General features: G+C 48.0%; 1 protein-coding gene across 1 annotated transcript; it reads right to left on the bottom strand.

Annotated features, from left to right (window-relative positions):
- Window positions 1-377: 377 nt before the first annotated feature.
- On the bottom strand, window positions 378-115,107 carry DRC11 (dynein regulatory complex subunit 11). The gene is made up of 19 exons (XM_081095716.1): window positions 114,776-115,107; window positions 106,972-107,296; window positions 103,799-103,918; window positions 100,279-100,470; window positions 98,100-98,171; window positions 85,733-85,938; window positions 62,394-62,478; window positions 53,165-53,284; window positions 48,511-48,586; window positions 43,796-43,902; window positions 43,247-43,348; window positions 40,502-40,557; window positions 38,774-38,856; window positions 32,531-32,638; window positions 28,225-28,424; window positions 17,166-17,252; window positions 11,829-12,006; window positions 5,935-6,173; window positions 378-1,009 (listed from the first exon to the last, which is right to left on the bottom strand). The coding sequence occupies exons 1-19, from the start codon at window positions 114,784-114,786 to the stop codon at window positions 878-880; spliced, it is 2,499 nt and encodes an 832-aa protein (XP_080951842.1). The 5' UTR covers window positions 114,787-115,107; the 3' UTR covers window positions 378-877.
- Window positions 115,108-144,179: the final 29,072 nt, after the last annotated feature.

The following is a 144,179-nucleotide window of genomic DNA, read 5'->3' on the forward strand; positions in this document are numbered from 1 at the left end:
CAAATTATTGTTTCTCTGATATTTCTTCTAGGAATTCTGTTAGTTGGGTGTCATTGTCTTTAAAGATTCTTAACTGTAGGTTATAGATTTTATCTTTTTATTTTTCTGTGCTGTCTTCTGGGCTAATTCCCCCAGGACCGTCTTCCAGTTCACTAATTTGCTCTTTGACCATGTCTAGTTAGAGTTCACACCTCTTTTATTTTTTTCATTTTATATAAATTACTATATTTTTAACTTCTAAGCTTTCTATGATATTTTTCATACTTATCTCTTCTTATTCTATTTCTGTATGATTCTGGGTCTTAGTTTCCCCATCTTCAAAGTCAGAAGATTGACACAGTTAAATTTAAAGTTTTGTTTTCTTTTTGTTTGTTTTTAGCTCAAGCAACCAAATTACTGAGTCAGTTAAAGGACAATAGAATTTTATTCCATTATAAAAGGTCTATTAATAGAGCAAAGAATTAATTTATTAAAATATGTGCAAGAGAATATACATTATATATGGATTAATAAAAAGCTAGTGTTCTCATAATAGATTCTAGTTACTTACTAGTTGTCAAATTAGAGTATTTCCTAACTATCAAATTTTAAATTTGGCAACTAGTACTGATGAGATGAAGTATCCAACTTGAAAACGTCATGGAGTGTGAAGACTGAGTTTTGGTTATGTACAAACTTCACATGGACTAAGGAACAATTACAAGCTCTAGAAACAGTTGCCACGGACAGCTAGCCTGGTGTACAGCCCAGCAAAGGTCTAGCCAAGCGAGTCAGAGGCTGAGGAGCTTGCGACATCAGCGTGGGTCTTCTTCAGACTGGAGAGTCGGGGCCACCATCATCCCCGAGAGAGACTCAAGGATGGCTCCTCAGAAAGGCATTACTTTTTCTTCTTTTTCTCCTTTTTCTCTTTTTTCCCCTTCTTTTGTCCTTTATCCTTTGCAGTTCCTGTGTTCCCTCCCATCATTGCCAAGGCACGCTTTTTACCCATAGGGGTTTTGGCATACCAGTTCTGAAACAAAACAAATATTTAGGAAAATGTCAAAATGACACGAATGCACTGGAATACTCTTAAAAAAACAGAGAAGATCTTGCTAAGATGGAAGGGGCAAGCTGCCATTAAACTTTGGGCATTTAATGTATGTTTAATACAAATTCTTTGTCACTGGTATTTCTATACGATTTGGGGCTTCTACTCAAGGAGTTAATGGATTCAGAGAACCACAGGCCGAATCTAACCAACAGCGCTTGCTGATGAAGTCACCTGTCTCCCACGGGTCTTACTCTATCCCGGGGTGTGGGTTTTCTTGCGATTGTGAATGGCCCCTCTGATGCACAGAAGCTGCTAGAAGCTGGACTGGTGGCCGTGTTGCACCATGGGAGATCAGACGAACACTCTAAGGGAGATCACTGAAAACATGGCAGGAATATTGGAGCCAAAATATCAACAAAGCAGTGAATTAGCTGCACTTGGGCCTGTGATGGCATTTTCCTCAGCCTTCACATTTTGTTTGAAACCTGAGGAACATTTGGTTTATAAACTTTGTAGTAGTAATATTTCTTTCTTTTTAAAAAATATATTTTTATTGATTTCAGAGGGGAGAGACGAGAGAGAGAGAGAGAGAGAGAGAGAGAGAGAGAGAGAGAGAGAAGAGAAGAGAAACATCAATGATGAGAGAGAATCATTAATTGGTTGCCTCCTGCAAGTCCCAGGCTGGGGATTGAGCCTGTAACCTGGGCCTGTGCCCTGACTGGGAATCAAACCATGACCTTCTGGTTCATAGGTTGATGCTCAACCACTGAGCCACGCCGGCTGGGCTGTAGTAGTAATATTTCACTGAATGACTATACTATACATTATTTATCAATGCTCTAGTTGCTGACATATAGGTCATTTCCAATTTTTTATTAATATGAGTGATGTTGAAATTCACAACTTTTACATATCTCCTTATACACATGAGAAAACGTCTCTAGGGCACATACATAGAAATAGGATTCCTGGGGTTGTAGGTCATGAGCATCTTTAATTTACTTACTATGTTCAGACTGCTCTCTGAAGCAGCTGTGAGTGGGAAACCACCTCAGTCTCTGTATGTCTTGAGATGTTATTTTCTCCTGTCTCTCGGATGGGAGCTGAGCTGGATATAATTTTAGGTTGACAGTTGTTTTTCCGCAGCCCTTTGCAGAAATGACCTCAGTGTTTTCTGGCATCTATTGTGGTCAGAGAGCTGTCTGATTTCCTAAATGTTGTTTCTTTGTAGGTAATCTGGTATCTTTTAAGACTGGTCTGTGGTCTTGTTCTCAGGTTTCCAATAATGGATGTAGGAGTAGATTTATTTGTATTTGTTCTGCTGGTCCCTTGGAGTATATTTTTAATCTGAAACTCATGCCGTTAGTTCAGAAAAATTCTCAGCGAGTATTTCTTCAAAATTATTGTTCCTCAAATTATTTCTTCTCTTGCTTTCTTCAAAAATCTTCTCTTAGTTGGGTGTAATGCCTTTAAAGGCTCTTGATTACATTTCATAGGTGTTAGCTTCTTGCTTCTCTGTGCTGCCTTCTGGGCAGTGCCCAGGACCATGCCCCAGTTCACTAATTCGCTTTTGACCATGTCGAGTCTAGAGTTCATACCTCTTTTATTTCCCCCATATATGTTAGTGACTATATTTTTAATTTCTACATTTTCTTTTTGCAATTGTTTTCATAATGATCTCTTCTTATTCTATTTCTCCATCTTTGTTTCAAAACTTTGTGTATACCTCTAATGGAAAGTTATGCCTTCATTTATTTTCTTGAACATCTGCATTTATAAATTTCAGTTTTTTCAGATTATGCTTAGAATTAGATTTCCTAAAATGTTTGGGATTTTGATTTTCAGATGCATTCTGGGTAGGAGGGTTTGCTTTGGTCTCTTCCTCTCTCGTTACTCCCCCCCCCCCCCCGCCCCAGCAGTATTGCAGTTGTTCCTACCCAGGCCTCTCAACCCAGATGCAGAATTTATAATGATGCGATGGCGTCTGGAAGCGGGTCCTCCTGGGTGATATGGGGAGATCAGAGAGCCAGCCACAGACGCAGCAGGGCTGCTACTTCATCTGCCACGACTCAGTCTCATTTGTGTTCTGTGCCTTGTTTCTCTCTCTGCTGCACACCAGGCTTCTGACTGCTCCTGCATTGGAGACTTTTCTTCGTTTCTGGCGCTTGGGGATCTTCTCATCCTTCTTTGAACTTTGGCTAACATGTAAGGGGAGGTGGCCAAGTACTTAGGTGATGATTCATTGGGACACAGTAGAGAATATGGGTAATGGAATTGGCTTTTAGCTTTGGAATAAGGTTTGAATTCCAGTCTCCTCCTTTCTAGCTGTGTGACCTGGAACAAAAGTCCCTTTGACTCTTGCTTATTTTTTTTTTTCTTCTGTAGCAAAGTGCCACAAACTTTGTGGTTTAAAACAGAACATTATCTTCTATTTCTGCAGGTCAGATGTCCAAAATGGGTCTCCCTGGGCTGACATCAGGGGTCTGCAGGCCGTGCTTCCTCCTGAAGGGTCCAGGGGAGGGCAGCTCCCTCCCCCTCTGCAGTTTTCAGAGACCACCCGCTTTCTTGGCTTGTGGGCCCCCCTCCGTCCTCAAGCTGGTGACACTGGGCACCCAGGTCTTTCTCCTGTTGCTCTCTCTCTGGTTCTTTCTCCTGATCCCTTCCTCTTACTTCTGATGATCACAGTGGACTCCCAGGGACAAGCCAGGATAGCGTTCCCATTGTAGGGTCCACTACTTAGCAACCTTAATTTGACCTGCTCCCTGAATCTCCCTTTCCCAGGTAAACTCACATATTCACATGCTTCAGGGACTAGGATATACATGTCTTTGGGGGGGGTCACTATTCCGCCTCCCACATATCTCCATCACTCAGTTTCCTCATTTGTAAAATAGGGGGCTAAATGAGTTATAGAGTGTCTGGCACATAAGTAGTCAATATGTATGAGCTAACAGTATTCTGATTATTACACTGCTACCACTCAGTATTTCCTCCATCATGTCTACGGAGCAGGGACAACGCGTTTGGAGGCTCCGTGAGACCTCAGTCTGACACGTTGTCAGAGCACAGGTCAGGTTTCTCAGGACAGAAGTGACCGGCTGGTTACAAGCAGCTATAGCCACAGTGTCACATTATTCAAGAGTGTGACAGGGCCACTCCATCTATCTATCTGCTCAGGAAACTTGCCCCTAAACAAGTTTGTTGAACAGGCAGATGGGGCAGGCACTGTGCCCAGCCCTGCAGCTATGAATGGGCAGCAGAAGTGAATTTGGGGCGGGGGGGAGGAAGATGGTGGTAAAATGATATAGTTTCCTTAAACAATGAAGTGACCAAATATGCCGAGAACGAATGTGAAAAGCCTATGTGTTCTCATCCCAGGGTATAAAATGGTAGCACTTACTTCTCTTGAGTTGTATGATCAGTTATATGGTAGTTACTGGGCCCCAGGAACCAAGGGATCATTTTGCAAAGTGGAAAACACAGCTCAGAGAATGCATAGGTACTTTATCACCCTAAACTTGGCTCCTCCAAATAAGGAAGAAAATGGTATTTTAGAAAAAAGGAAAAGAAAATTTGGAATTTCAGAGAAAAATATGATATATCCCTTGAAGAGGGTAAATATTTATCATTAATACCAGCGAGGCTTGAATAGTTAACAAGAATAGGAATGCAAATGCCTGGCAAAAACTCAGCTTGGAGTGGAAATATCTTTTTCCATTTTTGCTGGCACGTGGTTCAGCAAACTATGGCCCATGAGCCCGATCTGGCCTGCTGCCTGTCTCTGCAAATAAAGTTTTATTGGAACCCGGCCATGTCCATCATTTACCTACTGTGGGTGGATGCTTTTGCGCCATGATGCAAAATTGGACAGTTGTGACAGGGACTGCATAGCTCCCAAAGCCTAAAGTAGCTGCTGTCGGGGCCTGTATGGGAAGAGTTTGCCAAGCGCCGTGCCAGGTCATCCTCCAGGGGATCGGCATTGTGACCATTTCCCACCTTCCCTTGAGGCATTCGTGGCAAAGCAGGAGGGAAACACAGTTTTCGAGTGGGTGGGATGGGGTTACAGTGTGCGGGACTTTTCCTAATCTCAAGCTCCAGAGCCTGCGGTGAGGGAGAATTCAGATCCTCTTTCTAACGGTGGTGTGGCTGATATCGGGGTGGGCAACACTGCATGGGTATCATTTTCCTCCCTTGTCTTCCCACTCGGGCAAGAACTATGTGCAGGCCCAGAAAGAGGACACTGCATTCCTCTGGATGAAAAGCACTCTGAGGAGTGCCCGCTGCCTGGCTTCGGGGGGCAGGCTGCTAATGAGCTGGGATAAGGAGGGACATCGCCTCTGTGACTCCTCTGTGATTGGGAAGAGCTGGTTCTCCAAGTATCCTCCAGATCTAGGGAAGTCTGAACATCTCAGAATGTATTCCAACATTAGAAAACTAAATTTTGGTGTGTTCTCCCAATAGGTGTGATTTCCTATTGCTGGTGCCTGAAAATTCAAGTGGACCACGGCAAGTATGGGACAAAAACAGCATTGTTTGTAATAGAGGGAATGGTCTTCTCTATGCAAGACTTGTTCCATTGCCTGAAATATGAAGTAAAAACCAGTGAGAAACAAGACAGGGCGTGTGTGCAGGTGCATGTGTGCAGGCATATGTGTACATGTGTGCATGTGTGCAAGTGTGTGTGTGTATGAACCCAATAGTATTGATGCTGCTACTCAATTCTGCAGTCTGGCTGCTAATTTATAAGATCACGGACCATGATGTTCTTAAAATTTGGAAGGCACATGTTTTACTGCTAAGGATGGAAAGATTTTGTGACCCACAAATTCCATTGCATATGGCAGAGTTCAAATTCCTGCCATTCAGGGTGGGTTGGCTGCTGAGACCTTATGGGCTCCATTTACCTTAAAGCTGTCTTCTTCCTCTTGGTATATGGGGTCCATGGTGCTGAGAGCCCCCATGAACTCCATGGCGATGAGCGGCTTCTGCTCCTGCTGCCGGAGTCTCCGGTCAGTGAGCACACTTCTCACCACCCGGACGATGTGTCCCTGGGTGAAGCCATCGGTGACCTTCGCCAGGCAACTTATGTTCAAGGCACTCGTAATGACTCCTCCATGGCGCTGAATGATCTGCTGCCACAAAACTGTTGTTTCAGAGACGGTGGGAAAGACAGAGAGAACAGAGAAGGCAGGATTAATCCGGTTCTCTGCATAAAGCTGCGTTGCCTGGATAGGCTCAGGTTCCTGTGGGTGTGAGACACCTTGTATTAAATAGAGCAACTCAACCCTTATTCTCTGCCCCCAACAACTGTGAACACACGCAGCCTGACTGACCTACCAGACGGGAGCCCAGCTGTTCTCTGGGTGAGTGGGACCCGGGGCAACCGAGAGATCTCAGGACACAGGGTGTCGTGGACATGAATTTTGAAGTGACTCTTGAGGTTTACTTAATGTAAGAGAATGGATGCTACACTCCAGTGGAGATAACGCTACACTTAGAGAACCATGCCCGTTCTGGAAAGACAGGGTGTGCATGAGGGTCATGGTAACTGGTGCACCCGCAGGCAGATGGGAGGCCATCGGCAAGGCCACCTGCCTCAGAGCCGGAAAGATCTGCTCAAACATCTCTAAAGCATTTCGACCTTCTTGGAGGAATATTTAAAACTTTTTACAAAGGCGACCGTTGCCACCTGATCTGAGCACCGTTGGGTCTATGAAGTGTCCACGTCATCCAACCATGTGGATTCGAAAAAGCTCAGTGAAACGCGAAGTTCTAACTACTGCCAAGGAATGAATGATGGCCAATGTCACTGTGACCACATTGGAGCCTGGCGTTGGGGCCATGAGTTATGCCAACGCTTCACTCCACTGTCCTCTTTGGCGGGGGTCCTTGGCCCGGTGGTGAGCTGAGGTGCTGGGAGGGGACACTCTGCCACGGGGCCTGCCGATGTCTCCAAAATGTGGAAGGTTAGGCTTCAAGGGTGGAGAGTCAGGGCAAGAAGTGCAGCCAGGGCTCCAAGGACCTCAAATTGGCCCCTACAGCAACATCTCACTCCCCGGACCTACTGCCTGCTGGGTGTGTGTGAGCTGGAGCCTGCCTTGGGGTTCCCTGGAACATGGCGGGAGAAGGCTGCGTGAGAAATCAGGATGTCTGCCGAGCACCTGGGAGACTGCCGTTCTCGCGCAGGGCGGGCATGTTGTTTCTGTAGCTGCATCGGTGTTGTTTTAGTAATAATAATAATAATAATAATAATAATAATTATTATTAGTCATTCCGGTTCCAAAGTTCCCTACTGCTCATTACACGTCAGTTATAGGAAATCATGCAAAATACACTAAAAGCTATTTCCAAGCTACTTGTGTAAAGACAGATTGCAGAGGTAGGAAGTGCCCTTATCAGAATATGACTGCTGGTGGGTGAGACACCAGAAGCCACAGCCCATGGTCAAAATAAACCACCACAGACAGACAGCACCGTTCCAGGGATCTGGTCTATCTCCTGCCCAAATTCATGGCATCTGAAAAAGTGCAGCAGCTTGGAGTGCTGACTGGACGCCGAGAAGGGAACGCATTTTATGGGTGAGTCTCAGGGGTAGTCCCTAAAGCTGAGGACCGGTGGATACTCCAGGCTGGGAACCCAGAACTACTTCAGCCATGGGCACCCATGGGCCAATGCCCACCTGCAGCACAGAGCGGACTGGCCAAGGGCACCAACAGCAAATACTCCGCACTCCCCCTGCCAACCATTAGGCTCCGACAGACCCTGCCATCCGCCTTCCGACATGAGGAATGTCTACAAGTAAAGATTCATGAACCGTGGAGCAAAGACCTACACGGACTCTGGTCTGGCGTGTACGTGTAAACACACCATTGACCATCTAAGTGTATGATTCTTGGTACTCGTGTAGAATTTGATCAAGATTCCTCAAGATTGGTTACTTCAAAGCTCACCAGTGTCTAATGGAGGTGCAGTACGGGGCTCTGGGGATGCATCATGGTTACCGTGGGAAATGCCCTCTAGCCCAGAGCCATCTCTATACTTAGAGCCCAGACCTAGAGAAAGGGAAAGGCAACCAAGTGACGTCCTTTTCGTGTTAGATGAACTGGACGTATCAGCCTTTGAAAGAACAGCCTCGCTGCTTTGACAAAGCCACCGGCTCATTCTTGACCTTAACTAGCTGCTGTGGGGCTGCGAGGCGGCCGAGGATGGTGAGTCACAGCCTGGGGGGCGCATGGAGGCTGCGGGAGCCACCAGCAGGCTGCTGAGTCTTTAGTCCACGGAGAACACAAGAGCAGGACAGGCCCAGGGCTGACAATGAGCGTGGCCGTGGGGACTGGGGCCAGGGAGCGGAGGGCGGGAGGGCTGAAGGCAGAAGAGGGGCCCTCACGACCGAGCGATGTATTACTTTCCTCTCCCAGATGCAAAAGGCACCTTAGTCCTCCAGCTAATGGACCCCCCCCCCCCCCCCCGGACTAGAAGGGACCAGGCATTGGGGCTTCAGGTCTCCTCTTCTGCTTCTGAATCCAAACTGATTCCACCCTGGCTGGCGCTCCATGACACAGTAACTTAAAGTTCGTGTTTATTTGGGATTTCACAGAAGGATGAGGGGTAAGTAATATACTACGGATGAGCTTCTGGCCGCTGCAGCCTAGAAGTCCAGGAAAATCAGATGTGGGCAGGACTCACCCGAGCAGACACCAGGTCCAGGATGGGGGCCTGTGATGAATTGGGCTATTAGCAAAACAGACCCCAGGGAAGAGAGGCAAGAGGAGCAGCATTAGGAAAGCAGAGAGAAGGAAGCCCAAAGGGATTTCTGGGGACCAGACAGGCATTAATCAACCTTGGGGCGGGTTTTCTCTGCAGAGACATTTGGGAGGAAATAGCTTGATTTGGGGCAAGAAAGTAGATACTGAGTTAGATCTGGTAAACCTTAAGGACTGCGCTTCCTTGGGCTGACCCGCCCTTCTGCGCTCCACCTAGTCACTCCTTGATGCTGCCTCAAGGATGTGACGGTGGGACTGGGACTGCTCCTTACCCCTTCGGCTCTGGGCCGGGAGATGGATGGCTGAGCAAAGGCCCCCATTATGGATTTGCAGCCTGTGCGTTATGGGCTGGAAGAGACCATTTTTGATCACTGCAAAGACAGGAACATTCTTTCTGTGAGATGGATGTCCCAGCCGCGGTGGCTAGGAACACTCCGCAGCCACTGGAGGAAATGTTGGGCAGCATTTGTGATGCCCGAAAAATGGCGGCCTGAACAAATCACCCCCAAGAAGGAAATCCGTGAGAAGTGTGTGCTGTAGTGGACAGAGCTCTGGGCCCACGACAACTCCCGTGTGCAGGATGGACACCTGCCCACAGGTACGGGACGCTTTCTCCTCCCTCCCCCATTATGCTGTCTTGAAGAGACTCAGGAGGGAATCTGCAGATCTAGTCCTTAGAGGTGACTGGCATTTTATTAAAAGAACACAATTGTCTTTTTTGTACATCAAATAGCTCCACTTTTAAAGAGCCCATGGTTTTGTCAAACAATAGAAACTATTCAACCCAAAGTGAAGGATAACACCCTATTTTATTCCACTAAGATAACTAATATATATATATATATATATATATATATATATATATATATATATATATAGAGAGAGAGAGAGAGAGAGAGAGAGAGGAGAAGAGGAAGAGGAGGAGGAGGAGGCGGAGGAAAAGGTGCAAGAAAGGACACCTGACCAAGGGGGTGAGGAATGAGTGGGAAAGCTCTGATTAGGCCAGGAGCATGGGGCCCTCCACACGGAGTCAGTGGGCTGACACGGCTGTGCTCACCCATTTCTGTGCTGACGCTTCCTTGGCTGGACTGCACACCCCTCCCCCCTGAACCTTGTGGGGCCATGCGACTCATTCTGGCCAATGTAATATGGGTGGAAGAGCAGTTGGCCTTCCCGGTCCGGTCCCTAAAATCTCCTTTGAGGCCGTCCATACTGTCTCTCTCCCTTTCCTTTGATGCTGGTTGGATGCAAAGGACTGAGTGGAGGTCCTAGAAGATAAAGAAGTCACCAGATGGATGGAGAAGAACTGGGACCTGAGTCCTCCTGTACTTTTTGTATAACATGGATTTGTGAAGCCAGGACCTTAACTTATCAAGACAGAAATGAGCGCACATTGCAAATGGGGTGGCTAAGCTAGGAGTTTGTAATAGGTGGGGAGGAGAGAGTTGTGCTTTTAGCTGACCAGGAGTTCAAGACCAACCAGAAAGGACCCCATATCCCCTCTATTTTGATGGTACTACTGTGACTGGCTAAGGATGAATAGAAACTAAGTCTGACCTAGTCATTTTTATAATTATCATGAATACTAAACACCGCTACCATGTCACCATGGCCACCGTCTCCTCTACCTCTCCCGCCACTGTGACCCCCATCATCTCCATTACAACCACACTGCCACCCCCATCACCATCTCGACACCGAATTCACCACCACCACCTGCCACTGCGGGAGGTGAAGGTGACCCCTCAATGAGCCACATGTGCGGTATTCACACCTGTGTACCTACTGCCCTTGAATGTGGGCTGGCCCTGAGAGTGGCTCTTGACCAGTCCGAGGCGGTAGAGTGACTCTGTGTGACTTCCGATACGGGCCACAGGAATCCTTCCACATCTGCCTGGACCTCTCAAAATGCTGCTCTTAGGATGCTCCCCCTGCGACCAGCGGCTGTGCTGTGCTAAGCCACACGCAGAGGATAGGTAGAGGCTGTCTGGGCGACAGCTGTCCAGTTGACAGCTGAGCCAGCGATGGCCAGTATCAACTCCGTCAACTCCAACCACCTCGGAGTTCCAGCCTGTCCAGTCTCCCGATGAGCAGAGCCCCACCTGACATCTGACAGCAAAGTGCTGAGGAGCTCAGGGAGAACTCCCCAGCTGAGCCTGTGGGCCTTCAGGACGAGAGCAGATCGTGTTGTTTTCGGCCCCTGGGGAGGTTACTTACAGCTGCAGAGAGCCCCCCTCCTCAACCCCACGGACTGCCTTCCTCCCTCTCCATCACCAAGCCCATGCTCTTCTGGGGTCAGATTTGGTGCTAGACATTCTGCCAACCACCTCTGGCCAGGGCTACAATGGCCCGGCCCTGAGACATAACCATTCCCCTGCTCTGCAGAGAACACGGTGTCTCAAAGTCAACTGAGGTGTCAAGGTCACCCCACTGTTCCCTGTCTGAGCCCGTCCTGGCTCTTTCCAGTCCGGCCCCACTGCCCTCAGGGTCTCTTCCTCCTATTGTTCCCATCAAAAACGTTTCAAAAGAAGTGGAATTTGAATGTATCTTTTCAAGAATAAAAAAATTGAAAAAGTAAGCTTCTGTTGTATTTAGTGTTTATTTTAAGTGAGTCAACATGTTCCTAGACTCACTCTTCAAGACTGAAAAAATAGCAGGAGTGACCCGGTGTCAAGAAATGGTTTTATACGAGAAAGACACCGTCACCGTGGGTACAACACGAGACGAGTGACCCCAGTCTACCCTTCATGAGAAACATCTGCACCCATGAGGGCTTTGTCACGTTCAGGGCCCGAACTGATCGCTGCCCAGTGTCCTTAGCTCTCGGGTAAAAAGAAGTGTGTTAACAACAGAGCAGAGATGCATGTTTTGCCCTTGTGACCCAGCGATTTACATTCGTGGCACCGAGCTCAGCTGACATCGGTGCGCACGCCACTCTAGGGACATCACCGGGCGATGACTGGGTGCCTGGGCCACCCTCCCAGCACCTGACAGCCCAGCCTCGGCCACTGCTCAGGGGCGGCCGGGGTACTTGCCGTATCTGGACGCATAGTCTGGTCTGGGAACCAAGATGATTTTTTGGTAGACTCTGCAGAAAGACTGAATTTCGGCATCGAAAGGGCGGCGTGTGGTCCCCACGATCAGAACCCTGTCGTCGGGTTTCAGGAGCTTCAGGATTTTGGGAAGATGTTTTTTCAGGCGTTTGGGTTCGTTCTGGGGAAAAGAGAGGGGAGACAATGAGCCACAGGCAGAGAAAAGGGAACCGGAAGACCCTGCAGCCTAGGCAGGGCGACACCAGCTCGCTAAGCACGGCCGCCCCCGCCTGGCCTGGGTGCCCTGACAGCAGGCGCTTCCTGTCCTCAGCCTCCGGCATGCGGAGTTGGAAGGGGTAGGAAGGAAGCACCTGCAAGGCATTCCAGCACCTCGGCCCTGAGAACGGGAAACGGCGGTGGGGTTCCCAGCGCAGGGGCGCTGGCTGGGATTGACAGTCTGCCTGCGGGGCTTCGCATCCCCTGAGCTGTTCCGAAGGGGACCCCGAGGTTTCCTCTGCTGGCCGCAGGGAAAGGAGGGATGAGGTCCTGGATCTCACGTCTGAAAACGCCCGGTTACGTGAGGGTGAAGCTGCTGCCTCGGAGGCAGTTCGGAAACCGTGTGAACCTGCGATTTTAGCGGCAGCTCAGCACTAACCAGGGAGAGAAGCAAGACGTGGCTCAGGGAGGACGACCTCCACCCCAGGGGTCAGCTTTGGCCAGGTCGCCACGGAACCACGGCTCTAAGTGAACCTGGCCAGGCCCAGGGCCGGGGGAAGGGAGGAGGAGGACGCGGGGTGAGCAGTCTGCGCAGGGACACCCAGGCTCAGTCTGGACCAGTTCTGCTCTCAGCTGGTTCAGGGGCAAGGGAGGGAATTACAACACGAATGCTGAGCTAAAGACCACGCACGGCTTCCCTGCAGCGGCCTGTGGACCCCGGCAGAGACCACACCTGTGTCTGGTCCTGTGTGTCCGCACCCTCCCTGCCTCCCCACCCCCCCTCCCCCCAACCCCCCCCCCCCCGCCCCAACCCCCGGGCAGAGAGAGCCCTGCCTGCAGGAAAGGCCAGGCACCCAGGGAAGGGAGTGGGCGTTTGATAAATGCCACTCTCAGGAGGAAAGTGAAGAGCAGGTGGGGTGACAGAGCTGGTACGGGGGTGGGGGTGAGGGGGGCAGAGTTGTGCTTGATTTGTGGGGCCTTTGGGACGATACACTGCTGGGCTCTAGAACCCTGCTCCATGGCAGGCCCACGGGCGGCCCAGTGTCTCTCCGAGTCCGGCCCCGCGGAGCTGGGAGTCAGGCCCAGGTGGTCACGCTGCTCTGCACAGCGACAGTGCACCCTGGAGGGCAGGGGAGCGGAGCAGAGAGGGGAGGGAGGAGCCCTCCAGGGAAGGCGGGGGCGCCCTGGGTGGGCGGCTGGACTGGGCTCTGGGCACAGGTGTCCACTCCCGTTGTGAGGCTGTCGGCCACGCCGTGGCCGCGTGGTTGCTCACCTTCTTCCTTCCTGCTTGACTGGGAGAAGGCCAAGTTCTCTGTCTGGTTGCCCAGGTGCAGGGAGAGCCTGGGCCGGAAGAGCAGGACCCGGGTGGAGGGGCTGTTGGGGGAAGTCCGATGGAGGCTGCAGACACCTGGGGCGCCCCAAGGACAGCACAGGGACTCAGTTCTCCCTAACCATCCCCCTGCACTCACCCATTCCACCAGTCAGCTGTAAGTCTCCAAGGGTAATAATAGTAATACTAGCGTGTAGCCCCCCCTGAGGGCCGACTGCAGGTGCTGCTCTTAGCACGCGGTGTGGGCTCAATCACTTAACGCTGGCGACCCTTGTGGGTGTGAAGGGGTGTCTCGCGGTGGTTTTCGTTAGTATCTCTGATGGCTAACGAAGTTCAGCATCTTTTCATGTGCTTATTGGTCGTTTGCATATCTTCTTAGGGAAAATGTGTAGTCAGATCGTTTCCCCACTTTTTCCTTAAGTTACTTGCCTTTTTACTATTGAGTTGTAAGAGTTCTTTATGTATTCCAGATACAAGTCACTTAGCGTATATGATTTTGTAGATATTTTCTCCCATTCTGTGAGTTGTCTTTGCACTTTCTCGATGATGTGCTTTACAGCAAACATTTTTTTTTTTTTTAGTTTTGATGAGATACTATTTAATTTTTCTTTTGTTGCTTAAGCTTTTGGTGTCCTATCTAAGACGGGCCACATGGGAGCTTCCCAGAGTCTGGTGGGAGAACTGATCCCAGGGTCCTGGCAAAGGTAGAGACTGCCACTCTGTGGGCATAGAGACCCACTTGCACAGTCTGAGCCCCTTTCTAGCAGCCTAGTTGCCATGGTGACTATGGAGCAGTTCTTCCTGTTCTAGGGCAGAAGATGGTATCGCTACCAGTCCTGAAATGACAGGGACATCTGAACTTAATTAGCCTGTTTAGATATCAAATGTTGATTCTGGGCTGTGTCCAGAGTGACATTCCTGCTGGTGGTGAGACGCAGCCCCACTGGGAGGGCGGAGTGAAAGGTGAGTCCATTCAGTCAGTGCTCCCCTGCACTCGGGCCACCCCTGTTCTGGTTCAGAGCTGCATCCATTATGCAGGATGTCCTCATGCTCATCCATCACACTAGCCAACATCCCAGTCCAACATCCCAGTGCAAACTCCACAGCTGTGCCCCTGCCGTTAGCCTGCAGCCTGCAGCCTGCAAACCTGGCATTGTGGGCAATTTCAAAGGAGTGCCCAGCATCCCCACAGCGATGGCAGTGTGCTTTTCTGCAGTCAGCTCCTCAAAACCACGGCACAGCCAGCTCCAAGGCCGGCCAGTCCCTCCCGGAGGCCCCACTGCGATGCCGGGAAGGCTGCTGCGAGATGAAGGAAGGAAGGGTAATGGTGCAGAAAAAGCAGCCCAGACAGTGCCTCATTCCTCACCGCCTGTGCCTCAAACACTGCTGACCGGCTGTGCTGCAGCCACAGAGGGTGGAGGACGGCTCTGCTCCCAGCAGCAGGAGGAGGGGAGGGCCCTGTGCAGGCCCCTGGGCAGGGGTGCGGTGTCCGGGGAGCCATCCTGAGAGTCTAGGCGTGGAAGGGCTTCTCCAAGGTGTGGAGGACAGGGGTGTCATGGAGAATGTGGGGATCCTGGAGCCCCGCACCTCTGGCTCTAAGACGAGAGGGCCCCACGGCGGTTTTCAGGGTGTGGTCGAGTGGCCCCAGGGATGAGGATGGGGGCGGGTGGACAGACGGAAACCAGGTGCTGGTGCTCAGGTGCGGTCCAGGTGGGGAGAAAGGTGTGGCCTCTGCATCCAAACAGATTTGTGTCCTGGTCCCAGGGCGACCCCCGCCATCTGTGCGCCCCTAGAGCCTTCGTCCTCTTCTGCAAAACAGAAGGGCCGCTTCCCTGACACAGAGGCGGTGCCCTGGGGCCTCTGCGGCTGCCGTCCTGGTGTCCGCACGCTGCCTGGCTCTCCTCCCTGCCTCCCTGCTTAGGGCTCGGAGAGCCTCATGCATTTGACCTTCATGCATGAGTGACCTTCACTGCGGTGGAGGCATCCGGGGTGGAGTCAGTCCCTGCAGGCGAGATTTTTCCCAGTGTGATTCGGGAATCCCTCCCGTCCAGGGGGCAGCTGCCGGGTGCTGTTTGTGCTGTGGCTGGGGGTGGGTGGGGCAGCACGGCCGCTCCGGTTTCTTTGCAGGTGGAATTCTTCTCTGTGCCTCAGTGCCTCTGGGATCAGGGGAGCCTGTGGGGCAGAGGCCGGGACGGGTGGATTCCTGAGGTCGCCGAGTGATGCCGTGAGGAGCCGAGCGGTGCCTCGTGGTGGCTCTCCTCTGTGATGCAGCTCGGCATTCGGTGGTCACCTTCAGAGCGTGGCTGGCCATGCTCATGGCTGCCCCGGGCCCAGAGACTTGGCTGAGGGCAAAAGTCAGAGCTGGGGGCCTGGAGAGCAGAGCTGGCCCATCCCTGGCCCTGAGTCCCTGAGGCAACAGGAACCCCTCAGCCCTGCTCTCCAAGGGGCAGGCCCAGCACCCCTTGGAGCCCTGCTCTCCTGGGGCGGGGTGGGAGGGAGGAAGGGGGCGCTGGGGTTGGACCCCACTGTGCTGGGGAAGGCTCAGGCCCCAGCTGGCCTTGTGATGATGGGGCTCAGGGAACCTTCTGCTGTGCTCATCAGGCGGCCTAGGGTTCCCCCCAGGGCATGGTCCATGGTTGTCAGTGCAGTGAATTCCTCCCGCGATAGACTCTTCCAGAGCAGAGGTTAAGGTACTTGCTTAGGGACACACAGCCCGCTAAGGTGAACACAGAGCCGGCCAGGAACCCTTGCTTCCGGAGTCCCCGCTGCCCACCGTCCTCCTGCTCCCCAGGCTGCTGTCCAGTGGGACGTCGAGTAGCCCTTGCCCATGAGTGAGACAAAGCGTCCGATGGCATCAGGTGGGTGGCAGCGTGGGTTACACACCGCCCGGCATTTCTCTTCAGATTTACTGTCTGGTTCCTAGTAACCCCAGCCTTGCGGTTGGCCTCTATGTGGGTTTTTTTCACATGTACAGCTTCGCCAGCAGAGGGAGCTAACCACTAGGTTCGCAGACTAAATAATAACCGAGTCCTCCTGAGTCTCTAAAATGACAGGCCAATCAAGGCCCCTGTGGGGAAGGAAAGATTGAGCTTTCATTCTTCATCCAAATCATCCCTACCTGCTAACAGGGATGCATAATACATAAGGATCCAAAGTGATTAAAATCCTTACGAATTTAATCAGGAATTCGCAGTTAACCACTATTTGCTTTGGAGCAAATTGATGTGGAATAACAATCATGTATATCTGCACATTTTTTTTTAACCTGTGGGAAATCTGTGGTGATCTGTGGGGGGAAGTGCGGGGGTGGGGGCCATTGAAAGGAGAGAAAAGCAGGAAGGAAGCAATTGAAAGAGGGCTCCCCTGGAGGCCCGGGCACTGCTCTCACAGTCCCATTGATGGCCTTTGTCCCTAAGTTTCAGGCCCTCTGCTATTTGTTGTTATGAACAATAGGAAGTCCTAATAATAACCCCCGTGTGTGCCTTTTGCTCTAATGGAGCCGAGTTCCCTAAAACGTGCCCTCCCTCTGATGCAGGTGATGGGGCTTTAGCTCCCCTCTCCCTCCTTCCACACAGCCCTTCATTTGCTTCTAAACGATGCCTCATAAAATCAGCCCGCTGCGTCCTTTCAGACACGGACAAGCACTGAGGGCCCAGGGAGAGGGCTGCGCCTCCCCGCCCCGTTTCCTTCCTCCCTCGAAAAAGCAAGACCTTCTTGAGAAGGAGAGGGAGCCTGGGAAGGGGCCCCTCGGAGAAAAGCAGAGCCCAGGCTAAGCAACGCCGGGGGAGCCTCACCATCCTCTCGGCGCTGGGTACTCTCTTGTAGAAGGTTTTCTCCGTGTCTCCGATCCACACCACGGACGGCTGGAGCTGTCGGGCCACCTGCCAGGAGAAGGAAAAGCCTCGGTTGAAAACGCTATTCCGTTTTGGGTGCACGCTTGACCCCAGGGGACAGCAGGACCGGAGGGCTCCTATGTGGGCTCTCGGGTGGCGGGGTCTGCCCCCCTTCACTGCAGGGTGGGGATATTGTGAGGGTCCCGTCCCACCTTATGGGCAGGGTACACCCAACTTCAGCACCTTCTGCTCCAAGGCCCCAGGCCTCTCTTCCGTCTGGCTTGAAATAAGCCAATAGTTTTCTACCGCTAACAAACGGGAAACCGAGCCTTGAGTGTTAATTCCAGCCTGCCCAGGCTCATTCAGGTTTGCTCAGGGTGGGAAAAGCCATCTCCGTGCCAGGGCCCCGCGATGCCATTGGCTCGTCTCGCTTGGCTGCATCGCCGTGGCTGAGGTTTCGCCGGGAAGGTGCCCTCCAGACGGGCTGGAGCTTTCTGGGCTGGTGAATAACTGCCACACACCCACCATCGCTTCACAGTGCCCCCGTGATAGCAAAGCCTGGGTAGTTTTGCACCCGTTTGTGCTTGTGCTGAGGGCGACAGACAAAAGCCGCCCGCAGCCCCAGTGAGTGGCGTTACGCGCTCCTATTCTGATGTTTCTTTGAGCACCGTTACGGCAGCAGGTGTGATTTTAGACCAAGGCGGGTGTTCCATCAACGATGGGAAAAGCGCCGGGAACACTGGCGGCGGCCTCCCGGGGCCGTGGACCAAGGGGAGCGGACCCTGCACTTTCAAACACCAGGTGGGTTTCCCGGGGTCCCGGTGCCCATCCGACACCGGGCTGGCCGAGTCCACAGGCCCCCACGCAGGACGTCCTGAGAAGAAACAGTCCCAGCCAACCACTCTTTGCTAGGTGTTATTTGTTAGAACCAGAGATTTAAGAATTCCAAACTGCACGTTTTAATCCAGTCCCGAGGCCGAGGAGCGTGCTGTGCAAACAGCGGCAGCTCTGGGGCAGGCGTGTGCCAGGCCTGGGCCACACACGTGGCACACGGCCTCACATGCATGGTCAGGGCCAGCGTGGACCCCGCATGTCCTCCTGCAGTAACTCCTTCACCCTCCCTGCTACCCGGTGAAACAGGTACCAGTATTACCAACCCTGTGTACAGACAGGGAAGCTGAGGCTCCGACATCAAGGGACCTGTCCAAGGTCACAGGCTAGAAAGTGACAGAAGCTGGAGGCAGGGCCTGCAGATGGCGGCCACACCATGGGCCCCTCATGTACTTGAGCCACACACCTGAGTACAGTGGGGCCTTGATTTACGAGTTTAATTCGTTCTGAAACTGAGCTCGTTAACTCAAATTACTCTATCAACTCAATGTAAATAAACGGCCGAGAGACAGCTGGTATCTCAAAAATCTCGTTAGTCGGGACACTCGTAAGTCAAGGCCCCACTGTACCCACCTTGCCTCACCTCCCCACATCCAACAACCCCAAAACCTGCCCAGTCCCTAACCTCCTTCCGCTCCATCATTTGTCCATTCTCTCGGCTCCTTACCAGGGTGGCCTGCCCGCGGGTCAGGGTCCCAGTCAGTGCTCCCAGGGCAGCCCGAAGGGACCCCTGTTCCCTAGAAGCTATTCTGAATTTGTTAAAAGCTTCCCTAATCCCAGCCTCCAAGGAAAAGGAGAAAATGAGATATCGTGAGGGAAAGGCTTTAAGCTTCATAGAAAAAAGGTACTTTACTATGACAGAGGCAACATCTTATTCTTTTCAGTCCCTCTGAAAAGTATCCGTTTTAGACCCAAAACCCATGGAAAAGCAATTTTCACACAAACAGTCATCTCCGTCGTCTCCTGTCTCGGCCTAACTCGTGCTCCCTCCTCTCCTACGTCCATTTGGCGAGCGATGGATTTTCCACGGTTTTTATGTGTGAGCTTCTAGTGTCTCAGTCCAGCTTTTCTTAATGGGAGCGGCAGATGTGAGCACCAGGATTTCAGGGGTGCTGTTCTCTTCCTGCTTTTCGCACAGCGAGCCACATGATGGGCTGGGGATGCAGGAGTCAGTAGCTCGGGATCATCTCGAAGCCGTGGGTCTTACTTCTAGGCCCCGGCTCACAGTGGGGTTGAAGTACCGGCCACAGCACTCCATTAAACACGAATGTGACCGATCGTTCCCTGAACCGCTGCCCTCCCCGAGCCGGTGGGGGACGCCACGCTTCCTGTGCGCCAGCCGCACCTGCCCTGGGGCACACAGCCCCGTGTGGAGGGCGGCGCAGGTGACGTGGTTTGGAAACGTTCAATTATTATCAAATGAAACAGAAAACATTTCCTCAGCGAGTTCTTTGATGACAACAATACGGGGAACGACCCTTTACCAAATGCCTCCATGTCCAGGACACTCACTCGCCACATGCCACAACGCCAAGCTTGTCCACGCCTTGTCCCTCTCACAGATGAGGTCACTGAGGCAGAGAGAGGGGTAAGCCATGTGCCCACCAGCACTGGAGAAGCGGTGGAGCCCCGAGTGAGACCGGGTCTGCCTGGCACCCCCCAGGCCGGCGCCAGGACCCACAGCACCCAGCCACGCCCCATGGTAGGCAGCTGTCTGCTCCATAGAACCCGGTTACTCTCAACACATGTCCTCTCGCCACCTTTCATCCTGCAGGAGAGCTCTGAAACCACCTCTGCTGCGTCCTCCGAGCTCGAGGCCCTGGTTTCTCTGGCCTTCCTCAGCGGTGAGCTGGCTGGAGGATGCCTGTGACGTGCTCGGTGCTGGGCAGAGAAAGCAGGCATGTAACACTGGGCCTCCAGGAGGAGACCTCCCCCAGGAAGGTGACCTTGGAGGGAGAAGGGCTCATCTTCCCTGTCCAAGGACGGATGTGGGAGGGACAGAGGGCTGCTGACTCAGGCAAGGGACAGGGGACGCTGCAGAAGCAGCAGGCAGACAGGCTGAGCTCTGAAACATCTGCCAGAAACCCGGCGCTGTCTTACTGTGATTGCAAAGCTGCATTCAGTAGTCAAAACCTCAGAGTGCACTTCCAGACTGCCGTCACCCACCCACCACCCTCTCCACGGAGAACCGGCGGCCCCGCGTTCCCATCCTTACAGGCCCTTCCGACACCGGACTGGGAAAATGAGACGGTCCTGCCTGCGCTGCTTGTTTTCTCATTCGCTTAACAAAACGTATTTGTCCGACATCGCTTCAACCCGCCGCCCATGACGTACTGATCTAAGTGTTGCTGAACATTCGGGTGCTCCCCTTCTTAAGTCAAACAGTGCTGGTGGAGGGGGTACAGGGGGAGCAGAGAGACATCTATAATACTGTCCACAATAATAAAAGAAATACATAAAACAGGTCAAACGGTGCTTAGAGAAGAGCGCTCTGGGCACGAGCGGTCTTGTCCTCAGCACGATGGTGGACGTGACGCTGCTGGTCCGAGGGCTCCTGCGTTCTTCATGCTCCCACACGGCCGCCAGCCTGCCGCCTGAGGTTCTGTTTACTCTCCCGCCCTAAGAATGTGGGTCTGTTTTTCCACTTTTCTCCTCAATGAGTATTAACAACAAAAAACTCTTTACCTATTTATTAAATGACAAATGGCTTCCTTTGCTCTTTTAATTTTCATTTAGCAATGACAAGGCTTCACTGAAATTACCCACAGATAGTCTGAGGTCATGGACAATTAAATGTAATTAATGCATAATTGAACTTTTCTGAAGTTACGTGGGTCGTGTGCTTCCGCTGCCACTAGAGGGCTCTTCAGTCCTACCAAATACGCGGCTGGTTTCAGTTTCCTGTCTGTTCTGGGATAAACACCAGTTCCCACTAACACCGGCCTTTCCCAATTCCAGGAAGTTCCATGAAAGAACTGAAGACTCCCCATCCGTGTCGGTTTTATGGGTTTGACCTTTCGTGTTCTCCAAAGCAGCACTACCCAGTGCTGGGCATCAGACCGAGATCCCAGGATCAATGGCTGAGCATTGAAAGCCTGTCTGTGTCCAGTTAACAGGATCTGCCCAAACGACCCTTGGACGCTTTGGAGGTTCTTTCTGAAAGGCCCTATTCTGCCTGCCATGGAGACCCTAGGGAGAAGCTGGCTACTCTTTTTACTAAACTGAAAGTTTACTAAACTGAAAAGGACAGACCATCCACCCACCCATCCACCCACCTATCCATCTATCCATCCATCCACCCACCCATCCCTCCATCCATCCACCCACCCACCCATTCATCCCTCCATCCCTCCATCCACCCACCCACCCACCCATCCCACACATATCTGCTGAGCATCTGTGAGGGGCAGGCTCCGTGGTGGGAGGCAGGGATGTCTGGGACCAGGCAGACATGGCCGCTGCACGGGAGCGGGGGGCACAGGCCACCAGGGATGAGCTACTGTGCGGGGAGCAGGGGTGGGGGCTCACTTTCTTGGACTGTAGTCACTGGGATTCTGTTTAAATACTAATATCTGGGGCATTCTGAATTCCCACTATTTTAGAATAATATTTTAAATTTCTCTTTCCTGCATTACCTTCTGTGAGATTGTGGGAGTTACCTTAAGTCCTGACTGGGTGTCAGTTGGGATAAACTGCAAATGACTAAGAGCCAGGAGCTCGGCTGGGCTGATCCTGTACGGAAAAAGGTAAACTGAGGCAGAGGAGAGGAGGGGGCTGGGGATACAGGTGACGTGGGGGAACTAGACTAGTAACAGGGACAGGCTAGTGCTATTGCTGACAACCAGGCTGCATTCGAGGGGAAGGTGTGTGGAGGTGACAGGTGCCAGGCTCACAGAGCATCGGGTTTCCTCTGAACCTCGTCTCCTTCTGGCCCCCTCCCCAGACTTGATGCTGGTGTGGAGAAGCACAGGGTTCACGCCCGTGTGCGAGGCCATACTGAACTCCTCCCGGCACCTGCTAGCCTCAGTTAAGCAGGCCGCCAAGCCAGTGTTGGGTCCAGGCCACATGGCCTGTGAGTCTGGACAAAGGGAGGCCATGGTGCTGGCCCTGCCCTCGAGTGTTTCCAAATTGGTTAAAAATTCTTGAATGCCTGTGACATCGACCCTGGTCCCAGGCTCATCCCCATGAGGCCGGCCACAGCAGGAGTGAACTCACCCAGTGCTGACAGTGATTTACAGCCACAGAGCGCTCTCCCAGGCCTGCCCGAGAGACCGCGCCCCAGGCAGCCACCGCCTGTGCCCTCCTCCCTGCGGAGCCCACCCCGTACTGCTGCTCAACTCTGCTGTGATCCAAAAACTGCCCTAAAATATCACGTCTATGTAAACACACACCTGAGGTTTGATGCCTACACGTGCGCCCTGCCTCAACCTGAAACTGCACGACACAGCGCCAGGTGAGCCCACTCAGGACCTGCGTCGCCAGCCCTCCCTCTTTATTTTCACACCTGATGCTGCACCAGCGGGTAACCTGCTCCCCCCACCCCCCCCCTCCTCCCTTCCCCCTGCTCCTCCCTCCCCATCTCACTTGGGCAGCTCTTGCTTTTGGGTCCGGTGTAGGTCTCTGCTTTATCCTTATTGAATTTCACCTTGTAAAGGCAGGACTAACACATGTATTACATTTATTACACATCTGTGTGTGTGTGTTTAAAACTTCATCCACAAATGGCAACGCCGCCTTTGTTTGGGTTATTAGCCTGGAGAAGTCTCCATGCCCGACTCCTGGCCCAGGGTTGACACCAGCACATCTGGGCGAGACCCTCTGGTGCGCTGCCATGGCTGCTGGCCGAGAGCCCAGCGAGGAGCCCGGGGGGGTGAGGTGGGGTGGCACCGAGGCAGAGCAGCACCCTAGCCTCCCTTCGTCCAGGCTCCCAGGCCCCGTGGCCTGGATCCGACACTGGCTTGGTGGCCTCCTTAGCCCATTCTCCCGAGAAGGACATAAGAACCACTGGGCAGAGAGAAATCTCCAAGGTCCGAAACTCCGGATCAGAAGTCCCTGCTCCAGCCTCTTTCCCTGGGCTCCACTGGTCTGCCCTGGCCGTATCCGGGGCAGCCTGGAGGGCAAGGGAGGAGTGATGGCGAGGGGACCCAGGAATAAGTGGGGTCCTGGTGGAGCGCGCCAACAGGACACATGGCTTCCAGTTCCTTCCCCTTTCACGCTAAAGTGCCCACGGCCGACACTTTAACCCAGGAGTGTCACCAGGACACAGCGCCCCAGGGCAGGGCTCAGGGAACCTTCAGTGCCCTGGAGGCAGCGGAGGCCAAGGGATTGATGGTGGGAACAGACCTGGGCTTAAGTCCAGATGCCAGCCCCTACGCTCCTTTGTAGTTTTTGGTCAAAGTAAGCACTCTGAGCTAGTCTTCTTGTTTGCAAATGAAAACGTTAATCTCTGCCCCATCAAGGGCTTGGTCCCATGAAAAGCAAAAGCGTGTGTAAAACTCCTTCGTGTGCCCTGGACTCCTGGCCAGAGGTCAAGATCAGTCCTTCCTGCTCGTCCAGCCTGACTTACTCTCGTGAAAACTCAAGGAGGCCAAGGCTGGTTGAGAGATGGCCTTGCCTTTTGTCCATGAAATACTTATTAAATATTACTCACCACATTTCTCAGCTGGTTAGATGACAATATTCCTAATATTTTCCCACTAAAGAGATGTATATTCTTCTCCACAGATAGCTTTAGCAGAAGAGAGAATTTTAAATAACAGTAACCACATTTCTTAAAGGAACCCAGCTTGTTAATCCATTAAAGCTATTGTGTGTGAAAGAAAGGAACCCTCCAGAAATACTGAAAACAAAATGGATTTGAATCTGTGGTTGTGAAACGAATCAGAGATGTGTCTTCCCAGTGTGTTTTCACGTGTGCAGGGTGCTGGGTGCGAAGCAAGGCCGCCGGCCAGAAGTGACCGTGTGAACGGCTTCCTAACGGGTGCCATCTCTGCTCTGCAGAGGTTAATTCAGTCCTAGGAGTTCTGTACCAGAAGAGATGGCGAGTCATCAGGCCTCCTGTTATTTCACCTTCTGCAGCAGCTGCCACAGATCCATGCTGGCTGCCCTCAAGCCTCAGCCCCCGGGCCATGGCTCAGGGGACACAGGAATGCACGCACAGCACCTGCCGGAGGTTTACCAGCTTTCTCTCGCTTAATTAAAAGTAAATACCTCTCCGCAGTGCAGATAGCTGTCTGTCACTCATGCCGGGAGGCAGTGTCCTCACAGCACATGGTTGTAACTGAATGACTCCTACCCCTGGGCTCTGGGTCTTTCATTAATCAGTTACACACACGGCAGAGGTGGCGTGGCCTCGGTGGGTGAGGGTGCCATTCCACATTTTGAAAATTTGACACACAGCATTTTGTCGTCCGCATGTCAGTTTGCAACGATTCTAAAAAAAAATAAAAATGCCAGCATAGCTTATTGGATAGCGAGGGGAAAAACCTCTCAGCAGCAGAAACAATTTCCTGAGCATGAGGACATCATGGTCATGCCATGGGCTCTGCCCTAGAATCACACTGGGAGCACTGAGCCGTCTAGTGGGTGGGAGGAGACAGGCTTAATCCAGCCCAACTTCAATGAGAGCCTGGATGAGGCACTTGTTAAACCTGGAGGCGCTGGATGCAGACTGTGGGCTCATGTGGCAACACTGTCACCTGGGAAAATGACCTAAATGCTCTGCGCCTCAGACCAGGGAATAACATCTGTAAAGGGCTGAAGAAAACACATGGCAGCCCAGAATTCTATATCTAGCAAAACTATCCTTCAAACAATGGAGGCAATGTAAAGATACTCTGAAAAATAAAATGAAAACCAATTTTCCAGAAGACCTGCACTAAAATAAATATGAAAGGAAGTTTTGCAGCTAAAAACAAAATTACAACAAATGGAAAGTTGGATCAACAGAAAGGAATAAAGAGTACTGCATATGGGAAATATGTGACTAAAGGTAAAATACTATTTTTTCCTCTTAAACTCTTTAAAAAACAAATGACTAATGCAAAAATAGTAATACCTTATTGTAGTATTTATAACATTGCTAGATGTAAAACATATGATAAAAACATATAGGATTATATTGTTGTAGGATTTGACATTTTATGTAAAATAGTGCAATATTCACCCTTTGTAGACTGTGCTAAATTAAAAACGGCTAAAATAATCTGTAGAACAATCACTAAAAAATAAGAGTTTTTGCTTAAGTATGTGATTGTTTAATCACTGTGCCATATACCCAAAACTAACACAAAAAAATATTGAATGCAAACTGTAATTAAAAAATAAAATTAAGAAATAAGAAAGTGGTATTGCTAAAAAGACAATAGTGAAATTCAAGTAAAATACTAAAAAGTACCGTGTTACCCAAAAGAAGGCAGGAAAAAAGAAAAAGAAGAGAAAAAAAGGGAAATGGGATAAATGGAGAACAAACAGCAGAATGGTAGACCTAACCCAACCAGATGAATAACTGCATTTAACGTAAATGCTGCAAGCATTCTATTAAATGGTATATATTGTTAGACTGAATAAGAAAGCAAGACTCAACCATACCCACAAGAAATTCACTTTCACTATACCGACATTGGAAATGAAAGGGGATCAAGGAAGCTGACGAGGCTCTGTTCAGATCAGACTGGGTATACTTCAAGACAAGGAGTGTTACTAGAGACAAAGAGGACAGCTCCTAACGATAAAATAACCGATCAGGGAGACGTAACAGATCTGAATGTGGTGCCTCTCATGACAGGGCTACAACATCCATGGGGCAAAACCCGACAGCTACAGGGAGAAATAGAGAATCCAACAATTCTAGTTGGAGCTTTAACACCCTCTTTCAGAGGTGACAGGACAAATAACAAGAAAAATAAGAAAGTGAAAAAGCAAATCACAGAGAAAATTTGCAATATGTTATATCCGACAAAGAACTTGTATCCAGACTAGATGAAGAGTCCCAACAAATCACAAGACCAGCAGTCCCATAAAAACTGGCAAATGACTTGAACGGACATTTTAAAAAATAAGTCAGACAAGGGTTCCAAGAGCACATGAAAATGGTGGTTACACAGCTGAGTGTATTTTTCAAAGCTCATACTTAAACCGTATACTTAAGATCAGCGCATTTTACTGTACGTAAATTTTACCTTGATAGAAAATAGTGCAGGAGATAAAGAAGGACATAGGTTTGAATCCCAGCTTGGCCACTTGACCTTGGTCGCCTTGGACAAGTTGCGTCACCTCTCAGAACCCCAGTTTCTCTCTCTGTAAAACGGGGACAAGGATGAACCCCCTCACATAACGATACAAAGGTGTGGAACACCTAACTTGTTTGAGGTGCTCTGTTAAATAACTCAATGATCTTCCTCTATTCCCTACCCACGGTCCTCTCCTGCCTCCTAGCTCTTCCAATTCTCTCTCCATGGATTCTGTCTGGACCAGCAAGGGAGGGGAGGAGAGCGGGGAACGTCCTACTACCTCGCCACAGGGTTGGGCCCATGTGGCCAAGGGAAGAAACCCCACTGCCCTCACTTCCTTACTGTGTCATTGGGGTGAGAGGGAAAAGAAACTATTCCTGTGGGCCACTGTTGACAACAACCATTGCCTTAGAGCCCCCTGAGCACCGATGCACAGCCAACATCTAGCCCCAAGTACAGTGCTACACATCTGCATTGGTATAGTAAAGCTGCCTTATTCTAGCCACTAAAAATGCATTGAACAGCATAAAGTTAAACTTGAGCTATTCAATCAAATAAAAATAAAATTCTGTGAAGTTTTAATATTATATATAAATATTCTGTATCAAAGGGCTTTAAAACTTGGTAATCTTTGTGTTATATATGTATGTTATTTATCAATTTATGTATCTACTAGAGGCCCGGTGCACGAAATTCATGCACTCAGGGGTGGGGGGGGGGGTCCCTCAGGCTGGCCTGCACCCTCTCATAGTCCAGGAGCCCTCGGGGGATGTCAGACTGATGGCTTAGGTCTGCTCCCCAAGCTGGCTGTCAGACATCCTTAGCACTGCTGCAGAGGCAGGAAAGGCTCCCGCCACCTCCGCTGCGCTTACCAGCTGTGAGCCTGGCTTCTGGCTGAGCGGCACTCTTCCTGTGGGAGCGCACTGACCACCAGGGGGCAGCTCCTGCGTTGAGCACCTGCTCCCTGGTGGTCAGTGTGCATCATAGTGACCGGTAGTTCAGCCATTAGGTTGATTTGCATATTAGCCTTTTATTATATAGATCTAACAAATCATCTATCATTTATCATCTATCTATCTCTCTATCTAACAATCATCTATGTATCTACCTACCTACCTACCTACCTATCAACATCATCTACAGACAAACTATATCAGAGAATCATTGCTTTCAGGGCACCTCCTACCATTTGGTGTGGCTCATTCACTGTGGGGATGATACAGTGGAGGCTCAGGGCGGTGCAGAGCTTATCTAAGATCGTAGAACTGGGCGGTGCATGGACCTTCTAGTGCAGCGGTCACCAACCTTTTGGACCTCACAGACCACCAGTGGTCCACGGACCACTGGTTGGCGACCGCTGTTCTAGTGGGTGCTGAGTGTCTGGGTGGGGGTGGCTCAGGCGGACTTCCCTACCCACTGGCCTACGATGTAACTGAGCATGGACATTACTGGGGTCGGCTTGGCTTCCTGCGAGCTCCCCTTACTACCTGTGTGAGGAGCTGACGTTCAGAAGGTACTGGACTTGGCAACTCATGCATGTGAGAAAGGACCCCGAATGCAAAGGTAGATACCATTACTGGAGGGAGGTGGGCTGAAAGAAGAAACTGTGGATTTAATTTCCAAACAGAGGTGCGAGCATTTCAGAGAGGGTTCCTGTGGCACAAGGAGGCGGCCTGGGGCACAGTGGAGTGTTTATGCAGACAAAGACGCTGTGGCTAATGGTTGGATGCTCAGCCAGGTGCAATAACTAAGACGTTTGCAAGAGGACGCAGTAGGGACGTTGGAGAGGGATGTTCACGTCAGCCTGAGGAAATGACCTACCGGGGCCCGTGCTAGTCGGTTTAAGGGGACGAGCTACAGGAGAATGGGAGCCGGGAAATGCGAAGCACCGCCAGTACCTTGAGGACCACGTGTATCATCATCTGCAGGCCGTTTTTGCCCGGGTACTTCCCGGCAATGTTCTCCGCGGACAGGTTGAAGAGGTTGGCGCCCGTCTCGCTGCAGATGGCGTGGACCAGCATTCTCTTCCCGACCCCTGACGGCCCGACCAGCAGCAGCGACTTCACCAAGGGCGCGTGCTGGTGCACCTCCGGGGAACCTGCAAGAGGCAGAGGCCCAAGCTCTTAGCCCGCCAGGAAGCCGGAGGCTCGCAGGCCAGGCTTCCTCGGGGCCACGACCCCACACTAGATGCCCGCGTCTGTGACTCTGATGACCGCGTCCACAGCATTTCCGCCTCTGCTGCGTCTGAGGCACTTTGATTTGTAGTCAAGGTGGAGCCGTGGGGTCTCCTTGGGTATTTGACACGTGGTTTCTCCTCCATCCCCCATCCTACACTTCCCCCCAAACTCATAATTTTAAAGAACATTCCTGCAATAACTTGCATCTGGCATTTTTTCGGGGGGTGGGGGGGAGGAAGGGGATGGGGTTCCTCTGCTTGTCAGCAGCAATATCTCGTCCTTTGGAAGCTTGGGAAGAGGATGTGGGGATGGAAGGAGGGTGGGTGGGGGGAGGACTGCCGAGTGTCCGTTAGCGATTCTTAGGAGACCAAGGGGGAGCCAACGATGCCGTGGCCGGAGCCGGACTTCTTTCTTCTGCCTGGTTTCCCACCTGTCGAATCATCGTGCTGTCACTCAGAGGGCCACCCGTGCCTCAAGCTCTCACCACACCGTCCATCTCCTGCGAGCACAGACGGCACTTAGACTTGAGCATCTCCCACCATCCTGAGCGCCCGGGGAGGGCCCGGGCACTGAGTAATGACTTCCACAGGGAGCGGAGCTGCGGCCGGGGAAGGGCTGTGGTGCAGGCAGCTGTCCCTCTGGTTTGCTTTTGCTCAAGCACTGGGCACTTTCTGAGCAGCTATAAATATATCAATATTACAATTACTATTGTGCTGTCCCTTTTTTCTTTTTTTCGTGTAATTGCAAAGGTATTGTGAACGTACCAGCTCATTGGAGACAGTTTTTGTGGTTCCCTAACATACCCCACATAAACTAGAATGTCGTTTTGAGAAGTTCTCTTTAAAATGACATTACGCAGGCATGCTTTATCTGTGTGAGGGGTGGAGGCCCTGCTTTCCACCACAGGAGAGCGCGCCCATTCGCGGGGTCTTCTCAGCAGCTGGGCATTGAGGGCTGCTTGGGCCCTGGTCCCCGCTGGCAGCCTGTGGGGGTCCAATGTGAAAGGAGTCAGAGATTGCTGTAAAAAACGTTTTATAGCTGAGCGGACATGATGAGAACGGAAGGCAAAGAGTGCTAAGACCCCTGAGAGCCACAGAAAGTTCAGAGAAGAAACACATTTAACTGGGGGGTGGCTGGGTGGCTGGAGGGGGTGGGTCAGGCGGACTTCCGGGAGGAGGTGGCGTCTGAGCTGGCCTCTGAAGCACAGGTAGAACTGGAACTCGTAGTGAAGGGAACGGGTGGGAAGATTCCAAGTGAGGGGGGCGCAGGCCTGCTGTGGGCAGTCAGGTGGGTAATGGGGGAGCGGCAGATAATTCTGACTGGTGCTGTGACTGGGCAGCGAGGAGGTGGGGAGGGAGACGGATGCCAGCTGCTGGGGCCCTGGAAGGTGGTCAGGGTTGTAGGTTATCCAAGGGTGCTGGCTGAGGTGGGGCGGGAGGGGTCCTGGGAGGGGTGGCGGAAGACTGCTGAGGGGGGAAGGGGGCGGGGTGTGGGAGACCTAGGAGGAGGTGCGGACTTACTCCAGGACACTGACTTTCCAGGAGGAAGGGGTGGTCACCAGGGTCGCTCGGAGAGGAAAGGAGGGGGGTCTGGGAAGGCCTCTGCACCTGGGGCCTCGCTGACTTTGGAGCCGCTGATTGGCCAGGACACACCTGCCACAGTGTCCACAGCTCCTCCTGCCCATCTGAACGTTCAGTGGCAGTTTTAAAAAAATACGGAGAATTATATAGAGACAGAGTGAATTTCCAGGCGTTTCGGTTTGGGGAGGATTGGAGTCACGGGGCCAGTGTTCCACGCGCTGAGCCAGCTCTGCTGCTTCCTGACCCTGGGCTCCTGGAGGCTGGACTGGAAAAGCAGGTTCGTCGCCATGGCCACCTGACGCTCCTGCTGGGAAGCGACTCAATTCCTGTGCAACTCCCACAGGCTGTGCCGCTGTTCCTGCTCCGAGGGCGCCCTCCTTCCTTCCTCTTCCCCTCCTGCTCCGGGAAGGTGACGTTTCCAGGAGGGAGGGTGGATGTGGGGCAGGTGTGTCCTGAGTGGGAGGCTGAAAGCTCAGACCTGGTCCTGGGAGCCCAGCCCAGAGGCCAGCAGAGCCGGTGCTGGAGGCCAGGCATGGACAGTGGCCTCGACCTGGGTCCTCGGTGCCCTCTGCCCAGTGGCCGGGTTGGTCAGTCCTGGCAGTGGTGACCTGAAGGCTCTGGGCCAACAAACACATTCCTTTTTGTGACTTGACACCATTTTAGATGCTGGAATTTAGATGAAGCACTGGGAAGGCAGACATGAACACATTTCTCTATTGGCCTTGGTTGTGCAATGCATACATGTGCACAAGCGCGTACACACACACACCCGTCATGAGAAAGATGTCGGCCAGCCTTGGGCCCAGCGAGGTCAGCAGCCTGAAGGGGCGTCAGTTCCTCACTGACAACGCCCGTCACCTGCACCAGGAGCCGAGGATGCAAACACACCCTCGTCCCCCTTGTTAGGAGTTCCCTTAAAAGCCCGCCAGCTCCTGGTCTCTCAGCTCCAGTGCCTCCCGTGACACTGTGATGACGTCTGAGGACTAGTCTATTTATTTCATTTACAAGGACCCATAGATATTATATACGTACTGTGTTGATCCCAGGTATTGTCTATTTGTTTATGTTATATATATTTTATCTGCATCAAACCCAAATTCCATTTATTACTTCTGACATTCAGTTAAAAGAAGAATGCACTACTTCTTGCCAATAGGTTTAAGTTCTTATTTCAGTCAAAGGAGAACAATATTCTAAGTGCTCAAACCACTCTCATTTCATTTTAAAGCAAACTGCTTGGCCAATGTGGCTCAGTGGTTGAGTGTCAACCTAGAGTATCACCGTTTGATTCCAGTCAGGGCACATGCCGGGTTGCAGGCTCGATCCCTGGTAGGGAGTCTGCAGGAGGCAGCCAATCAATAATTTCCTCTCATCATTGATGTTTCTCTCTCTCTCACCTACTCTCTTCCTCTTGGAAATCAATAAAAATATCTATCTATCATCTATCTATCTATCTATCTATCTATCTATCTATCTATCTATCTATCTATCTATCAGCCTAAGCGACCATTCGACTATTCTACCATTCGACCGGTAGCTATGACATGCACTACCAGGGGGCAGATACTCCGACCAGTAGGTTAGCTTGCTGTTGGGGTCCAGCTGATCGGGACTGGGTGAGATGGGCTGGACACTCCCTGGAACCCTCCCATGGTCCCTCCCCGGCTCCGACTGTGCAATGGTGGGATCCCTCAGCCTGGCTTGCACTCTCTTGAAATCCCAATCCAAGACCCCTCGGGGGATGTCGGAGAGCCACAGGCCAGGCTGAGGGGCCCCACTGGTGCATGAATCTGTGCACTGGGCCTCTAGTATAAAAAATAAAACAAATTAAACAATCAAGAAGTGATCTCTATTTCAGAATGGTGGTCGGAGAACAGCCTAGCTGGGTCCCTGCCCCTGCCCCCATCAACTCAGGCCATACACATATTAAAGTCAAAAAAATAAAAACAGAAGTGAGCAGCAGCAGCAGCAGCAGCAGCAGATCTTTCTGTCACAGAGAGCCCTGCCTTTCCGACACCTCTGCACACACTGTGGAACTCAGGTCCCTGTGTCTGAACAGCCGTAACTGAGTCCCACTCAGCAGTGACACCTGTCAGAGCCTTGTCCCTTGGATTCATGGAACACCTTGACCGACTCTTTTAAGGACCTGGTCACAGAAGCCTGCGTGTCAGGCAAGCGGAACCTGGGCCCTTTGCCTAATCCAAGGCACTTTAATTGCAGGTGCCTGCATTGGCTGGTATTTCCCCAGATGATCGCCCACAAGACCTTCCTGGGAGTGCCTTTCAGGGTGCCCTGGGATACACCATAGAGATGAAACTCTCCTCACTCAAAGCTCAGGAGGAAGAGTTAAGCCCCAGTGCACGGTGATGACAACGGGAAACATGGTCAAAGCCAGCAGGTGGTTGCTGGCCTCTAGAATAGTTCCAACAGGCTCGTGGGGTCTTTACCTAGTGGCAGGACCCCATACAGTGCGATGAGCTGTCTGACATCCAGGAGGGAAGGCATGGGCTCTATGGAGACCCGGCGAAGAGTGGCCCCCAGGTAGCTGTACTCACCTGGGGAAAGAAACAGAGGACAAATGAGTGGGAACTGCTGGTTGGAGCTGGTGATTTTAGCACTTGATGCAGATCTAACATTTCTAAGCAAATGCAATCCTTGATGGAGGGTCATTCTGAAGGACACGTTTTCTCAGAGAAAGGCTGGAAGAATTTTCCAGTCTCGAAAGCATACTGGGGTAGTAACTGAGCTATGTATTGACTGTGACACTAACCTCTTCATATTAAAAACGAAAGTAACCTCCGAATATTGGGCTTGTGAAGAGGAACAACGTTTTAAAGCAAGGGACGTACACAGGAGACTAAAAGATGCAGGTTTTGTTTACTTTATACTCCAGGAGAGTCTGACGTCTGCACACACAGATCGCCAGGTGAAGTCCGCACTGGAGCGGTGAAATCTGACTCTGAAACACACTCATTTGAAAGGAAGGACACGAGTCTAATTGAGGATAAATAGAAACATCTCTTTTTGAGGGTAGTACTCATTTACATTTTTAAAGGATCACTAAAGGAATAAGACTGAAATAAATCTTTACAGGATTAATTAGAAGGCATCGAAGGGCTTAATTGTGAGGAGTCATAAATCTGAAGTGTTATTTTCTAACTAATCTAGAGAAGGTCACCATGAAAATGAGCTTGGCGGTCTCATTTGTGGAGGACGGACCCTGACATGCTCATAGAGTCTTGATTTGTAGCAGAATCTGAAGTAAAAACACTACATGATCATTTCTTCTGACTCTTTCTATAACAAGTTCAGATCTTGCCTAGCTTTTGATATTATATATGTAGGACAAGTATACATTTATGTGTGTATACAAAAATACTGAAAAAAATGCTTGTGTGCATATAAAATATTGAAAATATCAAAAGCTTTAAAGCATTTTCCATACTAAGAGAACTGGAGTCAAACACCAGATGACTCTTGCTATTTTGTTGTGGAGGGCAATCTCGCAAAGCCTCCACATGAAAAAATAAAGTCCTTGGTAAAGACACGAGGATGGGTGTGCCGGTGGGGAGATGAATGATAACGGAAGTTTCTGCTTCTGACCCTGTGCCTTTTAATGAACAGGTAATCAACAGAACAGTGGTGAATTTCACCGTCACTGGGATTGGGAGAGAGCCTGTAGTCAGCGTTAAATCCAGTCCTTATTACTGTAAACATGACATGAGCGGTGACGTGAAAGTGACCCCCATGTCCCTGCTTAAGTAAATCCACACTGATATCTAATTCACCATTTTTTCTAGAAGAAATTGACTTCAGTTAGATAATTCATTTAGGCTGAATTAGTGGCTGTGGGTTCTGAAAGAGAGGAGGACACAACGAGCCAGGGCCATTTGCCAAGTGATGAAATGCATTCTGAAAGTGTATGACCATGTTTGCTGTCACCCAGCATGGGAGCCACATGCCTATGTCACCTGCCCAGCCAGGACTCAGATGCTAACTCCTCCATGGGGAGGAGAAGGAAATGGAGGTGAAGAGGTACTTGAAGTAAAGGGCAAGGAGACCTAGTACCATGAAAGGAGGAGAAACAGGGACTCTAGGATGGATTGGATTGAGTCCCCTTAACCTTCCTAGGTTGAAGTCCTAACCCCCAGCATCTCAAAGGTCACCTCATTTGGAAGTAGGGTTGTTGCAGGTGTAACTAGTTAAATGAGGTCAGGAACGTGGGTCCTAATCCAATCTGACTGGTTTGGCATACAGGAGAAGGCTACCTGAGGAGGGACACAGAGATCAGGTGATATAGCAGAAGCCAAGCAACACCAAGGGCTGCCAGCACACCAGCAGGGACCAGAGGAGGGATGAACTGATGGTGTCATTCAGGCTGCGGAGCCCGGGGGCAGTGGGGCATCCAGACTGGAGGACCAATGGGGCCAGGCAGCAGGAGAGAGGAGGGGGCTGCAGCACAGGAGCTGGTTCTGCCTCAGTGTCTTCGGAAGGAACCAACCCTGTGGAAACCTCGATCTTGGCCTCCAGAACTGTGAGCCTGGTACGTTTGTTAGAATGTCTTGGTGTTGCCAAAACCGGTTTGGCTCAGTGGATAGAGCCTTGGCCTGCAGACTGAAAGGTTCCAGTTTTGATTCCGGTCAAGGGCATGTACCTGGGTTGCGGGCACATCCCCAGTAGGAGATGTGCAGGAGGCAGCCGATTGATGTTTCTAACTCTCTCTCTCCCTTCCTCTCTAAAAAATCAATAAAATGTAAAAAAAAAAAAAATGTCTTGGTGTTGGTCAATGGGAGTTGATATTCTCAGGTACACAGTGAGATACTTCACTATGTGGTTTGCATTTCTGTTTTAGGAAGCTTTTCATGAATAATAACTCTTGGTATTTGTTCTGTTCCTTCCTTCTAGCTTTCTTTTTTCAGGATGTCATTATCTGTATGTTGGATCTTCTCGGCCTATCTTTAGTATTTGTTACTTTCTTTTGAACCCTTTTAATCTTGCTCTTCATTTCCAATTTTTTAAAAATTTTTTTGTCTTTCACACTCTATTTCTCTTAAAGCATTATTTGTTGACTTTATCTATTATAATTTGTTTTTTTCTAAAATAAATTTTCTCTTTATCATTAGCATTCCTTGAGTTTTGTCAACTCATTTCTGATTTTTTCTACTTCTATTTTATAGATTCTTACATATCATCTATAATTTTCTTAATTTCTATATTCACTTGGTTTGAAAGAGTAGGTGCCATATATGTCTACTTTATCGATCTTTTTTGTGATATAAATTTGTTCCTGTTTTTTCTGTTTTTATAGAAACATTGCATAAGCTTTGCAATGAACATTTTCCATTGCTTAAATATATGGTTAAAGAGAGTTCAGGGTAGCTTTTAATGTTTTACAAAGCCCCCTTTCTGCTGTTTTCATTTATGTTAGAAGTATGGTGGCTTGCTTTTTCAGATGTCCTTGTCCTGTGTCCCTCCCCCAACTTTTCTGGACCTTCTCCTTTATCTCTGTTGGCCTTGTCCTGCTCAATTGTAATTCTAGTCCCAAGAGTTTCTTGTCAGTATAAGGCAGAGGTGGGCAAACTTTTTGACTCGAGGGCCACAATGGGTTCTTAAACTGGACCGGAGGGCCGGAACAAAAGCATGGATGGAGTGTTTGTGTGAACTAATATAAATTCAAAGTAACCATCATTACATAAAAGGGTATGGTCTTTTTTTTTTTAGTTTTATTCATTTCAAACGGGCCGGATCCGGCCCGTGGGCCGCAGTTTGCCCACGGCTGGTATAAGGTCATCTTGGAAGGGTGCTGTGGTAGGTCACTTTTAAGAGTGAAGAGAGGTTGGATTGCTCTAGCCCAAGCATGTCAAACTCAAAGGCTATCATGGGCCAAATAAACGAGGCATGCAGACTGTGGGGCGTGAGTTTGACATGCTTGCTCTAGCCGCTAGGTACTCTCCTATTTTACCCCTTTGCACTCATCTGCTTCTGAGGTGGGCAAAGCCCTCTCCACTGGCGCTGTGCGTTCCAGTGAGTGCTTGCCATTAATTTGGAGTCCTCTGTTCCCTGTCTCCGATGGCTTGCACTTTGAGACGTGAGGGGAAACCTTGGCATTTAGTGTAAATGTTTTAGTGTAAATGTTGCCCACAGGTTTTTATTTTTGTGATCCAGGTGTTGTGTCAATTTTTATGAGGGGATTGGGGAAGACTCTCTGCCATCTTTTTAAACTAAGTGTCTTCACTGGAAAAAAGTAAGGAAAATGTGGAAAAGACCACAGGGAGACAGCCCTGGTGGCAATTCGAAGAATTTTGTCAGGCTGGGTCATTTTCATTGGAGGCCACTCCTCAGTGGCTGATCTCCTCCACTCTGACCTTAGGCATCTGAAGAATGCTGCCTGGAAGTGGACAGAGATCATGGAAAAATTCCAACAAGTAAGAAATTAATAAGATGAGAAACAGGTCCACTATTTTTTTGAGACTCTACCATGTGCCAGGCACTGTACCAAACGCTAGGAATTCAGTGGAGAACAAAACAGACGTGATGTGAAGGAGGAAGAAGGCAAGGAGGAGAGGACTCAGAGATCCCAATTTCAAGCCCAGAGTTCTGTTAAAAATATCATTTTTTTGCCCTAGCTGGTTTGGCTCAGTGGATAGAGTGTTGGCCTGCAGACTGACAGGTCCCAGGTTCAATTCCAGTCAAGGGCACGTGCCCAGGTTGTGGGCTTGATCCCCAGTAGGGGGCATGCAGGAGGTCGCCAATCATCATTAATGTTTCTATCTCTCTCTCCCTCCCTCTTTGAAATCAATTAAAATATGTATTTTAAAATGTCACTTTTTTCATAGGCACAGAATTAACATAATCAAGGGAGTCTGGCAAAAACCCTATAGTACTTGAACAAGAAACACATAAAAGAAAGAGAAACCCAACACATATTCCAATATGCCCTGGTAAAATTCTTACACTCGTAGGAACTATGGAGACTCCTCCACGGCCTCAGGAAGGAGGTGTGACTTTTTTTCAAAGGGATTAAAGTGACCTTTTTTTTTTTTTTTTTAATCAAAGGGTGACATCAGCCTTCTTGCTCCCACAGACCCAATTGGGCCATTGGATACGTAAGAATGAATAAGATGGAATTGAATTATAACAGTATTTAAAAAAGAAAGAATCCATGTATTTACACTGATACCACAACTTTACAAGGAGGTTTCTTCCTAGAAGAACAATACCTAATAAACATAGGGGTGCTAGACACAGAACACCGCCACCTGACAGCCACCATGGCAACAGCGGACGCAGCGAAACTCTGCAGTAGAGGCAGACACCTTAAAGCCGGTGAGGAACAGACTCTCCACAGCCTCAACGTACCTGCCCCCCAACTATCCATTAGTGAAAAAGTGGAAAACGAAGCTTTACAGGGGAAACCTGGGGAACAGCTCACTGGCCAGTGATTACACTTATCACCCGTGAGGGACAAAGTGTCACCGTGTGTTCCCCACGTGAACTGCCGAGAAGGTCACAGCGTCACCTGAGCAGCTTTCCTGTTACACGTGTCTCAGGTGAATCAAGTCGTAAGAAAACCGTCAAACCAATTCAGTCGAATGACAGTCTGTGAAACAGCTCTGGCTGTTTAAAAAGGTAATTCTGTGAAAGACTGGAAAATGCTGGAAATGGTCCTGGGTTGAAGGAGTGAAAGGAGACTGAAAAGGGGTGACCAGCATGTCCCTGATCCTGGACTGGAGTTTGGATTGAAAAAGACAGACACTTCTACAGGACATTGTGGGACTGCTGGTGAAATGGATTAGTAACTAGATATTAACTGACAGCATCATATTCATGTTAATTTTTTTTTTTTTTGTTAATCCTCACCTGAAGATATTTTTTCCATTGATTTTAGAGAGAGTGGAAGGTAGGAAGGGAGACACAGAGAGAGAAACATCGATGTAAGAGAGACACATCGATTGGTTGCCTCCCACACACCCCCAACCAGGGCTGGGGACTGAGCCTTGAACGGAATCAAAGCCAGACCCTTCGGTGCTCGGGCGATTCTCTAACCACCCAGCCTCACCGGCCAGCGCAATGCTAAATTTTCTGAGTGTGACCATCCGTCTGTGGTTATGTAGGAGAATTTCCTCGTCTGCTATGGACACCTGACACTGAAAGTGACATCCGAGTCAGGGGGTGGGATTGCGTGAAGTCTTTAAGCTTTTACTTTGTTATCAGGTCATCACATTTTTTAAAAATTAAGGAAAAAGCATTAGTTGAATTGGTGATGGCAAACGTCCCCCCCACCTTCCTCCTGACTCCGCCAGTGGTGGCCCCTCTGGAAGGGGTCCTCCTGGAAGGACTGAGTATGGAAGCACCAGTGTTGTCCCCTCAGCACCCCTTTAGCCATGAACGCATGAACACGTCTCTGTGTCCTCACATCCTCGATTCAGCTTCTACCAGAAAGAATGCCCGGGGAACCTCGCCACCAGGTTTTAAAACCTGCCTCTGCAGCGACAGGGGCGAGAGCTGGACCCATTAGTTCACAGCGGAGTGAATTCAAATCAATTCAAATCCAACAAACACTGCGAGCCACAGTGGGCCAGGTCGGGGGTTGGACAAAAACACAAATGGAACAGACTTTCAGCTCTCGGGGACTCAACACCCCGGGGTGGCCTAGCGGCCGCATGCATGCATTCCTCGCCACACTTTACCGATGTAGTCGGAGAGGTTGACTTTCAGAGTCTGGACCAGGAGCCCTTCCTCCACCAGTTCCTTGTACAGAGACTCGATGGTTCTGGGAAGGGAGCAGACGGTCGGTTTCATGAGCACATACGCAGGGGCAGCAGTATTTCCATTAATCATCACGTCTGCAGAGAACTTCAACCAGATCGATTTCAAAGTATGTTTGTATATGTGCAAACAAATGGGTTTTTGAGGCATTTCTACAATTTTGGGATAAATTAGACTTTTTAAAAAAACAATACGTTCACACATTCATGTATATAGCAGATGTTTCCCAGGAACACGAATGGTATCTAAGGACCAGCTATAACACCTGCTGTCTGTCCTTCCATCGGTCTTCATGATAGCACAAATGTGAATTAGAAATTACCCCAAAACAGTAACACAATGGACCATAGCCATATAGTCAGTTAGCATTGGCAAGCTGTGGTAGATCATTAATCCTCCTCAAAATTGATGTTTCCTTTTAAGCCAATAGCATAATCGTTTACAGGAAATATGTATAAAGAACAAAAGACTTACAGGGGAAATGATTCCAGTCTAACGTTCTGAGTGTGATGATCTTTCAGGAGGATATTATACTTTTCCATAGTGTTTACAGATGTCAAAACCACTTCCCTAAGAGGTCCTTGGGCATACAGCCAGCACACGGGTAATTTATACTAATTGAGGGAAAACATGGAGGTACTATGCCCCTTGATGAATGAGACTCCCCAGTGAAATTAACTGGGGCCCGAATTCAGATGGGTCAAGTTCAAATATTGTTTGGCAGAGTCCTTGGAGGTGTTTTGTCTTTTCCCTTTTCTTTCCCAGGGGCCTTACTCTTTCTTTAGATGGAGGAGCTGTAAATGTGACGATATGTAAACAGCTCCGTGGCTGCTCGAGGACCCAGGTTAGTGTGGATCCAGGTTAAAGACTTCAGAATATCAGGTTCAAGCCAAATACCAGTGGGATGAATGTTAATTCAATGACCCCAGCCTTTGATTGACTGGAATTTTATTCCACCAAGTATATTTAAAGCATGGTGCACTCAGCTGAGAACGAAGGAGGTTTTAATTGTGATGGAATTTGGGATAACAGGATCTGACCTATGTCAAGGAAATATCAACTGCAGACGTTTAGCTTGAATACCTTATTTAATATAAGCATATACCATGCACAAAATATTAACATGAAATGAGATTCTCTAAAAGAATGGAAACTCTATATTAAGAACACAAACCTATATTTGAATATTGCCAGTGAAATAGACTTTTGCTATAGAATACATTTTCACCTTCAAAACTACCTTAAGCTATTATAAAAATACTGGATTAAGGTTTCTATTAATTTGATGAAAAAGACATTTCTTAGAGTGTCTCCATATGTCCTCAAAAGTAGGATCAGGACGCTATCGTTTAAACAATTTCTAAGACCCTCATGAATTTTAAAACGTAAAAAAGGTCCCATGAGCTCAGAGGCAACGGCCCAGCAGGTGCCTTCCGGGCCCATCCTCCTGGTGCATCTCCCAGTAGGTGCTGCTCCTTGTACAGGGTGCACGGAGGCCTCACTGTGCCCGTGACACCCACGGGGTGTGGGGAGCCAGCAGGGGCCCCTTTGCCAGATGGAGGCTGAGGACTCAGGTGTGCACGATCCTCCTGTGGGTGTCTCCCCGCTCCCCCTCCACGTGCTTTACAACAAAACAGGGCCCTCCTTACCTGTCAGCCGTCAGGTCTTTATCCTTCCCCCTTCTCCCTTTCTTGCCCTTATTTTTCTGGAAGACAATGGGAATATCCAACAGGTTAGGAAAAACAAGGAAGCAGATTGATTAACTCTAGAAATCAGCTAAGGGAGCTGGTTTCCGGCGGCGGTGGGAGGGAGACACGGAGCAGTTAGCAGGCTGGCTCCGTGAACGTAGGAACTGGCCCCAAGGCCCCACGTTGCCCAGCGGACACGTCCCTGGGTGGACAGAAAGGGAGGGCAGCACCGTGAGTCCGCACGGGGCCACATTCCCATCAGGCCCTGGGCATTGTGATTCTGTTTCTCTGGGCTCTGACACAGGGTACAACAAAGCGTGAGAGGGCCGTGCACGCAGGCTCGCAAGCCACGCATGTCTTTGGCACCCAGTCACCTCTCTGTTAGCACCCAGTCTGAAACCAGGAGCCCACAGGGCCGGGCAACTGTCCACCTCTGGTTCCCAAAGGGCTCTGCCTTCAGACTCGGGACAGCAGGGAAGGCGCGGAGAACATGATCTTTATAACGGGGCCTGTGGCCTCTCCACTGTGATGAGAGCACCCGCTCCCAGGAGCAGGTTAGGGTGCCTCAGCACAGGCACAGTGCTTCCAGCCGGGCCTCCTCCTCCTCTCCTGCTTCATCTTCTCTCTCAGGCCGCCTCAGGCGACCCGTGATCCGTGCCACACGGGACTGACCGCGGGCCCTTTCTTAACGCTCTGCTCTTTCTCTCCTCCCTATTTCCTCATTCATTCATTCATTCATTATTTTCATTGCAGTATAATTTATGTACAATAATGTATACCCAAGGCTTCTCCAGAACTCTGATGACTTAAAAGGTTTTGTGCTACAACAAGGGAGGAACTCAAGAAAGAGAGAGATGGCCCCGAGAGGCAGGGCCAGTGGTGTCATCAAGGGGTTGCCAGCTGATGAATGTGAATCGATTAATTTACAATAAGAAATAGAACTGTCCAGGGAAATGGACCCTGTAGATGTCCCCCTGGCCAGAAAATCAACATGGAACGATAATAATTTCGTATGAGGCTGCTTGGTGGGAACGCTGCAGACCAGCGGCTGTAAATCTGAGCTTCCCACGATGCCCTCCTCGGTTCCATTAATTTGTTGGAACGGCTCACAAAATTCAGGGAAACATGTCTATTGAAGTATATTGTAAAGAATACAGACCAATAGCCAGGTGGAGAGACACACGGGGCGAGGTCTGGGAGAGTCCTGAGTGCAGAATCTCGGTAAAGTTGGGGTGTCACCCAGTAAAGTTGGGGTGTGTCATGCCCCTGGCATGTGATTTGTTCACCATCCTGAACACTCTCCGAGCCCCGCCCTGGGGTTTTTATGGAGGCCTCTTCACGTCAGCACAGTCAATGACCCTCCCCCTTTCCGGCCAGCCTCCCTCCTCTAGAGAATGCAGGTGGGGCTGAGAGTTCCAGGCTCCTCATCATGGATTCTCTTCCTGGGGACCACCTCCCATCCCGACCCATCCAGGAGCCTGCCCAGTGCTGCCCCATCAGAACAAGATGTTCCAAGTGCTCCTATCACTTAGAAATCTACAAGGGTTTCAGAAGTTCTTTGACAGAAGTAGACAGAGACCAATATATATATATTTTCTATGACCTCACAGGGCCCTAGGAAGGAAACTTTAATTACTGGGATCCAACTGGCTACTCCGAACCACTGTGAGAAGGATCCGTGGCAATTTAACCCTTTGCGGTCGTATTAAATTTGGACACGGGTGTTGTACTGGTTGGAATTAATTTCCATTGAAAGAGCAGTGATACATAACATGCAAGATTATGAAGGATAAACAAGATTTATTAATTCTTTTTTGGAACTACGTCACTACTAGTAGAATCACTATAAACGTTATCACTTTCTACGTCAGAGTCAGCATTCAAGGTGCCAAAATAAACTCTTTGTTACTTTCAGATTCACAGTACACTTCTTTCGGTAACTTTCTTTTTGCCATTTTGGAGTATTATTTTGTAATATCTTAACAAGCGAGAATGCCTAATTACAGTTAAACATAATTTGTAAAGCTTTATTTGAAATTCTGCGAAGTATCTCTGAAGCTTGTCGATTTCTTCACTCTCAAAAGGCGACTGACTCGCCACGGTGTTTTGCATGGCGAGTGTGGAACAACCGCGTTTGTTTATATTGAGTTTCGATATCTCCGATTTGTCAGGGCAATGTTTTGGTTCGTGACAAGGTCGCTTAGACACTTAAGAGCTTTCGGAGAAATTATGAACTGATACATGAATGAATAGAGTTAAGATTCATACGGTTCCTTGCTGTGGTGGCTGAGAGCAGACATACGACCGGAACGGTAAAAAAGCTTTGGTGGCTGAGAGTAGACAAACGACCGCAAAGGGTTAAAATTCAATTCATCTGATCTGCCCCCACCCCTCCAAAGAAGCTGCTCATTGCCATCGGCCCCCCACCCTCACAGATCTACCTACAGGGAGAGATGGGTGGGCACGTGAGGCACGTGCCCTGGCTCCTCTAGTTCCCCTCAGATCATTGGGGCCTGGGCGATCAGAACCCACAAACCGAGGGCTAAGCGGTAAAACAAGGCAGATTCAGGGAGGGGAGGCATGTTCCCCCGGAAGCAGAGGGAGAGCATCCTGGCCACACCGCTGGAGCCTGGGAAAGGGGCACCTTGTCAGGGTTGGAATCTGCCCTCGGCCTCATCCCCCACCCCCCACTCATTCACTACTCACATTTTTACCTCCTTTCTTCTTTCCTGCTTTGACCGGAAGTTCCTTTTCTCTGTTCACGGCTAGTTTGATGTTTTTCAGTTCCTGTCTCATCAGCTCATCAACCTAGGTGAATACAAGCACACGGCTTTTAGGTGACTTGCATGCCTTGTGTGTCCTCAGTTCCGGGTCGGTCATGAGGAGGACGGTGCTGCCATGAGGGCGTGGTGTCAGCACGCCAGCAGTGTGGCTCTACCTCAGCGGTTCTCAACCTGTGGGTCGCGACCCCTTTGGGGGTCAAACGACCCTTTCACAGGGGTCACCTAAGACCATCAGAAAACACATATAATTACATATTGTTTTTGTGATTAATCACTATGCTTTAATTATGTTCAATTTGTAACAATGAAAATATATCCTGCATAGCAGATATTTACATTACGATTCATAACAGTAGCAAAATTACAGTTATGAAGTAGCAACGAAAATAATTTTATGGTTGGGGGTCACCACAACATGAGGAAGTATATTAAAGGGTCACGGCATCAGGAAGGTTGAGAACCACTCCTCTACCTGAATCCGGATCTCCAACTCCAGCTCCTTCCGTTTCTCCTCTTTGATCATTTCCGGGTCGTAGTCCTGGAGGAAATTCAATGACTCGTCTTTATTCTTCCATATTTCTATGCTCCAGAAGGACAAAGAAAAGGAGAATGAGCATTTCTTTCAACATGAAGACAGATAAGCAGCTCCTGCAACAGAAAACACGCGTTTACTTTCTACACGCAGGTTGGGCGGGCCCACTTCACTGCGGGGACCGGCGACTCAGCAGGAAAGCTGGCCGGGCACAGCCAGTCTGGATCCAGGTCTGGCAAGGGCAGAAGACCTCGAAGGCTGGAATGGGCCCGTGTGGCGGGAGTGGGCATACAGGAGGGGGCTGGCAGCCGGGGCTGAGTTTTTATTATTTGAAATAACCACTCCCACGAGTGAGAGAGGCCAGAGAGGCCTCCCCCATTTCCAGAGTCAGAGCACGAGGAAAACAATGGCGTAAAACATCTATATAATCCCATTGGTGTGAAAAACGCCTTCAGTCATAAATAAATGAACGTCACCTTTGTCCTGAGCTCTCCGGAAGGTGAGTTTGCGGTTAGCGTGTTGGGTGTGTGCACTGAAAGCTCAGCTGGTTTGCTGAAACGTACATAAGCTTAAATGAGGAGAATTGGAGGTGGAGGAGTAATAGCATGCTTCTTCTTATGTGTTTAAAGTTGTAAGCTTTCCCCCTTGAAAATACTATAAAAGGTTTAAATGTGTCCTATTTGTTAACAGTAAATATCTGATTAACTAGTAACAATAACTAATGAGAATGTACTATCTACTTATAACAACTCTTTTCTAACTTATATGATGACTAAATCTTCTCCAACAGTGATTTATAAATGTTTCGATAAAGCAAAACTGCTTTGTTATTTATTAACTTTGCTTTTCACTTAGATACTAGTTTTACCAAAATCGGGAAGCAATGCATTCAATAATGAGAAGAACACATCAAGAAAGAGCACGTGCTGATGTGGATGCGGGGAGGAGGGGACCCTTGTGCACTGTTGGTGGGATGCAGGCAGGCACAGTTGCTGTGGAACACAGTATAGAGGGTCCTCAAAAAGAAGTTAAAAATGCATCTGCCTTATGACTCAGCGACTACACTTCTGGGTAGATATCCAAAGAAATCCAAGACACTAATTCAAAAGAATATATGCACCCCTGTGCTCATCGCAGCATTATTTACAACAGCTAAGCTATGGAAGCAACCCAAGTGCCCATCAATAGACAAGTGGACAAAAAAGTGGTGGTACCTATACACATGGAATATTACTTGGCCATAAAAAAGAACGAAACCTTACTATTTGTGACAAGACAGCGTGGATGGACATAGAGGGTATTGTGCTAAGTGACATACGTCAATTAGAGAAAGACAAATACCATAGGATTTCACTTAGATGTGGAATCTAAAGAACAAAATAAGTGAACAAACAAAATAGAAACAGACTCATAGACACAGAAAACAGACTGCTGGTTGTGGGGAGGGCTGGGGTGGGGACTGGCTGAAAGAGATGAAAGGAGTAAGAAGCACAAATTGGTAGTGACAACAAAGTCATGGGGATGTGAAGTACAACATGGGGGATATAGCCAATAATATTGTAATACCTGTGTAGGGTGCCAGGTGGAAAACACATAAAACATTTTTAAAAAAGCAGAAAGGGACACAGACTTCCACAGAAAGGAAAGCATGACGCGGTTACTGAGGTACCAGCAGTCGCCCGTCGGGGCCAGTTCCCGGCGCTGTAACTGTAACACAGCCATGCAGCCCGCCGACCGCACCTCCACTCCATTCACACGGTCCAGGCCTCGTTTCCACCGAGACGTTGCCTTTCTCATGACACTTCTGCACAGGGCACTTCTCAATCCCTTCAAGAATGTCACGGACATTTGTAAATGCGGCAGCCATTCACTGCCCTCCAAGGGCAACCCCTGCCCTGCTCCCCGCTCCAGCAGAGAATGAGCCTTTATCTGAGACTGAAAAGCAGGCCAGGCGCTTTCACAGGTTAGGGGGTGAAAAGGGAGGGGGCTTCATCTCAGCGATTAAAATGCTAATGTTTGCTCTGAAAAGGAAAACCTTTGATTTTTAAGAAAAGAGATCTAAGACAGGACATTTCATTTCTTTAAGTTACTGAGGACCTGGCAGATAACACACAAAGTACCACACCACCCGCCCAGGGGAGTGACACCGTGTCCTGCTCCGGAAGGGCCACTGGGCCTGCTTTGGTTTTAGTTTTCATTTTTTTGTGTGTTTTTTTTTGCCCTAATGGAAACAGATACTACACAAAAGGCATGGATAGTCTCAAGAGCTTTCCTGGAGCTTTTCCTCGGTTAAAAGACTTGGCTTCTCCAGGAAACGTTAAGATTTTCCCCAAATTAATTTTTCCTTTTATCAAAACAACGCATGCACATTGTCTTCAACAAAGTTCGAGAGTATTAAAAGATTATGATGAAAAATTGTCTGTCCACCTCCAGGACATTGCCTGATGACATTCATTCCCATGTTCATTCACTCATTAGAAAATGCACTGAAAAAATTCAGATGTATTCACTGAAAAAATTCAGATGTATTCATAAATCTGACTTATTCAATGCTATGTAATGTATAAGTACTTTCTCCACAAATGGTTAAATTTGGACTTTATGGAACCTCATTACCAGCCAGGCTCTGCCCTCGGAGTGGCCCTGCTTCCAAGGACCTGGCTTCCCGCTGCAGGAAGACAGTGAACACACACATCCAAGTCAGATGGGGGGAAGTCAAGCTGGGTCATGGTGGGCACAGGGTCAGGCGGGGAAGGCCTGCAGGGACAGGCATTCCAGGCAAGGGGAACAGAAGGTACGAGGGCCCTGAGGTGGAAGTGTGATGGGCTCGTGGGCGGAAGAGCAGAGCAGCCCAGGGGAGCAGGGTGTGAAGTGATGTATTTTCACATGAGCTTTGGCTGTTTCTCGGGTCTTCTCCCGGTGTCTAAATAACATGCTTATAGTGCTACCTGTTGATTTACCAATGTTAGCTACAAGCTCCTGACTTCTTATGATGGTAGATGAAGATTTTTGCTCTCTCCCACTTTTTCTCTTTCTCCCTTGTTTTCAGAGGAGAAGCGAGCCAGGCCTTCCAAAAGCTGGGGAACTGTTGCCCGTGTGTGTGCAGGACAATATCTAGATGGACAGGGCCCTGAAATCCCCTTCTCAGGATGCCCTGGAGGACAGGCTCCACCTCAACGACGAGGTAATGAGAGGATGAGGGAGTGGCAGTCAGGAGAAGCAAAGGAAGGCCCGAGGATGAGGTGCCTGAGCCCTGGGAGCCAGGGCTTCTGGTCAGTTACCTAATCTGTTGGAAGGCAGGGAAAATGAGCTTGAAGGTCTGAAAGAATATGAAACAAGTGAGGGTTTAACTTACACAAGCTACCGAGCATATGGCACTGTCCCCACCCCATCCACCGCCACCGTCCAGTAGGCGTGTTGCTGGCATGTACCACGCTGTACCTCCAGGTTGGCAAGGTGCCAGGCACGCGGGAGACAGCCAATGGTGTTGAATGGATGTTTTTGATAGTGACTGCTCCGCTCTGTTGTTGGTTAAAGAGTGGATGAACTCTCAAACCCCAATGACAGCAGGTCTATCAGCACCTGCCGACAGGGGGCAGTGATGCTCACCTGTCCTGGTGGTTGTGAAGAACTGAAGTCAGCATGGGAAACACTAAGCTTTGCATGTTTGGAGCCCCTAATAAGTTTAAAATTACCACCCCCTCCCCCCCCCCACCTTCCTCCCCAGTTAGAGCAGCTCCCAGTCCTGCCAACACTGTCCTCTCCTCTGGGCTTCTCCCGCAGGTCAGCCTTTCACGCAGAGCAAGACCCTCACTCTAGTGCTTTGTGAGAAAATTTTAGGGGTACACGACACTCTTCCTTTGGATAACTGGTATATCAAACCTGTAAGGACACTGGGATTGTGGCTGAGGATGAGGCTCCATTTATTGGGGTAAAACCATGAGTCGATTTAATAATATGTTATGTAACCACCAGCATGGGTGTTGTCCAGACAGGACCAGAGTCAGAAGGAGGCGCACATGTGCCTGACGCCGGGGAAACTCCACTTCACTCCCTTGTTGCATTTCTGAGAAATTCCGAACTACCACCAACCAGCACCAACGACCAGAGTCCCCGTGGCCAGTCATTCTGTGCTGGGGTTTATCCCGAGGGTGGAGTGGGCCCAAAGGAATTAGACAATTGTTCTTGTAAATCTTCGTGGAAACATCTGAAAGGCCGATCCGCACGCTTGCAGCTCCGGCTGGATGTGGCTGTGCTAATTATGAGAACAGGGACAAAGAACGGTGTTGTATTCGGGCACAGGTCTCACAGGGCTAATACTTTTGCTGTATGGATAGTATCGGTTTGTCAAACCATCCAGGACATGGCTTCCTTCCCTTTCATTACAGCCAGAGAATGTGAAGTGTTGGGAGTCCAAACCCAGAATGGAGGTTTGGATTATGTTCTCATCCTATTTTCTCACCCACTATATGCCTCTTCCTTACCCACTGTATGCCTGGAAGGCACTCAAAAGAATCTGAAAATAGAGGTGGGCAGGTCTTGCTCTGAGCTGCATGCTCGCAGCCTCTCCTGACGGGGCGCTGGGTGCTGGGGTCAGGGGTCTGCAGGCGGACAGAGTGACACCTCAGTTGTTGCTCTCATTCTCCAAAACTGACCTTTGTATATGTTATTTCCTTCCTCCATTGTTTGACGGAAAGCACTGGGTGACATTTTCCACGGCTCATCTTCCTCCTGTTAAGCAGAATGATATTTCTGTGACTCGCAGGCACAGTGCATCTGCCGAGACCGGACAGAAGGGGTGCATCTGTCGTGACTCCTGCCCGCATCGTCCCTACACAGACTCCTCCCTGGGCAGCACCCCTGCGGGCCGCCGGACTCAGGGCATGGATGGTTCGGGAGATGTAGCTCCGCTGCTGGCTCATGAGGCGCCCTGATACCCATGCCCACACCGGTCGCCTCCCCTGCGGTCCCCACGCCCTGAGTTTGGTCCTATCCCCTTCCTCCGCCAAGATGCCATCCAAGCCCCACCTGGGCTCCAGGGCAGAGCCAACCATCTGCCTGAGCACCTGCTGACCACACCATCCTGGGTCCCTGCACTGCCTGCAGGTGAGGCTGAGCCCTCACCCTCTGGAGAAGTCCCCTCTGCCCTGCGGCTCCCCCTGTGACAGCCCGGCTTGCAAACCCTCATCTGATGTTTCTGAGCAATAATGTTTGTTTATACCGTTCGAGTGACAGGTGTCTGCAGACCACTCTCATGGCTGTTGTCACCCCACAGAGGGAGGGGAATACTGTGGTGGACGTTATGTCCGTGAGGAGGTTTCCTGGGCCCCGGGTACTCCCTCCACAGCTGAGAGGCAGCGCGGCTACCAGACAATGAGCACTTTTCCCCAGCGTGGCTCCCGGAGGACATGGGCGTGTCCCTCCTTTCCGGACACCATGCACCCAGGGCCGGAGGGGAGACCTGTGAACGGAGCTCACAGAGTGAGGGGCTCCGAGGCGGAGGGGGTCGGGGTGCTGGGGGTCATTCATGGAGGGCCTGCCTGGAGTCACAGCTCACAAATCATGCGGGGCTGCTGAAGCCCAGGAGGGAGGCCACCTGCCTTGCAGAACCTGGGGGAGAACTTGAGCCCAGAAACACCAGGGGCTCAGAGCCCAGGAAACAGCTGCCCACCTTCCAGGACCCACAGGAGACCCAAGCTCACTGGGAAGGTACCTCCCTCCCCAACCCCCATCCCCCCAGTGCCCAGGGCTGGCCACCGCCGCTCCTGGCTACCCTACATCCAGTCATTTGAGAAAAGCCTGCGCGGTCAGCAAGAAGACCAGTGTTGGGCAAAGCATGTCCTTGGAGGAAAGAGCTAATGTATGGCCACCCGGGAAATTTGAAATAACTGCAATTAACCTTCTCTGAGGTCCTATTCATCTCTCTCTCTTCTGGTGTCACTGAGGACTCATGGGTCTTTGACATTTTTTAGTCAATGTATTGCTAACTATTATTGCCATTTTTGTTTTGGATACTCAGATGTCCTAGTTAGCCTCTGGGAGCCCCTATAGGTGAGAATATCGCCTTTATGAGGAGGAGGAGGAGGAGGAGGCGGAGGAGGAGGAGGAGGAGAGGAAGAAGGAGAGGGATAGGAGGAGGAGGGAGAGCAGGAGTGGAAAATTCCTGTTAGATCCGGGGCAAATGTCCCCTCCTCTTTGAAGCCGTCCTGGATTCCCCCAGCAGAAGTGACTTTCCCCTTGCTCAGCAGGACGCTCTGGCGTCCTGGCGTCTGTTTCTCTGTACGGATTACTGGCTATTCACATGTCTTGAGTGCTCGCTTGGAGCAGGGTTCCATGTCGCTGATGTTCTGTACCCTGCCTCAACTCCGCACTGCATCTGGTCCCAGAATAGGTGTTTAAGGCACGTAGGTAAAAGTGAGATGGATAGGTCTATCTGTATGACTTTGTTTCTGTAATAAATATTAAATTCTTGAGGGGAATGCAACATGGAGGCCAATTGGGGAATCTGATCCTGGCCGCAGAGAATGATGGGAGTGCAGATACTCCCAGATGTTGGGGCGCAGCGCTCCACGCGGTACCCACATACCAGGCGATCACGGAGACACCTTTTCACTGCAGGAGAAAGCATGATGAAAGTGCCTGTTTTCCTCTGGACGACGTTCTTCCTTTGGTCGACAGCCCTTGAAGTTTATTGGGCCTATCCCTTTCTTTGGTTGCTGTTTTCAACCTCATTTTGCTCATTTTGACATTTGTAAGTTACAACTCCGACCTGGGGAGGGGATGTAACTTACAACCCAGATATGTCCGCTTGACCAAGAATGGAACTCACTGTCCTTAAATGTGTGGGCCAATGTTCTAACCACTGAGCAACACTGGGCATTCCCCCATGAGCAAACTCCTGAATGGCTCAGAACCCAGGCCACACTTGTCCTTGAGTGGCCGTGCCTTGCCCTGACACCGTCTCCAGTCTCCCCGCCTCTCCATCCTGTACCTGACTGGCCTCCCTGCCTTGGTCACTTCCTCCCTTACAGTCCATCCCACAACCTGGCCGTGCAGCACAGATCTTAGACTATAACTAGCTGAACTCCAAGCTGCTCAAGTCACTGCCCGGAGCTGACTCCTCTCCGGAGGCACAAGGCTCCGCCAGCCCCCCCAGCCCATCACCCCCTGTACCTTGGCGGCCCCACCCGCCGCACATCCCTCTCTGAAGCTGTCCTCTGGTTCTCTGGCTTGGAGATTGCCTGGAACCCGCCTGGAACCCCTCATCCTGCCTCCAATACTTGTCCTCCAGGGCCCTTTCAATAGCCCCCCTGCTACCTTTGCTCATTTGTAACATCTCAGGAACATACGAAGCTTTCAATCTTCTCCCTGTGTGACATTTTGAAGAGTATTTTCTGTTTATAGAGGTTAGTGCAAATATTCAGATAATCCTATCAGCTTTTTAAAACTATGAGGTCTTTCCTAGTTTCCTGATTATTACACATGTGGCTGGTGACTGACAAGCCACTGAGTTATGAGATACCAGAGCATAGTCACAGCTCTGCCCCGCGATACAGGCCGCGTGAGTCAGTGTCTGTGCACGTTCAACAGAACCAGTTCCTCTCTCCAGGCCTTACCCTCCCACCAGAATGAGTAACAGATGTCATTTTTCTACAGGTCAAAATACCAACTCACACACGGGTTTCGCTGGCTGGTCTCAGGAATGCTTCCAGACACTTGGGGGTTGATTCTAGAATACTTTTATGGGGCCCTAACCGGTTTGGCTCAGTGGATAGAGCATTGGCCTTCAGACTCAAGGGTCTCAGGTTCGATTCCGGTCAAGGGCATGTACCTTGACTGCAGGCACATACCCAGTAGGGAGTGTGCAGGAGGCAACTGATCACTATTTCTAACTCTCGATCCCTCTCCCTTCCTCTATGTACAAAATCAATAGAATATATATTTTAAAAAAAGTCAATTGGAAAGATAGTCTGATCTCTAAGAAGCATACCCCCATAACTTAAATATACCAATTTTTATTAGTGATGACCATTTATTCTTTTTATAATCATACTGTCACTTTGGAGACCTGTACTTTTCAGGACTAAATTCATTTCTAAATGATTCTGCAGGATGTCGCCTCTCATTTGCAACTACATTATAAATACTGATGTACTCAAACTTTGCTTTTTGTTCCAAACTGTTCATCGTTAAGTGGCTCTTTAAAAAAAAGTTTTTATTGATTTGAGAGAGAGAGAGGAAGGGAGAGGGAGAAAGAGATGGAAACATCGATGAGAGAGGAACATCATCGAACGGCTGCCTCATGCAAGCCCCATTCTTGGGATTGAGCCCGCAACCCAGGCATGTACCCCGACCGGGAATCGTGCCGGCAACCTCTTGGTGCATGGGTCGATGCTCAATCACTGAGCCACACTGGCCAGGCCTTAGGTGACTCTTGAATAGCTAGTTAATAAAATACCATCACTCAACACAGACCAGATTGCGTAGCTGGTAGTACTTTCAGATTTTTATGAAGCGAGCTTCACTCACAGTGAATTTTCAATCTGCAAATGGCAGGCGCCCTCAAGCATGTCGAGAGAAGAGATGCTCAGAATAACACTGAAACTCTTCCAATTGTTCTTACTCTTGGGGGCTGCTTAAACCTCTCTTACCAAGCGAGAGGAGGATTATTAAATCAGCGTTCTTGTGTGAGCTGTCTTTTTTGGGGGGAGATGAGGGAACAGTTTGTAACTTTTGGGGTGCAGGCAGATTAGCAGGGCAATAGGTGGTCTCACGAGTTGGGTTCCCTGGAGATACTCAGAGGGTTTACTGGGAGCAGCACCCACAGGAGATGCGGGGAGGGAGCAGCGGCTCGGGGCCCAGGGAGAAGCTGACGGTTACACAATTACAAGGAGCTCTCCGCTGACCCCACAGAGAGCCAGGAACTGGGAGAGCCCTTTGGAGTGGCCCCAGGGAGGTGAGGGGCTGGGCCTTGGTACTCTAACGTGACTGTCCTTGGATGCAGCTGCCCTGGGGGTGGGGGATGGTAACCTCAGGTGGATCAGCTCCCTTCGATCCGGAGGTCAGAACATTCTGGGCAGTTGGGGACGGAGTGCCTGGGTCTGGAAGGGGACGCCCAGGGGGCCCCCCTCAGCATCGAAAGGATGGCAACCCACTGTCGATCAGCCTAAACAAAGGGGGAAAACCGCTGGCTGACAGCGTGATTTCCTCGGAAAGGACTGACTGCCATCTCAGCAGACCTGAGATGATCCCATGGAGTCAAAGCAAAAGAGCAAAAAACTCAACTTTCTAAAATTCCAAATTCCTTACCTTACTTTTTTCTTTTGGTGCCTTCTTTTCCTTAACTTTTTTGACTGGCTTTTTTTCTCTTTTCTTCTCCTTCCTTCTTTTTTCCTCCTCTTCTTGGTTTGCAATAATATCTTGAATAACCTGGTAAAAAAGAAAACAATGGTAGCATTTTAATGGACCTATCACGAGGAGGACGTTTTCTTGTCTGGATGGAAGTGTTTGCTGGTCAGTCTCGGGTCTCTGCCCGCTCTGGAACGGGTGGCTGGCTCCTCCTGGGACATCACAGGGCTCTCGCCTGCCTCTGGGCGGGATCATCAGTGGGAGGCAGCAGTCGGGCCTCTGAGGGCAGATGGAGAGAGGTCGGGCGTTCTGAGCCCAGCTCCTCCCCAAGACAGTGCTGCTCAACTCTGAGCGGCTCCATGACACGAGGGGATCGAGGCTTCCTCCACACCCGAGCCACGAGCCACAGCCTCAGTGCCAGGCCTGGCCACACCTCTTCCCCCAATCCCAGTTGGGGACGCCTTGTTTCTTGCAGGGGCTCCGATGGTGACAGCTGCTCTTGCAACAGCATCACGTTCCCGTAAATGATCACGCGCCTCTTCTCAGAGTTGGTTTCTTCCAGCTGTGGTTTACTTTGTATTTCCTGCAGTGACCAAACCCGTTTACTCCTCTACAATTAAAATATTTGTTAAGTAGTACCTGGTTCACACAGGACCAGCGTCTTCGAAGAATCAGTAAAGGCTTCTAACATGCCATACAATTCAGTCCAATACAACGGATGCCTGAGGAGCTCTCACTCGCTGGGACGGAGAGCTACGGACTCTGGGAGCTGGGAGGGTGAGGATGATACGTAGGACACACATCCTGTTTGACCCTCAGGCTCTGCTCATCACTGGCCATGGGACTGAGATGAGCAACATACCTGATCTGAGACTCAGTTTTCTCAGCTCTAAAACGAAGTTAACACGTCCGTCCACAGCACTGGCAATATGCCAGGCCCCCTTCTGCGCGCTCTACCGACTAACTCCTTTACTCCTCGTCTCAGCCCTGGGTGGCGCTGTCATCACCCATTTTACTGATGAAGGAACTAAGGCACAGAGTTCAGTAACCTGGTCAAGGACACACAGCTAGTGAGCGGCTGAGCTGGGATTAAACCGGTGCTCACCAGGATGCATTTCGTCATGTAGGAGAGAGGAGGTGAGACGAGAAAGGATATGTGCAAACTCATCCTATAGTATGACATGTGCATAGTTAAGTAAGAATAACACTCTGCAGCTTCAGGATACATGCATGTGTAGTCTAAGCGTAAAGAAACGGAAAGGAATAGGTTTCAAAGGCTGACACCTCCCCTCTAACGTGCTGTGCTAACCCATCCTCCTGGGAGCAAGGCCACCTGATTATGTCTTATTAGTATTTACCCAAATGCTCAGTTTATTCTCTAGTAATATATATGTATTTAAAATATATTTTTATTGACTTCAGAGAGAAAGGGAGAAGGAGCAGGGGAGAGAGATGGAAACATCAATGATGAGAGAGAATCACCGATCGCTGCCTCCTGCACGCCCCCTCTGGAGATCGAGCCCACAACCCAGGCATGTGCCCTGACTGGGAATCGAACCCTAATCCCCTTGTTCATAGGTGGACACTCAACCACTGAGCTACACTGCCACTCTAGTATTATATTTTTGATGTTTATTACTTATGTTGCTCTTGCGAGCTTAATTCACACCTTTTAAAGTATGAAAAGCAGCTTTATCATGAACAGAGCAGCCATTCTGGCACCATCTGGACTTAAAAAAAAACCTAAACAAAACTATAGTCATGTGAGTTTGCATTCTAGGAGACTGCGGTGGGGTGAGGCCCTGAGAAGGGCATTGGGGAGGTGAGAGGTGACGTATGTGTTGTGTGTATTTTTTGGTAATAAAAAGGGTGTCTTTGGACAGGATTAAAAGTCTCTTGTCAAAATAGCAATGTTTTCCTTGGGGATCGAGTTCACCTCAACTCGTAGAACCAAATCATGGCTGCCCATGAGTGTTGTATTCTGAAGCACTGTGGGGCATGGACAGTTTTTGGTTCCTGGAAGTTTAGAAACTTTCAGAAATGCAAAGACTTTTAAAAATACATAAAAATGTGAGCAGTTGCAAAAAGGATGAAATCGTTATGTGTGGAGCATACAATCCAGCATATCTTCTAAAGCCTCATCAGTTGTGTTGTTTTTTCATTTAGTTTTTGAATAGATAATACATTTACATGGCTCAGAATTCAAAAATAACAAAAGAGCATGTAGCGAAACATTTCCTCCTGTGCTGTGAGCCAGCCAACAAGATCCACTTTAGAAAGCCAACTCATACCTTGGATATGCTTCCGGAGCCATGGTAGATAGATACATGAAAACGTGTGTGTGTGCACACACCCATGTACAGAAAGCAACTAACATCGTCTGCCAATCATGTCCATGAAAAATGGTATGTGATTGTGGTGGTCCATCTTTTAAACCAACACTGAATTTATTTTGCTCATGCTCTTCAACTATAGCAAAATCCTCCAAAATGCACACATATGTACACACACGTACATGTACTATAAGCATATATTTGCTGTGAAACCATCTCCATAAATCAAGTTTAGAACATTTCCAAGATCCCAATAAGATTCCCTGGTGTCTATTCATTGTTAATCCCTTTTCTCTCCCCTCTCCTCTGTCCCGGGCCAGCATTAGTCTACTTTCTGCCTCTACAGATTTAATGTTTCTGGACATATCATATAAATGAAATCATAGAACATGTAGTCTTTAGGGTCTGGCTTCCTTCACTTAGCATGTCTTTGAGGTCACCCATGTTGCAGTGTGTACCAGATGTTTGTTCCTTTATTTATGGCTAATACTCTATTGCATGGATTGACCACATTTCACCTCTCCATTCACCAGGTGATAGACATTTAAGTTGTTTCAATTTTTGGCTTTTGTGAGTAATGCTGCTATGAATATTTATATACTAGCATATAAAAGCCTAAGCGACCATTACGACCGAACATCAGGTTGACCAGTCTTATGACACGCACTGACCACCAGGTGGCAGACACTCAATGCAAGAGCTGCCCCCTCATGGTCAGTGAGCTCCCACAGCCAACTTTCCGAGGCTGGCCAACTTCCCATGGCCTCTCCCCCCTGCTGGCCGGCCCCCCCATCGGCTCCAATCAGGGGTGGGGGGCAGCTGGCCAATCTTCCGCGGCCCCTCCCCCCGGCCGGCTGGCCCCCCAATAGGCCTCGATCGCCAGCCAGGCCAAGGGACCCCACCCATGCCCGAATTCGTGCACCGGGCCTCTAGTTCATGTATAATTTTGTGTGTGTGTGTGTAGACATATATTTTCATTTCTTTTGGATAGAGTCCTAAGTGAGGAACTTCTGGGTCATTTGTAAATTTATGCTTAACTATTAAGAAAGTGACAAACTGGTTTTCCAAAGTGGCTGCCACATTTTACATCCCCTTCAGCACTGTATGAGGGCTTCCTTTTCTTCACATCCTCAACATTTGCTGACAGTGGCAATTATTCCAGGAGGCAAGAATCTTTTTGATAATGGCCATCCTGGTGGGTAGAAAATGGTATCTCTTTGTGGTTTGAATTTTGTTTTCCTAATGACTAGTGATGTTGAGCATCTTTTCATGTGTTTATTAGCTGTGAACTGTCTATTCAAGTCTTTTGCCAAGTTTTCCATTGCCTTATTTATCTTCTCATCATTGACAGGTGTAAGGGTTCTTTGTATATTCTGGTTACAAGTCCTTTATCAGGTGATTGTTTTCAAATATCTTCTCCCAGTCTGCTCTTGTCTTTGCATTTTCTTAATGTCTTTTGAAATGCAAAAGTTTTGAATTCTGATGAGGTTCAATTGATCAATTTTGTCTGCAGTGTAGCTTTAATTTGCATTTCTCTTATATGTGTGAGGGTGATTATCTTTTCATATGCTGAATACCTTTTATTATGTTTCAAATCCATTTAGTTTTCTGTTCTGAGAACTGTTTGTTCATATCTCTTGGCTGTTTTTTATGTTGGATTATTCATGTTCTTATAGAGCCATGGGAGTTCTTTATATATTAGAAAAATCATCTCTCTCTATGATACTTACTACAAATAATCCTCCTAGTGAGTCCTCTGCCATTTGACTTGACTTGGGGTTGGTTCTGCCATGCAGGTTAAAACTATTTTTTGTGTGTAGTTGAATTTATCATTTTTTCTTCTATGACCCTGGGATTGTTCAACAGCAGTAGAAGGTCTTTCTCACCATGAGGTTATGACATATTTCTTCCTTGGCTTCTTCAAGTCCTTTTGTATTTTTGTTTTGTGTGACATTTAAATCTTTGATCCATTTGAAACCATTCTGGGATAAAGAGATGATTTAATATTCTTCTTTTTTAGATGACAACCTGGTTATTCTAATACCATATATTAAACTAGAGGTCCGGTGCATGAATTCATGCACAGGTGGGGTCTGGCTGGCCCGCCCTGGATTGGGACTGATTGGGCTGGGCCTGCCGGGGGAAGGGGACTCAGGAGGTTGGCCAGCTGGCCCCACCTTCTGGTCAAACTTCTGGTCGAGGGGACAATTTGCATATTAGTCTTTTATTATAAAGAATGGTCTTTTTTTTTCCCTTATACAAGAAAGGTGAGGTGCCACATTTATTATATAACTATCTTTAAATATGTACTTGGGTATATTTCTTGAGTTTCCATTCTTTTCCTCTGATGTGTCTTTCTAGTCATCTGCTTATACCAATGGTCCTCTAATGACATGTTTTCATACACAGCAGGGCTCATTACTCCTCATTACACTTTATTTTCTGAATTTTACTAGTTGTTCTTGGTTATTTACTTTCTACCTGAAGTTTAGAATTGGGTTGGTCACACTCCCTGTATCCCCTCCCACCCATGCTCCAACATAATGCTCCTGGTATTTTTATTGGGTCAATGACATTTATAGATGATGCTGGGGAGAGCTGAAGTATTTATGATGTTGAGTATTTCTACCTAAGGACACTGTATGCTTTCCCATCTTTTTGTTTGCATCCCTCAGAATATTTTAAACTCTTCCTCACATAAACACATATTTAAGTTTACTCCTGGGTATTTTATGTTTGTGTTGTTGCTATTGTAAATGGGCCCTTTTATCATATTTCCTATCTAGCAGTACCCACAAAAGCTACTGCTTTCTGTACATTAATTTTGTAACTCCCTCATCTGATATCTCATATATGTTAAAGTAGTTTTTCAGTTCATTCTCTTTGCTTTTGTAAGTATAGAACACATGTTCAAAGGGTGATCATTTTGCCTCTTTTATTCCAATCTCTACATCTCTATGTTCTTTTTTTTTTTTTTTTTTGTCTGTCAGTAACCCATAGATCAGATGGGAGAATGATGACAAAGGCCACCCTTGTATTTTTCCTGACATTAGTGGAAATGTTTCTAGTGAATTTCACTAAGCATGACATTGGCTTTTTTTTAAATATATTTTATTGATTTTTTACAGAGAGGAAGGGAGAGAGATAGAGAGAAACATCGATGAGCGAGAAACATCGATCAGCTGCCTCCTGCACATCTCCCACTGGGGATATGCCTGCAACCCAGGTACATGCCCTTGACCGGAATCGAACCTGGGACCTTTCAGTCCGCAGGCCGACGCTCTATCCACTGAGCCAAACCGGTTTCGGCGACATTGGCTTTTGAACTAAGATGGAAATATTTTGTCATGATAAAGAAGTATCCGTATATTCTCATTGTTTTGTTTTATTTTTTAATATCAGGAATGGATGTTGAATTTGCCAAATGACCTGTCAGCATCCACCGTGATGAGCTTATGGTTTCCATGTTTGGCTCTCTTTATATGACACCGTGTATTCACATACATCCTGAGATTGAACCATTCTTACATTCTGGAATAACCGTGCTTGCTTGATTGCGGTGTGTTGCTTATTTAAGGTGCTGCTGGGTTTTAGTTTGCTGATATTTCAGTTGAAATTTTTGCACTAATACTCATAAGGAAGACTGATCTGTGGTTCGATTTGTACTCAATCTTTTGGGGGCTTAGTATCAATGTGATTATGCTCTTTTCATTAAAAAGTATTTGTACTGTTTTTATTTTTTACAAATATAAACTTGACTACATGCATCATTAGAATGATGAGGCTCGGTCTACCTCTTCATCCTGCTACAACTAACATTTGTAACAACTGCTAAAGCTTCCCGAAAGCTTTCTGCGTGCCCAGTTCTGTGTTCAGTACAAGTATCATCCCCTCTAATCAGTGCATCAGACCCAGGAGGGAGACACGGCGTGGGTGTCCTTGTGCAGATGAGAAAACCGAGATGTAAGGGGACTAGCTTGCCTCAGGCTGCAGACCTCGCATACGGGGGCCGTGACGTCACCACACCAGCCCGACGCCTCCGTCGTCTGCTCTGCGGTCCCTCTGTGTTATTTCAATTATTAACCAGGCATCCTCAGTTCTCTCTTGTTTTCAGTTTGACTCGATGTTAACTCTACTTTTAGATGTTTCCCCGGTACAATTTAGACATTCCACTGACATTCTTAATCCTATAATTGTTACCTTTCTAAACTAACATGCAACGTGTTTGGCTGCTTGCCATGGGCTTTCAAGACAGGACCTGTGCCTGATGATTTAGCTGGAGGGACAAGACCTAACCATAACGAGTGAAATAACACCAGTCCAGACCACAGTCACTCAGGTAGGGCTTGGTGACCTGCCAAATAAGGGGGTGGGTAATAAGTGTCCACGGAGTTCAGAGGAGAAAGACGGGAGTCCTCTGGGGGTGGAGGGAAGGCTCTGGAAGCTGAGTTGGCTTTGACAGGGAAGTGGGGGAGACCTGTGTGCTGGACTCTGAGAGCTCCTGCAGGGGTGCACAGAGGACAGACAAGATGACCAGAGCCCTCCACAGCTGCACAGTCCCTACTGAAAACCAGTAGCCCACTTCCTGCTTTGGCAATGCCATAAACAAGGCAAACATGAACAGCTTTTTCAATGTCTGTGGCAGGGATCAGTGCATTACACTGACTGGGCCAAATCTGGCCTGATGCACATGTTTATAAATAAAGTTTTATTGGAGCACAGACATGTCCATTCATTCACATACTGTCCGTTTTTGCTTTCATACTATCATGGCAAAGTTGAGTAGTTGTAGTAGAGAATGTAGGTTCCATAGACTCAAATATTTACTACTTTTGTCCCTTTATGGAAAAAATTTGTTGATCCATGGAAGTGTGTCTTATTATTTCCTTAGTATCAATTTCTTCAATAATATTTATGGATCAAAGGATATATAGATTAAAATTTTTGATATTTACTTAGTCCATTTCCCATAAAAAATGTTATGCTCATTTATGTATCCAGCAGCAATGTATGGGAGTGTTTTTTTCCCTCACATGCTTAGAAACTTCAGTTATTATCATGATTTCAAATTTTTACCAATCTCATATGTGAAAAAGATACAGAACCATTTTCATTTTTAAATTTCTTTGTTAGTGGCTTGTAAAATTTCTGCTATTAAATTTCTGTTTGTATTCTTTGTCGTCTTTTCTACTGAGGTGGTCAGATTTTTCTCAATACTTTCTAAGAACTCTATATATGAGAGATAATTATCGTCACATGTTATCAGTCTATTCTTTTCCCATTACTGTGATATTTTAATTACTTTATGTTTATAATTTGATTTATATCAAGTGGGGCAAGTTCCCTGTGGTTATAGCCATTTTCACACATTTTCACGTATTTATTCTTCCATGTAAACTGGAGAATAATTTTGTCAATAAAATTGTTTTGATTTGCTTGGCATTGCATTGACTGTATAGAACAGTCAAAGGATAATGTGTACTTGTACTTTATTGAGTCTTTCCAGGGAAATAATTTACCAGTCTATAGCTTCAAGTCTTCTTTTAATTTCTTCAGTATAGTTTTTATAAATATCATTTTGTATAATATGTTAATACAATTTTTAAGTTTATTGTGTTTTCTAGGAAGATGATCAGATAATGTAAAAATAATGATAAAATTATCACTCTAAAATAGTTATAACTCTTTTTTTTTATCCTACTGCATTAGGTAGTAAGAACTTACAGAAAAATATTAATTAACACTTCTTACAGAAACCATTTCTTTCCCTGAGTTTTCCTTTTGAGGGCAATGCCTCTAAAGCTTCCCTGATGAGAATCATGCAAGTCTTCTCTTGGTTTCTATGATGCTCTGAGAGTAAGGACATTTCCCTATCTCTAGTTTATTAAGGCATTTCTAAGACTAACTTTCCACGTCAGTTTAGTCAGATGCCAGGGAGATGACCAAATAGCACTTCTCTGGAAGAACATCGATGTGGCAAACAGTGGAGTCTGGATGGGTGAGAAGGACCTGAGAAGGAAGGTGGGTGGACAGGCGCCGTGGAGGGAGGAGGGGCCTGACATGGACAAGGGTATTTCAGGCGCAGCAGCCTGAGGGTGAGGAGGAAGGTGAGGGGGTGTGGTAGTGACTGTGGTGATGATGGAGCAGGAGACGAGAGAGGTGAGCAGGGACATGCACAGAAAGGGCTCCTGAAATCAAGCCGCTCAGAACTTACTAATTTGAGCACCATGTGTTGTTGCATCTCGTTCAAAGGCAAGAGGGAGGAAGGTTAGTTCATTCTGAGGTAAATTGCAAAGTACGTGCATTGGTGACCTCATGGCAGACCTAGTCATTTACATGTTCCATCTTTGCAGTGGAGTTGCTTGTAAAGGGGGCATCAAAAGAGTCAGGAGACTGGGTATGAACTAAATATCTTCACTTATCTATTAAACATATTTAAAATTACTTTTGCAAAAAGTACCATGAAAAATGTACGTTATTAAGTCTTATTGTGACAATTGACGTGCAACAAAGTTGAAAAATAACCAAGATCTGCCTGGCTGATGTGGCTCAGTGGATGACTATCAACCCATGAACCAGGAGGTCATGGTTCGATTCCCGGTCATGGCACATTCCAGGTTTCAGGCTCAATCCCCAGTACGGGGCATACAGGAGGCAGTTGATCCATGATTCTCTCTCATCATTGATGTTTCTATCTCTCCCTCCCTTTCCCTTCCTCTCTGAAATAAATTTAAAAAAACATAGTAAAAATAAATAAATAAAAGTAACCAAGACCTAATAACGACAAACCAGCAACTCCAAATTTAAGGAAATAAAATCACGGTACATTTACATTTTATTTTTCAGAATATTTGTACCTGTTGTGGGGTCTTGTTTGAAAAAATGATAGCGGAACCTCCTTCTTCTGCTTTAGGGTATTCGGGGAAGGCGCCAGTTAAGTTCCTGAGGAGGAAGAAAAGGCAAATTTAATAGAAAGGATCGCAGTCCTCTGTCATTTTCCCCCTTAGCTGGCTCTGCTGATGCTCATTTAAATAAGTGCTAGTTATTCAGACGGGGCTGCCCTGACCATCCGGGGCCAGACCCGAGGTCTCGCAGGAGCAGGAGGGTCTGGGACCCGCAGGAGCGGCTTCCCTCCTGCAGGAGTTGTTACTCTCTCTCTCAGGCAGACTGGATGCTTCGTTTTCTTTTTTCCCCCTTTAAATTATTGAGCTACTCTGTGCTTGAGTTAAGAATCAAGACAGAAGCACAAATCATTTCTTCCTGTTTAAAGTTTAGGATAAACACAGGAGTTTGAAACTAAACAGAAGGGTGGAGGTGTCACAGTTACAAATGTAGTAATAGTGCATGAAATACACACGCATGCTTTAGGCTTTAGTAAGTCTAAGGGTCTATATTTTATGGGTGCCAAGTAGTAATTTACTTTTGCTGTAACCATATAATTTCCTACATTTTGAAAAGCAGGCTTTGTAATTTAATGTTGAGGAATTTCAGAAGGAATGTGTAGTTAATACTCTGACACAAATGTTATGTTTACTCAGCATATAGAAAGAGAAGATGGCCCAATTAGTTCCATCAGTATAGAACCCAAGGGTCCGAGGAGACAACCATGTTTAAAATGACTCTATAGCAGTGGTTCTCAGACTTTTGGCCCTAGGAACCCTTTACATTCTTTTTTTGTTGTTAATCCTCATCAGAGGGTATTTTTTTCCATTGCTTTTCAGAGAGAGTGGGAGGGAGGGAGAGGGGTAAAGAGAGAGAAAAAATCAATATGAGACTCATCGATTGGTTGCCTCCTGCATGTGCCTGGACCAGAGGTGGGAGCAAACCCGCAACCCGGGTACATGCCCTTGACTGGGAATCGAACCTGCATCCCTTCGGTGCACAGGCCGATGCTCTAACCACTGAGAGATACTAGCCAGGGCCCCTTTACACTCAAACAACTTTTCAGTATCCCGAAGAGCTTTCTGAAAATGTGTTATTGCTATTGATATTTACCGAATTTTATAGTAAAACGGAGACATTTCTAAAATATGTATTTTTAATTAATTTAAAAATTACAATAATAAACCTGTTATATGTTAACATAAATGGCATTTTTAAAAAATAACATATTTCCCCAATGAAAAAGTTTAGTAAGAAGAATGTGACTGATTTGTGTCTTTGAAGTCACTTTAAGGTTTGGCTTAATGGAATAGCTGGATGCTCCTATCTGCTCCTATGTTGAATCTATTGCCATACGTTGTTTTGGTTGAAGCTTAGTAAGAAAACCTGGCCTCATGTACATGCATAATTGGAAAAGAAAGAGCGATTTTTTTGTGTTAATCCTCACCTGAGGATTATTTTCCCATTGATTTTTAGATAGAGTGGGCGGGAGGGAGAGAGACAAAATATTGATATGAGAGAGACATATTGATTGGCTGCCTCCTACATGCGCCCCCACAGGGGCCGGGGAATGAACCTGCAACCCAGGTACGTTCCCTCGACTGGGAATTGAACCTAAGACCGTATAGTGCCTGGGGCGACACTCTAACCACTGAGCACACTGGCCAGAGCAAGAGAGGACAATATTAATAGCCTTTTAGGTAACAGAATACTCCACTTTTGATTCTATATGACTCAACAAGTGGTAGCTTCCTAAAGGTTGGCTGTGATGTGGAATCTGAAACCACATCAGTGAACTGGCCTTCTCCATCACGTGAAAATCCATCTGCCCATCTTGAGTGCTGGATATGTCTTTTGCCCACGCACAGTTTTGTAACATCAGGTCTTGGTCACTGGGTTCACTGCATTATGCAGATCTTCCCAATGTCGATACATTTCCTCTCATCAAAATCACATTCATTAACAACCTTCTAACAAAAAGGCTAAGTAATGGGAAGCTCTCAAACTCATGGAGGTCCTATAGGGTTTTGAAATTTTCAATTTTCTCTAGAAAGCTCAAATTTTACTGTTGGCCACAGATACCCTGGGTTGTTTTCTGTTAGGCTCATTTGGTTCATTTTTGAGGGAAATCTCTCCCCCAAACTCAACTCTGAATCACCAGAGTTCATCAGTTGTTTTTTAAATAACAGGGACGTCCCGTAAAAAGTGGCTAGCTCTCAGCTTGTGACGGTGGTCACACTTGGTGTGCAGTGGAAGGCATTTCTGGGCGCTCCTGGCTCTATCTCACAGAATATTAAAAAGCTGTGTATTCAAGGGTCAAGTCTCAATAACTGAGTTATCCCTTACTGCACCCGCCGGGGTCGTTAAACGAAACCATTTCCAAGGCCGGTAGGTAACGAGGAGGACCGTGGTGACCACAATGGGGGTCTCTGCCTGCTCCCTGCTGCTCCCCCCACCAGTGTGCTTTGGTGGGAATGTCAGGAACCATTGCAAATAAGTCATATGGAAAGAGTTTGACTTTTAGATCCTGAGAAGATCTTGGAGACCTCAGAGGTCACCCACTTTAAGAACCGCTGCTCTAGAATGTCTCCCCGAGCCACTGCTCAGATGCCCCCATGGCGGTCGGCTCCCTCTCCCCCAGGCAGCCCCTCCATTTCCAGCCCTCCGCTGTTACGAAGTCCTTTCTGACACTGAGCCAACTGCAACCTGACTCCTGGCTTCTTGTTTGACCTTCTGGGGACACACAGAATTTGATTCTTTCTCTTCCACATAATTGCTAGTCAAACATTTTAAGACAGTTATGTCATTGTCTGGACGAAACGGCTCAGATCTCTTGAATCTTTACTGTTGGGCTCATTTTGTGGGAATGTGACTCAGTTACTCAGTGTCTAAACACAATGCAGTGTGTGTGTGTGTGTGGGGGGGCAGTCTCTGGACAAATGCACTAACACTGAGGATGGTGGGTGATCACACAGTGTGTGTGACATTCTGTCTATTGAGCTACCATCATCACAGCTACTTGGGTGTCTTCACACACTCACCCAGCATCCACCCATCCACCCATCTATCCATCCATCCACTCATCCACTTACCCACCCATCCATCCATTTATCCATCCACCCACCCATCCATCCATCCTCCACCCATTCACCCACCCACCCATTTTTCATTAATGCATTTATTTGTGTAGTCAATCAACAAATATCTGGTTAGTACCAACTCGATTCTAGATGCAATGGGGGAGACAGCGATTGAACATTAAAAGATGCTGACCTTGCCCTCACGCAGCTCACATTCCACATCACATGGCGCAATATTTGGCTGATGCACATGCTTGACCGCAGACACTACTTGTCCACAAGATTCATAGCTCAAGCCTCCTTAACTTGCCTGACCATGTTTTGTCTCGATCTGTAAATCACTTGGCCCAGCCGGTTCCTGGTTAAAAACTCGGATTGCACGGAGCCTACAAACAAGAGCACTCTCTTCTTCATACCCAGTGCCCTGATTCTGTTGATGCCACCTTTACAAGCAACTCCACTGTACAATTTTATTTCCACATTTAAAGCTCGAATGGTTACATCATAGTAGATGTAACCGTTTATATAAACTAAAAACTAAAAGAATTTACATGTTCCAGTTTTACAGTAGAATTCTCAACTTTGTCCCACACCAATAGTCACAAAGACGCATATTAAGTCACAGTAAGACTTAATAACATACATTACTTTTTTCAAAAGTAATATTAAATATATTTACTTTAATAGGTAAGTAAAGATACCTGTTTCTTCTTAGTTATAATAGTTTAAACAATTAATAATCTGAAATTGAATTAGTCTTATCTTGAAAGAATGTAAAAACTGCTGCAGGGCACACATTTAAAAGATAAATTTTAAAATTCATATCCAGAAAATAACAGTGTAAACTGATAGCTCTTCACCTTGTGCTCAGGCACACGGACACACACACACTCTCACACACAGCATTTCTTGTGCTCATACCACTCCAGTCTGTCCCTCCGTGGCAAGGGGAACTCCCCCACAGCAGCGGCGCCCTGCTTGGTGACATGCTGAGGGCACCCTGGCTTCGCCCTGGATGGGACTCTGTCCCTGTGACTTGGTCACTTGGAGGATGTGAAGAGAAAACAGTTTTTGCATTTTCTTGGCTGTTGGGTGTCACCCCACATTTTCAGTGTGTGGTCTGGCTGAGAGGGGGCTCTGGTTAAGACAGGGGCACTGCCTTCCCCCTCGCAGTCTGGGTGCTCAGGACTAAGACACAATTGATCCCTCACTGCTCACCGGAAGGAAGCTGCAGCTGACGAGTGTTTCAGTGCCCGGGGCACAGCGCACTGAGAAGGTGTGAGACCTCCGGGGAGAGACGCGTACTCTCAGACATGAGCGAATAGAAACATTATTTTGGCTCTCACAGTATTTCTGACACTGACTGCTGGGGGCTGACAGCATCCCTGCCGGTGACAGTCCATCTGGGGACTTTCAGGAAAGTAACTGAGGACTTCAAATTATGTGGGACCATGGCCTCCACGTGGTATTCCCCTGTGCCTGGCTCAACTCCCCCCTCCCCCCACTCCTCTCTGCTCACCTGGCTCCTGCTGCTCCTCCATCTACCTGGACCCCTGGGCACCCCCTCCTCAGAGAGAAGTTCACTCTTAGAGGTAAAATACTACACCCAGTGTGTCCTTCACTTGCTCAAATGTCATCGCATCCACGAGGTCTTCCCTGACTATCCTATATAATAAAAGAGAAACATGCAAATTGACCATCCTTCTGCTACGCTCACCAGCCAATCAGGAGTGAGTGTGCAAATTAACCCAACAAAGATGGCAGGTTAATTTGCATACACAGGCGCTAGCGGAGAGCAGAGCGGGAGAGCCGGCAGCCTGGGGGGACGTGGCTCCCTCGGTCACTCCCCCAAGCTGCTGGGCGGAGAGCAGAGCAGGAGAGCTGGAGGCTTGGGGGGACATGGCTCAGTGACTGAGGGAGCCATGTCCCCAAAGCCCCCGGGCGGAGAGCAGAGAGGGAGAGCTGGTGGCTTGGAGGACTTGGCAGAGTGGGAGGCCGTGGCATGGAAACAGAGCAGGAAGGGAAAACCAAGAGCGTGGGGAGCACCAGGAATTCTGGGAATAGTGGTTCTGGTGGCAGCCCCAGGACCTGAAGCGGAAGCCCAGAGTGTGGGGAGCACCAGGAATGCTGGGAATCGTAGTTCTGGTGGCAGACAGAACGCCTAGACTATGGCCCGTGGGCCAGATCCGGCCCGTTTGAAATGAATAAAACTAAAAAAAAAAAAGACCGTACCCTTTTATGTAATGATGTTTACTTTGAATTTATATTAGTTCACACAAACACTCCATCCATGCTTTTGTTCCGGCCCTCCGGTCCAGTTTAAGAACCCATTGTGGCCCTCGAGTCAAAAAGTTTGCCCACCCCTGTTTCAGATGGTTGCTGCTGTGTCCCTCTGCAGCTTGAAAAGTGCTTTCAGAAACACAAGGATCTTGCCTACTGAACTGCTGACACAAAATCCTCTGCAAAATTATTGTTAACTGTGCTGCTGCCTCTGTGCCTATACACGACTTAAATCATGGCTTTCCCTCCATTATTCTTTGAATCTTAATTCTAAAACCATTTGATTATCTTTGAACTTCCATCATTTTGCAGATTTACAAAGGCAGTGTGCAGCCCGCCTTCTATCTGCCTTCATGCCCCCCAACAGGCGAGGCCAATGCAGGCTCTTCACTGGGTGCCAGAGCCTGCTGCTGGGACCGGTGGTGTAGAACCTGGGCCCTGCCACGTGGCTGCAGGGCGATAACTGGAGGGTGCGTGTGAAGGCTCTGGTTTCTACAGAACGAGACAGGAAAGGAGAAGCAAGACCGTGAAAGCCACACAAGAACACCAGGTTTGAGGACTGGGTGTGGAGCCTGGCAAGTCTGTGGAAGTATCAGTATCCTGAGTTCAGTCTGCATTTAGTCACCCACAGGCCAGTGCCAGCACATCTCAGGGGATCACATCTTTTTGAAGCAAGAATTCAGCCTTTGGGAACAGAACGCTGTCTCTGTGTCATTCCTTCTTCGCCGACTCCGTCCACACCTTTGGGGACCCCTGGACTTGAAGTTACTCATTAAATCTATTCCCTAAGAAGTATTTAGAAACATTTGAATATGAACACTGAAGATGGACTTTATAATCTAGAAAATTTTAGACTCTGCTTAACATTTTTCAAAACGAAATGGCGCTGCTCTCTCAAGTCCAGATGGCTTCTGCAATATTGTAGAAGACAGAGCCCCAGGAGCCCCAGGCACATCCCTGGCGGAGAACCAGTCTCCTAGGTGCTGGGGTCGTCCCCCTCTCCAGGCCGACGGCTCTGGAACCTTGAATTTCTGTGCATCCAGTTCCTTTTATGTCTTCTTGTATCTTTCTTAGAAATTTTTTTTTTTCTACAGTTGGAAAATTCTGACCTTCCTCCGGGGGGGGGGGTATACTCTCCATTCTGCTTTCGACTACCCGTGGGCTTTAACAATTAAGCAACCTACTTACTGCAACCATATTTTTTCCACCCTTATTACTGTTTTCCTTAATTTATCACGCGCCGTCGGTTTCCATCTCTGTTGTCAGGTCCTGGGCTCTCTGCTTTGTTCCGCTGATCTATGTGTGTGCCTGTACATTAGTATCATGCATCCGCCTCATTTTTCTTTATAATATACTTGAAAATACAGTGCCATTTGTCCTTCCTTATTGTTTTTCTTTTAATCCCAATGACTTTAATAACTATGTTTTCAAATTCAATAACTAATCCTGTTGGGATTTTAATTGAAACTGTGTTCTCTCTATAAATTACCCAGAGCAGACGTGTCATCTTCCCCTTTAACCGGAAACTCGGCAGGGCCTGCCAGCTATTGAAGAAGTTCGTCTCTCCTTCCTATTAACATTTATAGGCTTTGTACGGGTTCATGTGTTTCTCTTTCATAGTAATTCTATCATTGATTTAAAAAACATTTTTGAACACTTAAAAATATTTATTCCTCTTATTTGTTAAAATGTCAATATTTTAACAATAATTTATATTATGGCACTAACTGTTATCAGGGGCAAAGCCCATTCATATTGTTCTTTTCTTTCATGGGAAGGAATCTAGTATTTCCTCATTAAGTATGTAGCTCTCTTTTGTTTTAAAAAATAAATGTTTCATTCATTCATTCATTCATTCACTCATTTAAAATATATTTATTGAATGTCTACTAGGTGGTGGGTACTGTTGTAGTTTATTATGCTAAGAATCAACCCTTGTCTTTCTGTTTTTAAGTTTTTTAAATAAGAAGAGGGTATTTTATCAAATGGTTTTTCTGCATGAACCAAAAAGGTCATATTGCTTTTATTGATGTATAAAATATTGCATTTTCCTACCATTGAGCTATTTATATTTCTGGGAACAGTTACTTGAGGTCTGATTTGTTCCACTGGCAGTCTCTAAGCACCGTCTGATGGAGTAAATGACGACGGAGCCAGAGAGCAAGCAGCCTCCAGCCTTGCTTCTCCCAGCTCCCCGAGAGGGACAGTCCTGGGAGCAGAGCCATGGAGGCCAGTCTCCCCAGAGCTGGGATTCCCGTGGATGGGGCATCTGGGGCGGGGTCCCAGTTCCTGCCTTGAGCTGGCAGGTGTCCCTGAGCTGACTGGAGCATCTGGGAGCCCAGCTGTCCGTGGCCACAGGACAGTGAGCCCGGACTCGCCGTGCTGGGGTGAGGGGAACACAGCAGGACAAAGGGCTGCCCCTTCCCTGAGTGTGTCCTATACGGTGGTAACTTCCACCTGATCCCTGACTCTCCTGCTGGCTTTGATGAGGCCAGCTGCCATAGTGACAGCCCACCTGGGAAGGGGCTGGGGTGCCCTCTGGCCAACAGCCAGCAGGGAGCTGAGGCCCCAATCCGAATGCTCCTATGAGCTGCGCGAGTGTGGAAGCAGAGGAGCCCCCGACCACAGGCAGCACCTGGTGCAGCCGGTGGGGCCCTGAGCAGAGCACCCAGCTCAGCGGTGCCCATGCTTCTGCCCACGGGAACTGTGCCATCATCAGTGGGGGTTGTGTGAAGACACTAACTTGATGGTCATAGTGTTACTCAGCAACAGATGGTGAATATCCGGCCATCACATCAAAACAGATTTTGAGAATAGGGTCGGAGCAAGGTGATGAGTTAGGAGGCTACTGGGGTCCAGGCGAGGGTGGGTGAGGCTGAACTTGACCCAGCTGTCAGTGAAGACGGGGGTCTGCAAAGTGGATGGGTTTGGGCATATTTTAAAGGTGGAGCCAATGCTATTTTTTGACGGACTGGGTGTTGGGCTGAGATTGGGTGGGTGGGTTCACATACACTGGGGAGGGAAAGGCCTTATATGGAGCCACTGGAGGGGTGAGATGCCAGCATAGTTCTGGACATGTGGAAGCTGTGCTGTCCCACATCTGGACAGCTGGGTCTCCACATCTAGAATTTAAGAGAGCAATCTGGACGGGAGATTTGCCTTGGGGAGTCAACAGTATGATGGAACTGAAGGCCGTGGGCCTCACTGAGATTACCACGGGGTCAGAGAAGGGAAGCAGACGAGGAGGCAAGACCTGAGCAAGTCCGAGAGCCGTGTCCAAGCAGATGCACGCTCTGAGCAGCTCAAGAACTTGCAGGCTCGGCTACACCGCCCAGCAGTTTCCCCGGGACTCCAGGGCACGGCCAAGGTCATGGCCACGGAAAGCATATACCGCTGGGTTCCAGCAACAAAGCCCTAAAATAAGGCCTTAGATGTGAGACAGAAGCACTAGGGGGGCTAGACGTGTAATGAAAATAGTACTTTCCTGGAAATGGAGAGACCTGGGGCTCCTGCCACTAATTAGCGACGTGATGTGAGCCAACGGCGCCACTGCAGTGGGAACCTGGCCGGCTTCCCTCTCCGCCACGTGGTACAGTGCAACAAGGTTGATTCATTCAGTTACTGAACAATAAGTGTTGTGTGCCTATTAGCCAATTTCCAAAGCTCCTTTCAGCTCTGGAAACTCTAGGATTTGCATGTGACAAAGGCTGGTGGGGGAAGGGCGATGTTAATTTCTCACAGAATCCACTCAGTGATTCATGTTACTTTCTTATAAAAATGCCTTCCACACAGCCATCTGCCTGTCTGTTCTTTTACTGAGGCAGCCTGAGGAGAAAAACACCCGTGCCCTGTAACTCTCAGTGAGCAGGTCCGAGGTGGAGAACATTTGGTAAAGTGGGGGCCTATTAAAAATTTATGCATATTGTCAAACATTTTTGCACAAATGTGAGAATGACTGGCTCCAGAGTTGGCGGTGATTTAGAAAGCAGGACCACTAACGTGATACATTTCCCCCCCGAGGCCCGACACTGCGCTTCAGCGGGTCCTACCGTTTCAGACACGCAGGACAGAGATTTATCTGTGTTTCATCAAGTATGAAAAATATATGGATGGAGGGGTTTCCGGCTGGTACCCCCCAAGCCATCCCGTCACCTCTGTTCATGTCAGCAGGCTCATAAATTCCTCCTGCGTTCTGAAGAGAGCAGCTTGTGCCACTGCACAGAAGCCCCCAGAAGTGTCACTCGCTGCCTATAAATTCACTGACACTCAATAAAGGCAATTGGCTGCACATGGACTTAGTTACCACGGTCCTCCATCCCTCAAAGGAGAGGAGGAAGAAGGCGTGTGTGGAGCATGGCAGTTTCTTAGTGGCCCATTACACAATCTGATTTATCCCGCGATGTGTCTACTTATTAGCGGGCATCACAAGCAGTTACCACTCAGACAGAAGCCCCCTTCTTGATCTGAAGGTGTTATCTTTGTGCCTGCTCAAATCCTACAGGAACCGCCCTGCCCAATCCCCGCCCACTTTTATCTTATTAGAACGGACAATATATTACAGTTCACTATTGTGATTGGGTTGAGAAAATAGACAGCCGCTTTAATTTCACCTCTCTGTCTTAAATACCTATGTGTAGAGAAAAATTAACACCCAGGCAAGAGCACGCCTTTAGGAAGGAATGGAAAGATTTTCCCACTAAATAGGCTGCCATCCGTCTCTCTGCACAGACTCAGTTCATAACCCCAGGCATTACTCACCCACCAACCTTCCCAGTTTAAGGGAGGCGTCATTCCCCTCTCTAACTCAAGAATCTAGGAAGCTTAGAAAAGAGGAGGAAAAGGGCACACTAACAAAATGTTCAGATATGTATGTTTCAAACTCACGTCTCATGTGCTACTTTAAGAAAATAATCCTATGTAATAAAAGGGTAATATGCAAATTGTCCCCGGACCAGGGTCATCCGTGTCTCCTGGAAGCTCATAAGAAACTCAAACTCTACTCCAAAAACACAGGCGACAAAAGCAAACATGGACCAGTGGGGCTTCATCAAACGCAAAAGCTTCTCAGTAGCAAAGGAAACAGCAAAATAAAAAGGCAATCTACAGATGGGGAGAAAGCATTTGCAAGCCATCTATACAATAGAGGGTTAGCATCCAAAATATATAAGGAACTCCCACAACTTGATAGCAAAAACAGAAACAAAATAATAACACGTTTTTAAAAAATGGGCAAAGTAACCTGAACAGACATTTCTCCAAAGAAGACATACAATTGGACAACAGGTACAAGGAAAGGTATTTAGCCTCACTGATCATCAGGGAAATGCAAATCAAAGCCACAGTGAGATGTCACCTCACGCTGCTAGGATGGCCACCATTGGAGAGATGGAAGACCCGTGTTGGTGAGGGGATGGAGAAGAGACCATGGGTACTATTGGTGGGAATGTGAGTTGGTGCAGCCACTATGGAAAACAGTATGGAGGCCCCTCAAAAAATTAATCATAGAACTACTATACGATCCAGCAGCCCCACTTCTGGGTATCTACCTACAGGAAAGAAAATCAGATCTTGAAGAGTTGAATGCAGACTGTGAAATAACAGAAAAACCACATATTAGTCTCTGCTCCAGTTCCTGGCACAGAGCTCCTGGAACCCTGGTCATTTCCTAAGTGATAAGAGCACAAGGAGCTAACGTTTGAACTCTGACCCCGGTTCCTGACACAGGGCTCCGAAACCCCCTGGAATTTCCCGGTGACCGGAGTGTCTTTTGCTCTAATGAGGCAAAGTTTGGTGGGGACTGGTCACCAGGAAGATGGAGCAGTGATTAGAAGCTAGGAAATTTCAACCTCATCCTCTACCTTCCAGAGAGGCGAGAGGGGATGGGAATTGAGTTAATGATCTATCATGATCACATGAGGAAACCCCCATAAAATCCCAAAAGTGTGGGTTTAGGGAGCTTCTGTGTTGTGGAGTTTGTTGTCCAGGTGCTGGGAGGGTGGTGATGTAGGACAGGGCGTGGGAGCCCCGCCCCTTTTCACGGGCCTCGCCCTACACATCTCTTCCATCCGGCTGTTCATCTTCGTCCTTTATCACATCCTTTTATAGTAAACCAGTGAATATAAGTGTTTCCCTGAGTTCTGTGAGCCATTTAGCAGATTATCAAACCCAAGTAGATTTTTGTAGAAGCCGTGATTTATAGCCAATCAATCAGTAGTATGGGTGACATCCGGGAATTGGTGTCTGGCACCTGAAGTTGGGGGGCAGTTTTGTGGGACTGAGCCCTCAGCTGGTTGGCTTTTATAGGGCAGTGTCACAGGAATTGCTTGATGTGTGAGTGTGACAGTAGTGTGTGGGGAAGGGAGAAAACAAAAAAGAGTGAGTTCTTTCTTTCTTTCACACACACCCCCATGTTCACTGCAGCAGATAAGAGATAGAAAAACCCTAAATATCCATTGGCGGTTATATGGGTAAGGAAAATGTGGTATATACATACAATGGAATGTTATTCAGCCATCAAAAAGGAGAAAAATCTATCTGCCTGGCTGGTGTTTCTCAGTGGTTGAGCATCAACCTATGAACCAAGAGATCACGATTCGATTCCCAGTCAGGGCACATGCCTGGGTTGCAGGCTCAATCCCCAGTGGGGGGCATGTAGGAGGCAGCCAGTCAATGATTCTCTCTCATCATTGATGTTTCTATCCCTTTCTCCCTCTCCCTTGCTCCCTGAAATCAATTTTTAAAAATATACTTTTTAAAAAAGAAGGTAATCTTGCAATTTGCTCCCACATGGATGAACCTGGAGGACATTAAGTGAAGTAAGCACAGGACAAACACTGTATGACACACTTACATGAAGAACCTAAAATACTCAGACGCATAGGAGCAGAGAGGAGAAGGTTGTTGACAGGGGCGAGCAGGGGAGGGCAAAGGGGAAGTGCTAGTCAAGGGTTCAAGTGTCAGTCATACAGATGAGGAAGCCCTGGACACCCGCTTGCTACCCAGCATGGAGCCCATAGTCAATAAAAGGGTCGTGTGAGTGAACAAATTAGCTGGGAGGACAGACCTTATGTTAAGCGTTCTTATCACACACAGAATGGCAAGTCAATACAGGGTGTGGGAGGTGACTTCAAAACGCAGCCTCTCAGGTCCCACCTGAGACCCACGGCCAATGAACTCCGGGGCTGGGCCCAGAACTCGGTGCTTGACAAGCTTTCGGCTGATTCTGATTTGGGCCCCAGTGTAGAAGCACCACAGTCTGGCTCAACATTCAGGACAGTATTATCAGGATCTTCAGCATCTGCTGTCCCCCCTGGCCCTGAGCAGGGTCAGGGAAGACGGGGTGAAGGCATCACAGCCCTGTCCCCCGAAGGCTTGCCATCCAGAGGGGAGGAGAGAGGCACGCTGCAGGGAGCAGCAGTATCCCCTGGAACAGACCGTGGGCCGCAGAGAGCGAGTGTGTCCACTGCATTTGCACACGAGCCCTGGGCCTGTCTTTTAACAGGCCGGCGCCTGGAGAAACCGCAAGAACCTATAGTTGCTGCGTGTTCTTAATCGGGTTTACTGCGATAACGGACATCAAGATAGGCGACTGCTCGGGGGGTGCACCTGTCCCACGGCCTCGGCGGGAATGCTGGGACCTTCAGTTCCCATCCCTCCTCTCCTTATGGCCCCCATTCATTTTCCACCAAAACAACTGGCAGAAAAATGTTATTCGCCTTCTCATCCGAGTAACCTGCACGTTCACATCTCCACCGAAGGACCACAGATGCTTCTGAGAATTTACTGAAAACATTGCAGGAGGAATAGGAAATAATGAGCCCCTCACACACCTCCCTGTGTGCGCCCACCCCTCTCCCACCCTCCTCTAAAACTTCTTTTTCATCCTGAAAGTCACTCATACTCCATGTGGAAAACTTGGAATGTAAAGGGAAAACCGAACAAAGCCACGGTCCCCCTACCCAAAGGCATCCATTGTCAACATGCTGGTGGCTTCTTTTGATGTCTTACAAGTCCTCAGAGAACAGCTCGGAGCCGCCCTCGAGACCCAATTCCAGTTCCACACAAAGCCCAGGATTCAGTCTGCCGGTAACTACCCAAGTTCTTAGCCAAGTTCCCTGACTTCCCTAAGCCCACTTTGTCGTCTACAAAATAATTGGGCAAGCCAGCTCCTCAAATCCCATCATGCCCCTCTCCCTTCCTTCTATCTGCGCAGAACCCACCCCAGCTCCGTGTGGAGGTGCTTGGAAGCAGGAGAAAGAGATGGGGTCAGGAACAAGGGGAGCCCCGGGTTCACAGGTTGTAGCTAATGAGTCCCGTGGCCTTGGCCATCGCCATCCTTCCCACAAGATGACACAGTGCACTCCGCGGTGGCGGCAGTCGGGGCCCACAGACAGGGCTGCGGCTGGAGTGCTCAGAACGAATGTGCTTTGGGGGCACTGTGCCTTTTAGAATCAAGTCCCGTCTCTCAGGAGCCTCGAGCCCCGGAAAACCTTACTCAACCTTTCTAAGCCTTGGAGTCCCATAAGGGCAACCGTGGGACGCACCTGGCACCGTCCCTCGTGTACGAGCAGTGGAGCGACCCGTGGCATCAAAAGAGAATTTTTTGTCAGTGTCCACAGGAGTGAACAGCAATGGAAGCCAGGCAGGCCGTGGTCTAGGAGCGACCCACGTAGCCTCCCACGTGTGCAGGAGACATGAACTCCTATGTGTGGAGACACACACTTCCACGTGTGCAGGAGATATGTACTCCTATGTGTATAGGAGACAGCCTCCCATGTGTGCAGGAGATACACACTTCTCCAAGAAAACAGGAAACCTGACATTCTCCTTCGCGCCAAACACACCACTCACTCCAGCCCATTCCTGCCTTGCCCAGTGCCTGCTGGGCTGGGAGCACTCCTTTTCCCAATGGCCATCAATTCTGCAGTCCCTCCAGGGATTTGGGGCTGAAATTGGCACAACCTGGGGGGCGGGGTGAGACAGGAGTCCACAGGCCCCTAGGCCCACCTGCCTTAAAACGACAAACCTTGACTTGCAGAGCTGTATGCAAAGGGTAAATCTGAAAATGAAAAAACAAAACAAAGCATTCCAAGACCTCTTCCAGAAAGAATGTCCGTTTGCGGGTGATCTTGGACATGTCACGCCCCTGCCCTGGGGACTTGAAGCACATTCCTCACTGTCTATATTTTGGTTGCCTGCTCTGTTATTATCCCTCAGTTTTATCCCCCTCTCACCCCCACCCCTCACAGCCCTTTCTCACCCAGCCTCCTCCCCGAGACTGGCAACAACACAGCGTTTTGGAAAGACACAGTTGTGAATAGTGAATAGGAAGGCCGCAGACGCAGGGATGAACCGCAAATTGTGTGTCTGAGAATGAACGCCTTCCTACACGTGGAACATCCTCACTGAAGATGCAGCCTGTGCTGCACACTGTTCAAAGGCTTTAGAAGTATTGATCTACATCATCCTTCCTTGCAGTGAGAGCTAGTAATACCAATACCCTCACTTCAAGATGAGGAGATGGAGGCACAGGTGGGTCAAGTAACTGGTTCAAGGTCACACAGCAAATGCTAGAGCTGGAATTTGAGCCCAGGCAGCCTGGCTCTAAGAGCTCTACGTGGTGTGTGTGTGTGCGTGTGTGCGCGTGTGTGAGATTTATAATGGATTTTTAAAATTATGCTAACAGAATAGATACCATTACATCATGAGATTAGAAGGCAGTGGCATTTCAATTCCCAGCAAGGCTCACCTGCTGAGGACCTCAGAGCCCTTCCTCTTAACCATCACTTCTGATTGTGTGTTGGCTTTAAAAGTGGAACAAGGCTACTTAATTTCCATCCCTTTCAGATCCCTTAAGATTCCATGGATGGAAAGGGGCCTGCGGAAGAAGGACTGGCACGGGCCAACCCGGAGCCATCGGCCTGTTTGGGGACTGAAGGGTGAGCGGGACGTCAGGCGTGGGTCCAACAAGTGAGCAACAGATGCAGCTGGGAGGACGGCAACGCTCCATAGCCGACCCGGAGGCCTAGGACCCGCCCTGGTTTCCAGAGCTGATGGCCACTCAGGTGGCTCTGCTCCCTGTGAGGGAGCCAAGGGGGAGCCCGGAGCCTCTTCAGAGACAAGAGCCCACGGTCCCACGGCCTGGCTGAGGGCAGGCGGCTCCCTGGGCTGCAGGTTCCCCCTCTCACCCTAAGGTGAGATGACACTTTATTACTTCCTTTTTGATGTTACTTCTTTATTTTTTATCTATCTGTCCATCTATTTTTAAATCTGTATTACTTTATTGGGATAATATTGGTTAATAACATTCTCTAATGCAGCATCGGTATATTGCCTTGTGTGCTCTGCACCTGAACTCTAGTCTCCTTCCATCACCACAGATTCAACCCCTTTTACTCTCTTCATCCTCCCCCTCACCCCCTTCCACTCTCATAACCACCATTCTGTTGTCTGTGATGATACTTTAAATGAAGCTTATTGATGGATCTTGAAACTGAAATGATGGTTTATAACAGGACCCAAGCCAAAAGAAATAGCAACTGTAGCAGATGTTTCTCCAAAGGAAGTGTCCCATGACTGTGCTGTCCAATATGGTATCCATAATAGCATGTGCCTGTCTACACTTAAATTTAAATAAATTGAAATTAAACAGTCCGATCTTCAGTGTCCTTGACCGCCTTTTCAGTGTTCAGCAGCCATATGTGGCTCATGGCTACTACCCTGGAAAGTGTGACTCTAGACCAGTGATGGCGAACCTGTGACACGTGTGTCAGAGGTGACACACAAACTCATTTTTTTGGTTGACTTTTCTTTGTTAAATGGCATTTAAATATATAAAATAAATATCAAAAATATAAATCTTTGTTTTACTATGGTTGCAAATATCAAAAAATTTCTATATGTGACACGGCACCAGAGTTAAGTTAGGGTTTTTCAAAATGCTGACACGCCGAACTCAAAAGGTTTGCCATCACTGGACTAGAGTGATGTGGCCACAAGCCGAGGAATGCTGGCAGCCTCTTGGAGCTGGAAGAGATGAGGAATAGACATTCCTCTAGAGCTCCTAGGGGGAATGCAGTTCTGCTGACACTTCGATTTGATTTCAGACTTCCTACTTCCAGAACTGGGAGGAAATAAAGTTCTAGTGGTTTAAGCGACTAAGTTTGTGGTAATTCATAACTGTGACAATAGCAAATTAATAAAAGGGGTAAATTAGTTAATGTGTTAAGCACGTAGAATTCCTGGCACACAATAAGTACCCAATAAATATTATTATTATCATTTTAAATTAACACTCACCTAACATACCCAATCACCAGAATGACAAAAGAGACCAGGGGTGAATTACAGGCGATATACCCCCACATTTGAGTCCGACTCTGGGAGGATGAGGAGGGGCGGAAGGTGAAGGAGAGGAAGCTGGCGTTTGCTTGATGAACTGAAGTGCTCTCCAACCGAAACCATGTTTCCAAGATTGAAATATTTGACAAAAACCGTTATTTCAAAAAGGTTGGCCTGTAGGAAGGACAGTGAGCTCAGATGCCCACCTGTCCAGAGATTCCAGGTCCCTGGAGCATCAGTGTGAAGCGCCCTGGAGGTGACTGCAGCTGACAGCCTGCTCCACGGGAGGGAAAGAGACCTCAGAGTGTGGCATTGGCACGGGAGAAAGTATCTGCCATGCTCTCCCATGACTGTACATCCAAGAACGTCCCAGAGCCTCAAGTGGAAAACCATCTGAACCCACTGGAGAGTTGGGTTAGGTGATGGTGCACATTGTTTAAAAATATATAACCAATATTAATAGAAAATAGTATTTGGAGAAAATCTCATCTGAAACAGGAAAAACACCTATAAAGTTCAAAACCTTAACAGGAAGCTTGTGTGGCCTGAGTCTTTATTTGCAGCTTCTCATTCAATCCCACAACAACCTGGCAGCAGGTACTATCGCCGAGGGTCCGAGCAGGGATGCCCAGGGAGCAGGGCCAGCCTGGCCGCAGTGAGTCGTAGACCCTGGGCAGTGGGCTCTTAAGGACTGTGTATTTCTCCTCTTCTGTGTCTTTTTCTCTCTAGCTTTCCTATCGGCCAGTTAAAAAATAAAAGGCAAATGACAACTGGAAAGTCATTATTGCAATGATATGTTAATAAAGCGTTGGTATCAGTAATATATATATATATATATATATATATAAATATATAAAAATATATATACATATATATATATATATCCTATATAATAAAGAGGTAATATGCAAATTGACCAGGCTGGCAGGGGAGGGCAGTTGGGGGTGACTGCGCTGGCAGGGGAGGGCAGTTGGGAGTGATCGGGCTGGCAGGGGAGCAGTTAGGCGTCTATCAGGCTGACAGGGGAGTGGTTAGGGGGTGATGAGGCGGCAGGCAGAAGCAGTTAGGGGCAATCAGGCTAGCAGGCAGGCGAGCAATTGGGAGCCAGCAGTCCCGGATTGTGAGAGGAATGTCTCCTGTATTGTGAGAGATATGTCTGACTGCCAGTTTAGGCCCTGTGGGATCGGGCCTAAACTGGCAGTTGGACATTACCCGAGGGGTCCCAGAATGGAGGGTGCAGGCTGGGCTGAGGGACACCCGCCTCTTCCGCCCAATGCATGAATTTTGTGCACCAGGCCTCTGGTATATATATAATTATAATTTAGAGATCACTTAAAAAGGCATCGCAAGGAGAAGCAGATAAATGACAGGGAAGAGCTTACTGAGATAGTATCCTCTCTTTTCAATTGACAAAAGATTAAAAAGATAATAATTCATTAACTAGGGCATCCATGCACTAGGCTGTTAAGCAATCATTAAAAACCTCTTTTGAAAAGCATTTTAAGGACATGGGAAAAAACAATTTAAAATTTTTAAACATTAGAAAAAGAATCCATCAAACTGCAATTAAAATGTATATGCAAGAGGGAAAGACTGGAAGGAAATTTACCCAAAATTTTACAGTAGCAACCTTTGTATACAAAAGTTATATATGCTTTTAATGTTCTTCTTTAAATTCCTCTGTCTTATGAACTTTTTGCAATGAGCATGTATTACTTTTAACTCTGGAAAAAAAGACTTCCTTTAAGATAATTTAAAAATTGACTTAAAAAAATCTGGGTATAACCCTTTTTGGCAACTGTAAGTATTAAATAGATTAGCTAAGAATAAGCATTTAAAATTGTGGGAGTATACACGAATTGTAACTTCTAGAAATTCCCTAAGTTGCCATCGTGTGGCCTACTGGAATTTAGCCTGAGGGTTGATCATGTTTCATGTTTCAAAAGACAATATTTGCTTTTTATGTGTCTTTGATTTACAAGAGCAAGGAAAAGGATTTTTATCAAAGTCAATCAGATCAATGTAATCCAATTAAGAAGATAAATGCACCCTCGACCTTACATTCCTCCAAGAGAAGAACCACTACATCTTTGTGAATTACACGCAGCAAAGCCCTGGGAGCTGCTCTGACTTGGCCTCAGACTGTCAGGTCAGTGACCCCAGGATGAACATTCTCAAGGGGCCGGCCAGCCAGGCCTGGATCTTCAAAGGGAGCCCAGAGCCCCTGCACTGTTGGGAGGGCCGCTCCCGGGTGACATCAGGGCCTGCAGAAGTCTCCCATGACCCTCCCAGACCTCAGGTGGGAGAAGCAACCCCTGCCTCCCTAGTCTTTAATCAAAAGATGATTTCCAACCGTGCCATGCAGGTACTGCATTCATCACTTTGAAACATTAGAGTGTTTTAAAATTTAAATGTTTATTTTGGATTATGCCCAACTCATTGCTTGTCTTTCTTCTAATATATTTTTAACTAGGCTTTTTATTATAAAAGTAGTGCTTATTGAAAAAGACTTCAAAAGCACATGAGAATATAAAATAAAAGCCAACATCACCACTCTAGTTTGCAGAGGTAGCCACCCTAACAGTTTCTAGTGTATCCTTCCAGAAGATTTCCATGCACATACAAACATACAATTAATAAGTTAAATGTGTGTATGAATAGATACACTGAGTGGCCAGATTATTATGACCACCTGACATTTGTAGGCAAATTGGCCATACATTGCATTGTATGGAATATGGAAGCCAAAGGCCTGTTCGAACACCTTTGCTGTCTGCAGTTACCAAGATAAAACATCTGCAATTTGCACAGGAACACAAGGATTGGACAGTTGAGCACTGGAAAAAAGTCATGTGGTCTGATGAGTCACGTTTCCAGTTGCATCATGCAGATGGCAGAGTGAGAATTTGGCAGAAGCAGCATGAAAGCATGCACCCCACATGCATAAGTACAACCCTTCAAGCTGGTGGGGGCAGTATTATGGTTTGGGGCATGATTTGGGCCCTTTAATTCATGTGGAGCAACATCTGAATAGCACAACATACCTAAGTATTGTTGCTGATCAAGTTCATCCTAACATGTTGATGGCGTATCCCAATGGAGATAGTTTCTTCCAAGACAATGCGCCATGCCACGGTGCTCGTATTGTGCACACGAGGGAGACATTACCTTGCTTAGGTGGCCCCCACAATCACCAGATCTCAATCCAATTGAGCATTTGTGGGATGAAGTTAAAAGAGCCATCAGGCAGCTGGTTCCACAACCATCAAATCTCACAGAACTGGACAGTGCTATTCATCAGGCATGTTGTCAGATTCCTCGCATCACCTTTCAACATCTCGTGAAGTCAATGCCAAGAAGATTGGCCGCAGTACTGGAGGCAAAAGGTGGCCCAACGAAGTATTGATGGAGGTGGTCATAATAATCTGGCCACTCAGTATATATATATATATATATATATATATATATCCCATATTCAAAGGCTGTTAAATCGCATTGTTTACCCATATCTTCAGAAAAAATCACTTCTACTGTCATGGTAAACAACCTGCTTCTCTATTTATAATGGTCTGGCCCTCTAGCAACTTCAGTGCGAAAGTATAGCTAATTTGCCTACAAACGTCAGGTGGTCATATAGTCTGGCCACTCAGTGTACATGTGTGTGTGTATACATTATATATTTTAGCTTATTTGGGGTTGTAATTGTACATAGTGCTTTCTACTTTGTTTTGTCAAATAAAAATAAATTTGATTTTAAAATGTCTATATATCACTGGTAAATATGTTCTCCCATACAGTGGGTTCCATTTTCATTTTGATGTGGGTTTCTTTTGCTGTGCAGAAAATTTTTATTTTAATGTAGTCTCATTTGTTTGTTTTTTCCTTTGTTTCTTTTGCCCTACGTGTTGTATCAGTAAATATTTTGCTACATGAGATGTCTGATATTTTGCTGCCTATGTTTTCTTCAAGGCTTTTCATGGTTTCATGAATTACATTTAAATCTTTTATTAATTTTTAGTTTATTCTTGTGTATGGTGTAAGTTGGTGATCTAGTTTCATTTTTTCACATGTACCTGTCCAATTACCCCAACACCTGGGAAACTGTCCTTACTCCATTGTATGCTCTTGCCTCCTTTATCGAAGATTAATTGAGCATAATGGATTGGGTGGATTTCTGGGTTCTCTGTTCTGTTCCATTGATCTAAATGCCTGTTCTTGTGCCAGTACTGGCTGTTTTAATAGCTTGATATCTGGTATTGTGATTCCTCCAACTTTGTTCATCTTTCTCAAGATTGCTGCAGGCTACCCAGGCTCTTTTTGGGTTACATAAAAATTTTTGGAGTGTTTGTTCTAGATCTGTGAAATATGCCATTGGTATTTTAATAGGGATTGCACTGAATGTCTAGATTGCTTTGGGTAGTATGGACATTTTAATGATGCTAATTCTACCAATCCATGAACATGGTATATTCTTCCACTTGCTTATATCTTCTTTTATCTCTTTTTTTTCCAACATTCTATAGTTTTCTGAGTATAAGTCTTTTACCTCCTTGGTTAAGTTTATTCCTAAGTATCTTAATTTTGGTTGTTGCAATGGTAAATGGAATTGTTATTTTCTCTTTCTGAAAGTTCATTATTGGTGTATAAAAATGCCAATGATTTCTAGGTGTTAATTTTGTATCCTGCTACATTGCCAAAATCCTCCTTTCCGATTTGGATGGCCTTTATGTTTTCTTCTTGTCTGGTCACTGTGGCTAGAACTTCCAGTACTATGTTGGATAAAAGTGGTAAAAGCTGGCAACCCTGTCTTGTTCCTGTATTTAGGGGAAATGGCTTTAGTTTTTGCCCATTGAATATGATGCTGGTTGTGATACATCTGATAAAGGATTAATATCCAAAATACATGAAGTACTCATACACCTCATACAAGTCAACAAAAGGAAGACAAACAACCCAATCAAATGGGCAGAAGACATAACTAGACACTTCTCCAAAGAGGACATACAGAAGGCCAAGAGACATATGAAAAAATGCTCAAATCATCAGAGAGATGCAAATTAAAGTGACAATGAGATACCACCTCACACCTGCCAGAATGGATACCATCAATAAATCAACAAATAAGTGCTGGCGAGGATGTGAAAGAAAGGAACCCTAGTACACTGCTGGTTGCAGACTAGTACAGCCATTATGGAAAACAGTGTGAAGTTTCCTTAAAAAATTAAAAATGAAACTGCCATTTGATCCAGTGATCCCACTTCAAAGAATATATCCTAAGAAGTCTGAAGCAACCAATCAGAAAGAATATATATGAACCCCTATATTTATAGTAGCATATTTACAATAGCTAAGATCTAGAAACAGCCCAAGTGCCCATCAGTAGATGAGTGGATAAAAAAACAACTGTGGTACATTTACACAATGGAATACTACACTACTATAAAAAAAAAGAGAGAAGGATCTTTTACCCCTTGAGACAGCCTGGAGAGTATCATGCTAAGTGAAATAAGTCACTCAGAGAAAGACAAGTATCACATGATCTCATGTATATGTGGAATCCAGTGAACAAAATAAACTGACAAACAAAATAGATCTAGAGACATGGAAGTGTGCAATAGACTGAGGATCCTCAGAGGGAATGGGGAGGAAGAGGGAAGAGATCAACCAAAGAATTTATATGCATAAATGAATAACCCCTGGACACAGACAATAGAGGGATGAAGGCCTAGGGAGGGGAAGGAAGTGGGAAGGAGGAGGGTCAACGGGGCGGAAAAGGAGGACATCTGTAATACTTTCAACAATAAAGATAAATTTTAAAAATGTCTATATAAAAGTAAAGCATCATGCCATTGACAGAAAACATTTCTGTGGACACCTATTCTCTGAAGTCCCAAGAGAAGGAAGAGTTCCTGATGGCAGAAGTTCATGAACATTGGGCATGTCATCCGCATTAACTATAAAAATGAAAGTGTTCATGATAATCCCACAAGATTTAATCAGAAGACAATTCATTGGAAACAATGCCTTTCTCCCTAGATTTCCATGATCCCACAAGTCGTCCTAAGATTATTTCCTCCGGAATAAAAATGAAAGACCGTGACACCATAGGCCACACCATTCACTGCAAATACCTGCCCTGCATGTACCGTTCCGTTCTCAGCCAGGTGTGTGAATAGGCCGGCGGCCACAATATAACAGACTAACAAGGATCTACACAGAGAGGCCTAAGTGCTCTGCGTTTCCTAACAACCTCATGATGCGGTACGAGTCTTGTCCTCCTGTTCCAGACGAGGAAACTGACCCACAGAGAAGTTAACCACACAGGTCACTCAGCTATTTCTCCCAAAGCAAGGCTCCACACTGCCTGGAGGAGGAATGGGGGTGTGGCGCATGATGTTCAAGTCCACGAGGTCAGGGAAGCGTTACAGAAACTGTGTTTCAAGAAAAAGACAGCAGCAATTGCATTACAAAAAATTAGTTCCTGAATTCGTAACCTTGACATTTCACTTTTCTACAATGAAGCCGAAAAACCTCGTGAATCTACATCACCATGCTCCTGTGCAGAAAACATACAAGAGGCAGTCAGGCGTGGTCTCTATGCCACTCATGCTCACCTGCATTCGATGATCCAGTGCCGGATCTGGTCTCGGAGGTTCTCCTTGATGTCTGCACCTTCTATTAGTTGCAGCTGGCTCTTGATGGTGTCCAGGGCGGTCTTGTAGTCCTCTTCATGCTTCATCTGCAGCTCATCCCGCAGGCAGGTCACCCTTTCAGCCTGGATTATTGTAGCGCTGACTTCATTAAACAGAGGAGGCGGGTCCTGAAAATACAAGCAGAAAGGTTTGAGATCAGAAAGGTTACAAAGCTGCTGGAAAATATTAGACATTGGGGAATTAATTATCCCAATATCTTCAACGGTGTATTACCAAAGGCCCAGAGAAATACACGCAGGACACAAGAATCAGATTTGGCGGGAACATTTGTCAATGTGATTCACTGCCCTGGGGAGGAAAGATGGTGCTCATGCCACACCATTTCCCAGAATCCAATGGGAGGTGTAAGTTAGCTTGAAAAAATGCATATTCAGTAAACCTTAAAAATAAATCACCCAGCCCTAGCTGGTTTGGCTCGGTGGATAGAGCATCGGCCTGCGGACTGAAAGGTCCCAGGTTCGATTCTAGTCAAGGGCATGTACCTTGGTTGCAGGCACAGCCCCAGTAGGGGGTGTGCAGGAGGCAGCTGATCGATGTTTCTATCTATCTCTCTCCCTTCCTCTCTGTAAAAAAATCGATAAAATATATTTTTTAAAAAATCACCCAAACTATAGAAAGTAAACTTTTTCTGAATCTTCTTGGTTAGTGGGAGAACAAAGACTATTGAATAAGAATATATTTGGAGCAAGCCAAAAACTGTGAAGAGAGTGTGAGTGCTCTGATTTCAAGAAAATCCAACATCAACCCTGAAAACTCTGTTCCATTGCTAGAGACCTCCAAAAAAGAAAATTATCTGCTGACCCAGACACTCACTGTGATATTATACCTTATTGTCAGAATGTTCTTCCCCAAAGTCTGCAGATTAGCAAGCCAACAAATGCCTGTCTATTGAGCACCAACCAAGTGCTTAGCCATGGTCCAGCATCCTGAAGGGTGTGGCCAGAGAAAATACAGAACAATGTCAAGACTTAACTCCTATTCTTTACAATCCCTAGAGAAAAACAGTTGGCAGGATAAGAGTGATGCCTGACATAGGCTAGAACAATGGCCAATAACCTATGAACGTGCTATGTTGTGGGTTTGGGTGGGAAGAGCTAAAAGGGACCTGGAGAAGGAAAGCACGCATGGGGCTCCTGGTGCCAGGAATCACACCTTGGGGAGCAGGGACACAGTCGTCCTTTACAGGAAGACCCTGAGCTCCAGGGAGTTCAGAGCTTCAGCCCAGGTCACTTAGCAAATGGAGGGCCAATTCAGGGGTGAGCTGGAGCCAGCCCGTAATGGCTCATGAGATCTAACTGATGCATTTTCAGGAATTTTGCAAGCTGGCTGTTAAATCGCCATTTTTTGAATGCTAAATTTTATAAACTTATAATTAAATCAGTTATATTGAAAATGAAAGTCATTAATACTAAAAATCTCAAGACTTCTTAGCCGTTTTCACTGGATTTTACTATTATCTATATGTTTGACATTATGCATGTTCATCGTTTCTCTATGCTGAAAGTGCCATGTGATGGTGGGTGACTGTATGTAGCTTCCAACTGTGTTCACTCAGGTAGGAGCCTGAAGTTGGCTACAGAAATTAGCAAACGCTGTAAGTCAGAGCTTCAGATATTGTTCTGATTGAACTGTCTAGACTTAAGATATAGGAAAATAACAATGCAGATAAATATAAAAATGTGCCATGTCTGTATCAGCTACATTGTGACTAGCCAAGAAGTTGAGGAAATAGTCTTCCAGCCCCAAAACTGTAATCTGATTCAGCAAAGGGGTGTCCAACTTTTAAAATTGATGGCTGAGTGAAGCTGCAGTTTCCTTTGGTTGTCTCACTTTCATCTTATTAAGGCACATGAAGGTAACAATCTACGTCCATATCAGAACTATACTCATTCATCAGATGCAACCCCTTATCATCCAGACAACAGACAGAAGAGCTCAGTAACAATCAAGGAAAGTGTTCTGAGAGCATCGATGGCTAGGTGAGATTGGCAACAAAGAGGAGCATATGTTTTATTATAAGTAGTAAACTGTATGTACACAACCTTATATCAATAAAATGATATACGCATACATTTTCCCCAGAGAGCCTTGGTTAAGCATTACCAGTGCAGCACTGGGTACGTCCAAGACTAGAACCCCGTTGTTCTTGAAGGTTCTCCCACCACTCACCCGTTATCTGCATCCTACCCACTGCCCACCTTCTGTAGGCTTTCCTTCCCAAAGAGGCTATAGGGTATGGAATGGGCAAAGAGCCTGCAGAATCCAGGGCAAAGCTAAGCTCAAAAGATTTCTGTTGAGTCAGAGCATAAAAGGAACCTCTCTTCCTGGAAAAGAGAACAGCATAAGCCAAGGCACTGAAGTGGAAGGGAACATGGCTGTGGGTCACGAGGAGATGAGCTGGAATGGGGCACAGGAATTAGCAATTCTAATCATCTGTCATACCCATCAGTGGCTCTTAACAATGTCTGTGCCTCAGAGACCTCTGTCGGTCTGGCAAAGCCTAGGGATGTCTTTTACGAATAATGTTTTCAAATGAATAAAAAGAAAATAAACAGATTTATAAAGGAAACCAATTATACTGACACACAGCTTTATCCAGTAATGACTAGACTGGGGTCCTGGGTCACTGAGAGAAAGACTACAGAGGTAAAGTGCCATTTTTATCATGTCATATCAAGAGGGCAGACTATCAACCTGCTAACCTGGATCACCTGGCTTACGTGGTATCTTCCAGGTTTCCCGTTCTAAGACCACTGCCCCCCTCCTCCCCACCCCCTCCACACTGTCCTCTGGTAGGAAGTCACTGTGCATAGCCCCTGCTTAAGGAGTGGGAGTTACGTCTACTTCCTTGAAGGTGGAGAACCTGAAATTATTTGAAAATTTTCTGCATATTAGATTGGTCTCTTCTCCCACATTTATTAAATGATTCAATAATTTATTTATATCAATATGGACTCATGGATATTTCACTCGTACTTTGGGTTATAATCCCAATATCACTTTATTATGTTGTTTAGATTGTCCCAGTTGAGCGGTTGTGACGGAGACTCTATGTCCTGCAAAACCTAAAATGATGAGGAACAGGAAGGAGGAGGAGAGAAGGAGGAGGAGGAGGAGAAATTTATAAAAGGGATCAAAGCAGCAGAGGGGACCACTTCCTGAGCTTCTCCTGCGCTTGCTCCCTCAACAGAAACAAGCTCGTAGTCCTTGCCACAGTCCTGCTGGGCAGGTACTATTATCACACGAGGACATGGAACCAGAAAGTCGAGTCAGTGTTCCCCAACGCACACAGCTGGCACGTGACGGAGGCAGGGGACAAGGCCTAGCTTGTGTGATCCAAAGCCATGCTCTGGGATTTCGGGGCAGGGCGTCTGGGTTTAAGTCTGGGCTGTGCCACTTGCTACCTATGTGGTTTCATACAAGGCCCCAACTCTCTGAAGGCTCCGTCTCCCCCTCTTTAGGATGGGGGCAGCATTAGGCTGTGACGACTGAATGGGACCCTCTCTGGAAAGCCCTGTCTGGAGTCTGGCATGGGTGGGGGTCCTTGGTGCAGGTTCACTGTGGGGTCAGTGTGATTGCTGTCCTTGCACCAGCGGCACCAACATTGGGTGCATGGAACCCAGAGAAGCTAGGACGCTCCCTTGTAGAGAAATTTCCAGGATAAGAGAAAAATATTAAAGTCCATTTTGAAAGCTGTGAAACCAGCAGATGACAAAATTGAAGGTCTTGTTTCCATGGATACAACTATAAATTTCAATCAATTACTGGGGGAAAATGGTCATCTTAAAGACTCAATTCATGTCATATACTAAAATAAATTCCAAATGAATGAAACAGTTAAGTGTAACAAGTACACACACACACACACACACACACACACATCACAACCTCCAAGAAATACCTATGAACCCCTGGGAGTGATTTCTCAACTTGAAACCACAATCCAGATGTTGCTGGAATTCATAGTCCACTTAATGACACAAAATCAAGTTAGAAAGATGAAAAGAAAATCACACATATAGGAGTTTATAAAAACATGATCAGGAAGTTGAAGGAAATAAGCCAATTGTCTACATTTAGTATAAGAAGAATGTGTGACTGTTATGACAGGAGAAAATGCCAAAACTACTTTAAATCTGAATCTAGAATGAAAATTTTAGAATCCTTTTGAAGAACAATCTTAAAAACAAGCTAAATTGCCTCACTGTGCAGGTGCTCACAAAGGCAGGACTTTATATGATACATTTGGTGTCACTATAAAGAGATATAATCATATAAAGAAGTAGCCAATTCTTACACCTCCCAGGTAATGCTTCCCCTTCCTAGTGCCTATGTCTTATAATTCTTCTACAGATTTTCCCCTCATCTCTCCAAGGACTATTGTAGAACCCATTGTTTTCGTGACTATGTTAAAATGGGTCCCTGCTACAAAGGACCCAACTTCCTCCATCTGTGATGAATGTGTGAAATTGAAGTCTTGCATTAATGTTATGATTCTCACAATCAATGAATCACACAAACGGCTTCTGCCCCCCAATTACATCCTTCTTATGGTGATTTATGGCAAATTTCTTTCACAGACGTACGTATACAAACTATAGTTTAAACTGGGCCTTTTCCCGGGTTATCCCTAAAAATGAAGTAATGAGTAGTGACTCTGATGCGTGTCCTGTCCATAGCTCCCCATGTGCTGCTTGGCGGACTTCCTCCCGCTCCATGACCTCTGAGCGGAACAGGGAAATCTCCCAGCTCCCATGGGACTGCACTGTGTCCCCACGTTGGTTCACTGGAGTCCTTTACTCATGTTCACATCCACCTCCAAGGTGGAAATGGGGGCCTGGCCACCCATTGGACAGATGAGGACACGGAGGTTCAGAATTGAGTTTCCGAGTCATTCTGCATTAATGAACAAGCCATGAGGTTTCCGACTCCATCGCTATGAGGTCCTCCTGCTACACCAGGCAGTGCTGTTCACCTGTGTGTCCATGTGTGTTTCTCCCTAGAGACGCCCTCCGACAAACATACACTTGGGGTCATTGGCAGCATCTTTCTCTAGTTGCTTCTGAACGTAAAGGTTGTCCTCTCTTTGGGTCTCACATTAATGAGCAGCTTTTCCTTGGGGCTAAAACATCTTTTCCTCCTCGGCAAGCCCGGTCATACGGAATTCAAATTCGAGAACTCATCGTCACATCAACAGCAACTCATTTAAAAATAAATTACGAATATTAAGGGGAAATAGGAAGTGAGATAACATACGATGTATTGAAATACATTAGTGGTAGAATTACGCGTCTTAATGAAGGCTTCCCATGTGAATAAACCATTATATTTACAAGCTTTCCACAGTTAATGACCTGGAACCGGATAACGCAACCTACGCTGATGGAGAGGTCCTCCGTCAGCAGAAATATGCATATTAATAATTGATGCTGCTGTAAAAACAGGACATCGGGGGATGCTTCCTGGGTTTGTGGGGAAATAGGACTCCATGGTCCATTAACTTGAAATGCTTAGCTAATGTTTCATGGGCTTTGTCTTAAAAAATCCGTGTTCAAATTAGTAAGAGAAAATGGACATTTGTCCAAATGGAAATCTGTTCCATGTATCAGTCGCAAATGCACTTGCAAATAGGTGGTTGGGCAACCTTCTGGAGAGGCCCAGGGTGTTGGGGGGTTCGCTTCTTCATGGTGCTTTGTTGTCCCTGAAGGCGAAGCCAGAACAGTGAGGGGAAGGGGGCATCTCACGAAGCAAATGACCGCCTTGCGGGGTCTCGTGCTGTGGCCAACCCAGAGATGAACCCGCGCGCCACCTCCTGGGAACAGCAGGCAGTGCTGCTCATTAGGAAGCTCTAGGGCCCAGCTCCTCAGGCCATGGGGCGCCCCCGCCCCCCTCTGACTTTGCAGGGGGGGATGACCGCCTCATGCTGCGGAGGGAACGGCGCTGCAGTTGCTCCATTTCCTTGGTTGATGGAAATAAGCCATTTTGTTCCATCATTCCATTTTAGAGCGATGTGTCTGTATTTATAAACCTGTGCTTATACCAGTGCACCTCCTCATAAGGACAGAGCCAGCAGGCGTGGCAACAGGACCGCAGGGAGACCCAGACCCGGTGGCTTCCTTTGCCCTTGGCGCCAAGTCCAGTTACGTTATGTCTTTAAGTGAAGATGCCCCAACTTGAGTGGGTGCCAAACTATTAAAGGTTAAAATTTTTCTAGTCCGTTAGGTCCGATTTCTAAAACTTTCTTAGTAGTTTTAAAATGTGCGTAATTAGGAGCTGTGCTAGAACAGAGTCTGATTGAGCTTATAATTGATTAGTGGAGGAAGCTTAATCTGTTTCTTGGGTCCTACTTTCTTTAAAAATGTTTTAAACACTTTAATGGCATTTACAGGTTGCAAAGCACTGTTTTTAGTGGCTGACCAACATTAACTATTTTATTTATTATAATAGCCTTATGTGTAGGTACTCTTGTTATTTTCATTATAAATATGAAGAAACTGAAGCACAGAGAGGTCAAGGAACTTACCCAGGGTCACACAGCAAGGAAGTGGTAGACTGGGGCTTTGACTCAAGGCATCTATTTTTAGACTCTCTGTTCTTAGCCTCTATGCTTTGCCGTGTTTCTCCACTGACAGATTTCTTATAGCTTAAAACATTTTGTCTGAAAATATTTTTTATGGATACTGTAAGTCAGACCTTTTAAAAAATGTGCCTTTGTCATTTCAATAGCTATTGCTGATCTGCCTCACAAAGAGGTTGACATGTTCCTCTCCCCCTGACAGTTTGATGGAGACTGTGTTTCCAGACCTTGCCAACATTGTGGCATTCACCTTTCTGGTCTTGGCTAACTTCAACAGGTAAAACTAGCAATTAAAAAAAGATTTACTTTTATTTTTTAAAAATTGACTTTTAGAGAGAGGGGGGAAGGGAAAGGGTGAGGGAGAAACATAGATGTGAGAGTGAAACATTGATGGGCTGCTTCCTGTATGCCCGCTACTGGAGATCAAGCCGAAACCTGGGCATGTGTTATGACCTGGAATTGAACCAGCAACTCCTCAGTACATGGGATGACACCCAACCAACTAAGCCACACCGGCCAGGGCAAAATGGCAATTTTTAAATAAACCTTTTGAATCATGAGCGATATGAGCATCTAAAGCCATGATTCTAAGCCACTGGAAGAAAAACATCAGCTGGCACTTCCCCAGCGCTCACTGTGCACAACATGCAAGACTGTTTTGAATGCTCTCCAGAGGGCAGTGTCTTTAATACATAGCACACACCGACGAGCAGGTGCCAGGACCATTTCCCATTTGCATGTGCGGAAATCTCGGCCCCGAGAAGCCAGGCCACCACCCAAGTCCACACAGCTGGGCAGTGGTGCGGCCGGAACGTGAGCCCAGGCGGGCCGGCTCCGGAGTTCTCGGCCTCAACCACTCTGCCTGGTCCTTGAAAGGACTCTGCGGGCCCAAGTGGAGATGAATTAGGGCAAACACCCTGTTTGAGGACGTGCCTGTAGGAATCCTGGGGTCAGGAGGCAAGAGGGAGAGAACACCTTCATCACTGAATTGCTGATGACCTGAGGCCCGGGCGAGGAGAGCGCAGAGGAATAATAACAAAAACAACCTCACGTCAGACTACAGGTTTCCACGTCTCTAGACTAAAATCCCACTTAACAGAAAAAACAAAACAGTGACTTTTCCTTTTTTAAAACCTCTCGAGGTGGGCTTTTGAGTTCCCAAAGATGACTCAGGGTCCCCCTGACCCTCTGATCGCCTGGCTCTGCCTGTCGGAGACCCACATGTTTGCACCGGGATCACAGCGAGCCTGGTCTGCGGGCCGTTCCCGGGCAGCACACACAGGGCGCGGTGTGGTGGCACCTGCTGCCTTAGGGGCCCTGGGCACCTCCCTGGCAGCCAGATGCTCAGCTGCATGCTAGACTCGGGCCTGCGCCACTCCAGCTCCACTGCAAATGCCTGAATCACAAAGGCCCAGGTATTTCCTATTTGGAAGCCAGTGGCCTGCGTATTTGATGCAACAACTTGTTCTGAAGTGTTTCATGTTCTGCAACACAGAAAAGTTATCACACTTCTTGGTACTTCGCACTGTAGACATCATTCCGTTATCATGACGACACACTGATGTTCCACGATGACCGACAGCAGCCGCCACTCCTGGAAGGGTGTCTTTGTCACACACCCCCCCCCGCCCCCCCCGAAGCCCTATCGGCTCTCCTGTCCTGCTCTTACAGCAGAGGGGACAGAGGCTCACAGGGAGGGCAGGGGTGTCGCTCAAAGCCCCCAGCTGGCCACCTGGCTGCCTGCTTCCTTGTCAACACAGCGGAGCAAACCCTTCAACACCTGTGGTGGATACGGCCACTCATTTATAAGGTGCTGCCTCCCCCCGGGACATTTAGGGAATGGCTCTTTTGCATTTAAGACATTAAAAAAAAAATCTAAAACAAAGCAAAATAAAATCCCATAAATCATGGCATACCCGTTCATTGAGAATAAATTTCTTTCTATCAAATGTCATTTGGAGCCAACTATCCTATATAACATAAGCCTAATATGCTAAGTGTCCGACTGTTCGTTTGACCATTTGACCAGTCACTCTGATGCGCACTGACCATCAGGGGGCAGATGCTCTGACCGGTAGGTTAGCTTCCTGCTGGGGTTTGGCCGATCAGATCCCAGTGGTCCCTCCCCAGCCCCAATCATGCAGCAGGGGGCGGGGTCCCTTGCGGGACCCCTCGGGGGATGTCTGCAGGCCAGGCCGAGGGACCCCATTGGTGCATGAATCCGTGCACTGGGCCTCTAGTAATCCATAATGCACATGGCCCGCTGGACGCCATGGCTTCTGGTTGATATTAACGTGCAACCATGAAAGCGTTTCATTTTGATTCTTGGCTCATTTCAGCTTTGACAGCCCTTTCCAAAGAGGAGCCCACGGGTGCTGAGGGCTGGGGAAGCTCTGGGCGCTGCACCGCCTTCCCAAAGGAAGCCCTGGAGGGAGCGTGCCGGGGGCCCCAGCACCTACTGGGGGTGATTTGTTCGTAAGAAATAAGTCTAATTCATTGACCTAAAAACAACCTAGCACCCAGCTTGCTTTGCGTTGGGATCTGAAAGTGAGCAGGCCTTTGCGGTGCTGTGAGGGTCCCACTGATGCATTTCGCAGTGACAGTTCTTTCTCTTTACTGCGCACCCCCCCAGTGTTCATTATAATGCAAACAGTGATAGCTTCAGGCTAACACAGAATATATGATGGTCATGACTGTAGGACCAATTATTTCAAAGGGATCCACAGAATGAAATGTATGACATTCATTAAGTTTCCCTCTACCTGATCCACCCCATTGCCTCTGCCAATTAAAATAACTGCACATGAATTTTTAGAGTGCTATTTATTTTCCTTTGTAGATTTTAGAATATAAATATTTAAAATGGCAATATCAAAAAAAATTTATATGTCAATGGTAAGAAAAACATTTGGCCGGGAGTGGAATGATGGCATAATGATGTTTCTTGCTCTAATTCTGGTTTCAGTTACTAAATAGTCACCCCTGGAAACATGCCAAGCTTCCCTGACAGATGCATATACAGTTTTGATCAGATAAGTCACTGGTTTCCTCACTGACATAATATAACAAAATGAAATAAGGGAAAAATGAAATTTTAAAACAAGCAGACACTATCTTAATTAGTGATAGAGTGGAAAATACATTCAATTGGAAACGTCTTCAATTTGGGGTAATGAATTTTTATGGTTATCAGCTAGTGAGCAGAAGATACCATTCTTAATAAATTGAATCCATATATTTCACAATGGTGTAAAATTTCAATGAGCATGCATACCACACACACATACACACGTACACGCACACGCAGAGGGGGAAGAAAAGTCACCTTTAATAGAAAACAGATGAGTTACTCTCTTTATATTGTCCAAACTCTGCACTGCTGAAAAATGAATAGGCATTTTTTATTTGAGCTGAGCAGATACAAATGACAAAGTAAAGCAGAAAAAATCATAATAAGAGACATTCTATCTTTCTCTGGGATCAATATAAGATATTAAGGCTTCAAGATGGAAAAAATATTGTTTGGCCATTCCCTAAGTTTCTGGTGCATGAACGTAGTAGATGGTCAGCAAATGCAGGCTGGGTTAAATTAAATGGAAATTGTTGAATTAAAACTGCTGCTAACACAAAATTTTATGTTCAACTTAGATTATCTGAGATTAAATCTTTGACTGTGAGTTTAATTTTTAAAGTAGAAATTGGAAGTATCTATTGTTTTTATTGTGATGTCTCATATCTGCGTGTCTATTAAGGATGGTGTAGAGGAATGTCAGCTCATTCCCTATCTACTTCCCCACATACACCACACAATTTGGAGGGCTTAGGAGAAAGAGTTGATAATATTCCATGGCCATTTACTTTTATTTTTAAATGTGTACTTTTTTCCCCAGTTAATGAAGCAAAATTCAAACGCGTAGGAAAATACAGACAATTATGGACAAAAAAATATTTCAAAGTCCCCACATTAAAAAATGAGCAGCCCCAGCTGGTTTCTCAGTGGTTAGAGCTTCAGCCCTGGGTCGCCAGTTGGACTCCTGTCAAGGGCACACACCTCGGTTGCAGGCTTGATCCCTGGCCCGGTCCTGGTGAGTGCCTGTGGGAGGTAACCAACCGATGTGTCTCTCTCACATCAATGTTTCTGTCTCTCCCCCTTCCTTCCACTCTCTCTAAAAATCAATGGGCAAACTATCCTGGGGTGAGGATTAATGAAAACCAAACCAAAAAATAAATAAATAAATTAATTAACATTATCTGAACTCGGTATATTTTCTTTCTTTGCATGTGTGTGGATGTGCGTATATATTTAGATGAAATCGTATTGTTGTGTATAATTCCAAATCCTGTATTTTCACTTTGAGCACTGGGCCACCAAAAATTAGTCATAAACATGTTTCTGATGGTGGCGTGGTACGACATGAATGTAGGTCCACCGTAAATCACTTAACTACATCTCTACTCTGAACACCAGAATTGTTTATTTCCAATTTTCATTAAAAAGGACACTAGGAAACTTCTATGCACAGACATCCCTATTCTGATAATTTCCTTAAGCTAGCACTAGAACTGGGGGTGAAGGATGGAAACATGCGAATGGTCTTGCACAGCCGGCTGACTGCCGTTCAGAAAGGCCGAGTGGGTCTCACGCATCGGGTGTGCGGGTGAGCACCGCCTCACCTTCCTGTCAACAATTATAACTTGAAACACAGACACACCGTGCCCTCCTCGGAGGCCTTTGCTGGGGATGCCGACCAAGGAGGAAACGCCCAGCACAGACAGAGGCTCCACGATGGGCCAATGATCCTCGCCTCCTGGTGCTCACACCCTCCTGCCCTCCCCTCTGCCTGAGTGTGGGTGCCCCTTGACCTGCTGCTAACCCGCCCGACAGGGCAAGCGTGCGGCCTGCCACTTCTGTGATGTTTGCAGGAGAGGTAGCACCTCTCCCTCGCTGGCTCTGGTGACCAAGTTCTCACATGGAGGGCCCCACGGCACTGAGCCGGGGCTGTGTCCGGCTAACAGGGGGCCGGAAAACGGAGGCTTCCATCCGACAGCCCACAGGGGCGGAGTCCTGCCCCCCACCGCACACACTGGGAAGCAATCCTCCCCCGGTTGAGCCTCAGAGCGGATCCCAACCCGGCCAACACCTTGACTGCAGCCTGGGAGAGGCATCCAGGCAAGCACAGACTCCCGACCCACGGCAACCGAGAGAACACGCCTGTGTGTGAAAGCTGCTCGGTTGGGGGTAATTTGTGACGCAGCAGTAGGTAACTAACACACCCTTTCAAGTCTGCGTCAGTCATTGTCCCCCAGAGGCAGCAAGTCAGTGCAACCTGGTCACCACAAATACTAATAAAGACGAGTGCACTGCTGACATCAGCCTGAACAGCATGTGGTGAGCAGCTCAGCACCTGTGTCCATATCCAGCCGGGCGGGGGGGGGGGGGGCGGGAGGGGCAGGGGGAGGTGGAGGTCCACAGATTCTAACAGAGCCGGGTGCGCGGGGCACACCCCTGCTCCCCTCCCCCCAGGCAGGCTCTGTCAAGTACAGGTGATTCCAGTTTGTCAGTCACTGGTTGTTTATTTTTCTTTCCTCTCGCCCCTCAAGGAAGACTGGCGAAGGAAGACTCAAACCGTACAGGTGCTATTGTCTTTCAGAAAAGCGACACATGTTGTGTGCGTGTGTAAGTGAACTTACCATGCCCAGGAACACCATCTCCTCTTGTCTCTCTCTTTCGGTTTTCTTATTTTGGTGGAAACCTCGCCAAACCTAAAAACAAAGAAATGGTTACTTGTTTTGTATATAAAAATATAAAAGGGAACAGTACCCTCCTGTTTCTGCCGTACAAACGCACGTGCCAAAGGACAGGCTGTGCACTCAAGGTCGTGCACGCGAGTGTTGATGGAATACATTTTCTTCTGCCATCAGAGGCACAATCTCTAAGAAAGAACGAATCACAGAAACGGTTTATACCACTGTCTGAGGACACAACCATGGACCCTAAGGTGGGGCCCTTGTACCAGCACAGCCCTACTGAACAGGGGGTTCTGGGGGCAGCCCCTCCACTCAGGGACCAGACTGGATCCACACTCACCAAGACCCTGGGAGGAAACCTGCTAACCTCAAACCCCATCCACCCAGCAACAGCCTCACACCTGTCAGAATGGTTATTACAAAAAAGACTAGAGACAACAAGTGCCTGCAGGATGTGGAGAAAAGGGAACCCTGGTCACTGTTGGCGGGAACGGAAATGGGTGTGGCTGCCATGGAAAATAACATGGAGGTCGCCAAAAAAACAAGGAAGAAACAGAACTACCACAGGATCCAGCAACCCCACTTCTGGGTATAGATCTAAAAGGAATACAATCAGCACCTCAAAGAGATATCTGCACCCCCACGTTCACTGCAGCATTCTTTACAACAGCCAAGACAGGAAAACACCTTAAGTGTCTGTTGATGGCTGAATGGATTAAGAAAATATGGTTTACAATATAATGAAATATTATTCAGCCATAAAAAGAAAGAAAACCTGCTATTTGAGACAACATGGGTGAACTTGAGGGCATTATGCTGAGGGCGATGCGTCAGACAGAGAAAGGCAAATACTGCATGATCACACTTACACGTAGGTTCTAAAAATACTGAACCCACGGAAACAGAGAGTGGATTTGTAGTGGCCAGGGGCTGCGATGGGGGTATAAGTGGAGGTGGGCAAGGGTACTAACTTCCAGGTATAAGATGAGTGGTAAGTTCGGGGGATCTAATATACAGCATGGGCACTAGTGTTAATGACACTGTATTGTACCCTTAAAAACTGCTAAAAGGGCTGCTCTTGAATGTCCTCGCTATAAGGAAAAATGGTAATTGGGTGAGGGGATGGCTGTGTGAGTTAACCTTACTGTGGTCACTGTTTTACAACATATTCGTGTATCCAATTATGACATATATCTTAAAACTCGCACAATGTTCTATATCAAATACATCTCAATAAAGTTGGGGGTGGGAAGAAATGGCCTATAATTGTCCTTAGGGAGATTCCCCTATCTGGGTTTCTTCTAGATTGCAGGAACATGGGACTAGATCTAAGGGAGTTAATTCATAGTTACAAAAGAAAATTTCTGCAGTCACGTGGGGAAATACAATGGCAGCGTTGAACTGCACAACTCAGCTGTGAATTCAAATGCTTATTTAAAACTTCATATCTGCATAGAAACCAGACAGAAGATAGCCTCTTATCTGACCCTTCTCCGCCTCTTGCTGCCATTCAAACACAATAAGGGGCAAGCGTCCGACTTCCCTGCTCCAGCTCATGCCCTTGTACTTCCTTTCTCTCCAGCCTAATTCTAATTTGTCACATGCTGTGTTTTGCATGTTCCTATAAGCAACGTGGTCTGTATTTGAAAAATGACAGGGTATAAATCTGACTGAGAGGAAGAACCCTCAAGGCCCGCTTTCTAAAAGGGCACCGAGGCCCCGCTCACTGGCGCTGGTCGCTGGGACCCTGTGTGCACCGTGCTGACGGGCACAACACCTCCTGTACTGTATGTCCATGTGTCAGTGGGTTTTAAAAAGTCATTAAAGATTTATATCCTCACTGAGTTTTCAGCAACATTCTTTCCAACAATTATCAATGACTTCAAAAACGTGTGAAGAAAATGCCTAGACCTATTTATAATAACATTTAAAAAACAGGACCAAGCTTAGTTCATGGTTTCCCCAGGGTAAGAAAAATCAATCTTTCTGGAATTTCGTCCGGCTCTACTACAGGTAAGATTTTGGAATTCTGAGGTTCAGAGCTGACCGCACCCTGGTACGCATCCCTGGCGTGTTAGACACCGGATCCCCAGGACTGAGAGCCCTCCCCATCCCATCGCACCTTCTGGATCCGCAGGGCCGCTGCCCCCACGTCTGCCATTTTCTCGCCGATGAGCTTGGCTTGCCTTGCTCTGTATTCTTGGAGGAAGATCTGCTTCATGAACAGTGCTCTCAGGCGACCTTGTCGTGCCCTCTCCGCAATCTGAATTAATTTCACAGCATGTTCTAGGGACATGGTCTTTATAGATAATTTCTGCAAAAAACATTTGAGATCAATCAATATTTAATCATGTTAACTATACCAACTGACCCCAGAAACATCACAGGCATACTGCCAGCCCAACCCTGCAGAGTTGCCAAACTGCTGAGAAAGAGTGTGACGTCCGCTCACTACTAATCATCTTCCCCATGACTTATGTATATTTTGATAAGATGCCATACTCGTGCCGTGGTCCCACATGTAAGCACCCCTTCAGCTTTCCTCTACCATTCCAAACAAAATACTAATTAGCTCCACATTTTAGGTTGGCAGCAAATTATACTAAGAATGCCAATAAAATGGATTTAATGAAACTTGAAATGGCTATCAATGTTCATTAACTTAATAGTATAACCATGAATTAAAAACACATCTCTAGCTTGACTGGTGTGGCTTAGGGGTTGAGCATTGTCCTGTGCACCAAGAGGTCACGGGTTTGATTCCCGTCAGGACACGTGCCCAGGTTGCAGGCTTGATCTCCAGTAGGGGGCGCTCAGGAGGCAGCCAATTGATGTCTCTCTCATCAGTGTTTCTATTTCTCTCTCTCCTCTCTCTAAAATCAATAAAAACATATTTAAAAAAAACCTAATACAAACAAAAAACAAACACATCTCTGGGAATTTAAAACATAAAATACACGTGAAGTAAAATGCTGACTTTAAAATCCATTACAGAATGATCTGGTGAATATAACTAATGCTAGAATTACTGGAGGAGTTTTAACTTTATATATGAAATGTCCTCCAGTATCTACAAGTTTTCATTTCAAAACATTCAGACATGACGGGCTGGTGCAGTCCAATGCTGTCTTTGGAGGCAAAGTCAGATGAGGGAATGTGATGTTTTGGAGGAAAGAGGAGTAAGAGCAAGGCTGCAGAGGCACCCAGAAGCCTGCATGTGTCCAGTGAGGGCTCAGGCCCTCGGCCTTCAGTTTTCCTGGGAGGGAAGGGGAGGCTGTGCATGTGGTCTGGCTTGGGCAGAACCTCATGCATGGATGGGGCAGATGAAGGGGCCACTGGAATCAAAACTACCCACGCCCAGGCTGAGTCCTTGTCCAGGCCTCAGGGTAGCAGTGGCCATGATATCAGGATACAGCACAAGACACTGAGGTCCCAAGTGTGGCTGCTCCGATTCATCACCCGGGGCCATCACTTCTCTGTGTAATGGCGTGTATGCGCACGGGTGTGCACATGTGTGTGTATGAGCAGGAAGGACAGCAAAAGGACATGTACTGAGAACCTACAGATGCCAGACACTTTCCATGCACATCCTCATCCAATCAAGGCAGGCATTACAGTGGCCACGCAAGGGTGAAGGAGAATGAGGCTCCAAGAAGTAAATTGATTTGCACACATTCCCTGGTTGGTAAGGGGTGGAGCCCATTTGAAGGAGAGGCCCCTCCTTCCTCTAGAGCAGTCACCACTCCTCAGTGTGGGCTGGTTCCTTAGAGGAAGCAAATTCACCTAATAGTCCCCAGAGTTCTGTGTTCAGTGAGCTCTCGTCCTTCACCTTTGCAGCGAGCACACATTTTCAATAATGAAAGAGCACGTGTTAGACTGGAATGAATGTTATTCAGGCTTTAAGTCAGAAGATGTGTGTAAAAGCACTTAAGCAGATAGCAGGTGCCCAGCAAACGTTAGCTCTTATTGTATTTATTTCCTTTAGATTCTGTACTGTCTGTTGTTCTGAAGGTAATTACAGTCCTTACTGGCGACTTCTAAGGGATGGAGTAGTCGATGCGACAAAGATAGAGGCTCTGAGAGTAAATATTAAGCATTACAAATGTAGGAACGGACAATCATTTTCATTTATCAGAATTCCTCTTGGGGTATATATTGCATATATTTTCCAGAAATAAGCAGCTTAAGATGAGAGTGGGGGTCCAGTGAGGCCCCGAAGGGCATGGTGACATCAGTCAGATGCCCAGGGCTGGTGCCAGAAGCCAGGAGTCTTTTTTATTTTTTAATATATTCTTACTGATTTCAGAGAGGAAGGAAGAGGGAGAGAGATATAGAAACATCAATGATGGGAGAGAATCATTGATCGGCGGCCTCCTGCATGCCCCACACTGGGGATCGAGCCCACAACCTGGGCATGTGCCTTGACTGGGAATCGAACTATGACCTCCTGGACCATAGGTGACGCTCAACCACTGAGCCACGCCCGCTGGGCAGAAGCCAGGCATCTTGCTGAGAGTGAGCACCTGTGACCCAGAGCTGAGCAGTGTCAGGGCTGGATGCTGAGGGAGGAAGAGCCTCCTTGCTGCTGACCCACACAGAGGAAGAGGAACTGGGGGAAGGGGGAAGAGAAACAGCAAAGAGGAATTTTTAGGGTTTTCCTGTAGTATGTGCAATGTAATCTCCCTTCTCTGCTCCCCTGTGCAGCCTTAATTCTGCTCGCTTGCCAGTACTCTGGGCTCAGGAGGGGATGGGAGGGGTGACTAAATGAAGGGCTTCATGCAGATTGAGCATGAACTGAAGGGCAGACTCAGGGCTCCAGGGGTGAGGATGGCTAGATGACCCAGGCAAGTCAGCCCTGGGACCTACTTCCAGGAATGTACAATGTGGAAGAGGGGTCAGTTACTTAGGGGACAGGCGTGGGAAGGAGAGTTGTCTCCAACTAGGGGGGGTCAGGAAAGAATTCCTGAGGGAATGAGTGTCATTTGGATAGGCTGGGACAGAGGGAAGAGAGGGAGCCCGCTCTGCCCAGGAAGCAGCTCACCTACTCAAAACGAGAGACAGTATAAAGCTGGTGAACCCAGAACACGTGATCTCGCCCCATCACCACTCAGCATGAACCTGGAGTCAGGCTGGCAGTACCCAACGGGGCCTGTGTGTAGGGAGACGGCACAGGCGAGGCATCCTGGGCACCCTGGTTGGCACTGGCAGGGGCGGCATAGCTGCCAAAAGTGTCTGGTTCGCTCTGAACTTGAGGTTGTGAAGGTCAATCAGCTTTTTAGAAAGTGTAGTCATTTTTGAGTTCCGTGTAAGTTATCTCAGCCCTCCATTATTTTATATGAACACCATTCAGCTTCTGACTTAGGCGAGGGGAATTTGAGATGAAAAAATTAAACCGAGTTGCTCATCTACACAATCTTAGAGGTGCCGATTTAACCAACAGTGTATTATATTTTGGTCTCCATTTCTAAGTTCTTGACAAATAATAGTTATGAATCACCAAAAACTTCTATACTGAGTAACAAGGGGAGAAAGGTACTGCTCTCCTCACACTAAAAATAATCTAATTGCTTTTCAATTAGGAGCATAAAAAGCAGAGTTTGTAGATTTCTACAGAGTAATGTGTGTTAAGATGATATACGAACCATTTCTTGTATGTCTAATCCTGTTTCCGCTAATATTTGAGCAAGGATTTTCTCTCTTCCTTTTATTACTTCCAACTTCTCCTTCAAAAAATACTTGGGTATGGGAATATCTAATTGTTGCTAGAGAAAGAGAAAAAATAAGCAAAAGAGCATTTTTGTCACAATTCCAGGACTCATATCCATGTAAAATATACAGTAAGAATATGACAGGCTTGACTTCCCATCCTCATTTCAGAGACGATGAGGCGGTGGTGTGAGGAGAGTTCGTTACTGCTAAGGAGACACAAATAAAGTCAAAAGGAAAAATTGTACCCATATTCCTTGTTTAATCATTACAGTAAGATTTCAGTAATTCATATCAGTTAGGCTTCCATTAACTAATGAATTTCTTTAAAGAAATGTAATATCATCTCAGTCTACTTAGAATAATAATGCAAATTAGGATAGCAAAATCTTGAGCTGTAGAGATCTTTGAGTTAAACCTAATAATTTATCAGTAGCATCATCAAATAACTTGTTTTATTTTTACCCAAATTACTCCATTATAAAAATCACTTACAAAATTAATTTGCATTATTAGGAAACTTGTATTTTATATAATAAATATAAACTTCTATTCTTCACTATGTACATTACCTAATATTTCAAATTAGTAGAGGTCAAATGAGTATTTAGCAGTCTGAGCTCAATAATCAGGAGTGTACAAAGGCTATTAAAGGACTTAGGTGGGCCCTTGACCAACTCCATTGAGAAACACTGTTGGATACTCTTGGACACTCCTGGCTGGCTGCCTTCTGGTAGACCAGTTGGCTGGGGAAATCTAAGGTTCTGATTTTCAGGATTAACTGTCCTTTTCCCTATTCTGATGTGAACTCACACTCTCTGCCCTAACCAGGAATTTTGAACAGGCCTTCCCCTAAATAAATATTATAGCATAAAAAGGTGTCTTTTTAAGGACTTAGTGGGATGGGATCCCCAGAACTTCTGGGAGGTGGCAAAAGTTTTTGAAAACCAAACCTTTAGGCTAATGGAGTACTGGGGTGCATTAAGCATGCGTTTCTAGGGTCCAGTGGGTGAGTGTAGTCCAGGGACAAAGGCAAGTCAGGGGAGAATGATTATATTTTTATTTTATGTTGTGATTTTTATCAAGATTTTATTTATTAGCAAGCATGTTCAAGTGTTGTACTTTTCTCAAGTATTGTGTGTTCTCTCTCTCTCTCTCTCTCTCTCTCTCTCTCTCTCTCTCTCTCTCTCTCCCCCCTCTTCCCTCCTATTAGGGAAGTCTCCTGGTTCTACAGGTCCCATCAAATAGTTGGGCGCTGGCCCCCCAAACATAGAGGACTTTAGTTGGGTGCTGGCCCCCCAAACATAGAGGACCTGCAGGCTATGCAGATGACAGAGCCCAAATACCAAGGATGCTAGTTGGTCTGGGCTTCCACCCTGAAATACAGGACTAGTCCCCACAGACATTTCCAGAGGTTAGTGTGTCTCCCTGATCAGGGCACTATTTATGAAGTCCATGTAACTGATGTTGGATGCACCCTCTAATCAGTTGGATCTCAGTGTCATCACATGGTCAGTCCACATCTTCCAGGACTGGCAGAAAACACTGTTGAGAGTTTCCTGCTATGAAGGTTTCCAGGAAGATGTCACTTATTCTTCATCTCTCTCAATGCTCAGTGGCTCCATCATCTATCCCTCTAACTTCTCAGTGACTCCATCATCTCTCTCAATGCCCAGTGGCTCTATAATCTCTCTCAATGCTCAGTGGCTCCATCATCCATCCCTCTAACTGCTCAGCGGCTCCATCACCCCTCGCAGTGCTCAGTGGCTCTATCATCTCTCTCAATGCCCAGTGGCTCTATCACCTGTCTCAATGCTCAGTGGATTCATCATCCCTCTCAATACTCAACGGTTCTAGCATCCCTCTTAATTCCATGGCCTTCAAGAAGATAAACCAGCTGCAGCAGAGTACTGATGGAAGTAGTAAGAAAAGTAGGGAATGAATTGAACAAACCTGCCATATAAATTACATAAATTTCTTATTCCTTAAATTTGGGAATATTTATTTAATATCCTTAAAATTAAATTGATAAATTCAATCACTGAATATGACTGAATGACTATTTCATGTTTATCCTAAGTTGTTCTTGATATTTTCACAGGGGTGAGTAAAGTGCATGACCTAAAAAAGCTTTAATTCAAGCTCTTATCAATAAATGCAATAAACATGAAGATTTTCAAATCATCTTCAACATTTTCATTCATTTCAGTTATTCTCTTCAGTCTTTAGGCCATTCTGATAAAATGCACTACTAATGCTAGGAAAGTCTATCCCAGAAAGAAACATAACCTTTAAGGAAGCCCAAATATTTTCAAAAGGAAGAAACATTAAACCCCATGTAGAAAATTCAACATTTTCTCCTTTTATCTTTACTTTAAGGAAATCATTCCTTTCACAATGAAGCCTGAGCTCACGGGGCCATGAAGCTGAAGGGTGGGATCCACTGGCCCTTGGAAGACCTAGCCAGACAGAGTGTCAGAAGAGACCCTGGAGTCTGGCAGCAAAGGTCAGAGGGTAGTACAGGGGCAGAACGCTCACAGGAAGACATTGCGGCCACAGGTGGGAGAGCTCCAGGGCCTCAGAGAGGGAGGGGGAGCCGGGAGCCCTTCTTTGGTGCCTAAGGCCTGAAGATCTACTATCACACATCCTCTGAGTCACCAATGACCCAAACAATGGAGGAGATGCATCCATCTGGGAATAGGGAACCAGCAACCAAGGCTGCTCATCTAAAAGATGATGGAAAAGAACCCAGAGAGAGATTTCCTTGAGAAACAGAGTAGAGACACGGCTGATGGAAATGGGAGGGTTTGCACCACAGCATATCTGGGAAGGGGTCAGCCTGCTCCATTTCAACAGGCCAGGACAGACACCATGATGACAAGACGACAATAACCTCAGTGTCCAACAGACCCAAAGACTGTGCCCCAAAAGAAGGAAACCCAGGCCGGGCCCACGGCAGTGTGGTGGAACTGAAGGGCTGTGCTTCAACTTCCAACACCACAAATAGCAAGTAAATCTGTCTAGACAGCCTGGAGAATATTGGTCACAGGACTGCACATCTTATTTAAAACCAAAAGAAACTAATAATAAAAGAGAGCTGAGTACTTACAGGAGCCAACTTTAGATCCTGTAAGATATCATCAAAATAGTGGAACTCAGTTAATTCCAGTTCAACCATTTCGTTCTTCAACTCCAGGATGCGACCCATCACTCCGTCCAGTATTTTCCGGATCAGTATTCGTTTCTGCGGATGAACGATCTGGTCATAGACATTCTCCAGGTTTCTAAAGATCTGAACATATTTTATGTAGAAGGTGGCTAACATTTGGAAGATGGAAACTTGATTTCTGTGTGGCTCTACCATCTTCTGAGACTCTTTATCAAGCAAAGAATTGAGGGCTTCTTGGGTCTGATGCCACATCTCATTGTACATTCTGAGAAAAGACAGAGAGTCCAGATAATGCAATAAGCAACAATGACTTTGTCAGGCATACAGACTGGGCATCTGGGATAACAAAAGGTAATATCAGCAAGTGTGAGCTCAGAACACTGCATGTAGTCACAGGCTCTTTAGATAATTTATGTCCTGTTTGGGTGTACATGTGATTGTTAGATATGACCACTTCTACTATTATCATCAAATAAATAAAGAAGCCTTTTATTGATATACTATACCTATAAAGCCAGTGTTGAAGCTAGTTAACTGATTTGTCCATATATAGAGATGGTGGTGTATAAATTGGACCAACCACTTTGGAAAGTAACTCGGGATCCTCTTGGAAAATTGAACACGTGCACACACTATGGAGGAACAATTATACTGCAGAGAAACTTGTAAATCTGCATCAAGAATGACCACAATAACATTTCCCTATAATAGCAAAGACCTGGAGATAACCCAAGTGTCCATCAACAAGAGACGGGCACATAAACTGCAGTATATTCACCAATAGATTACCACACAGCAGTGAAAAATGAGTGAATTACAGCTGTAAGCACCAACCAGGAACCTTGCAAACATAATGGAGAGTGACAAGCACAGTGCAGACGATGGCTGGGAGGCTGACCTCTAAAGACTGCCTTAGCAGGCTCCCTGGCCCCAGCTTGCAGCTGGGTGAGACAACACAGTTGGGAGCCTCCAAAGGCTTGGGATGGTGAGGGCCCCGGCGTTGCCAACCCCAGGACACCACACTACCCCTGGTTGGCTTCCCTGGACTCAGCTCACACCTTTGTCACCGGTCCCTTCATTAGTCCCCTGTGCTGCTGATTGCGTCATTCTCTTCCTGTCTGGACTTTGCCATTCATGGCAGAAATGTTTTATAAGGCATTTTGGGTGATTTGGGCTTTGTATAATATCTAAGAATCAGGACTGAAAAGCGAACTGAGGTTTGGTGTGTTTGGGAAGGAGCTTATCAACTGGCGGGCTTCACCTGGGGGTGAAGGGCTGGGCAGGATCCTGGCCACTTCCTGGGGAAGAGAAGGACCCAAGAATGTTGATGTCTGTCCAGGTGTCTATCTGCCCGCAGAGCAAGTGGGTCAAGGGGGCTGAGAGTTCTCACTCCTCCTTGTGCTCAGTCTGGCCTCTCCTATGCCTGGCGTCCCCAGGCGCCTGCACACGCCTCCTCTGCCTGATGAGAAGCCCAGAGCTGCTCTGGGTTGAAGTCCCTGATACAGATCTGCAGCCAGTCCTCACCCGCCCAGCCCCGCTGAGAAGGACCGGACCTCCTCCCCTCTTCCCAGGGCTCTGCCCAGACCTGGCTTGCTATCTCCCCGGTTGCTGGCCCCTGTCGGTCTCTGCCCTGCCTCTCCTTTCTCATTCAGCCTCCTTTCCCTCCTCCTACATTTTCCTGACATCCCTTGTCAAATGCTCCAGTGTCCCCTTGGCCCTCATGCGTTTACAGCCTTTTAAATCTGTTATTGCCATTTTGGAGGTGATTTGAGAGGAGGTGGCGAAAAACATGCTCCTTCAATCTACTTTTTTACACTGGGAGCCCCTCCTCTACCTTCCCAAGGTCATTGCGAGGCATCCCCTCCATCTGCTCTGCTCTGGCCCCACTGTCTGCCCTTCCTCACGCATGCTCTGCACTTTCCTATGAGTAAGGAGTTGTGAGCACCACTGATTGAGCTCGGACCACCTGCCACCTTCTGTCCTACAGGTCATCCTGGAGACATACCCCCAAGGGGGCTCCTATCACTCCCACCACGGTCGGGGGAAGGAGACGGCTTGCTCCTGAGTGACGGACGGGGCCAGTGCTGCACCACCGGTCCCCGTGATGTAAGCTCAGACCACTATCCAAACTGACCCACCTCGGCATCTACCAGAAATGAGGGAGCCACTGCCACCACTAATGCACAGCTGTGATTCCTGCCTGGATGGGCAGACACCACGAAAACTCAGATTTATGGCTCCCAACACCCCACAGTTCCACCCCTGCCCCTTTCCCAGGGAGCTTGGATACTGCACATTGCCCCTGGCACTCCAGCCACAGGGTTCAAGTGCCCAATTTCTCCAAACTTAGAAATGTTTTAAAAGCGTGGCCGTGCAGAGCACTCTGCTTGGCGAACTTGTCAGGAAAGAGAAGCTGATCGTCAGAAAGTTAGAATCCCCTTTCGCCCAGGACGTTCCACTCCACCCATCACGTGGGGCCAGAAACCAGAGCTGTTTACCGGAAACAAGCCCACAAAGACCAGTAACAACAGCAATGTCACCTGCCTGTTCAAAACGTCGGGGGCGGCTTGGCACTTCTGCTTGTCAGGCCTCAAAAAGGCAAGCAAACAGCAGAGGAGGAGAGGAGGCAGAGTGAGCAGGGACCGGATGCATCGTGGATCAGAATATACAGAGGCTTATCAAATGTCTGCCCGGAGAATATAAAACTGCGTAGGGTCCAAAGAAGCCCAGACTTTCGGCCTGGGGGAGGGGGCAGCAGGCCTAAGGGGCTCCCCTCCCCGACCTGACGAGGCCACGGGCTGCGCATTCCAACAGGCTCAACAAATGTTCACATAAAACAGGAAACCCGCCCGGTGCGTTCTGCGGACTAAATAGGGTTTAGAAGAGCCTAAACCTGTCAGGACAACATTACAGGAGGAAATTACAGGCTAATGCTGTTTAAACTTGGATCTGAATCTCCACTTAACAAACAGAACACGGCGCCAGATCAAAAGAACCGTTCCCTGCGACCAAGGAGGGGGGTCATCGCAGGAACTCAGGAGAGTTAACCATCAGGCTGAACTAAACGCAGCGACAGAATGGTAAAAACCAGAGATGACTTCCACAGATGCCTAAAGATGCCCAATAAATTTTAATTTATGATGCGCGCCTGATTAAGAGCATTATCTGAACGCCCCAGAGATTAGATGATGATGACTGCTTCGACATCCTAAATCCAGAGACCAAAAATGATTTCGGCCGAGAAACACACCTAGAAAAACAGAAGTCTAAAGGATAGGCATATAGGAAAGGGATTCATAGAAAAGATTTTAAAAACTGCTTGTACATTGCAAAATCTAAGGAAATCAGTAACAAAAATATAAGAAGTCAATTAGTACAGCAAAGTAGCAAGATGTGGCTAAAACCCAGAGTAAAGCTGAAGAAATGTCCAGAATGCTAGCTGCAGAGCAGACAAAAGGCAATGTCTGCTCCTGCCCTGAGAGACCAAATAAAAAGAAAGCAGCCTCCTGAGCCTGACGCACAGATTTCATATGACCAAGAATTGGGTAACCATAGACTGCAGACTCTAGAAATAATTTTAGTCATAATTTCTGTATTGGGGGAGGGGGTTGGAGTTGATGATAAAAGGCATCTTATCAGACTTCAAAGCATTGAACATACTGGTAAGCATTAAGGTTGTGCAATAGCGAAGGATTCTGCCCGCATAGGAAGCTGGCGGGGTGACCTGAACCCCACAAAGCCCCAAACCCATCGACAGCAAGGGATCTTGGGTAGAAGAGGCTTCCACCAGAGGAACCACAGCCAAGTGAACAGAATGGAACACTCCTAGAATTTAAGAGCACCTAGACGCTGCTTCAGAGCAAACCCAGCCAGGGCCTCGTCCAAATTCACCCAGGGTCAGAGAAGCAGAAACCCTTCCAGGGCCGTGGCGGAGCCGACCCCTCCCTGGAACTTTTGGCCAAAGGCCATCCTGGTGGCTTGAGCCCTCAAGTCCTGCTATTTGGGCTGCAGCCCCTTCTTCCTCACCCACTGTCTGTCCACTGACCCTTGTTGGAGAGACCAGACAAAGGTTGCTGGTTGATGGGGAAATATTAAGTAGCTAATTGAGCATGCCAACCCCCTTATCCTGGAGACTGACTTTGGCTTCAGTGCTTCCTATGTGTGTCCAGTGGCCACAATCCCTCCATTCCCTGGTCTGCCAGGGGCCTGGACACGGGGCCTCAGCCAGGCCAGCCTGTGGCGCCCCCACCTCCCCCTCAGCCCCAGACCGGCTTGAGCCTCATTCCACCTCGCTTCCAGGAGGCGCAGCATCCTCCAGGCGGTGCCCATGAAGAGCACATTGGATAAGGCAGCGGTTCTCAACCTGTGGGTCGCGACCCCTTTGGCGGTCGAACGACCCTTTCACAGGGGTCGCCTAAGACCATCTGCATATCAGCTACTTACATTACGATTCATAACAGTAGCAACATTACAGTTATGAAGTAGCAACGAAAATCATTTTATGGTTGGGTCACAACATGAGGAACTGTATTTAAAGGGCCAGAAGGTTGAGAACCACTGGGATAAGGGATGCAGAGAGATGACTTTTTCATAAGAGCATTATTGAGCTATAATTCACATACCATAAATTCACCCTTTTGAAGTGTACAAATCAGTGGCTTTTAGTATATCTCCAGAGTCGAGCAACTATCACGTTTACCTCATTTCAGAACAGTTTCATCACTCCAGCCAGAAACCCTGTACCCGTTAGCAGTCACTCCCTGTTTGCCATCATTCCCATCTCCCCGGCCCCTAACAACCACTCATCTAATTTCTGGCTCTACTGGTCTATTCTGGACATTACACGTAAGCAGAATCAGATGCTAGGTGGTCCTTTGTGGCTGGCGCTTCACCCTGGCACAGTGTTTTCAGAGTTCATCCATGCTGTAGCCGGTCTCAGTGCTTCGTTCCTTTTTATTGCTGACTAGCGTTCCATTGCATGGACACGACACATTTTGTGAATCCGTTCATCAGCCGCTGGGCACGTGGGTTGCTCTGCCTTCTGGCTCCTGTGACTGACGCTGCCAGGAGCATTCCTGTGCCGTTTTTGCGTGGACATGTGTTTTTGTTTCTCCTGGATATGGCAAAGTGGTGTTTAAAGGCAAAAGCGCTCCAAGTTGAAAATCAGAACCTGCTTCCTGAGTAGCTGCTCTGAGGCAGGTCACTTAACCTCCTTTGCCTTGACTTCCTCACGCTGGATACGGACGCCTGCCCCGGGGCCCCCGAAGGATTACTGCGGGATGGGAGAGCAGATGTGGGAGTGTTCTGGAAATCTTACATGTGCCTTGTAAAGAGAAGGAACTATTTTATCCAGGAGACTACTTAGAATTGTTTAAGTACATGATTGGTTTCAGGCTTGAGAATATGACCTAGAAATGTTATAGATATTGAAGTCAGGGGGACTGCGGGTGGAGGAGACTGAATATGACAGTTGAAAAAGACCAGATTGTAATATCCATAGCCTGGCAGTGTTCCTAAACTGGAAGTAGGGGTGTGGGGCTGAGGAGGCATGAATATTCAGGCATACCGTGGACTTCGATAGAAAATCTAAATACTGCAAAATGGGACTTCTCACCAAGTTCTATTACACACGGCAAACCTTCACTTCTTCCACTGTTATCTAGCTGTGAATTCTCTTTCTGGAATATTCCCTGAGCCTTTTTGTTGTAAGGGAGGCCTGGCTGTCCCCTAAGGACACAGTGGCCCTCTGGGGGGGAGAGAGGAGGCGGGAGGGGCTCCCTTTTCCCCACCAGCAACTGGGTCAAGGGCCTTCCTTGCTCCTTACTGCCCCCTCCAGACCATTCTCCCTCCTCCCCCAACACGCCCCAGCTTTGAACCCCATTTCATCAGAAGGTGTGGCCCACTGTCCCTCAGTGTTGCCCTTGTCTACCATCTACACCATCTTTCCAGGCCCCCTCCAAGGCATCCACCCACTGCGCTGCATGTTTACCGAGACTCCGCCTGCCCTTTCACCGTGACAAACACTCCTCTATCTGAAGCCAAGGCCTGGACTGGTCCTGTGCCCCCTCCACCAGGATGTCACCTGCTGCTCCCTCCTCCTCCCATAGCATCCTGTTTCCTTGACCACTGGGCCATTCCCTCCAATGAACAAACAGGCTATTGTTTCCTATCTTTAAAAAATATCTTTTAAAAAAGGTCTGTCTCCCGGTCCTATTTCCCTGCCACCCACTTACAGCAAAAGTCCTTAAAAACTTAGCTGTGCTCACTGTCTACAGTTTCTCTCCTATTCTCTCCTGCACTCACTCTAGGGAGTCTTTCTGTTCCATGGCTCCACTGAAGGTCAAGGTCACCATTGGACTCCGCGCTGCCAAATAAATGGTCATTTCCCAGTTTTCCTCTGACTTGTCTCAGCAGCATTTCACAGTCCGTTACTACCTGCTCTGAGAAACATTTTCCCCCTCACCTGGCTTCCAGGCACCATGATTTCGCTTCTTCCTCACTGAGCATGATTTTAACCCCTTTGTTCAGTTTCTCCTTTTGTCCCCAACCTCTTTCCATCACAGGAACCAAGCTTAGACCTCAGACCAGCCATGGGCAAACTACGGCCCGCGGGCCGGATCCAGCCTGTTTGAAATGAATAAAACTAAAAAACAAAGACCGTACCCTTTTATGTAATGATGTTTACTTTGAATTTATATTAGTTCACACAAACACTCCATCCATGCTTTTGTTCTGGCCCTCCGGTCCAGTTTAAGAACCCATTGTGGCCCTCGAGTCAAAAAGTTTGCCCACCCCTGCCTCAGACCCTTTTTCTCTTCTGTCTACACTCACCCCATGCCTCATTAAAGACCACACATATACACCAACAGCTGCCAGCTTATATTTCATACACAGACCCCTCTCCTGAACTCAAGACTTAAATATTCAACTGCCGACTTGATCTCCATTTGATGCCCAATTGGCACTTCAAACTCAACATGTCAGAAACTGAACTCCTGTTCTCTCCCACCCTCAATCTCTCTGCTCTTATTTCCATGCCGAGAAACCAGGGTTAGTAACTGCACAGGCTGGGGCTACAGTGCCTGGGTTGGCACTCTCTACTTTCTGTATATGAGTACTTAGGCTCTTAGCGCCTAAGTTTCCTCATCTGTAAAATGGACATAATAGTAGCAGCTCCTACATTACAGGGTGTTGTGAAGATTGAAAATTATTCTATTTCAAGCACTTAGAACAGCACCCAGAGTCAGCACTATAATACACGTTTGAAGTGGTCACTACGAAGACCAAGGAAATCGCCGCCGAGCAAGTGCTGATGCAGTGCGACCCCGGAGGCTGGTGCTCTTCAGGGCTACCTGACTGGTGTCCTTGGGAAAAGCCAAGGGGAACCATCTTTCCTGACTTAATATTGGGACCTGGGTGTTTCCACAAAGCACCACGTATTACTCTGAAATACTATCAAAAAAGCAGGCAACGTACTGAGGTTCTGCTTCCTACAAAATACACCAGCAGGATCTAGGGAGCACACCAGGGGGCCAGGAAGAGGCAGTGCCAGGGCAGGAGGAAGATCTATGAAATTCCTTGTCCACAAGAAGCTGATACTGTAGCCTGAGGAGAACCTTTATTTGCTAAAATGTAAAAAGGAGGGGTAAGGGTGGGAGAAGAAAAAAGCAAAGAAGCAGCGCAAGCCACCTTTTGGTTTGGAGAAGCCCACCTTCTGGCTTTGGCCCAGCAACCCATTACTTACGCGTTCGACATGGCTGGTTACTTTCCCTCTTTCCCTCGCCCGCTGGGAAACTCTTCAGTCGTCCTCCTAAAGGCCGGCCTGGCTGGAGGGGTGTGGACCAAGGAGCTCAGGGGGTGGTCCTTCCGGAGGGAGGGGCAGGGACCTGGAAATATCCTCGCACTTCTGGCAAGGAAAGGTGACAGCCAGGGATGCTCAACCACTGAGAGGGGAATTGGATGGATCCCGCGGCGACCCAGAGCTACTGGAACTTTACCGTAGCCACCAGTCTGGACGCGAGGCAGAACCTAGCAACGGAGAAGCTACGCCTGCGCAGTGCCATTCCTCTAAGGCCTGGCGCGCTTCCGCCCCCGCTGAGCGCTATGCGCCTGCGCCGCCCTCTGCTGTTTCCGTGGCAACCGCGCCGAAGGACGCTGGGGCAGTCCCAGCAGGAGCCAGCAGATCAGCTGTTGAAGCCCAGGCCTCTCAGGAGCCCCAGGGAGGAGCCGACCCGCGGGAGGACCCGCCCAGCGAGATTTATCCGGGTCAGCCGCAGGTCCCATCCACCAGCGCGTCATCCCGTTTCCATCTACCTTCAGATATGTAGCCCTGGACAAGGCATCTGATTGTTGCCTCAGCCTTTCCACCTGTAAAGTAGAGTAACAGTCATTCCTTCGTTCAGAACGTGATTGGGCATCTGCTCTGAGCTAAGATGGGGATACTGGACAAACACAGACGCTCCCTCCTGGGGCTTAATGAAAACGAGCCGCAGGTGCGTGGTAAACGGGACAAGCTACGTGGGTGTCCGTTATTAGCAAGCCGCTCCGATTGCTTTCTTTGCTCTTCTTTTTTTTTTTTTTTTTGTAACTGTTCAGATTTATTTGCAAATTTTACACTCTGCAATTCGTAGAGGAATACATTCAGAACTCATGCAGCCAAAAGAGCGTGGTGAGAAAATCCATGTAGAAATGACGGAATCTGGGTGACAGAGCCCCTCCCCCACAGTGAATAATGCAATGACTAGAAAAGTAAAAACCAGCGAAAAATAAAGGAGCGACCTAACAAAAACATTAAGTACAACTTCATGCCAAAGCTTTCAGAAATGGCACTGCATTACAGAATGACATCCACCTCACCCCCACCCCACCTCCTTCCGGAATATCCCTCCTGGGGAAAGAAACCAAGTAGACAAAATACGGAGAATTCTCACCCATAATTCTGATGGAAAGAAGACACGAGTCTAAGAAGTGAGATGAAAGGGTAGAGTACCAAAACCCCCCAGGAAATATGATACTCATGTGTACATCAACATGTTTTCAAATGCAAGTAATAGAAAACCCAGAGTCCAAATGGCTTAGACAAAAGGAAGTTTTATAATCTCCCTTCACAGCAAGAATAGAGGTGAGGCTGTTTCACAACTGATTGTTCCAGTGGCTTAGTGATATCATCAATCTTGATGGTCTTTCCATCTTTTGGAGCTGTCTCAGGATGCTGGATGCCACCCTCACACTAGTTTACAGCATAATTAGGCAAGTTATAAGCCCATCGCTCATTGGAAAACAACTGGGTGCTTTATTAGGAGGGATGGACTTTCAGACGATGAGAACTGTCAGACAACCAGTGCCAACCCTTCGTTTCCTAACAGTGTGACTAGAAGCAGCTCCAGTGACATTTCTGCACCTAAGTCCATCTCTATAGAATGGGAACACCTGCTTGTTACTCAACGTGTGGGGTGGCTCCTTGGCTGGTTTTTCAGCTGCCATGTGCTAGAACCCCGGAGGGCATGGCCCTGTGTGTGTACTATTCGGGAGATTGAGTTTCTGAAAAGTTTTACTGGAAACTCAGTGCTTGAGCACTGTTGATAGTTTTCTCGTATTCCTTCCTGAATGCAGTGAGGAGTGGAGTCTTGCAAAGATGAGTTTACCTAGCCTGTAACGAGGTTGTGGTAAGGTCATCGACGAGCCTGAGTACCGGACTCTGAGAAGTGACTGCCGTGATCCCATTGAGGTTTCGTGGGACTTCAAGGCACACCGCAAAGGACGTGGCCTGGACTTTGATCCAGTTCCTCCTCCATCCTCCGGTAGGCCTGGGGCACCGTGGATAGCGAAGGCAGGCTCGATCAAAGGGAAAAGGTGTACAGTTCAAATAGAATGTGAAGGCCCTCTCCTCTGAACTCACACGTGAGAAGCATTTCCCAGGCTTCTAAGGATAAAAATATCACTCTACATAAGAGGTGTGCGTTAAAATGCCAGGTGTGAAGCTCTCTGCTGCAACATCCGCCTTTTAGGTCTGGAGAATGTACAAAAGCAAGTGGATGAGGTACTGCTGCTGACATTCCCACAATTAACTGGGAATAAATAAAGCCTGGGTTTTGTTAACTCAGCGTTATTAAAGTGCACATTGGTAGATCTTTGGTGTTCAAAGACATGACATTCACAGTCTTTCTAACCAACCCCCCAATGTCCAGGACAGGTTACAATTTGTAATGGGGACAGTTCCACTCACCTCGAAGGATTGACATAAGGATTAGATGAATAATAATGCATGCAGAGCTCTTGGCACAAATTAGAGCCCACACGCTATTGTGTGGCAGCTGGTCCCCTAAGCTGCTTAGGTTGCCTAGGGGTCTGCTCAAAATTCACATCTCAATTAGCAGGATTCCTAGTTTGGGGTTCAGAGAAATCTTGGGAGATACCCCAGGTGTCCAAGGTCTGCTCCTCGCAGGATGTGCAGCTGGGCGCTCACAACACAGACACCGGCTTAGCAACGACGACTTCAACAGCTGATAGCTGCCTGCCTGATGGACTGTGGCTGTACAGCTTGGCTTCCCCCCAGTCCGTCACAATAGCAGCAAAGGGGACTCGGGCCGGAAAATGAGTCTTATTGGACAGATGTCATTGAGAAAATGCTAGTCAACTGAATTAAAAGGGATATGAGCAATCTGTACATCACCTTCTGGATGGAATTCCAAAGAAAACAGATTATACAAACACCAAAGCTATTTTACGTCAAATAAGCATCACTTCCACTGGGAAATGAGCGTGTGTGTGTGTGTGTGTGTGTGTGTGTGTGTGTGTTTCTTAGAGCGGCCTTATTATCTATAAATAAAACTGCCCCGTGTGAGAAAAAAATAAAAAGGAACTAGCCAGAGGCAGGATGTTTTCGATTATTATTATTATCCTGCCTTTTCCCACAAACACAGAGGCAGCTTTTGTAAGCCAGGTGCAAAGGAGGTCACTTCTCATTGTTTTAACACCTGCTGTCTTTCAGAATGAACACGGCTTCCACCAGCCATTGATCAATTCAGTCTTCAACCCACCGAGAATGACTGTCTCCTATATTTTGATAATACTTCTGAATAACGAACGTGTCCGTCCAATTTCTGTTTTGTGTTGTTTTGTCGTACCACTTCCCTCCCCTTTTGCTGTTTTCACAGTGCTTATAATAAAACAATAGTTCCTGATTCAAGGGGCAGAATGCTGATAACAGCTGCATTGTTCATGAAACAAAAGTGATACATTCATGAGACTTACTTAGAGACTTGAATTGCTTATGGCCCTGAGTATATCAGTAAAATGCAGTTTAACAGCAGAGAAAATATCGACTGAATCTATTAATTTACCATAGGTCGCTGCCAGGTGTAACAGAAATATAATCTTGATTTTAAAAAAGCCGGTAGAAGGTCAGTAAGAATTTTCGCGCGCACACTGCCTCCTCTGTCTGCCTGTCAGTTTTCCCTCTGCGTGTCCTCCTCTGCTTCCTCTCTCCCTAGCGGTGCAGTGCCTCTGAGAAGTGGCGGTGCCCTGGAGCAGGACCAGGGTACCCGAGGCCCTCACAGCAGATGACCAGACAGTGGTCGCTGGCAGACTTTCCCACGGCTTCTTACTGCTCAGATGGCCAGTGCGGCCTGTGGGTGCTGGGAGAGCCTTAGTATTGGGTCATGGAGGGCATGTGCCTGCCTCATGCATCCCCATGGAGTTGTTTACTTATAATTTTTATGCCTTAAAAATTGTTTCGGATGTTTTAGTTGCCCTAGTACATAAAATGCAGATAAAAATGAGAGCGACAACTTTTAAAATACTTTTAATTAACATATAAGTGCAGGAAAGTGTGCAGCTCTCAAGCAACCAGCTCAGTGAATGTTCCCCATTTGCAATCACCCGTAGGATAGGTACGTGGATTAGGACGCAGAAGAGCAGCAGAATTCCAGAAGCTCCCCTGCGCCTTCCAAGTCTCATCCTGGGTCTCCTTCCCCAAGGCAATCACGCCTGCCCGACACCAAAGATTATTTTTCCTCCATAAAGGAAGAGCTTCTATGCAGACTCTATGGGAAAGGAAGTACACAGTGTGTATTCTTTTCGGTATAGCTGTGGCCAGCTTACGGGCGTGAGACGCATCGGTGCTGTTGCTTGTAGATGACATGGTTCTCATTGCTGGGCAGTCTTCCTGGTCTGAAGAGACCACAGTTCACTTGTCCTTTCTACAGTGGAGGGGCGGCTGCTCCCAGGCTGGGAGCAATGTGGTTGTGATTGATCTCGGACGCACTTTTGTGTGCGTGCATGCCCCTTGCTGGGTCAGAGGGTGTGTATATGTTCAACTTCAGCAGATAAGTGGAACTTCGGTTCTGGAACTTAATGTGTTCTGAAGGCTGTTCGAGAAGCGATGTGTTTGGAAACCAAATCATTTATCCCCGTTAGAAACAATGTAAATTGAATTAATCTGTTACAGACCCCCAAATAATTCCCCATTTTTACTTTTCTTATATACAGTACATGTCTAATCTACTGTTTAAGCTATAAATAAGTACTTTAAAAACAAAAAGGTCATGTATGTAATGAAAATTTAACAAAAAGGAAATGAAATGTACCCTTAGCAACGCCCTTAGTAACATCAGCACTCTTGATGCCTCTTCATGCTTTAAAATTGTTCTCATCATTGATTTCGCCATGCCGTGCTCCACAGCCAGATCAGACACTTGCAATTATTTCTTTTTTAAGCTCTATCATTGTCTCCCCCATTTGCCTTTGCCCAAATTCTGTACTCATTTTACTACTGAATAGTAATATAGTTTCCAAATCACACACACACAGGAAGGTGACCCTGGCCAATTCACCCAGGCCTTGACACAAGCAGAAATAGAGGCAAGCCCACTCCGACTTCTGTGTCTGTGGAAAACAGAATTGTATCCTCATCAGATCATTTTCCCACAGATGAACGTCAAGGATTTAATTTGGCCAATGCTTGTCCTAGCCAGCCGTGGGCAAACTACCGCCCGCGGGCCGGATCCGGCCCGTTCGGCTGTTCTATCCGGCCCGCGGAGCCGAAAGAGCGGAGGGTTCTCTTGCTCTCCCCTCCGCTCCTTCACCAGCAGCAGTGTAAACATGTATTAGTTCACATAAACACTCCATCCATGCTTTTGTTCAGGCCCTCCGGTCCAGTTTAAGAACCCATTGTGGCCCTCGAATCAAAAAGTTTGCCCACCCCTCTGACTGACTCATGGGGCCGGGGCTGGGGCCGGTGTGCCGGGCCTGACTGTGAGGAAACCAGGCTTCTCTCAGAGTCTGAAGACATTCAACGCCCTGCTGGCCGCGGGGGAAACATGGGCCTCTTGATTTGTATTGGAACATGGCGATAACAGCAGTAGACAGGGCCCCACCTGGCCTGCCCCAGCCTTCTGTCCTCCCAGCCAGGTTCAGGTCTCTGAGGCTCTTGCATTTCCTCTCATTCATCCTGATGCCTTTTTAGAGGAATATGGATGGTGGCTCCACCCCCTGAGTCTCAGGAAGGGCAGCCCTTCTGTAGAGAGCCAAAGGATGGAAGTTTAGCTATTCTGCCCCCCAAACTGCTGCACAAGGAAACTAGACATGAGCACACATTTCAAGAAATGCCTCGATTTGACCTGGAGAATTGAAAACAAATTTTAGATATGAAGAAAAAAGAGAAATGGATCGAAATCATAGAAGATGTCCTCTGTATTCATTTTCTATTGTGTGCAACCAATTATCACAAACTCAGTGCCTTTGAACACCACCCAGTTAGCATTTCATTCAGAGGGTCAGAGGTTGGCTTACCTGGGCTCACTGCTCAGGGTCTTGCAAGGCTGTAGCTGAGGTGGGCTGGGCTGGGTCTCTTGCTGAGCTCTGGGTCACCTTGCTGGGATCAGGGTCCCCTTGCTGTGCTCTGGGTCCCCTTGCTGGGCTCGAGGTCCCCTTGCTGGGCTCTGAATCCTCTTGCTGGGCTCTGGGTCTCCTTGCTGGGCTCTGGATCCTCTTGCTGGGCTCTGGATCCTCTTGCTGGGCTCTGGGTCCTCTTGCTGGGCTCTGGGTCCTCTTGCTGGGCTCTGGGTCCCCTTGCTGGGCTCTGGGTCTCCTTGCTGGGCCCTGGGTCCCCTTGCTGGGCTCTGGGTCTCCTTGCTGGGCTCTGGGTCCTCTTGCTGGGCTCTGGGTCCCCTTGCTGGGCTCTGGGTCTCCTTGCTGGGCTCTGGATCCTCTTGCTGGGCTCTGGGTCTCCTTGCTGGGCTCTGGGTCCTCTTGCTGGGCTCTGGGTCTCCTTGCTGGGCTCTGGATCCTCTTGCTGGGCTCTGGGTCTCCTTGCTGGGCTCTGGATCCTCTTGCTGGGCTCTGGGTCCCTTGCTGGGCTCTGGATCCTCTTGCTGGGCTCTGGGTCTCCTTGCTGGGCTCGGGGTCCTTTGCACGCTCATCCAGGTTGGTGACAGGATTCAGTTCCCTGCAGCTCCTGGAAGCTGCCCTGAGGTCTCAGCCCCATGGCCCTGTCACACCAGCTGGAGTGCCTCTCTCTATGGGCATGACGACGGAGTCTTACAGAGTGTAACCTGATCAAAGGAGCCACTGACGCATCCCAGGCACCGTCCATCTGTCCACACTCAAGGAGAGGGGTTTATACGGGCCCACCCATCAAGGTGTTGGAGTCTTGGGGGCCTTCTTAGAAGTCTTCCTGCCACAGGCTATAAAATCAGGTGGTTAAAAGAAACCACTTTGGCTAATAAAGGAAATAATGGATGGACATTATTGGGGAGAAAGGTCACAAAGTCCAGGTTCTATAAAGTGGAGAACTGTACTCAACCTATGTCCTGTGTGGGTTGTTGCAAGACTGACTGCGTCATGCATGCAGAAAGCTCCTGCAGAATGAGCCTGCTCTGCAATGGAAGAAAATTAGAGAATGCACCTGCTAGTGTGCTTGTGTGTATCTGTGTATGTGTGTGTGCGCGCCTCTGTGTGTGTCTGTATGATTGTGTGTCTGTGAATCTGTGTGTGTCTGTGTATGATTGTGTGCCTGTGTGTATCTGTGTGTGTGTGCCTCTGTGTGTGTCTGTGTGATTATGTGTCTGTGAATCTGTGTGTGTCTGTGTATGATTGTGTTTCTGTGTGTCTGTGTGTCTGTGTGTGTGTCTGCAAGGGCTGTAAAATACCCCACATCACGTGCTTCTGCTTCCCCACCCACAAGTGAGCCCCTCACCTTTTCCACTCCTGAGGCGCCATTGCTTCCTAAAGGAATGAGACGCATTCCACTCGCCTTGCAGCTTCTCTTGTTCTTTACATCCCTTCCCCACAGTTCAGAGCGAGCACCTCAATTATGTCTGCGTCCACTTCAGTGTCATCCAAAAGTGACAATAATTCCGGCATCAGTGCAACACATGACAGGGCCGAGTGCAGTCTCCACTAAGCGCAGGGGCCGCCGCTGTCCTGCAGGGTCCTGAGAGCAGATCTGGCGGGTCCCTTTATCAGGTGTTGATTGTGTGTCTGCGGTCAACCTGGAAAAACAGCATCCGAGGTCCCTGCCTCTTAGAGATGCTTCTGTGTTAAAACAAAGCAATACCCTCCGAATAGCCATTAATACGAGGCTTTCACAATGGCACAGAGACCATTCTGAACTACGTTTGCTTTGCTGTATGAAAAGGCAATGGAACACAGAATAACAGTTCACAGTGGCCTCCAGGGTGGCCTGCACCACCCGGAGTTTCTGACCTCACAGGTGGAGGGGAAGCTGGTTTGCAGGTAGACCTAGCGGTGCGGTGTCTTCTGACCTCATCACGGGGCATGGGGTGAAGATACCATCAGCAGAGCAAAGGCTGCAAGGAGGCCTATTGCTCTTGGCATAAAACAAATGGCAGTGTGGGCACCATAAATCCTCCCGATGAGGGAATTATTAGTGGCACGGTGACCTGGTGTGAACCTGTAGCAAGTTAAGGGGCATTATTGACCGCCTTCGCAGTCTCCAGGCTCAGGGAGGGCTACCTCGCACTGAAATGTAAACACTCCAGGCATTCTTCCAATAACAGCCTTCAACCATCTCTCAGCTCAGACGAGAGGTTCCCTCTTGGTTGGGTGTTGATGCCCTGCTTAGGAGTAAATGTACACCATGCGTTCTCAGCACGCTGAGTACGGAATCTCGGCTGTTATCAGCCCAGGGCTGTTTCTTATCTCCTCCGTGAAAGCTTAACCAAACAGGCACCAGCACAGGGCAGTTTTCTTGCTTGTCTCAGAGTCTTCTTCCTAGAGAGCCAAACTGTAATTCCGTTTCTTCATCACCAAGTGGAGACCTTTTATAACAGACACATGGTCCTTCTGGTTTTGCACCCAAGAGAGCTCCCTCTCCCCCTGCTCCCGTCTCCCCCTGCTCGCCTCTCTGTCCACATCCCTCCTTCTCCTGTGACCTTCAAAGACCAAAAGAGCCCACCTTCGCCACCATCTCGCCTAGCAGCTCCCCAGGGCAATCTCTCCCTCCTCTTACCTCCTGCAGGGCTGTTGTTTATTTTATTAGGTTGTAAATGGCGGAGAAACCACCTCAAATTGGCTTAGGGAAAAGGGATGTTTATTGGCTTCTAAACCTGGAAGCCTGGGGGTTAACAGTGTCTCCACAAACTCAGTCAGATGCTGTTCTCTATGGCTCACCAGCATCTCATTCTCCGAGGCCAGTCCCAGTCCCTGCCTGGTGGCTGGGCGCAGAGGGCTCTTCTGGCCCAGCTCCAGTAGGCCACGATCCGCCAACGTCAGATACTAGTAATTAAAGAGGAATAGACCTAGAGCATTTTCCTCTGGATTACTTTATGTAGTTAGTTGGCCTATAAACGAACAGCTCTTGCCCCATGTGATCAGCAGGTCTGCCCCCTCGAGTGTTTTTCCTGGGCCCCGGGAGGTGCCCTGGCCACTCATGTTATCAATGACTGAAAGCAATGCTAACTGGTGGGTAACTCAGACAGCAAATGAGCACTTGTTATGTAACGTTATTGCTGCACGTTGGAGAAGGTTCTAGCAGTCTCTTACTGAGCTGCCTCACTGGCAGGAAGGAGAAAGCCTCACCTTCTCCCTGTGACGCCCCCACGCCGCCGGTGCACACGTGCCTCGTGTCCCCGACGCGGGTTAGTGTGGTGACCGCACAGCAACACACTGGGCAAAAGGGCACCACCAACCTGAAACACACAAGCAAAAGCTGGGCTTCCGCTTTAAAACCCTCGGTGTGGGCTCCGTTCCAAGCCTGAGAGGCACGGTGTTTTCAGTACAGCCTCTGATCCGCGGTGAGGCCGGCCGGCTGCTCTCCAGTTTACAAAGAGGAAATCATTTATTTTGTGGATTTTCTAGGAATATTTAGTTTGGAGAAATGAGTTCAAAGCGTTTGCCCAAATAACATTTTCCCACACAAGCAGAAAACTAGAACTGACAGCACCAATTCAACGAAAACCATTCTTTTACCACAGTGAAGGCGGCCCCTTTCACACTAGCCAGTGAACTCAGCTGGGGTGGGAACGGGAGGAAAGGCTGGCATCCTGTCTTCACTTTGAAACATAAAAATCTGAGGGTGCGTCCACCCTTCACACTGACCCATGTTCGGACCGGCCTCCTGCAGGCGGCAGCTCTATGCATTGTCTGCTCTTGGCCTTCAGACCCCTCCAAGAAGACAGGAAAGAGCAACAGAGAGGAAAGAGAGGAAATAGGAATCAAAGAACAAGATGGCACACTCAGACCTTGTCAGTAAATGCACTAAATGCACACAGTGGGAACCCCTGGCCAGGCTGTCCACTGGAGCGTCTTGGAAATGCCCTGGGTTTCAGCCTCAGCTTATAGCGGTCTGATGGGGGCCTCGGGCACCCCACCTGTAAATTACTCTTTAGTTTTGTGTTTTCTCCAGAAATAAAGCCCCGGATTCCTTCAGCCATACTCACTGCCTACACTGCCCTCTGGACCCCACCAGGGCTGGGCCTCGCCTCTGTGCCTGAGTCCTCATCCAGAAAATAGCTGGTGGGGAGCATTTCCCTTACACAACACTCAGGGCTGTTTTCAGGACAAAAGAATATCAAATGGTTTTACATAGCATTTTATACTTTAAAGCACTTTTATAAGCACGTTTTGTATATAGCCCATGTAGTCCTCACACCAATGAGGAAAGCTTTTTAAAAAAATTATCATTGTGTAAGTGAAGGTCATATAATGTTCTCAAGGTCAGAGGGCTAGGACCTACCCCGAGACTTTCATACTCTAGCGCCTCACATGACAAGAAAGAAAGTCATATAGCACGTTCCCACTGGAACCACATGGTAGGAGGAAAGAATCGCCCGCAAACTAATTTACCCCAAAAGAGGGATTTCTTAGGAAGATTCCAGGACATACCCAGAATCCCAGGTTACCTAGACCTCAGAAGGGCCAGAGTTCCAGAAAAACCTTGGGAACAAAGCTGCCCTCTCGCCCCAGCTCACTGTGTGTGGGGCCATTCCCTCCGCAGGTCTGTTCTGTCCTCCACTCACTCCTCTTTGATTAGACTTCAAATCTTAACCTTGGCCTCTCAATCCGCTGCTTTTCACAAGTACTAAACACATCCTAGATAAAACACAGCTCACATGGGAGTATATTATTCACTGAAGAAAAACACCAGGCTGGACAAAAGGGAGATTATTATGTGTGAAGTTCCAATTCCTAATCATTTTCCAACAAGGTGACATTATTTTTCACACCAAATTTCATATAGAGATTGCCACGAGTTTTACTCAAAAGTCTCAGCTCATTTGTTTTTCTAATAGAATCTTCTCAGTATAGAATAATTACTGATCTTCAATGCTGAATATTAAATTGAACCCACACATGAAAAATGGGTTGATTATGGGTGTGTGTTGTTGTTTTTGCTAAAAGGAAATATAATTAGCAAATATAAACAAGGCTATAAAAGAGTATTGATATTATTTAGAAAGTTCCCAAATGGGCATCTGAGAAGATGGTGATACAAACAGTTCCAGGAGCCTTCATCTCCCAAATTTCTCTATTCTGTGGACAAGGACATTTGAACTCAATTGAGAAATGATGGGGTTGACTTGCCTCAGGCCTTCCTAGGCTGCTCTTAAGCAACGCACAGCAGGGAGATGAATCCCTAAGGAGCTGAAAAGCGAGAGTCTGGCAGGCCTAGTAATCCCAGCTCACACTAGGGGAAGGATTACATGAAAAATGACAGAACATATCCATATTGCATCGATATCCACACACATGGATAAGAAACACATCGCATAGTTGGTGACTAACTGGGCAGAATGATGAGTAAACATTTCCATAAGAATATCTGCAATTAGTAAATAAGGTGGAAAAATGTTCGCTCCCACGAGTCATCGAAGGACATAATTAGATGCTCCATCTCCTACAGGAAGTGATTTAGGCCATTATGATGTGTTTCCTTACTTTTGGGAATTTCCTAAGAGGACGGACTCCATCTACCAATTACTTTCTGTAATGAAGCAACATCCAGGGTCAGGAAACAGCCAGAAACACTGCCCCGTCGGCCCTAACGCAGCCACCACACAGTCAGTTTTGAAGATTATTGGCAACATGAAGATATTTCTATCAGGATTTCAAAGGAAAGTTCAAAAGTCAATGAGAAACTCAGAGTGGACCAGGTTCCTGATACTCTCCAGTCCCTAAGCCTCCCACATAGAAGTGAGGACAGCGAGTGAAATCTGGCCAGTCTTCCTGGAACCAGCCCTGGCGCAGGCCTGAGGGTGATGTGGGTCTGGGCACATGAGCTTGAAAGGGGCCATGGGAACTCCAGTTAGAAGACAGGACAACTATCCGACGATCCAGGGAGAACGGTAAAGTAAAGGGCGTGGGATGCCCTGTGGAAGGGGAGACGGGAATTAATGACCAGCTTGTCGACTTTGCATGAGAATAAATCAAACACCCTTAGGCATAAATAGTGGCACCTGAAACCTTTGTAGTCACTCATGTGCATTCTTTCCCCATGTAGGTACATTTTTAAAGATAATAGGACCGGGAGAAAAGCCTTCCTTGCACCATTTGACGTATCCGCTCCGGGCAGGAGCCTGCGTCCCAGCCCTGGCTGCAGGAGGAGGGGTAACCGTGGGCAGGGCCAGCTGCTGCCCCAGGCTGAGGTCAGAAGTCACCTGTCAGCACTCCCAGATCACATCCCAGCCTCTTACTGAGCCTGCTCACAGTCACTGTCTCCCTTCTTTGAAGTTGAGAGCGGTTCTTCCCTCCTCCCCTTCCCCTTCCTAAATCCTTCAGACGCCCAGATACCATCTATGGACAAGGACTGCGCCAGCTACGACCCCATTCTTCCCACCGAAGGAGCTTAAGTCCTAAATATAAATGGAAAGGAAACGTCAAGGTAAACACTACCTTGATCTCATGGAAAGTCATCTTCCCAGGGTCTGTTGACGAGTTTCTTTCTCACTGTCACCAATCAGCACCTTCCCAGGCCAAGGGCCCCAGGCGCTGCATCAAAGCTAAGCAGATGGCCGCACCTGTGTCAACAGGTAGGGCTCCACAAAGGTGGACGGTGCCATGAGGCACCTCCAGTGAAGGGGTCTCACACCAGGTGACGCGGTCCATATATTTGGCCTGCTGGTCCGCAAGCCCATGTCTAATGTCCTTTTTGAACATTTATCCTTCCGCTGCCAGCACCTGGGGTGGCACCTGAGCCGGACTGCCTTGTTTTAGCACCTCTACCTTTTCCACTCAAGAATTGTGGCCCAGTGTCCATTTCAGTGAATGTTCTCATTGTGCTCTGTCCCAGACTGGGTTCCTGTGGTAGATCCTGAGATAAGGAATTCGTGCCGGTAGGTTGCTTGACTGGCAATCCCAGAAAGCAGTGACGAGGCTGGGAAGTGAGACTGAAAAGAGATAGCGCTCTGCACTGCACACCTGCTGTGTGTCAGGCACTTTTATACACATAACATCAGAGAGTCCCACTGCAGCCCCGCGGTGGTACCTTTCACTCTCCCCGCGTACAGATGGGGAGACAGAAACTCGGACACCAAGGGCCCTACCCCGGGTCAGCGGGAAGTGGTACAGTGGGACTCCTCCCCGCCTGTCTCTCTACATCAGAGGATCTTAGCGGTCCTGCCCCAAACGCTCCCCATGGCCCTGGGGTAAAGCGTGGTGTCAGCTGGCGAGCATCTAGGGCTCATGACCAGATTCTAGAAACGCTATAAGTGGGATAACCCACATTACCGCTGCGATTGGGGGAATGGAGAATGGAAGGTCCATCCCGCTCAGCCGGCCTCAGCCCTAAGTGAACCATCCATGAGGAAGCAGGCACCTTAACGACTTTGGTTTTGCTCCGAGCAAGGATTCTTAGCCTGGGCTGCATGACTAGACCTGGGGAGAGGGGCAGTGTCTGAGCCTCCTGAGATGGTCTGTAAAGTTGTGAGTCTTTTCTGGGAACAGGCTCATCACTTGTATTGGAGTCTTAATGATCCATGACCCAAACGTTTCCCAACCTCTTCAGCTGGGCCATCCCAGGTAAACACCCCTATGACTGCTCTGGAAGCAGCAAGACCCAACTAGCCAGTCCTTCAGAATGGCTTGAATCCTCGAGTTTTGTTCTTTTTTTAAAAAAAATGTGGTCTGCCTTTAATTTTTACGTTTTTGTCTTTTTGCTACTAGTATTTATGAGCCAGCAGCAGTTATTTTCCATGGAGAGCTACAGGGAGGGAAACGCAGAGTAATTTAATGATCACACTGTCTCCCCCTCCTCCTCCACTGTTCCCTGCACTTTCCCCAAAAGGTATAATTTCCTTATCAAATTTACTTTCTTTCACTGACACACATTCATGCTCTTTCAAGCAAGTGAATGTGCCTCTATGTGCCTCTTTTAGGAAATCAGCACTTGCAAATTATACCTCTTTCCGTTGTCAGGCTAGGAAAAAACCTATTAAGAAAATATTTATGTTCAAAGCAGGTATTCTAAAAAAAAAAAAAAAAATGCTTCTTTTAAAAATAATTCCCCAAACAACTCTTAACAGGTTTTGATTAAAAGGCCCTTTTTGTTACTAGTGTGAAAAGCAACACAAGCAGACCCCACTCCCCTTTCCTTGCACGGGGCTCACTCTGGGGCCGGACCCCTGGGCTCGGCTTTCGGGAGCCTGCTAATAGCCGAGGTGGCTGTAATCCTCAACTTGATGAACTGTGACTGAGCGTGTCTGCAAGTCATAGAGCTTTCGATGTCCCCCTGACAGAAAGCAGACACAAGTGACCGGAATGAAACAGCAGCATAGTAATGATGTATTTTCCCAATTGGGAATAATGACCGTGTGGTCCAAAGGATCCAATCAAGCCAGGGACTGGCTCTTTCCAGGGTCCTAGGGGAAGCCAAGGGCCTTCCATGGGGGTACTTTTCCCCCAACTTAGAAGGACAGCAAGACCTTCACCCTCCCCCTTTGTGAAATCAAGGGGAACACTGGAAGCGATCATTGAAGAGGGCGGGGGCGGGGGTGGTGGGGGCGGGAGGGGTTGTGTTGGGAGGGGCAGTCCTCGCTGTTTCTTCTCTGGGAATGGCTGTGGGCTATGACCACGCCTAGTGCACCTCTTAGTCCATAGACGTGCTTCTCTCAGAGGTGACAGGAACCAGGGTGTGGGGCTGCCAGGTGAAGTGCAGGGTGCTGAGTGAAGTTTGAATGTCAAATGAACAATGAATACCTCCTGGTATATAAGTATGCTCCGTGCATGTATGTGCCATGCATGTCTCAAATATCGTATGGGACATGAAAAATTCACCTGTGGTTTATCAGAAACTTAACTGAATGTCCTGTATTTTTGTCCCGTGAACCTGACAACCCTAGCCTGGGGCGAGGGAGGCCCAGACAGGCCATGATGGATCGAGCCCCAGAACAGCCTTAGAGCCACCCTGGGGCTGCGCATCCTCACTGGTGTCGGCCTGCATGCCACTCCTTGGCTCCAGCCCTTGCCAAAGACAAGGGTCCCTGTTTCAAAATCCCTGCACTGATCACGCAGAGGCACACTGCCTCTAAGTGTTGGAGCAGTTTCTCACTAGCTGTAGTTCCATAATTGCCCCAGAGCCTTTGGACTATCTCTTGGGTCTTTTATGCCATCAGAGCAAATTGGCAGCAAGAAGTTTATAATCCCGTTGACATGTGTTTCGGGTTAGGGAGGAGTGGTACAGATTTTGTTCGGAGCAGCATTGTGGTATTGCCAGAAGAGTTGCATTTCAGTTGGAATTAAGTTTGCATGTAAGTGAAAAGGTCTGTGACATTTCTTATCCACAATGTAAACCTTACAGGAAAGCAGTATTGATCTGGGACACCCCTCCTGTATGAGAATCCAGTGGGGAGTTTCCCCCTGCGAGTGGGGGTGTCTTGTATATGCTCAGAGCATGCTACGATTCTAGTACTCCCTGTCATGGTTTCTGTTCCCTGTGGGGGACATTTAGTTATCCACTGGGGACTATTTGTCCAATGCCTACAACATGCATGTCTGACACACTGGCGTTACAGAGAATATAGTTCTTTCTCTCTAGGGGTACACATCGATTGTGGAAGACAGAGAATAAACGATTACAGAACCATGTGATAAATGCTTTACTCAACCTAGAAAGAAACCAGGGAGTCTTCCTGGAGGAGGTGCTATTTGGAGTGTAAAACTCTGAGTGGGAGCCGCCTTAGCGGATAGGAAAAGGAGGCTGCTCCGAGGTGGGAGGAAGAGTCCATGCCCGTGGGGGCTCCCAGGGGGCAGAGCTGGAGCAGTGGCAGGCGCCACGGCCGGGCTCCTGTGTTGTGGACCCTCGGGAATGGTAAGCAACGGGGTGTGAAAGCAGAACCACGTTGTTTCAGTTTCAACTGAGACCCCAAGAAATGGATGCCACAGTCCAAAGTGGAGATTGAGGCCGCCGTGCCGAAGGTGGTGAAGACAAAGCTGTTTCGTTACTCCTGTCTCAGCCCCGCATCGGGGCCACAGAAGAGAAGCTGCAGAGGAAGAGCAGAGTTAGGGATATGCTGTGCATTCCAACCCCTCCCCAGGGCGTGGACGGCTGAGTCTACACGGTGCAGGACCAGAGATGAAACCCCGCCCTCCAAGTGGGTGCCCCGCCTGTAGCAGGCATGGGCTGGCAAGGAGGAGGGATTTTCAGTGAAATCGCAGATACTGATGAAGTCATTACGCTTACACTAACATTTTAACTACTGACTGGCCTGGGCATGTTTACTGGTTGAAAGTGATCAGAATAGTGACGGGAACGGTGCCACTGATTTTCACCCTGAAGATGAGAAAGGTGGCCTACAGAGAGTGGTGGAAAAGCAGAGGAGGGTGCAGCAAGGGGTGGGAGGAGACGTGACCCCCAAGAAGCCCGGCATCTCAGGGGGCTGGCGTTCCTTGCTCACCGCAGTTCCTCAGGATGCCAGTCTTTGCTTCCTCTGGGTTTCATGGGAAGCCCTGTTCTTTCTATTCATTCTTCTTTTATGGAAGCTTAAGTGAGGTTGAGCGGGCTTCCACTTTAAGGCTTCTGAAGGGTAGAAGATAGACACACTGACCTTCAGGGGCTCTGTCACCCCAAGAATTGGGACTCTGTGGCTGATGGTATCACTCACAGCTCTGACATGCCCACACTGCTGGGTACCCACGGCCCCTCCTCGTCACCCTGCCTAAGAATACGTCCAGGCTCCCTGCTCTAGTCGCCGCCTCAGGTCACACCAACACTCAGCGCTCCCATCTGATATTTCTTTAGCATTTGTGCACCCACCTGCAGGTCTCCGGATCCCTCCCTCAGTGCTGTGCTTAAAGAGGGAAAGTGGCTATTTACACATCTCACACCTGTGATCACGGAGCCAGGGGGCCACAGGCATCTAATAAATCCTTCGGGGAGGATGTTCATGATATGGCTGCGAGGAGGGACAAAATATCAGAATTCCAGGAAGGAAGGAGTGCAGGCAAATCGTCAGAAAGAGAAGCTGGCAAGCCGACACAATCACTTTCTCTTGAGTGCAGTTCAAACCAGTCAAGGTCAGGAAGTTCAGCTGGGCCTGGTGGCCCCCTCCATCCTCCATCGAGGCTTTTGTCTTCAGCAGCCAGCAGGGCATGGGGAATTCTGGTTGGACCTCAGTCTCAGTACAACAGCTTTTTAATGCTCTGCTTTACAGCTTGGTTATAAAACAGGAGGATTTCATGGCATGTAATACGGGTTTCTTCTCTCGGGGGTGTAGTAAGGTAAGACCCCTGGGAAGCCTTTATAGCTATAATGGGGGGAGTTCATCGGGTTTTCCAAGCCAAATACTCTTATATTACTAGAAAGAGGAGTCGTGTTTGTTTATTCAATTATTTGCATGGTTTAGCCTATCCTTGTTGAACTTTGCAGACACACGGTGAGATGAGAGCTGAAAAACCCCAAGTTCCTGCATGTGAGAAAGGAAATGAAGTTATTATGAGACAGCTGCTCTCAGGTCTTTTCCAGCCTCACTACAAAGCAGGGAGCCGCATTTCAACCACAGGAGTTTTGCCTCCTTTTCAGAGATTCATTCCATGTGTGATGGGGAAAGCACGCCACGGTGCCTTGTGGATTGTGAAGCACCAAATGTTTTAGTGCCACGTGTGGATTTTTCTTTGTCTCATGAGAAACTAGATACCTGGCTAAGTTTGCTGCCTTTCTGATATGAAGATTGCTTCTTTTTCTTAAAAAAAATTTTTTTTATTGATTTCAGAGAGGAAGGAAAAGGGAGAGAGAGATAGAAACATCAATGATGAGAGAGAATCATTGATTGGCTGCCACCTGCGTACCTCCTACGGGGATCGAGCCTGAAACCCGGGCATGTGCCCTGACTGGGAATCAACCGGGAATCGAGCTGTGACCTCCTGATTCATAGGGCGATGCTCAACCACTGAGCCACCGCGGCCGGGCTGAAGATGGCCTCTTACCGAGTTGGAGGTAAAATGGTGACATTGATGACTGGTATGCCCACAAGAGAAACAGGCCTCTTTCTGGCTCATTCTGGCAGGCTGGCCTCTCTGGTCACCCACTGAGGCCACTGGGCTCCATCGGCCAGTAGTCTTCCCGGTCTCTGTGCAAGGGCGGGGCTAGGCCATGTTATGGTAATACTAGTACACAGCTACTGTTCCTCTACAGATTTAATAAAACGTGTTGTCAGTTCTTGGGGGTTACAGTGAGAGTTAGATTTAAGGGAGCAGGAGTGTCCTTTGAGGTCTGCTATGAAGCGCAAGGACAAGCTGTCCCTTGACCTTGGGGAGGGCGCTCGGGCTGCCAGCTTGGCCACCCTCCTGAGTGACAGCAATGTGTTTTCTCATTATTTCAGACTTCGGCAATGATGAGTCTAGAAATGCAGAGAGCATAGCACAGTACAAAGAAAATAAAAATTGTCCAGAGCATCCCCACACAGATAATGACTGTATAAAATATTATACTTATTTTTTTTCTTTTTAACATAATTCAAATCTATAAAAATGTAGGCACAGTTACTAAAGTTTAAGTCCTAAGAGATGCTCCAAGGAGACACAATTTGTCCCCAATTACTAGTATCTGCAAAACAAAACATAAAGACCAAGCCCCACAAATATATGATCAGAACTGGTTTAGATTTGGCCACAAGTTCATTATTTAATTGCTCATCCTTTACTTTGCATATCAAATCCATTTTTTTTCTAAATTTTTAAAATTTCTTCCAGAAATAGAACCTTTAAAGAAGTGCCTTTAAGGAAGGTTTGTTGCTTTGAAAATTCAATTTCTCATAGTCCAAAAGATTTATTTTTTACTGTACAAATGCATAATACTTTATTGTCAAAATGCTGTTTGCGAAATGTCGTTGAAAATCATTTTAAAAATGAAATGCTTCCTTGGGGTGATGAAAATGCTCTGAAATTAGATTTTCGTGATGATGGCAGAACTCTGCAAATTTACCAGAGACCTGAACTGTCCACATGAGCAGGTGAACTCTGTGGTTTTAGGTCATAAAAGGCTTTTCTTTTGCATTCATTCTTAACAGAGGACTATCCTGGGTGTGCAATTCTGGATTGATGGCTACTTTCTTGGAGTGTATTTCCTAAAGGCAATGAACAACAAGGACCCACACACTCATGCTATTCTTAAAACTTTAACTGTAGCATCTTTTGCTAAAAAATTAGAGCTGTTTAACAAGATAAAGGACCTTAATTTCTTCACTTCAACTTTGGGGGGAATCTGAGGCTGCTGTGGTGAGTTATTGAGAACCCCTGGAAGCTCTGATACACATCATCTAATGCCAGATAAGCTCTTCTCTTTTCTAATAAAAATGAGCTGCAATGTTTTCTCGGGTTGTGGTATTTCTGCCCCTGCTCTCTCCCTGTCAGAGAGAGGTTTGTCTGAGTCCACACCTGCCACAGAGCAGCCTTCTCCTCCAATTCCAGCCTTGTGGGCTCCAGCTCCACTCTCCCTGCCCCGGTCCCCACCTTTCAGGCCCGAGGGGTGCAGAAAAGGGTGCTTCCGCCTCTGCTGGTCCCAGCATGCTTCACAGTCCTTGGGGGTATCTGCACGCCGGCCCATACCCCTTAGGAGTCCCTGCTCAGTCACCCTTTGAGCATGCCATCTGTCCGCGTGGCCTCTGCCAGGAGGGTGTCTGCAGGGACCCTGTGTGCTTCCTCAATGACAGCAGGCTTTCCTCCTCGGGTCCCCACACACAGCCACAGGCCCATTCCTCCCAAAGGCTCCTCCCTACCAGGTGTCTTGACCAACAGGTGGGTCTGGGTGACTTGGGAGGCACGTTGCAGGAGGTTTGAGTGATTTCATTTGTAACTAACGGTGGAGTGAGGATGTCCATCATGGGGGCATCCTCCTCCCGTGGCTGATTTCTGGGTGTGAGAATAAGAAGCAGGGCGGTCATCGCCGGTGCCAGAGGTTGGTCCCCAGATCGTGCTGCAGCTGGAAGGGAGCGAGCCACTGCTGACGCGCCCTCCTGGCTGGGGCAGGTACAGTGCCCAGTGCACCCCAGAGAGAGCCTTTGAACGTGGACGTCATGTCTTGTGTTTGGTAGAAGACAAGTGGTGGTGATCCACGAATCATCCCACTCATTTCCAGAGCACGGATGGGTTCATAGTGATTGCACATCATCACTTTCTTTCATGCAGCCGAGGAAGTTGCCGCCTCTCCATGTTCCCGACATGACCGTGCGTGCGTGGTGTGACGGCTGCCAAGGACTGGCCATCAGGGACGCCCACTGGCCTTCTGACAAGTGTCCCTTGAAAGTGGACAATCAAGGCGCCAGCTCTCCAGCAGGCAGCCGAAGCTCAGCGGTGTGGTTCCTACTTCGTGCCTGTCCTGTCCCGTGCCTGTGCTCACGAGAGGGGTGGCTGTCCTGGCCGGTGTGTGCACTCTGGGGGCCGCAGGGGAGAGGTCAGTAAGCCTTCCCCGTGCCCACACCAGGGTCCCGTGGGCCGGGAACATCGAGCGCTGCTTTGCCAGATGAGGTCCCGGCAGGAGATGCTGGGGTCAGGCAGGCACCCCCTGCCCACACGTCTGCCAGGCCAGCGTGCTTACCCACAGCCTCGGGTTAAAGACAAGGTCTTGGCTTCTAGCCGTGCAGTCAGGACGGGCGTGTCAACATTCCTCCTGTCACCGGGCAGTCAGTGCGTGCTGACGGATGGCATCGCCTCTTGAGAAAAGTCCTGCCGTTTGGGCTTTGCTTTGTTTCAGGCGAAATGTGCCCAGACTGGTTCCAGGCAAGGCGGCTGATCCTAAAACAAGTGACCAATCCCTAACCAGGCGAGAGACTGAGGGACTCCCAACAGCTGGGCAAGGCTGTCGCAGGCAGGGTCCTCTGGGAGCCTCGGCTCCCTCCTCTGTGGCAGGTAAGTAATGTCCATGATCCTCTCTGCAGGGCTGTCACTAGGGTTCAATGAGGTAAACGCAGCGTCGGTAAAGGGCACTCAGTAGGTATTTACTTGTTGCTGCCATCATTTCCTTTATTGTCAATAAAACCGCCCGACTTGTCACGTCCACCCGCACCTGGCTGTCCCCGGGCCGCTGCACTGGCCCGCACCTGTTCACCACCGTGGCTGCAAGCCCGGGCCCTGCTCCGGTGTCTCATGGCTGAGCCTCCACCTTGTGTCAGGTCCTCATCTCACAGACGGTGTCTTTTTTCCCTGGGGGGTCTCCACCTTGGTTCGCTGCCCACCCCTGCACTGTGGATGCACCTGTCCTCCGGCCTCCATCCACAGGGCACTGCCCACCTCAGCGTCTCACATCCGCTGAGGGCCAGTCCCGCAGGGGCCCCGGTAACACGAGGAGGCGCTGTGGGACCCGCTCCGCTTCTCCTCCCTCCCAGCACTCAGGCGCCTTCCCAGGCCCCAGGAGGCTGAGCCCTCAGGCTCCGGAGCCCCAGCGGCACCTCTGAGCTGAAAGTGTCTGTAGCCAAGACCAGCCCTGTGGCCCAAGAAGGAAAGTGTGCGCCTGGCCCCCGGGAGGGATAGGGGGAACGCAGGAAGCACCTCCTGTGGGCCCCTGAGGCACAGCAGCCCCTGATGTGCGGGGACCGTCCTGCCTGCCATCTCCCAGAGGCCACTCACTGTGGGAGAACGGGATCCAGGGGCCTGGGGACCCACCTGCTAACTGACCTCACAGTCAAAACAGGCTGTGCGGGGACTGTCTCCTGTTCTCTGCCACCGCCAGGTAATCCACAGGACAGCTTCGAAGTGGCAAATGGAGTATTTGCAAACAACAGAAGCGTCTTGGGCTGTTTGAAATAATGTTTCTCTCACTGTTCGTGTCGACTGCCTTGATTTATATTTTAGCCCAGCTCTCCCATCACGCCCAGCCCTTGGTCTGCCTGGATCCCGTGCCCTTGGTGCACCAGGACCTGCCAGCCTGGACCTGTCCCAGCAGAGCCCAGGCCGGCGCTCCGAGGCCCAGCTTCTGTCCCACCTGCCTTGGGACTCGGGGGCCAGCATCTGGACTCTGACCTTGCTTCTCGTTATCAAACTTTCCCTTCTATCCCCTAACCTCGGTTTCTTCCCCTGGTGGAACTTTCTGCTGTTTCCGGTCCCATACCCTGACTCACAGGACTTACATCTCCACTCGGCAGCCCAGGGGACTTTCCAAAGCAAAAATGGTGATGATATTTTACAATGGAAACACGTGAAAAGCGGTGGGAGAAGGAGGGAGACCTTCCTAGGGGGCGGCTTTGTGTCCTGAAGGTGGGCAAGGGCGACAGGAGGGGACAAATGCTGGGGAGAAAGGGTGGGTCTGTCCTTGATCTGTGTGTAATTCATTCAACTTGTTTCTAACTTGCATGGCGAACAGAGGAGGAAAACTAGTAAAATCAGAGCAAGGGAACATAGCCCCTTTGAAAACCACTGGGAGGTCCTGTCCTCCCCGTTCCATTGTGTGCCTGCTGCCAACTGTGAAAGGCTGCAGTGACCCCAAACAGCTCCTTTTGGAGGGTGGAAGCGAGGGGGTAATTTTATTTGGAAAAACAGTAAATGTCTGCTATTGTTGAAGAATTAGAAAGATAAACCACATGGCCCTATCAGAGTAGAGGGGTGCTTGTCCACAAAGGGCACATGTACGAGGCATGCGTGTGGGGAACCTGACAGAGTGGGTGAAGGCAGGTCTGCAGCGCCCAGGGGCCCTGGAGCAGGCATGAAATTGTCTGAAACATCGAGGAAGTGACACACCAGGTAAATACCTTTCCTTTCCCGTTCTGATTTCAACTTCCCCTTTGGCACATGCTTGGGGGTTTCGAGTGGCACAGGTGTTTTCTCTTTATAATGTTGTGTTCTTTTCTTAAAGGGGACCACCCGAACTGAGTCAGCCCCACCTCATGGAGAAGGAGACAGAGTTGCCCGGTGTCAGTGGCTCTGATGTCACCAGTTGCCTGTATGAGGGTGAACAGCAGGGTAATATTTCCCTCTTCCTGTCTGCTGCCGAATCCCACAGAAGCCAGAGTGTCCAGGAGCCCATGGACCCGTCCACTGGGTCCACCTCGGGGCAGAGGACAGGTGGAGGAGGGCAGAGTGTGGGTCTGAAGTAGAGAACCGTAGGTCTCTGCACCCATACATCTCCTACTTAAAGATAGCACTGGTGACGCTGGGCATCTGTATGTTTGCAGTCCTTTAAAGGAGGCAGAAAAACTCAGGCATAGAGTAGCCAATAATGAAAGCCAGAACATTGAGAAAACAGATCCCTGAGGGTTGTGGTCAAGGAGACTGGCTGGGCTGAAAAATGAGCTGCAGTTTGGCACAGAATCCCAGGTTCAATTAAAGCTCAGATAGAGAAGCATCCAGCGACAATCTGAGATGGGAAGGCAAGTTCTTTTCCTTCGGACGTGGTTGAGAGTCCTTCTGTGGCCAGCACAGGGGAGGTTCATTCCCAAGATTCTTATATAAACACTAGAGGCCCAGTGCACAAATTCGTGCACCAGTGGGGTCCCTCGGCCTGAACTGCAGGATTGGGTCAAAACTGGCTCTCCGACATCCCCTGAGGGGTCCCGGACTGTGAGAAGGTTCAGGCCAGGCCGAGGGATGCCACTGGTACACGATCAGGGCTGGGGAGGGACGTGGGAGGTTGGCCAGCCTGGGAGGGACCACGGGAGGGCTCCAGGGTGTGTCCAGCCCTTCTTGCTCAGTCCCAATTGGCCAGACCCCAGCAGCAAGCTAACCTACCAATTGTAGTGTCTGCCCCCTGGTGGTCAGAGGTTGAGCAACCTTAGCATATCATTAGCATATTATGCTTTGATCGGTTGAACAGCCATCTGACTGACCGGACACTTAGCCTATTAGGCTTTTATTATATAGGATGCTGTTTATCTATAAGGTACATATTAATCAGAGTCAACATTTACAGAAACAGTGTCAAAGAATGTGGGATGGGTTATAATTCTCCACTGTTTTAAGATTGCACAAGGCCCCTGCACCCATGAGGGAGTGGTGGGTTCTGAACGGGAGGGAGCAGAGGTTTCATGAGGAACAAGGTCGGGGTATTGGTCAGGGTCCAGACCAGAGAGAGAAACCGCACAATAACTTGAACAGGGAAGGCTTAATGTAAAGTATTATTAACTATAACAGAGGGTTAAAGATGGTGAGTCAGAAGTAACGAGAACTCTAAAGAAGACAGGATTGGCAGACACAAGGTGTAGCCAGGACCCCAGGGCTGAGACCCAGACTTCACTGAGGATACAGCCAGGGCTTTCCGTGGCAGAGATGTTGCCATGGTGACACACTCAGATCTTACCAGAACTCGGTCCTTAGGGTACCAGGGAAGGCTGTTCATGGGGAAATGTCTCATCAGAGGGCACCGAGGTTTTGTACAAAAATCCCACCCAGAGGTGCTGGGGGAAGCGGTTGGCTGCTGCTGGGTACCATGAGCTGAGGGAACTGGGAAGTTCCTCCTGCCATGTTTCTCTGTTCCCCTCTACTGACAAAGCTGAACATCATGCCAACTGGCAAAGTAAACGTATTTAAAGGGCGCATGTCCATGTTTGCAAAACAGGCAAAAAGAGTGAATTAGTAGCTGCGAGGCAATACATACATGAGGATCACAGCAGGGTTTCACTAATGTCAAGTTTGGAAGGGACCTAAAGTTCCTATTGAATCCCGAATCCTCTCATCCCATCGAGTGGTTGCCAGGCTATGAGACATCTGTGGCAAGGGAGCTAAGAACAGTCTGAGACGGTCCCTCCGCACATGGAGGCAGCTTCTACCACTGGTTCTTTTTCTGGGCACTTATCTACGTCTCTCACCTGACAGCTCTTCAAATAAATACATGAACTGGGTCCTTCTGCTTTGCTTCTTCCCCGCCTCTTCTGCCTCTTGTAAACGACACATCCTTACGACCTCCCTGGCAATTCAGAAGCCTTTCACTCTACCACGCATGGGCATGAGTGCACCGCCTTAAGCCTAGGCCTCTCTCCAAACCTGTCCCAAGTGCTCACAGTGGAGCAGGAGCTGGCCACGCCTAACTGCCCCTGTCTTGTTGGCCACAGTGGCTGACCTAAGGAGTCACTCCTGACCTATGTCGGAAATGGGACTTTTCAAACTGGCGCTAGGAAAGAGAAGTCTCCATTCATCAGTCTTGGTGATGAACCCAAGAAGCTGTCTTCCATCCTGATTCTAGCCAGAGAGAACACATCCAGGAAGAGAGGTGGAGATGGAAACCAAGAGAAAACCCTAATGCCATCAGAGTCCCTGGTTCCTGGCAACCTGAGGCCAGCTCCATGCCCTCGTTGCCTCAGTTGGGCTAGTTGAGCCAATAAATCCCTCCTTTTTGCTTGAACTAGTTCAAGTTGGATTTCTGGCAATTACTAATAAGGAACATCTTAACTTGAAAGGAAAAATGAGGCAAGAGCATCACTGGGACAGGCTTTCTGTAAAGCGAATATAACTTTAAGTAGAAACTCTGGAAATCCATTGTTAATGATTTTTAAGAAAAGTGTATGATTTTGAAAGTGAGATCTTGGTCTGCCCCATTTCTTCCTTTTTCTTTCTGAAAAGGAAAAATGAAAGAAGGAAGGAAGGAAGTAAAGAAGGAAGAAAGGGTGTCTAATCTGAACTCACATGGCACTTTTAGGCTTTTTAGAGGTCTTTATGAACATAGGTGGAAATTAAAATGTCTAACTATTAGCATATATAAAATTTGTAATCTTGAAATCCATATCCACTGAAATAATTGTATAAGATATACTCAAATATTTCTTCTTTGTCTTCAGGTTCAGATATTTTTCAACAGAATCGGTGTTAGGTTTTGAAGCTAAAGTCTATATATTGAAACTGGAGGAGTGTGAAACGACAATACTGTAGAACGTTGTCAAAGTTTCAGAAAAGTGAGGCTGCGGTTTGACCCACTGTCCTTGGTATCCCATTAGGCTTCCATGCTTTGATTCGCTCTTGTGGGAGAAGTTTCCTGGACTCGCTCAGAGATCAGAAAACATCCTTTTCTGTGTCAAACTTGACAATGGAGTGAAAGTAGAGAAAGCAACGCTTCACCCAGAACTCTCTATTCAAGTTTATTTTCCTCTTCTTAAACGTAAAGGCTAAAATGAAAAATTTCAAACATAGAGAAGAGCAAGTCATGTAAAGTCTACCTGGGTGCCACCAATAAGATCTAACAAATGTGGACATTTTTTTGCCTGAAGAAATAAAAATAGTACAGAGATGGTGTAGATGCCCCTGTGTATCCCACTGGATCCCATTTCTCTCTCTCTCCTCAGAGGTACTAGTAACTGTTGTCTTCAAGTTGGTGGATGGCCTTTCTCACATCTCCATAGGCAGGGATTTTCACGTTAGCCTTCCTGTTGGGTGCCCAGCAGAAGGGCATTGTGATTCTAATTTTATTTTTCCAATGACTAAGGAAGTTGCCCACTTTTCATGTTTATTGACCATCTAGATATCCCTCTGTGTGAAATACCTATTCAAGCCCTTGGCCCAATTTTAAGGTGTATGGTTTTCCATTTTCCTAAAACATTTAACGTGGGCCCTTTCCTAACTCCCTTCCACCCCCCAATTCTATGAGGCAGAAGGCGAGAGAAATGTGAAGAGGGCAAACACCTCATTCAAACATGATGTTCGTCTGAGTTTATTCATTCAGTTGATATTGATGAGAATCCACTATGTGCTAAACACCGTGTGTCACGATGGGGACACGGCATTGAACAAATTAACAACATTCTTGCCCTCAAGGACTTATACTCTAGTGGGGAGAAGTTGAACAATAAACTGTTGACTTTGGATGGTGATCAGTGCTATGAATATCACCAATAAACTGTTGACTTTGGATGGGGGATACTTTGGCTAGCGCGGTGAAATAAGGTTTTTCTAAAGAAATTATATTAAATCTTACATCAGAACAAGAGAAAGAAGAGCCATATGACAATCAGTGGGAAGAGTATTCCAGGAAGAGGAATTGTCAGGTGCAAAGGTCCTGAGGTAGAAACAAGTTGGCCTGAATATTACTAAGAAAGTATGCATTATCTTATTGGGACCAAAACTATTATAATAGATGCCATGGATGATTAATTCAGTGTCTTGCTGTTTCCAGATCCCCTGACCTCCAGATATTTCTGTGTCCCTCCCCCACATTTAATGTGGGTTTACTGCCCAGACTTGTGACAGGAATGGGTCTTTGAGAGACTGACCTGGGATTAGGAGCACCTCCACCCACTCTGGTTGGCAACAGGAAGTATCTGGGGGTTACGTTCCCCTTCCCCACCCGTCTAGCAGCCCTGGTGCAGTGGTTGAAGGATCCAGCTCCCGTGCTTGGAGTTGGGGTAGATTCAGGGTGTGTTTAGGCTTCAGAAAGTCAGGAAGGGCCAGGCTGCAGCCGAGGTTTAGCCAGAACTGTGCCACTGGCTGTCTTTCCCCCATCCATCGTACGTTTCTTCTGGGAGCAATGCCTTCATGAATCTGTTGCCCCTGAATTCTCATTCAAGGGTGTGCTTTTAGGGAACCCAACCTAGTGCGCCTTCTACCGTTGCTGTGAAGAGTCCATGAAAGAATGTAGGCAAAACACTTAGCGGAGAGACCGAGAGACCGGCCGAGTTAATGCTCACATTTAGCTTTGATGATGAAACCTTTCAAGCCTTATCTGTGTCCATCAAAGGTCACAAGCCCTGAGTTATGTATCTTTTCTCATCCTGAAAAAGAGCCCTGTGTCCCTGGGATTTGGCTGGGGCCAGAGGCGAGGCTTTGCTGGGACCTGCCAGGTGCCTCTACGCGAAACCCTTTCATTTAATTCTGAGAAGTACCTGGCAAGAATAGAAGGTTCTATTATAATTTTTTTTGAAAAAAGGACCTAATATTAAAAAAAGCTAAACTGCTTTGGGAGACATGGTGTGGAAGGTGGGGTTCCGAGGCATCCCTGTCTGGAGTCTGGACAGAGCCCAGGCTCTTGGGAGTCTGTGTCTACTCCTAGGTCCCTCCCCGGAAGCAGCATCGTGGTGGCTGTCATTCAGAGGGAGGTCCTGTCCTAGCTGAGAGGACTCCCACTAGGCCCAGCCTCTAACGCGGAGGCTTCTTGCCAGGGGCAGGGCTCCAGGGGTCCACCAGCCTTGTGTGACATTCTGAGGTTGTTCCTGGGCAAAGTCCATCTCCAGTCCCCAAGCCAGGCTGCAGCTGAGTGTCTGGGTCACAGCTGCGGACACCAGTATCCATGCTGACTCCTAACTGCGCACTAGCCGCCCAGACCCGCCTGGCCCTCCAGGCTCCCAGAGCTTTTAAAGTGAGGCCAGTTTGGGGCAGGAGGCTGAGTCAGGCTGTCACACCTGCACGCAGATCTGATGCCGGTGGGGTGGGCGCGCCTGCTCCTGGAGCCTCAAATCCCAGGTGCAGATTACAGAGCCAGGATGGCCTGGGAGCCAGGCTGGAACCCCTCCCGGCTCTCTCTCACACCTCTCACACTAAGTGCGGCGCTCGCAACACGCAAGGAAACCGAGTTCTGAGTCAGCTGGGTCAGCCTCCCTCCTGCCTCCTTAGAACTTCCTATAACCAAACTCACTCCTCCTAAACTAACCACTGCGACCCTCCCTACAAATGAGAGCCTTCCAAAAGCTGGGGGAGTCTTCCCGGGGGTCCAAGAGGCATTTCAGGTTCTGGGGCGATGCCATCTTGCTCCCTTAGGAAGCACTGCTTACTTACCCTCTCATTTGCCCCAGAGAGGGTAGGGGCACTCAGGCGACGCAGACGCGGGAGGGTGCAGGCCCCCTCCCAGGGCGCCTGGCGCGCAGTGGCGCCTCCCGCTGTTGCGAGTCCCGGATCCAAGTCCAGCGGCTGCCCGGGCCCCACCCACAGCCCGGCCGCCCCGCAGAGTAGGGACTGAACTGGGTTCTTTTTTTACAACTACTTTGCATTTTCCTTCCTCCTCGGTTAGCAAACGCATCCTGTCGCAGGTTTCTCTCCATGCTGTTTCCTTTTCAAGAGAGCACCCTTGATTCGAGCAGATCGAAACCCATTCTGTATTTCAGTCCAGGAACAGATCGCCAAGTTCACAGACATAGACAGGCAAGCCTGTGGTCAGTGTCACAGAGGAGCCCTCTGCTTGCCCGCGTCGGGGTGTGGGTACGTGCCAGCAGCCTCCGAGGCAGGGTCGCCGCGAGGAAAACAGGACCAAAAAAGTGATGAATGAGCATTCGTACCGCCTCCCCTGCATGCGGGGAGAGGGGGAGGGTAGGACGTGGGGGCAGGGGGGGGGGGGGCGGCCGGGGTGTGCGGAG

The sequence above is a fragment of the Myotis nattereri genome (assembly GCF_964212035.1).
Source record: "Myotis nattereri genome assembly, chromosome: 7".
Classification (NCBI taxonomy): domain Eukaryota; kingdom Metazoa; phylum Chordata; class Mammalia; order Chiroptera; family Vespertilionidae; genus Myotis; species Myotis nattereri.

Bases quoted from the DNA above. Each gene is read 5' to 3' on its own strand.
- DRC11 (XM_081095716.1), bottom strand. The intron at 38,857-40,501 runs GTAAGGAGGGCC...CTCCCTTCCCAG, and splicing joins AAAGACCTGACGGCTGACAG to AACCATCGAGTCTCTGTACA. The intron at 1,010-5,934 runs GTAAATGGAGCC...GTTTTGTTTCAG, and splicing joins AGGAAGAAGACAGCTTTAAG to AACTGGTATGCCAAAACCCC.